The 142,038-nt window shown below is 44.5% G+C and overlaps 1 protein-coding gene and 1 non-coding gene across 5 annotated transcripts; one reads left to right on the top strand and one right to left on the bottom strand.

The window, feature by feature from the left end:
• Positions 1–12,934: 12,934 nt before the first annotated feature.
• LOC116642664 lies at positions 12,935–13,069 on the bottom strand. Its single transcript, XR_004301361.1, has one exon. It is a non-coding gene; the product is annotated as a U4 spliceosomal RNA (small nuclear RNA).
• Positions 13,070–23,220: 10,151 nt separating this feature from the next.
• Positions 23,221–95,988, top strand: SLC4A8 (solute carrier family 4 member 8). 4 transcript variants are annotated; one of them, XM_032420316.1, is made up of 25 exons: positions 23,221–23,450; positions 35,758–35,839; positions 43,846–43,992; positions 44,513–44,648; positions 45,937–46,097; positions 48,563–48,751; positions 49,654–49,745; positions 50,704–50,861; positions 51,774–51,861; positions 52,835–52,981; positions 53,784–53,884; positions 59,566–59,740; positions 60,338–60,471; positions 61,220–61,465; positions 65,150–65,255; positions 65,855–66,016; positions 69,122–69,235; positions 72,601–72,762; positions 73,683–73,934; positions 77,165–77,233; positions 79,195–79,368; positions 82,250–82,387; positions 87,457–87,548; positions 89,088–89,183; positions 90,841–95,987. In XM_032420316.1, the coding sequence occupies exons 1-25, from the start codon at positions 23,406–23,408 to the stop codon at positions 90,986–90,988; spliced, it is 3,414 nt and encodes a 1,137-aa protein (XP_032276207.1). In that variant the 5' UTR covers positions 23,221–23,405; the 3' UTR covers positions 90,989–95,987. The 4 variants fall into 4 exon arrangements, with proteins under 4 accessions (XP_032276207.1, XP_032276208.1, XP_032276209.1 ...); XM_032420317.1 differs by having other exon boundaries at positions 90,554–90,933; XM_032420319.1 differs by lacking the exon at positions 23,221–23,450 and adding an exon at positions 23,638–23,732.
• The last annotated feature ends 46,050 nt before the right edge of the window (positions 95,989–142,038 follow it).

Genomic DNA, 142,038 nt, shown 5'->3' with positions numbered 1-142,038 from the left:
AGTCCCTTTGGTTGGCATTTGGAGGATAATTCCCCTTTGAGCCCTTGAAGTAGCTCCTTCCCTCCAAGAGTAGGGGTGTGTGTGTGTGTGTGTGTGTGTGTGTGTGTGTGTGAGATAACCACCCTGGGAGGCACTGAAGGTACCACAGAAGGTAGTCATCTAGCCTGTAGGAAAGTGAGATGTTATCAGTCCGTCTGTGTTAGGGGGATCTAAAAGGAGAAATGCTATGTCCCTGGACACCCCCAGGGAAGGAGGTGATGGTCTAAGTGGTGGGTCCAGGAGACCCCAGGGAGGGGGCTGTGATGACTAATTTCTGTCAACTTGACCAAGCTATGGTGCCCGATTGTTTAGTCAAACACGAGTCTAGATGTTGCTGTGAAGGTATTTGTGGATGTCATTAACATCTAGAGTCAGTTGACTTTAAGTAAAACAGATTGTCCTCTCTGATATGAGTGGGTTTCATCCAATCAGCTGAAGGCTGTAAGGGCAAAGCCTAGGTTTCCCTGGGAAGAATCAGCTTTGCCTCAAGACTGCAGCATGGAACCCTTGCCTGAGTTTCCAGTCTGCTGGCCTGCCCTGCAAGTTTCAGACTTGCCTGCCCCCACAGTTGCATGAGCCAATTCCTTAAAATAAATCTTTCTCTCTCTCTGTATATCTTGTTCTGTTTCTCTAGAGAACCTGACTAATATGACAGCCATGCATGAGGTGAGACTGTGGACATTGGGCAAGTACAGAGAAACCACTAGAAAATGCAGCTTGTTGCAGGTTTAGGCCCAACTTGTCTAGGCCTCTGCCCCATTTATTGCAGAAAATGCTGGCATCTTTAGCTTCTGTGAAAGCCAGCATATGACGGACTACATCACGGGTAACAGTGCCCCCTCTCTGTAGGCATCTCTCTGTTGTTCTCTGCAGTAGAGGATCCTAGGAACCCCCTCACTTTTACAGGTGAGCAAGTGCCTGTGATGCCAGGGTCTGAGGTCTTTGCCATTACTTTCTGCAAGTCTCTCCATTTATTCAAGTCCCTATTTTATGCTCAGAAATTTTTTTCTGGTGTTTTCCCCCCGCAATCTGCACAGTTCTTAAAATGATCTCTTGGTATTTTATATTTTGGTTGCTGATGTAAATATTATCTAGTCCAGGGGATGCTTGATCAGTTTTTCTTCTATATAACAGAAGCCTCCATCTATGTTACAATGAATAGTTTTTCCTCTCTTGGAAAATCACATGGGATTGGCAAACTGTGACTATGGACTCTTCTCCTTAAAAGCACTCACGATGCCCAGGATCTATGTGTACCTTTTACAAAAGAGAACTTTAATAATTGGAAAGAATAAAGCATCTAAATGCTCATAAGGTTTTGCTGTGAGAACTCTTTCTGCCCCAAATTAATGATATCTTATTGTTTAATAGCTTTTCTTAAAAAAAAAAAAAAAAAGAGATATGCACTTTGAACCTTCTGAGACAGAAGTAATTGGATCTTAACCTGACAGTCATTTTACCCAGAGGGAAGTAATAACAGGAGTAATAAACTATCCCCCAGAGCAAACTATCCCCCAGGTAACAGCAAAACCTTTGTTAATCTATCCCTAAAAAATAGGAGAGGAGGTTCCTATCTTCTTAGACATTTGAAAAAACAGTAAATTTCATTAGAGAGGGTTGAAATGCTACCCGATAGCATTTGAGTATTGTTTAATAATATTTTAGGTTGAAAATGATTGAGAGGTGATAGAATAACTCAACAGTCGTTCTAATGTCTTGATGCTTAATGTCCTGTTAATATCCTGAGCTTTTTTTAAAAGTTTATTTATATTTATTTTTTTAGTAATCTCTGCACCTAATGTGGGGCTCGAACTTAGGATCCTGAGATTAAGAGTCACATGCTCCTCCGACTGAGCCAGCCAGGTGCCCCAATATCCTGAACTTCTTGCCTCACTGCTTATTAATCCCACGGAATTTTGATTTTCAGTAGGTAACATGTACATATGGCACAACAATCAGATGTTGACTAGTGAGGTGTAAGTCTCCCTCCTACTCCCATTCCTGGTCACTTAGTTTTCCTCCCTAGAGGAAGCGACTGTTACTGGTTTCTTGTGATTCTTTCTAGAAACATAGCCCAGAGAAGGAGTCACCCTGATTTTAGCAGGTACCTTAAATATTAAATTGTTTCATTATGCTGTCTGGAATTGTTAAAGTTAGTTTAAAAGCAGTCAGCTTACTGAGCTCTCTTTGTGGCTCTAGTAGATTTTTAATTGATTCTCTTGGGTTTTCTAAGTAGACAGACATATCAACAACATATAATTTTGGCCAAGTGAAAACAGTTTTGGAGTGAGACCTGGGTTGAATCCTGGCTCTTCTAGCTACCAGATGTCTGATTTTTAAATCCAGCCTTTACAAAATGTAGCGCTCTCCAAAGGCAGTGTGTAGGTACAAAGTGGTCCTTCCTTTCCAGATGTGGTGGGTAGAGTGGGCAGAGGCCACATGGAGCCGAGCACCACCCCTCTGCTCTCTTCTGGGTTTGTTCTACCTGGACCTGCGGATAAATCCAGAGGGCTTTAATGTCAGCGATTTCTAAGCACACAGAGATCAGGAGGAGAGACTGAAAAGGAAGCCCTAAACTAGAGTAACCCTTTCTTTCTCCATGAAAGGAGTGTGGCTCATGTTTGCTGAGAGCAGGTTAAAATAGCTTAAAAAAAAATGAGAGATTTACAGAAACTCTTTGAAGAACTACTGATTATCAATGTGGCCCTATAAACTCCCCACTCCCCAGGTAGTGGGTAGAACACTTGGACACAATGGGGGTGTGCATAGGTTTTCTCAGAGGTGGGACCTACTCCCATACAGGGAGTTGGTATTGGATGAGGAGTGGTACTAAGAAAAATCTATGCTTAATGAGGGAAAGAAAAAACATATTCTTACTGGTGCATGGTGTTTTATCAACTTGAAGGGATGCCCCAGAACATCTTCCCTGATCCCTTTAACCACTCCATGGTAAAGGCAATGTGGGATGTGGATTATCTAGTTCATTTACATGACATAATGATTTTACCAGAACCTTAGAGGAATATGAATGAACTCCTTCATATCTTATACTACCAGGAGAAGCAGACCTGAAGTTTTGCCTTGTTATACGCACATTCTGCCAGATTACAGTACGAAGTGACAGGTATTTTTGCCACAATAAGGGGTGGACTCAAACTTTGAAAAGATACTGGCTCCACTCATGAATTATCAAGACTTAAAACATCCTGGAGTTCGGCTGTTCTCAGAGGTGTATGGAAAACTATTCCAGGCTTACCAGGAACAAAACAAGGATGCCTCAAGAATAGAAGCATCTCCTCTGCAGGGAGCTAGAGATGAGATGGAGTTTTAGGACCCCGATGGGCTCTGTCATGTACTATCCTGTCCTGGCATTCAACACTCTGAGGAACCCACAGGTTCTAAATTTCAAGGTAAATTGAGTTCCTGGACCCAGCTCTGATGTGCTTGCGTGTGTGTGTGTGTGTGTGCGCGCGTGTGTGTGTGTGTGTGCATGCATGCGTGAGTGCGTGTGTAGTCTTCCCCACACCAACAAGTTCTCAGACACCAGCTGGGTGTCTTATAATTCAACTTGGTTCTGACACTATCTGCCCAGACCTAGTATCAGATTCACAGGTTAAGGGTTCAATCATACAAGACTGCCCTTTGCCTCCAATTCAAATGCCAGTTGCAAGCCCATGTTGTTACCTAGGCTTCTGATGGACTGGTTATAAATCAGAGGTTCCCAAGACCCCCTTTTTGGTTTCGATTAATTTCTTAGAACAGCTCACAGAAAAACATTTCACTTACCAGATTACTGGTTTGTGATAAAAGGATATAACTTAGGAATAGCCAGAAGGAAGAGATGCATAGGGCAAGGTATGTGAGAAGAGGTGTGGAGCTTCCAAGTCCTTTCCAGGCATGCCCCTCTTCCCAAATCATGTGTTCGCCAACCTGGAAGCTCTCTGAACCTTGTCCTTTTGAGTTTTTATGTAGGCTTCATTACATAGGCATGATTCATTGAAAATCACCAACCGTTGACGAAATGATTCAATCTCCAGTCCCTCCCCCGCTCCCTGGAGGTCATAAGCTAGGACTGAAGGTTCTAACCCTCCTGATCACACGGTTGGGTCCCCTGGCAACCAGCCCCCATTTTTAGGTGCATTCCAAAAGTCACCTTATTAACATAACACAAGAGACACCTTTAAGCTCTCAATACTTCCAGAAATGGCAAGGGTTTTGGGAGCTCAGAGCCAGGAACCATGGGTGAAGACCAAATATATATTTCTTATAAATCATAACATCTCATAAGCCTGGAGTGGTCAGGGTAGTTACCCCTTGGCATTTATTGGTCCCTTGGCAATTAATCTAAGCTCAACATGGTGATCCCATTCTCCTTGCCAGGGATCGGCAAAGAAGAGTGTCTGCTGGGGACCTCTGAGGAAGATCTCATTCCTTAAAACAAAAACAAACAAACAAACAAAAACCCCCCAAGAAACAGATTCAAGAATAAGACAACTCCTCAGAAGCCTCCCTTAGAATAAAACCCACACAGTGACAGGATGGAGCAGAGGGACAACAGAACCTGGGGACACTGTTGAGCTGGAGCTTATACTGCTCACAAGGTCCACCCCACGCTGGCATCTCTGAGTGTGACAGAACTCAGTGGGCTGACTGGATCAAAGGGGAAAACGGGGGGCACCAGCCTAAAGGGGCTCGGACCTTCTCTAAGAGCTTTAAGATTTTGCTTTGAGTCTACAAAAACTAGAATTTTCTACAGAACCCGGAATACAAAAGTGAAAATAATCCTAACTGGGGAGTCAAAGAACCTTAGAGCTCCAGTGACCCAGAAAGCCACGTCTGAATGGGAACTGTGGCCTTCTGCCCACGTGAGCAGCTTCTCTGAGACCTTGCAGAGGAATAGGTCCTGGAGCTGGAGCTCATGCCCTTCCTGCCCTTGGAAGCAGGGAGTTGGAGTCCAGGGAATGGTCTAGAGGAGCCAAGTCACTTCACCTGGGTCACTCCATGACTCGATGTTATGGAAGAGGCATATCTCAGTATGTGGGGCTGGGAGACTCCGAGAATGATTACATGAAGTCCTTCAGTGGCCGGCAATTCTGTAACGTGGGCAAGCTGCTTAACCTCAGAGATGACGTGGGTCTGCTGCGAAATTTAGATGAGATTATATATACAAATCACTAACTTGCTCAGAGATGATAGACACATCGTGTTCAACAACAACAACAACAATAACAACAACAGAGGCCCCCAAGGCCACGCCTCTCCTCCCCCAAAGGAGAGGCACTGAACTCTACTAAGTGTGCTGGGGCCGCTCGAGCCTGAGTAGAAAGGTCCGTGGAGTCAACGTGTAGCTTTCTTGGTATGTGCCTGAGATTCCACCTGCAAGTTTTATTTACTCATTTTCAGAGTTTGGGCAGGAGCCTCGCTGCCCCATGAACTTGACTGACCCGTGAAGTTTGGTCTGGGTTTGAGGATGGGCAAGAATGACCACTTGGATACTGTTCCAAGTTCTTTCATTTCGGTTTACTCTGAAAACCGCTGAAGGCAGCGTCCAGGATGGAACCTACAGGGTGGTGACTGGCACTCCGCACAACCTTGGGCATCAGTTCACAGAGAAACGCCCCACTGCAGGGTTTGGAGGCGTTGGCAGGCCATGGGGAGCCATGGGGAGCAAGGTGTCTGCTGGACCAGAGCAGCACAGGACTGCGGGTTCACTACCTTGATACCCCAGCCGCATCACACCCGGGAACAACAAAGATACCTCATAAAGCAATCATGCTGATACCCAAGCCGTGTCACTCGGGTCTAAGTCCAAGCCTTGAAATTCTTCCTGTGTCAGCCTTGGGGCAAGAGCCCCTTATCTGTCCCGGTGTGGCACGTAAGCTGCTGTTAGCCTGTCAGAAGCCTGACAAATTCTCGAAAGCTTTCGGAGTTGTTCAAAGGGCCCCCTTCCTCTGGGCAGATGCAGACCCGTGTCAGGACTCAAGCTGCGTGACAATGCATGCCAACCACGGCTGCAGGGCCTTGGAGTCCCCTTTTCTGCCCAGGGCCCCCCATAGTGGTCTCTGTCTTCTGTAGATAAGGGAGGCGGGCTTCACTCAGGGTGAAGCCTGACTTAAGGACGAACGCTAGGACTCTTGCTGCTTAAGCACTGTTGCCGTTTCTCTAAGAGCAGACCCAAATCTAGCGTCAGGAGCTGCCTGGAACCTGATGACAGCTTTGGAACCTGGGGCTGCCCGCTGAGTCTAACATTGTCAGTCTCCGGAAGTTGACTCCCAACCAAATGTAGGAGAAATTGGTGAGCTTAACTATGCGCAAGGACACACAGGGATGGGGACGCTCAAGTGTAAAGGCGTGAAGCCAACACCGAGAAAACAGAGAATAAAGGTAAAGAGCAAGAGAATTCCAATGATGTATTTTGGACTCCTGGGTCCTGCTGTGCCTGAAGTCATTAATTCCTAGACATCTCCCTTTTTCAACTTTCTTTTCTTTCCTCTCCCTTCCTTCCTCCCTTCCTTTCCTTCTTTTCTTCTTATTTTGGTTGAAATTTTTTGAGTGTATTTTTGTTCCTTGCAACCCAAAGAATCTGACCAATAAATAGTATGTGCACTGAATTAACTTATTGTGAGGGGGAGCTGCTAAAAGGGCTGTCTGGGGTCACCAGACCTGGCAGGGAGGAAGCAGAGAGAAACTCCCAAGAAAAACTTAGAAAATGGTGCCTTTGGATCTCTAGGGAGCAGAGAAGGGGAGCCGAGTGGTGACTCATAGTGGGGGAGGTGAGGACATACTGGATTGGGAGGGATGGGTCACCTGTCCTTCTAGACTTTATCTTATGAGTTGCCCTTGAACCAGGCCATCTCCCTGGTAGGGCTTGAAGATACACAGGAAACCAGGGGAACTGGTGGACTTCCCCTTGGGAGACGAGGTGATCCGAAGACTAGAGAGGCAAGAGCCTGGTCAAGGGTCTGGCCTATCTCCAAGCCTCTCAGGGTGTGCTGCACCTCAGTCCCTGTTAGGCTCAGCTGGGGACATCACCATTTCTTTACCTCGTGACAACCTTGGGCCCAGGCCCGTTGATGTTCTGTGGCCGAACATGTCCCTCATGTTTGCTTTGGAAAGGTTATACCCAAATTCCCCTCTGGGGTCTCCACTGTCACATGTCTGTAGTCCTGCTGTAAACCCCCTTCGTGCACAGCTCTGGCCATTTCCTAGGGCAAACTTCTAGAAGTGGAACTTGCTGGGTCAAAGGCTATGAAAGGTTTTTGAAGGTTTTTGATTCTTATTCCAGGAGGAAATATTAGCCATTACCAGAAAAGTGACGTAAAATGCTTCCACCCTTGTCAACTAGGAGACGGCTGATGGCTATAATAAGTAACGTAAGAGGTGACCTGTTTTTCAGAAAAACAGACTCATGTCACAATGTCTATAATAAATTAAGTTAAGACCATAAAATGTGCTGTGGATGCAGCCAATCACATGGTATTCAACAAATTGGACGGCCTGGTTCCCGGGAGACACGGAACAGAAAGCACCAGAGAGAAGTAATGGGGTTATCAGGGTGCTTCCTTGAAAGTGGGAACTGTGGTGGCAGCAGTTGCTGTGGTTGCATTTCTGTGGGCAACTTCAGTGTTAAAGGGGGTTAGGGCCCGAGGGAGGCAAAGAGCAAGCATTTCTCTCAGGGAACCCTTCGTTTAATGAGGGAGATCACCAGCTACAAATAAAAGGATCTCAGGAGAGAGATTTTGTCCTGGAATCAGCAAGAACGTTCGAACCTCCTACCGCAGTTGGAGAGGTTAACACATTTGAAAGCACCGTGGAAGGCGTAGAGTGTTGTCAAAGGCAGTACAGTGCTATGTGCTAGGGAGGCCGAGGTGGCAGACAGGGTCCGTCTCCGTGAAGTCCCTATCTACTGAACCATTTCTTTCTGTTCTGTTGTGATTTCTTTCTAGTGTCCAAGAAAGAGAGTGAGGCAAGCCACAGAGACCACAAGGCCGTGCTGTGGCCTCTGCAGCGATCCCACTGGCCTTTCTCTCCTTAAAAACCTTTTCTTCCTTGGGGTGCCTGGATGGCTCAGTCGGTTAAGCGTCTGCCTTCGGCTCAGGTCATGACCCCAGGGTCCTGGGATCGAGCCCCGCATCGGGCTCCCTGCTCGGCGGGAAGCCCGCTTCTCCCTCTCCCTCTGCTGCTCCCCCTGCTTCTGCTCTCTTTCTCTGTCAAATAAATAAATAAAATCTTAAAGAAAAAACAAGAAAACCTTTTCTTCCTTGTCCTTAGTGTCTTGATCCCGGGGCTTTTCCTCCCCATTTGTCCAAGTGGTCCTTCCCCACCAGGTTCTTTAGTGGGCCCCTTTGTTTGTGCACACCATTCCGCAGAACAGAGCCTCATCAGACTTGGTTCTTAGTTTTATTCCTCTTTCCTTTTACCCTGGAGTATTTACAACATTACAGAATTACAACAGTCGCAGAGGAACGTATGTTGGAGGTTGGGGGAGCGTGGCGGGGGGCACAAAGGAGGGAGCCGTTAACTTCACCTGCTGGAGGAAAAGGTGACGTGGCCTGGTTGTTGAGGAATGAGGAGAAGTTTGCCAGGTGGGTGACTGGGAGAAACGCAGGGAGAGTGAGGGGCGTAAGGGTGACCTAGGTGGCCCTCACAATTTGGAGTACAAATAACATGCCCCAGCTAGTCCACAGGATGCAGTACTCCAGGCCCTGTGTGCAGGGATATCCAGTCCAGAAGCCCAGTCTGGGGTCCTCTGAGGCTCCACCCTGTCGCCAGGACCCCTGGGGTTACGAGTGTTGAGTAACTGCAGAGCCAGTGTGGGGCTAGGAGCCCAGACCAGTCAGTCCTTAGGCGGAAGCTGGGTGAACTGGAGGCATTTGAAAGGACAAAGGTATGCGGGCGGTGTCAGGCGCTGAGGGTGTGTCTCAAGCCTGGGCTCCTTGCTTGGGAAAGCACGCTCCTAGCTGTACTGGTCAGAATTCTCTGTTGAAAACCCCCTTGTTTTTCTCCCAGGCGCTCGGTTTCCTGCCCCAGCGGCGTGCAGTGCACAGATTCTGATCATACACAGCTGTGTTAGTTTCCGAGGGCTGCGATGACAAAATACCACAAACAAGGTGCCCTCAAACAGAAATGCATTGTCATACAGTCCTGGAGAAATCTTCAGGGCCAAGCTCCCTCGAAAACCTGTATAGGGGAACCCTTCCTTTGGTTCTTCCTGGCTTCTGGTGGCTTGCCGGCAAACTCTGTGGTTCCCAGGACTGTAGACAGGACAGTCCAATCCTCCGTGTTCACATGGCTGTCTCCCTGTGTCTCTCCGTGTCGTCATATGGCTGTCTTTTTACAAGGACACCAGTCATATTGGCTCAGGGACCCACTCTACTGCAATATGACCTCATCTTAAGTAATTACACCTGCAATGACTCTATTCAAATAAAGTCACATTCTGAGCCCCTGGGGGTTAGGACTTCAACATATTTGGGGGTGGGCGTGGAGGGCACAATTAAACCCTTAACAGCATCTCTCAGACATGTGGCAGAGCTTCTCAGATGGTAAGGACCGGAGCTCCCAGTGTTCTGAAGTGCCCCTTCGGGGTGGCAGCTCAGGAACATGGTGTTTACATCTCTGCTTAAAGACCCAAGGCTGCCCAGGATTGTAGCGGCAGGAAGGCGTGGGCTAGGCGGGGAGCTGGGTCTGCCAGAGCCAGACTGCTGTGCTGTGCGTCTGGAGGAAGGGGGTAGACTTGAGTTCCTGTCAAGGGAGTCCTTTCTCAGCTGTTTTTCAAGGAAAGAGGCTCCCAGTATAATGCTCCTTCTGGGGCATATTCCCTCCAGAACAGGTAAGGAGTGAGGAAGGGATCTAACTAGCCACCAGGTTTTTTTTTTTTTTTTTTTTTTTTTTTCTGAGTTTCTCTGGATATTTTTGCTTGCCCTTTAAATAAATGAACCCAGTTGGTAATTTTATTGTCCTAAAATTTATAGATGAGTAAAAGGAGGATTAACATCTTTAATAAAATAGAGGTTCTTTTTCCTACCAAACACAGGGTGTGTCTTTCAATTTACTCAAGACTTTTGTGCCACTGAGCAGGAGCTGATTTTTTTCCATATAGTTCTTGCATGTTCCTTGTTTGCTAAGACCTTTTATCTCTTTGCTTATTACTGTAACAGGAATCTTCTCTTATTCTACTATCTGATCAGTTGAGCTTTGTGTTACAGGAAAGCTATTGACTTTTTAAAAATAATCTTATGCCCAGCCACTTTTCTGAATTGTCTTATGTACAACAGTTTTCAGTTGATTCTCGTAGGTTTTCCAGGTTTACGTTTAGTTATAAGTCTCTTCCTTTCTGATGTTTTGTATATTTTATTTTTTTCGATTATCAACAACCATTGGCTAATCCCCTCTTACCCGTTAAGTAATAGAGGTGATTGTGATCATTCTTACCTAGCTTCTGACTACTTGGAATACTTGTAGTGTTTTTCTGCTGAGAATAATGTGGCTTTGATTGTTCTGGTTAGAGTCACCCGTGATTGCATCTGGGCTTGAATTCATTCATCTTTTTAGTGAAGGGTATTTGAAACTTTCTTGTTGTCCCTCCCTCTCCCCGCTGTCCTCCGTGGTTTGGATTTTCTGTCGCTTCTAATAATCTTTCTTTTTATAGAGCATTTGCCATTTATTGAGTGTTTCAGTTACTAACACAGAGGTGAGCAAATTTCCTTTGCATCAAAGAAATATTCTCATTTACTATTTTTTGCATTTATGCCTTTTCTCTTTGCCTGCCCTTCCCCCATGCTATGATTTGGTTAGCTGATGGTTTATCTTTTCTTTTCTCTAAAGAATTAGTTTCGAATATATTTTTCCCAGCTTTATTGAGATATAATTGACATATAATTTTGTTCAAGTTTAAGGTGTAGAATGTGATGATTTCATACATGTATATTTCAAAGTGCTTACCATGATAAGGTTAGTTAACAGATCCATCATTTCACATAACTTTTTTTTTCTTTTTCAAAATTTAAATTCAATTAATTAACATATAATGTATTACTGGTTTCAGAGGTAGAATAATTTTCAAGTATATAATACAGTATTGTTGGCTACAGTCACCATGCTGTACCTTAGATCCCCAGAACTTATTTATTTTATGACTGGAAGTTAGTACACTTTGACCAACATCTCCCTGTTTTCCTCACCCCCCAGCCGCTGGCAACCACCATTCTACTCAGTTTCTATGAGTTTGGCTTTTTTAGATTCCACATATAAGTGATACTATACAGTATTTTTCTTTTCCTGTCTGACTTATTTCACTCAGTGTAATGCCCTCAAGGTCCATCCATGTTGTCACAAATGGCAGGATTTCTTTCTTTTTTTATGGCTAAATAATATTCCTCTGTGTTTTTTTTTTTTTTAAGATTTTATTTATTTGACAGAGAGAGAGACAGCGAGAGCAGGAACACAAGCAGGGGGAGTGGGAGAAGCAGGCTTCCTGCCGAGCAGGGAGCCCGATATGGGACTTGATCCCAGGACCCTGGGATCACGACCTGAGCCGAAAGCAGACGCCCAACGACTGAGCCACCCAGGCGCCCCTCTCTGTGTGTGTTTTTGTGTGTGTGTGTACATTACATTTTCTTTATCCATTCATCTGTCTATGGATACTTAGGTTGTTTCCATGTCTTGGCTATTGTGAATAATGCTACAATAAACACGGGATGCAGATATTTCTTGGAGATAGTGATTTCATTTCTATTGGGTATATATATCCAGAAATGGGATTGCTGGATTATATGGTACTTCTATTTTTAAGTTTTTGAGGAACTGCCATACTCTTTTCCATAGTGGCTACACCAATTTATATTCCCACAAATGGTACACAAGGGTCTCCTTTTCTCCACATCCTCACCAGCACTTGTTACTTCTTGTCTTTTTGATAATAGCCATTCTAACATGTGTGAAGTAATATCTCATTGTGGCTTTGCTTTGCATTTCCCTGATGATTAGTATTGTTGAGCATGTTTTCATATACCTGTTGGCCATATGTATGTCTTCTTTGGAAAAAAATCTGTTCATGTCCTTTGCCCATTTTTAAATTGGATTATTTGTTTTTGTTTTTGTTTTTTTGCTATTGAATTGTATGAGTTCCTTATAATACATTTTGGGTATTAACCCCTTATCAGATATATGGTTTGCAAATGTTTTCTCCCATTCCCGTAGGTTCTATTTTTAATTTTTATTTTATTTTATTTATTTGTTTGACAGAGAGAGACACAGCGAGAGAGGGAACACAAGCAGGGGGAGTGGGAGAGAGAGAAGCAGGCTTCCCGCGGAGCAGGGAGCCCGATGTGGGGCTCGATCCCAGGACCCTGGGATCATGACCTGAGCCGAAGGCAGATGCTTAACGACTGAACCACCCAGGCGTCCCTATTTTTAATTTTTTGAGGAAATTTTTCTTCCACTGGTTGCCTTTTCATTTTGTTAATAATTTCTTTCGCTGTGCAGAAGGTTTTTTTGTTTGATGTAATCCCATCTGTTTATTCTTGCTTTTGTTGCTTGTGCTTTTGGTGTCATATCCAAAATATTCATTGCTAAGACCGATGTCAAGGAACTATCCCCTGTTTTCTTTTTTTTTTTTTAAAGATTTTATTTATTTATTTGACAGAGAGAGACACAGCGAGAGAAGGAACACAAGCAGGGGGAGTGGGAGAGGGAGAAGCAGGCTTCTGCCGAGCAGGGAGCCCGATGCGGGGCTCGATCCCAGGACCCTGGGATCATGACCTGAGCGGAAGGCAGATGCTTAACGACTGAGCCACCCAGGTGCCTCCCCTGTGTTTTCTTCTAAGAGCTTTACAGGTTTAGGTCTTACATTTAAATCTTTAATCCATTTGGAGTTAATTTTTGTCAGTGGTGTAGAAGGTTCTCTTTCATTCTTTTGCATGTGAATATCCAGTTTTCACAATTGCATTTATTGGGAAAAGTTTTCAATTAGCAATAATCGCGCCTCGGATGAACCTCATTGGCTACGATACTGCCACTGCGCAAAGCTCACAATTGCATTTATTGAAGAGACTGTTTTCCCCACTGAGTATTCTTGGCTTTTTTTTTTTTTTTAAAGATTGATTTATTTATTAGAGAGAGCACATGCATGGGGGGGCGGGGGTAGGGGTAGAAGGAGAGGGAGAGAGAGAAGCAGACTACCCGCTGAGGGTGGAGCCCAGTGTGGGGCTTGATCCCATAACCCCGAGATCATGACCTGAGCTGAAATTAAGAGTTGGTTGCTCAACCAACTGAGCCACTCAGGTGCCCCTATTCTTGGCTTTCTTATCAAACATTAGTAAACTGAGTATGAATGAGTTTATTTTTGGGTTCTTGATTCTGTTGCCTTGGTCTATGTATCTGTTTTTATGCCAGCACCATACTGTTTTGATTGCTATAGCTTTGTGATATAGTTTCAAAAGTTCTTGGATATATTTATAAGCTCTATTGTTTTTCTGTTTTCTCATCTAATAGTTTCTACTTTTATCTTTTAGGAAGTATTTAGTTTTTCTGTGGCTCTTTTTTAAACATTTTTAAAAAAGATTTTTGTTTATTTATTGGAGAGAGAGAGAGAGAAAGAGAACACAAGTGGGGGGTGGGGGTGGGGGAGGAGCAGAGGGAGAAGCAGACCCCCCTGCTGAGCAGAGAGCCTGATGTGGGGCTCCATCCCGGGACTCCAGGATCATGACCTGAGCTGAAGGCAGACACTTAACTGACTGAGCCACCCAGGTGCCCCCCCCCCACTTTTTTTAACTTCTTGAGTGTGATGTGTAATTTGTTTATGTTCATTTTCACCTCTATATGTGTTATTATTTAAATCAATAAAATATTTTTGATTCTACACTTTTGCAGTTTCAGGGTTTTATTGTATTATTTTTTTTTTTAGAGAGGGAGAGAGGGGGGCAGAGGGAGAGGGAGAGAGAGAATCTTTTTTTAAAAAAGATTTTATTTATCCATTTTTAGAGAGAGAGAGAGAGATTTACTTTACTCTGGGGATCTAACAAATACCTGTGCAACCAAATAACATAACAACAAAGTTTGCTGGAAATACAAGAGAGAATCGACACATGTATTATTATAAGAAGAGTTTCTTTTACCCCTCTCAGCTTGTGACGGAACAAAAAAAATAAGGATATACACTTGAGTAATACAATTGATATGACTGATCTAATTGATATATATTGAACTCTGTATTTTGTTGTTGTTGTTGTTTTTAAAGATTTATTTATTTATTTATTTGACAGAGAGACACAGCGAGAGAGGGACCTCAAGCAGGGGGAGTGGGAGAGGGAGAAGCAGGTTCTCTGCCGAGCAGGTAGCCTGATGTGGGGCTCGATCCCAGGACCCCGGGATCATGACCTGAGCCGAAGGCAGACGCTCAACAATTGAGCCACCCAGGCACCCCTTGAACTCTATATTTTGAAAACAAAAAATATATCTTTTCAAGGGCTTGAATCTTTATTGTTATAAAGTGCCTATAATTTTTGCCTTGAAATCTGTATTACCAGAAGGTAAGATCATGCTTTCCTGCTTTCCTTCCTTCCTTTATTCCTTCCTCTTCCTCCCACCCCTTTCTTTCTTTCACGTATGTGGCATGCTTTTGCCCTTCCTTTATCTTTAAAACTCACTGAGTCATCTTCCTTTAGGTGTGATTCTTATATTTTGGGGCCAATTTGTACTTTTGGCATTTGGCCAGCTTGGGGCAGAAATGTCCTAAGGTTGTGCTTACTGGCCTGGGAATTTGGCTGTTTGATGGAGGTCTTTTTTTCTTTTTAAGATTTTATTTATATATATATATTTATTTATTTATTTATTTAAGAGAGAGCGAGAGTGAGAGAGCACAAGCGGGGTGGGGGGGGCAGCAGAGGGAGGGAGAGAAGCAGGCTCCCCACTGAGCAGGGAGCCCGATGAGGGGCTCGATCCCAGGACCCCGGGATCATGACCTGAAGTGAAGGCAGATGCTTAACCGACAGAGCCACCCAGGCACCCTGATGGAAGTCTTTTTTTGTTTAATTATTTGTGTTTTCGAAAATGTCTTTATTTCACTTTCATCCCCCACCTTTTTTGGCCCTCTATTTCTCAACTTTTTTTTTTTTCAGGAGAAAATTTGTTTTGTTTTGTTTTGTTTTAAGAGATAACAGTGTGTTGGGGGCACCTGGCTGTCTCAGTCAGTGGAGCGTGCAACTCTTCTCTTGATCTAGGGATTGTGAGTTTGAACCCCAGGTTGGGTGTAGAGATGACTTAAAAATAAAATCTTAAAAAAAAAAGAGAGAGAGAACAGTGTGATTTTAATTATTTAAAAAATTGAAATATAGTGGATATATTATATTAGTTTCAGGTGTACAACATAGTGATTCAACAATTATATAATTACTTCCCAACTTTTAATTATGAAAATGTTCAAATATAGAGAAAATATGAAAAACAAGGACAATGAACATCTGTAAAGCCTCCACTAGATTCCACAATTGTTAACATCTTGCCATATATACTTTATTCCTCTCTATCTAGGCATATCTAGCTGCTTCTATACCTATATTGTTTATCATTTAAAAGTAATCTGTAGACACCATGATATTCTACCCCAAACACTGAAGCATGCATCTTCTAAGACTAAGAATCATCTCCTACATAACCACAAACCATTGTCGTATATAAACATTAACCATGGTGGAAGTCTCTTTAAATTCTGTGTTTCATTGCTGGAAGTTCTCTTAGTAGTCTAGAATCAGAGGGATGCAAATAGCTTGCTGGAGACAGTAATCCCATCCTGCTCATGCCCTTTAAGGAAGACAAGAACAAGGGAGGATATCATAAACTGGCTGCAAGTGTTTGAAGGGCTGTCATGTGGGAAAGTAAGCAGATTTCCCTTTGGAGCTACAGAAGCGAATGCCTGGAATAAAAAAATGGATGTTTCAAGGAGGCCAACTGAATCTGGAATGGGACTAGTGGCCTCATTCGGTGGTGAATTCCCTGTCACTGGAAATATCCAGGGAAATTGGATGGCCCCTTCTCTGGGATGCTGTGAAGAAGGATTGTACTGGATAGAAAACTGGTCTATGGTCTTTTAAGTCACTTCTGACAATTCTTAGGGGACAGGGACCAGAAGTTCTGGAGAGACCCAAACTGATATACAGGTTAAAATCAAGTTGTGGTGACCTTAGTTCATTTTTTAAGATTTTATTTACTTGAGAGAAAGAGAGAGAAAAAGCATGAGTAGGGGGAGCAGCAGAGGGAGAGGGAGAAGCAGTCTCCCTGCTGAGCAGGGAGCCTGACATGGGGCTCAATCCCAGGACCCTGGGATCATGACCTGAGCCGAAGGCAGATGCTTAACTGACTGAGCCACCCAGGGGCCCCAAATTTAGTTCATTTTGCCTATCCCAAACAAAGGTGATTGTTTCTATATCTGTTTTAAGGTTGGACTTCTTTCTCTGCTATTCATCGGCTGCCCATCTCATAGCTCTGGTTGTTCTTGGTAAATCTAGCAAATACTCTCTCTATATTTTATAAGAAAAGACGAGACAAACTCTGCCTTCTTTAAAGAGGAGGCAGTCCTTTTCAATTTGGTAAAAGATTAGAGGTAGAAAAAGATAAACCAGGGAAATGCATTCAAATTCTATGTCTATTCCCTTTTGCCCCAGCCCAAATGTCTGAATGGGTTTCTTTTTTATTAACTGCAAAATGAAAGACCTCAAGGGATGTTTCCCTGCAAGTAAGAGTAGCTTGGACTGAATTTATATCTATGTCACATAACATGCTTCTAGAGATAAGAAGCAGTAAGAGTTATTTTCAGAAGTTCATGAGCGTTTGTTCAGTAAACTAATGAAGGGTATCACTGACAAGCTTTCCAAAGTGGAAATTATATGAAACTGTCATCTGAGGGGAAAGGGTAACAGAGGAGGAACTTGGCTTTTGCTATGGGGAGTTCATGTCAATTCTAAAGGAGATTCACACTTTCGCTGTTCAATTGAAATCAAATCAATTTTATGTAGGAAGTGGCTGAGTGGAATTATGTTTCTAGGAAGCCACACAATGAAGTGGAAAGTATTAGTAGTTCTTGACCCGGCTCTGCTATTAACTGGCCTGGGCAAGTCCCTGCTCCAGCCACAGTTCAGCTTTCTAGTCTAACAAATGTTTCTGTGTACATTTACAGATCTGTTGAAGGGAAATGAGACAAAGTGATGAAAAAAAAGTCGAGTATATGGAATTATACAAATGTGAGGTATTGAATGTGCTGCCCCCTTAAGGATATCCTAGGCATAATGGCTAAAAGTGAAGCAAGAATTTCCATATATAGTATAATAAGCTCAAGAAGTCTTATCCCGAAGCCGATAAGATGTGGAATGAAACCACCTAATCTTGAAGCAGGACTAGGTTTGGCTAGAAACGGATAAGATAGATGTATTTAATTAATACAAATGTGTTTGGACCTGATATCAAGGAGTTGGCAAATGGTTCTTGGTTAACACCCACTTCTCCCAAATTCTTGAATGATTGCCCATCTGGATTTGGAAGTCTCAAAGGCTTCTTTCCTCAAAGGGCTGCTTTCTCTTGTGGTCTGCTTCTTCCTGTAGGTCCTTTCCCCTACCTCTGCCTCTGTCCAAATATCTTCCTCGTGATTCTAGAGAAGGCAGATTGTAGGTTTTTGCCCTCTTATGTGGGTTCCATCTACTACAACCTTACTTAGTCCAGAGCAAGGTGTGGATGAGTACAGTCTAGGGAATTTCTGTGGATGATGTTGATGACAATGAATGGAGGGGGAGTGATTTTCCCAGTCAGGAGTCAGTTTTTGTGATGCTTCATTGTTCTTCCCTGTGATGTGTAGTGTTTCAGCATGCTGTGCACAAAGAAATTGCACGCAATAGTCTCTTTGGATATGCTGTCACTTGGCAAAGGGCTGAAGGCAAATCATGCACCTGCACAACCTTGTTAGCTTGACAAAGAATCCTGGCTCTCCCCCTCCCTTCACAGGAAATGCTCCCAGACGGCAGCACCAACAAGCCCTAATTAAGTCTTCCCTTACCTCGGATCCTGACACTTTTTCCTCCAACCTTTCCTTGGGTTTAGATGTGTAATTAAGAGGAAGGGTGGGGGAGAACAAAATCAGGTATACGATGCAGCTGGGAATTGGAGCTACTTAATAGCAAGGAAAGACTAGAATCTCCATTCTGGCGGCTCTTTTGACAGTTTAAACGGAGCAAGGGATATGGTAAAATGATGGAGAAATTAAGATGCTTTTGATGAAAAGATTGGTTTTAATTATGTGAGAACATTTGTTCAGGCATTTTGAGTTTCTTGTGTTTTCGCCTTTTTGTCGCTGCAGAAAAGAATTTCAATATTTTTCAGCCAATATTTAAAGACAATAAATGTAAGGTGCGTGGTGCTTCCCTGGGAAGGCTGTGAACACTCCCTTACAATTAAATGCAAAATCTGAGGCTTTGTGTACTTATCTGAAAAGAGAGTCCCATTGATTTTATCATGTCCCCAGTGGGTTCAAGATATACTGTCTTCCCCCAGAGTTTAAGAACCACTGGTATTAGAGAAGGATCTGGAGACGAAATCTGGAAGGATAGCCACATTTGGAAGCCATGAAGACAGGATGGAGCCTATAAAAGTTAGGGAAGGATGGAAGCCCCAGACAGACCCATGGGGGGCAGTGAGTGGTTAAGCATGTGTGCTCTGGAATCAGATACACCTGAGCCGAGAGCCCAGCATCTTCCTTTATTAACTGAGCTGACTGTATGACAAGGGCAAGTTACATCTCTAATTTGGGATGGGATGATGGCACCTACCTCATGAAGTTGTTGCAAGGACTGAGGTCATCCATGCAGCATGCCTCCTTGCCTCCCTGTTGATGTGTGCAGTCTCTGTTTCTATGCATACTTTGCTTTTTTCCTGTGCATTTTATGCCTCCTTCTGGACCAAGTATCCTGTACAGATGTCAAGAGGCTCTGCATTCTATTCCACTATCTGTTTTTTTCTGCTTTCTTTCTTTTTTTTTTTTAAGATTTTATTTATTTATTTGACACACACAGAGAGAGAGGCAGGCAGAGGGAGAGTGAGAAGCAGGCTCCCCACTGAGCAGGGAGCCCGATGTGGGGCTTGATCCCAGGACCCTGGGATCATGACCTGAGCCGGAGGCAGACGCTTAACCAACTGAGCCACCCAGGCGCCCCTTTTTTCTGCTTTCTTTAGAAAAATAATCATTGTGAGGCAGTGTCCTCAGCTGAGTATCCTCCTTCCAGCTTTTCTGGAGCCTGCTTGCTGGCTAGGTTGAGAGCTACATGCTTGCAAGTTTCCAAGCAGTATAGGGAGCATTAGAGGCTAGAAGCCTAGAGCCTGGAGCATGGAGGCAAGTGAGCCAGCCTCCTTTGGGAAGGAGAGACCCAGACAGTGCTGTGAGGGGAGAGCCTGTCTTCGGCAGCACCTCAGATAGTGGCTGCCTCAGGCAGCCTCAGAGGCCGGCTCTGTGGCCTAATTCCTTTTGTAATTTGTACAATAGGCCAGAAGATGGGGCTCTTGACCTTGGAGTCAAGGGCCAGAGGCTCTTTCTCTACAGTTGAAGTGGTGGAAAATAGACCCACGAGAGCTCCCAGGAATTTTCTACCTCCTTAGCCCTCTCCCTCCTATGCCCATTCATGCCCACTCCCATGGCTAAGAGCTATCTTTCTGGGGAGAGGGGAATTCGGGGCACATCTTCCCTTTGAATACCATCCTTGGCCTCTCCTTGATTTACCACGTTGCCAGAGCCATTCTATCTGACCCCCTGCCCCAGCTTTCCCCCTTAAACCCACCTTGCCCCAATGGCAGATCTGGCAGTATTACATAGTGGCCAAGAACTCTAGAGTCAGATAGACTCATCCTTGGCTCACCTCCTCGGAGGAGCTCTCCCAGATCACTCCATCCCCCATGCCAGTTACCTTCTATCACATGACCTTGCTATTGACTTCTTAGCAGCCATCACAATCTGTAATTGTCTGTTTGGTTACTTGTTTACTGTCTCCCCACTAGACTGTAAGGCTCAAGAGGGCAAGACCGTGTTTTATTGTTCTTTCCCCAACATGCAACCTGAATACAAAAGTTCTCAGTAAATGTATTTTGTATTAATAAATGACCAAAGCTCAGCTTCATGACTGCCTGATACTAAGAAAGCTGCTAAACTTCCCTAAGCCCCTGTTTTCTTACCAGTGAAATGGGAGAAATAATGGAGTTATTATAAATTTTACGTAACACAATGCATTTATGCGACAAAGCCTGGGTCCTGGTACGTGGAAGTGTTCTCCAAAACTTTCAGCAGTGCCTTACTTTCTATTATATGAGAAAAGTAAAATCTGAATTAATTAGCTGGCTTTCCATAATTTGGCCATAGTTATTTTTTTGTTTTTTTGTTTCTTTTAGAGAGAGAGAGAGAGTGCAACAGTGTGCACCTGAGGGTGAAGGGAGGGGGAGAGGAAGAGGGGCAAAGAGAATCCTAAGCAGGCTCTACGCCCAGCTTGGAGCCAATGGGAAGGGTTGCAGGGTGGGGGGTGGGGGGGGGCTCTGTCTCATAACCCTGAGATCATGACCGGAGCCAAAATCAAGAGTCAGATGCTTAACCTTAAGGGACTGAGCCACCCAGGCGCCCCTGTTTGTTTTTTTAAACCACAATTTGTACTTCACTACTGCTCTTCTCTATAACTTTTTGCTTTGGCTCAAATCATGACTACTCTGAATGGGCCATGTACATTCCTATTATTATTATTTAAAGATTTTATTTATTTATTTAAAAAGATGATCTATTTATTTGAGAGAGAGAGAGAGACAGAGATAGTGACAGAGAGCATGAGCAAGCACGAGGTGGGAGGAGAGGGAGAAGAGGGAGAAGCAGACTCACCACTGAGCAGGGAGCCCATGGTGGGACTTGATCCCAGGACCCAGGGATCACAACCTGAGCTGAAGGCAGACAGTTAACCAACTGAGCCACCCAGGTGCCCATTTTTAAAAAGATTTATTTACTTATTTTAGAGAGAGAGAGATGGTACTTGCACGCGCGTGCGCGTGCGTGCGCGCGCACACACACGAGTCAGGGGAAGGGCAGAGGGAGAGAATCTTCAAGCAGACTCCCTGCTGAGCATGGACCTGGACACCAGGCTCAATCCCAGGCGATGAGATCATGACCTGAGCTGAAGGCAAGAGTTGGACGTTCAACCAACTGCGCCACCCAGGTGCCCCCATTCCTATTATTAAGTTTTTGCCCAGTAGTTGAGATGCTTGCTCTCCTTACCTTGGCTCAATTATTTTCAGATTTAGCTTTAACCCATGTCCTCTGTGTCATGGTCCTTTAGTGTCCCAAGTCATAAAAATCATTTTCTCTTCTGAATTTTTTTAATCTTTGTTGTCTACATTTCTCATATGGCTCTTATTCTTTTTTTTTTTTTTAAAGGTTTTATTTATTTGACAGAGAAAAAGACAGCCAGAGAGGGAACACAAGCAGGGGGAGTAGGAGAGGGAGAAGCAGGCTCCCCGCCGAGCAGGGAGTCCGATGTGGGACTCAATCCCAGGACCCTGGGATCATGACCTGAGCCAAAGGCAGATGCTTAACGACTGAGCCACCCAGGCGCCCCTCATATGGCTCTTATTCTATGTTTTATTATCTGTCATCATATTCACATGTCTTCTGTTTCCCTGATTAGACTATAAGCCCTTCAGAGATATGTATTATATTTTAAATTTGTTTTCATCTTCAGTGCCATTTGGGCCTGTACATAGTAGGTGTTGAATATGCTTTTGATCGAATTAAAAACATATATATTTGTTAACTACTTTCTATATAACCAGCATTCTTTGAGGCTCTGTGGAGTACAGAAGGACATAAAAAAATAATTATCTTCAAAAAACTTACAATATTATAGTAAGTTAAAGTCAATATATAGTTAAAGTACTTAAATAACCACAGCGTGATAACTGATATAAGAAAGGTATGGAGTGCTGTGAGGCTTCAGAGAAGGGAGAGATGATATCTTTAAGAGGTGTTGGAGAGAGTGGGATAAAGGAAGGTTTCTTGGAAGAGATAGCCTTTGAGATTGACTTTGAAGGATGGCTAAGATTTTGATGGGCAAAAATGGGGGGCAGTGAATTCCAAATTCAAGGATTCAAGGATTAGTGAAGTGATAAACAGAGACTGTGGCAAAGAATGCTAACGCTCAGAAACAGGACCAGGGGCCTTAGACAGGAGATCAGAAATATGGTTCTGCCCCAGGGACACTGAAGCATAACCTTGTGTCAAATTTCAGGGCCAACGCAAGTTGTGGTATACAGGGGTTGAAATTTAACATGTACCCGACCATGTTCTCCAAATGTAGTTTCTTTTGAGGCAAAGAATCATTTGGACTGTCCACCCCCCTCCCCATAATATGGACTCACCTACAGTCTGATGTGATAGTGCATGAAAGGCAAAAGGCCCCTTGCCTCCTCTTGGGGACAGAGGATTGGTTGGATTATGGCCAGCCTCTCTTTTGCTTTCAAACCCAAATCAAATTGAATGCATTACTCATGATTTTCTAACCTTGCCTTAGATCAGTAGTTCTGTTGTTAAATAATAATTTGCCTTAGATCATTTCTTGGAAAAGTTGGAAGCGTTTTTGTGGAATTATTTCAGCAATCAGCCTAGGTTCAACTCTGTGCTTTTCTCTGCCCACCTAAGACCAGGGGAGAAGACCTAAGTCGGAGCGAGTCTGTGGAGGGGGTCTGATCACTGCCTGCCCCGCTTCTCTTTAATGCACGTTAGTCTGGCCATTAGTTCAGACGTTAACAAGTAATTTTAGAAGGCCCTTCCCCCTCATCCTCTGGTACTTCCTTCTTCAGTCCCAAGGGCCGTTTCCTCAGAATTTGAAAACCATTACCTAAGTAATAACATCAGAATTAGACAAAACCGACACTTTCTCAGTTTTCAAGGGTCAGGTGCAGCCGCAAATAGAAGCACGGGATTTTCAATTTCTAGCAAGCAATTGGAAGGACCTTTAAGCCCAGAGGCCCCTGAAGGGAGGGAGGCAGTTTCCAAGGCAACCGGGCCCGGAGCGGTAGCCTCCCCAGGCTCCCTCCTCCCGCTCCTCCTCCCGGTAGCCCAGGGTACCGCCGGACAGCGTCCTCCCGTGCTCCGCGCGCTGATTGGCCGCACAGGCCGCACGCTGATTGGCTGCGGCGAGGCCTCGCGGGCCGGTGGCAATGGAGGAGGCGGCGGTTGATGGTTGACCGTTGGCTCCGGGGTAGGGGTCGCCGCTCGGGCGATCGGCTCAGAGCCGACCGGAGCGCGCGGGCTGCTGACGCTCGGCCTGGAGCCCTCGGGCCAGACCTAGCTGGGTTCCGCCATGCCGGCCGGCAGTAACGAGCCGGACGGCGTCCTCAGCTATCAGGTAGGGCCCCGCCTCCCGCCCCTCCCCGGGGCTCAGCCTCCTCATCCTCTGCCCACCCTCCTGCCTCTGCCCCCGAGCCGGGCTTCGCAGGCCACTCCCTGAGGGCGAGGGGAGGCCCGCCAGCGACACCAGGGGGCGCTCCGGGCGGCTGGGGATCGGGCCGGGGCCGCGAGCGGGTGACCTTGGGCCGAACCTGGGAGCCGGCGGATCACTGCCGCATCCCTTGCGCGGCCGGCCCGGGGAGCCCTGACGGCGGCGGGCGGTGACCTCTGTTCTCCTCGGGTACTCCTTCTTGGGAGGGAGGCTGGCTTCTGGCCTCGCGGCGTCTTGTTGGAACGCGGGAGGAAGGGTGGCCAAGGAGCTTGCTCTGGTGGGGCAGGTCTCCTCTTTGTGTTTTTATTTCTGGAGACTTCTGGTTCCTCGGTGGTTCAGAGAAAGAGCTGGAAAGACTGGAGGCTGGGACCAGACCCCGTTAGTGTGGCCAGCTTTATGACTTTCTCCATCCCCTTGGGCAGGCATCTGGAAACTTCTGGGAAGGGAAGGGGAAATGGGCTGGGGATGTGTTGAGAGGTCAGGAACAGGTGTTTAATTAAGGGAATGAGGAAACCAGATTTAAGTATGTGGTAACTGTTGGGGTGGCAAATGTCAGGGAAAGCATTGGATTAGGTGTCAGAGACTGTAGGCTCAAATCCTACATCCGCCTTGCACTGGCTTTGTGACCTTGAATACGTCACTTGCCTCCTTGAACCTCAGTTTCTCCATCTAGTAAAATGGGGATGGTAATACCTGCTTTGCTTACCTCACGGGGTTGTTTTGAGGACTAAATGAGGTGCTATTTGTGAAATGCTTTATTGTGTGACAACCAGTAAGTGAGTGGTAGCTTATTGAGTTCTCACCCCCCGCCTTTCCTGTGCAGTCAGGTGGTCTAGTTACTGCTCTGGAAAGAGAGATGGGGGGGGGTCAAGTCTGAAGTGGAGGGGTGTGAAGAGGATGATGGGCCTTCTTAGGAAGGATGATGGGTCTTGGAAACAAGTGCATGTTGATGTCAGTGATGTTTTCTGTAAGGAGGCAGGGGAATCAGTCTGAGTGTGTAGCAAAATGGGCATCAGACACCGACTCTTCTTCCTCCTGTAATAGTTTGCCACTAGAAGATCCATGATTCCTTGTTTGCTTGCTCCATCAAAAAGGGAACCATATCTAAGATTTTGGAAAATCTTTTCATATCTTAAGTTTATCCAATGTATGTTGGGGAAACAGTGATGAGCAAAAATAGGCAATGTTCTTGCCCCCTGGAGCTTCCTGTCTTGGGGGGTGGGGAGAAATAACCATTTTTAATCAAATAATCCCATAAGTAAATGTATTATTATGAACTGTGATAAGTGTTTTGAAAGAAAGATAGGCAGTGCTCTGAGTGGTTCCAGCCTTGGTCTTAGATGAGAGAAGAGTTTGCTAAAGAAGAAAATTAAAGGTCTAAAGAAAGAGTGTCAACTGAGGGAAGAGGGAGATCAAAGGACCTTGGAGACAAAGAGAATAGCAGAAAGGGGGCACATCTAGTTAGAGGGCCTGAAAGAAGGCCAGTGTGGCTGGAGCCACAGGGAGCAACGGTGGCGGGGGGGAGGTGGTGTGAGATACACTCTGGGGTCGTAACACACAGGGTCATTATGGCCCATCCTGAGAAAGTTGGGATTTATTTGAGGATCAAGGGGAAGCCACGAAGGGGTTTAAGCAGGGAGGGGAAGGACAGAGAGAAAGATTGCAAGAAAGAGAGAGCACAAGTGCATGAGAGTAGCGGGGGGGGGGGGGATGAGAGAGCAAGCACCAATGAGATCATGATCAGATTTTCCTATTGAAAGATTTCTCTGGCTGCAGTGGGAGGAATAGAATAAGCAGGAATGAGTGTGAGGAGACAGTGTCCTTAACATGCAGAATGTGTACCAGTTGTCTGGTACAATCTGATCATTGTCAAGATCATAATAACCCATAAGCTTCTGTTAGTGCTCTGTGAAATTGATAATTCCTGAGTGCTTCTGGGGTAGAATAGAAAATAATTATCTCCTTTACATCTAGTTCATGTAACTTTCATGAGTGGTGGGGTGAGGAGAGGAAAAGGAATAGAGCAGAAACAGCACGACCTCATGAAGGCTGAGTCAGGTGATGGGCAAATGGGCACTTGAGATATGGGGGAGGAAGAAAAATGAGGGCAGAAGGAGGAAAGGAAATAGGGATGACCTGGAGGACACACAGTCAACCGATTGAAAATTACCCATGAAGCCTCCTATGTGCCAGTTAGGCTGTGTGTGTGTGTGTGTGTGTGTGTGTGTGTGTGTGTGTTACGGGGGGATGGACCTTGCAAAGCGAGGAGATTGTGTAACTTGGTGTAGAGAGAGATTCTAAGCATCACATCTAAATATCATAAGTCTAGGCTGTTTTCTCTGGTTTGGACTACTGCACTAGCCTCCTACACTTCCCTCTGCTCTATCTCTCTTGCCCTTCTACAGTCCACCTTCCACATGGCAGCCAGAGAGAGCTTTTAAAAACACAAATCATGCCCCATCCTATCTTGAGACCCTTCAGTGGTTTCCCGGTGCATTTTAGAATAAGATCCAAACTCATCATGGCTTACCAAGCTTCAGTGTGCTCAGCACTGACTGCCTTTCCTCCATTCTCTCACCACGCACCTCTGTACTGGCTTTCTTTCCATTTCTTTAATATGGCAAGCTCCTTCATGCTTTAGGATCTTTGTTCCTGTCGTTTTCTCTGCCTAGGACATGATTCTACCCAGGCTTTTTTGTGACTGAACTCAAATGTTACCACCTCAGAGTGGCTTTCCCTGACCTCCACCCACAGTGACTCTCTTTCATACGATCCTGCTTTATGTTCTTAATAGCACTTTTAACTCATCTGAAGTATTCTTGTTTGATTTCTATATTATCTTTTTGAATGGAAACTTCTTGGGGGCAAGGACCAGGAGGAAAATCTTGTCATACAGCACAGTTCCTGATATAAAATAGGTGCTTAGTTGCTTGAGTGAATGAATGACTTTCCTATATCCAAAGCCGATGCGCTTCTCCTCAAGGAGCTTGTGGTCTTGTCGGGATTAGCACAGAGCATCAGGGGGCCCATTGCTTTTCCCTCCTCTTCCCCTGGAATATTCCATTTAGCTTTCAAGGTCTGGCTCTATATCACTATCAGAATTCATCATTCTGTCTTCTCTGCTCACAGTGCCCACCAAATGCTATTACTGTCTCCAAAGTACGTGCCTTTAATCACTCTGCCTTACGGTAGCTTGTGTCTTTGAAACCTAGGCCAGTGCTTGACTGGGAGTGAGCACTTAGTAAATGTTTGGGAAGATATGTGGCAAGGTATACAGTGGATATATTGGGTTAGGAAGAGATTGGACTGAGGGAGGCCAGCTAGGAAGCTGTAATTTGGGATGACTTTTTTTTTTTTTGTAACGTAGGATGACTTAATGAAGGCCTGCATTACTGAATTTTGATGAGATTTCTGGAGGTGGTTATTGAAATTTTAGGAGTCAATGTGCTCTTAAAGGGGTTAGGTAGTAAGGGAGGAGGAAGAGCAGAAAACTTTAGGGAGAGCCTCTAGTTTGGACTAGAACTGAGGACATGTTGTATCTTCAAAGTTCTCCTGATCAGCACTTTCAGAATTGAGCAGAAAGAAGTGCTGGAGAAGGCTGGAGTGGTCAGAACCATCAGCAATTGAGCCAAGGGGTGCTGGGAACTGCAGGCAGGTTCAGGGATGGTGTAAGTGACAGAGAGGCGAGCAAGTAAGTTTGGGTTTCCAAGGCTTTTCTGTGAATCAGCCCTGCTCAGAATGGAAAATTCAGCCCTGGGAAATGGATGATAATTAGGAAGGATGGCTGATGAGAAGGACTGATGAGAAGAGAGTCACATTCCCTATCTTCTGTGGACCTGGAAAAACTCGTCCAAGCCAAGACTTCTTGAGGGAGACCTGAATGCTAGCGCCTAATGACTGGCATGTGTTGGAGCCCAGTTAACATTTGCTGAATGTTATTGAATAAAAGTATCAACCATGGCATTTCTCCTCTCACTACATTGTAGCGTACAATCCATATTCCTCCACCCTCTTCCAACATACACTAGGTGTTCTCTTTCTATGTGGGAGTGGGGGTAAACTGTGAGCATCCTCTGTCCCTGGCTTTCCCAGCTCCACTGGAGAGCTTCAGTAGGAGAGGAGTGAGCTGTCCTGCCAAGCAGAGAATTGTGGTAGTCTGGGGGACAATTCAGGTTGCAAATTTACTTCCTTCAAAATCTGTAGATAATTGCCTTAGCTCAGGTTTGCCTTGGCAGTGTAGACAGGGCTCTCAGTCAGGACATAGAAAGCAACCATGTTTATTCTAGATCTGCTGCTAGGTAACAGCAACAAATCTTAGATAATGGAGAGGGTGGTTGTTCCTGTAAGGCAGTAATAAGTTTACTCTGGTCTTGGTAGTTAGGGAGCCATAATGTGTGTATTAGTTTCTGTTGCTGCCATAGCAAATGACCACAAATTTGGTGGCTTAAAACAACACAAATTAGTCCTGCCTTGGGCTCCCTGCTCGGCGGGGAGTCTGCTTCTCCCTCTGACCCTCCCCCTTCTCATGTGCACTCTCTCTCATTCTCTCTCTCTCAAATAAATAAATAAAATCTTTTTAAAAACCCACAACTTGATTATCTTACAGTTCTGTACTTGACAAATCCAACGCAGCTCTCACTGGGCTATATCAAAGTGTCGGCAGGGCTGTGTTTCTTTCTGGAGGCTCTAAGGAAGAATCTGTTTCCTTGACTTCTGCAGCTTCTGAAGGCTAATTGCATTCCTTGGCGCCTAGTTCCCTCCCTCCACTCAAAGCCAGAAGCATAGCGTGTCTCCAACCCTGCTTTTGGCATTACATCTCTTTCTTGGACTCTAGTCTTCTGCCCCCCTTGTCCACTTTTTAGGGACCCTGTGATTACATTGAGCCCACCAGATAATCCAGGATAATCTCCTTATTTTAAGTTCAGCTTATGAGGAACCTTACTTCCAACTGCAATCTTACTTGGGTGGGTGGGGGCATTATTCTGCCTACCACCATGTACTAACTAACTAGTAATCTGAATACTGAACAGGAGTGACTTCAGGTGAGGTTCAAGAAAAGAATCACTGAGAAACCAGAGCTACTTTGAAATTTGAGGCCCCAGCGGCTGCTGAAGAGTCAGAATAGGAAGCTCCTGGGTATTGAGGAGCTCACGGCCACTGAGAGGAGGTCTGGAACAACTAGACAAGTCCTTATGGAACCTTTGTTCTCACTAAAGCAGGCTGAATTCTGTGAGGACGTCAGATTGAGGGCATTAGACAGATGGGCATCTGTGGGCCAGATTCACTGCCAAGGGTGTACAAGGGGCCAGAATTCAGAGACTTTGTTGGCTGAAGAGGAAGATGGAAGTGAATGAGATGGAGAACTATTGGAAGTCCGGTCAGTAAAAGGGCAAAGTACAAGTTTCAAGTACCAGGTTCTGGCACACTAAGGATTTAAGATGGTAATAATGTGGATCTTGAGCTGTGGATACTAATGCCTGATTAGGTGACCTGAGCTCTCTGAAATGACTGGGTTCTTTGCTTTTGGCAATATTAGCATACAGTGTTAATAAGAATACAGAGAGGCTTGAGTTTGAGTTCCTCCTATCCCACTTAGCTCTTGTGTGATCTTACTTAGCCTTGATTTAAGACTGCTGTAAGGATTAATTGGAGTAATATATGTAAGGCACAATACTAGGCGTATAGGAAGTGCTCAGTAAATATTTGTTCCAAAACTCACTGTATCAACTTACTTTGCTGATTAGAAACCCTGGAAGTCACTTCTATGTTTGTTGTTTTAAAAATGGTTACATGTATCAGAACTCAGTAAATGCTTGACTCTTTTTTGTTGGGGGTGCGGATAGGAGGGTGGATGGGTGTACACAACCTCTGAAAACACTGGATCCTTAGGAAAAAAGATGAAAGGGGTCTTTGGAGGTGAAAAGTCTGAGACTAACTGCAGGAAAGGAGGGGGAGTTGAGTTTGGCAGGTCCACCACCCCACAGGTCCAGAGTGGCGTAGCAGGGGGCATGAGTCAGGGAGAGGGCTCAAGGTGGGCTCCACTGTCTGCTGCCTTCCCCCTCCCCTGCAGCCTCTGGGGGCTGCTTCCAGGAGCTGGAGCCATTGTGCAAGGCTCAGCCCTGCCCCTGCCTTTTCATTTGTCCATTAACTGTAAGTTAGAATCTGGTCTGCTACTCAGGTATAATTCATTCATTTTTCAAGACTCATAACAAGATGTGCCTTGCAATTTCAGTGTTTTAATGTGTATTTAACCTCCTCAGTTCTTTTTATCTTCTCTAGTCCTTGAGGTAGGCACCCAAATCAATTCACATTTACATAGCGGGTCATTGTCTGTGAGCTAGGAGGAAGTACAGAAAAGAGGAGACTTAGAAACACCACCTTTTCTCTAGTTCACTCTTCTTTCCCTCCCTCCTTTCTTTCCTTTATCTCCTAAACTTAAATAACGTGGTTCTCATGATTCCAATCTTTTCTGCGTCACAAGCTTCCCTGAGAATCTGATGAAAGTTACGGACCTTCTCAAGAAAAATGTGTACTCACACATTAATCCTGAAGCCCATTCATGGGAACCCTAGAAATCTATGGATAAGAAATCCTCTCTGCCAGAAATAATGATGGTATCAGAGGAAATATAACAGCCAGCTGGTGAGGAATCTGCAACAAGCACAGACCGATGAGACTTGATATTCTATTCTTTTCATTTTTTATTATTTTAAACAAACTTTGTATATACTTGAAATTTATGGAACATTTCAAGCAGATAACAAAGTAGAAAGACTAGGGGCACCTGCATGGCTCAGTCGTTAAGCGTCTGCCTTCGGCTCAGGTCATGATCTCAGGGTCCTGGGATCGAGCCCCACATTGGGCTCCATGCTCAGCGGGAAGCCTGCTTCTCCCTCTCCCACTCCCTCTGCTTGTGTTCCTGCTCTCGCTAACTCTCTCTCTGTCAAATAAATAAATAAAATCTTAAAAAAAAAAAAAAGAACAAGGTAGAAAGACTTGTAAAAGTGACTCGTCATGTACCCATGACCTGGCTTCAACAATGAACACATATCTATTCTGCTTCATTATGTCCCCACCCATTCTCCAAATCCCAGACATCATATCATTTCATCAGTAAACACTTCAGTATGTATCACTAAAGATTAAGAAGTTTTTTAAATGACATAACTACCAAATCACAATATTACTATTTTTTAAAATTAACAATAACTCCTTAATAAATATCCATTTAGTTGTTTAAGTTGATGTGAGTGCCTTATAATTTTTTAAATAGTTGGTTTATTTGAACAGGGATCCACACGAGGTCCGCACATTCACATCCAAGCCTGACATTTCAAATGCTTTGGCTGATGGTGTTTGACAGTGGCTCTGTTTTCTTTGGCAAGACAAAGAAAGTGGATGAACAATTATTCAGTGAATTTAGGCTGTGGTTAACTAATCTAAATTAAGGAAACAGGTTGATTTTTCAACCTGAATATTTCAGATGTTTGACCTTGCTCTCCATGTTTTGTTTTCATGGTTCTTAGAATCATAAAATCAATTATCCCGCCATCTCCCCTGCCCCCTTCCTCCAGATTCCTGCTGTGTTCTGTGCTGTGCCAGGGATCTGTGGACAGTGCTAAACATTATAACTAATTGGTCCCTGTCCTTTGGATATTATAAACCTGTGGGGAAGCTGACATGAAAAATTATTCATATATATATGAAGTTTTATGGGAAAATATAATGATCATATGATAAAGAGTTCAGAACCCTAATAAATATTTATTCATCACAGTTTTTGGATACTTAGCACATACTGGACATTATACTAGCTGCTAGGTACATAGTGGTGAACATAGGCACAGCACCTCCCCTTCTGGGACTTACAAGAGTGCAAAGTACTTACAGTGGTAAGCTACTGTATTGGGCTCTACGAACATAAAGATGACAAATTGTGGCTGTTGCCATCCGGAAATCCATGATCGAAAAGATGAGCTAGATAAATGAATAACAAATCTAAAGTAAAAGCAAGTTTTTCTGCCTAAAAGTTAATCCTTTACTTTATATGAGTCTCTACATTGATGTTAAAGGTGTATTTGAAGATTTTGAATAATCTTAAATAATTATAAAATGTGAAAAAAGTAGTATTTCTAAGTTAATATATTATTTTCCAAATCTGTAATCTTTCAGTTTTATCTGTACATATTTCTGTGTGTATCACTAAAAGATAAGAATTCTTTTTTTAATTTAAAGTTTTATTTTATTTTAATTTCAGCATAGTTAACATACAGCGTTATATTAGTTTCAGGTGTGTAAGATAGTGATTCAACAATCCCATATAAAAAAGATAAGAATTCTTTAGAAAATGAGCATAGTATCACCTAAAGAAAAAAAATAGCAATTTCTTTAATACGATAAAAGATCTAGTCAAATATTCAAATTTCCAATTGTCTCAAGAAATTATTTTAAAAAATAACTAAAAATATTATTTTGGTTTGTTTGAATCAGGATTCAAATAAAGTCCACACATTGAGATTTGTTTGTCGTCTCTTTTAAACTACTGCTTTCACCTTCTTCTCTCCCTGTCTCTGTTTCTGTCTTTCTCTTCTTGCAATTATTTATTTTAAAAAAGGGGTAAGGGGAGGGAGAGGCTTTGTTCTGTAGTTTCCCACAGTCTGGATTTTGTTGATTGTATTCTCATGCTGGTGTTTTTCCATGGAATTGTGCTTCACTGTATTTCCAGTAGATTGGTATTTGGATTTAGAGGCTTGGTCAGATTCAGGGACAATTTATTTGTTAAGATTACCTAATGGGTGGTGATATGGCCTCCCATTAGGAGACATATAATGTCTGGTTTTCTCTCTTTGTGATGTTAGTGGCTGTTGAAAATCAATGTAATCCATAAGGGATTGCAAAATGGTGATATCCTAATTCTAACATTCCTTTTTCATTTATTCTTTTCTATAATAAGAAACTTCTTTCATGTCTTCTGTGATATCACTCTATGGTACAATTTATATAGGAAAGCCAAGATAAATTTTTAACAGTTTTCAAAATAATGAGTTGGTTTGTTAGCATTATCCTCCAATGGTGACCAATTAATTTTTTGAGTGACATTGTGAACTCATGGATTTTAACATATTTGATATAGTTAATCTGTTATAGTTATTACTCTTACTGATGCTCAAATTGTCCTAAAAAGCAAGGGATCTCTTTAAGTTGACTCCTGAGTCCTTTTGACACCATCCTAGTTGTCTGTGGGTAGCTTTTAGTAGAAAATGATACTTTAAGAGACCACAATCTAGGTGCTAAGGATACTCATTGCTTCTGGCTGTTCATTTTTTTCTAGGACTTTTGAGTGGACAGAGCTAGAAAATGTAAATTTATAAATTTAAAAACATTAAAAGATAAAAATATATGTTCTTGTTGATACATCCGATTCAAACTCAGGACTACATGGTTTTTACTTAACTTCTATCTTAAGACTGTATTTCCTCTTACCCCTGTTGAGAATGCCAGTTCTCAATGACATTGAGAATGACAGAACAAGTTTACAAAATCACTCATTTGTTTATCTCACAATGGACAACTGTCTCAGAGTGATAGCACCAACACTACCACCAATAGATAACTAAAAAGCAGTTTAAGATCTTCTTAAACTCTTTTTGTCTTTAGGGTATATGCCACTAAGGATGTTCAGTCAATTTATTATGTCTTAAAGTTACGTGGAATAATTTCTCTTGGAATAGTTATGCCATCAATTTGACCTTTGTTTTCATTTTGTTTTTCATTTCTGGGAATTGCTTTTAAAATTTTTAGTTTTGTTTTAAAATTATGTAAGGTATTTATAAAATCAGGTATATTCAAAGAATTCTGGTGTTCTGTCCTTGTCTCCTAACTCCTCTATAGGTAACTATTAAAAAAAAAATGTTCACAGTTTAGTCTTCCTTTGTCTGCTTTTAAGTATAAGCAGATGCTTATGTTCCAACACTTTTTCTTTTACATATATATGTACATATATATGGGATTCTGGGAACATGACCTGAGCTGAAGGCAGCTGCTTAACCGACTGAGCCACCCAGGTACCACAAAACCCTAGACTCTTAAATACAGAGAACAAATTGGTGGTTGCCAGGGGGATGGGTGAAAAAGATAAAGGGAATTAAGAATATACTTACCTTGATGAGCACTGAGTATGTATGGAAGTGTTGAATCATTATATTATACACTTGAAACTAATTTAACACATATGTTAATTATACTTGAGTAAAAAAAAGAAATAGCAGAAATATACTTGAATAGAAAAAAGAATAGCATAGATAGATAGATAGATAGATAGATAGATAGATAGACATTTGACTTTCATCTACTTCCCTAAAAATTGGTTTATTCAAGTTGTCCTCAAAAACTTTTCTGAGGGGTGCCTGGGTGGCTCAGTCGGTTGAGCGTCTGCCTTCAGCTCAGGTCATGATCCTGGGGTCCTGGGATAGAGCCCCATGACATTGGGGTCGTCGGGCTCCCTGCTCAGTGGGGAGCCTGCTTCTCCCTCTCCCTCTGCCTGCCGCTCCCCCTGTTTGTGCTCGCTCTCTTTCTTTTTCTCTCTCAAATAAATAAAATAAAATCTTTAAAAAAAATGTTCTTGAATCTTCTCATTAGGAAAATGCAGTTCAGGGTTACCTTATTTGGGGACATGGATGATAACTGGAAAGGAAAAGAGTAAAATTAGGACAGTAAGCTGGAAATTTGAGCAGGATCTAGAAGATAGTCTGGACTTGGCGGAGAGTTGGGGATGGGGCACATTAGACGACAGGACATGTGAGCAAAGGCATGAAAAGTGGGAACGTGCACAATGCCCATGGGATCAGTGAAGTTGGCTGGAGCTGCAGATTTGATAAGAGAAATAGATTGGCAGGAAAATCAGTTCAGATTTTTTTTGAAATAATTCAGGGTCTTGATAAGGTAGGTGCCATTATATTCATTATTTTACCAAAGAATTATTGAGTACCTACTATGTGAAAACTCTGTGTAGGATGCTGGGGAAACAGTGGTGAGGAAGACACACAGGGTCCCTCCCTTGAGCAGAGACATTTCATTAGGAAGGAGTGTGCTGTGAGGGCATATTAATGGGGGGACCTAGCTTAGTTCAGATGAGAGGTAGTCAGGGAAGCCTTTCAAGGAAGTGCATTGAGGCTGAGATCTGCGGGATGATGAATAAGTATTGGCTGTTGGTGGTGGAGGTGAGGATAGCAGGGAGAAACTTATAGTTCAGGGAGGGAGAAACACTCAAGGAAGAAAGTAAGTATGGTTCCAGAACTGAAAACATGTCCAGTATGACCTAAAGGGCTGGAGAGTGTGGCCTAGAGTAGATGAGACATGAGAGTGGATTCAAGAAAAATTGCAAAGGAGGACTTGATAAGAAAAGGGAGAAAACGATTTCCCTGAAGACATAAAATAGACACTCAGTATACATGGAATGGATAAGTCATTACATTTGAAATTTCAAATGTGGACTAAGAAACAATGGTGCCATGGGTGAGTGTAGGTAAATGAGCACAGGGTGCTAGTTTTGGAAAGATTAGTTTGGTTTTAGACCTGTGGATCTTGTGGTCAACATCCCAATGGTTTGTCAAATACTGAGTCAACAGTTTCAGGCTACTGTTGAGATTGTAAGACTCAAGGGAGGGAAACAAAAGGTAGAGTGCTCCTGCTTGGGAATTATGGTTAGAGGAAGAAGCTGAGCCTTAGGTTGAGAGGGAGGAGACTTGATCAGAGAAGCAGGATGGAGAATTTCAAGGACAAGAGACTCAAACACTGTAGAGAGGTCAAGGAGACCGATTTACAATAAATGAAATGATGTGGTTGACACCACTTACAAAATGCAGGGCTATTATCCACTTGTACAGGTGGAGTGGGGAGTTGGAAAAGGCATGAGATCTGTAGTCACAAGACCTGAGTTCAGTCCCACCTCTGCCTTTTACCACATTTGTGCCCTTGACCAATACTTACTTCATTTTCTCTGACTCTCAGGCTGCTCTTTTATAAAATGAGAAAGAGAATGGCTGTCACGTTTGTGTCTCAAAGTTATTGTGAGGTTCAAATGAAAAACATATGTAAACCATCGTGCTTTCTCCCCCAAGGGTTGCAAAAAGTGTCGGGCATATACGTGGGACTTAAATGAATGTTTGAATGAATGTATGCATATTACTATGGCTACTTCTTTTTGTTTCAACAGAGACCAGATGAAGAGGCTGTGGTGGATCAGGGTGGGACCAGTACAATTCTCAACATTCACTATGAGAAAGAGGAGTTGGAAGGTAAGAATTGTGGTTTTGTGTGTGTGTTGGGGGGCGGGGAGAATTAATGAGAGGCAGCCTGGTGTGGGAGGAGAGCTTTGCCATCAGGAGGCTTGGGTTTAAGTCCTCTAATTCTTTCTCACTAGCTGCAAGACCTAGTGGGGGTAAAATCACTTCATTTCCCTTAGGCTCTATGTCCTCATCTGTTAAATAAAAGTAGGGATATTAATACAGAGAACAAACTGGTGGTTGCCAGAGGGGAGAGAGGTGGGGGGGAAATGGGTGAAATGGATAAAGGGGATTAAGAGGTACAAACTTCCAGTTATAAAATAAATAAGTCATGGAGATGAAAAGTACAGCGTAGGGAATAGAGTCAATAATATCGTAATAATGTTGTTTGGTGACAGATGTGAGTACACTTACCATGATGAGCACTGAGTAATGCATAGAATTGTTAAATAATCATGTTGTACACCTGAACTGAACACAGCATTGATGTTAATTATAATTCAATTTAAAAACTAGGGATATTAATACCTTACTATTAGGATCCAGTAACATGTGAGACAGTGCTCTGAGCACTGTGAAGTCCAATATAAATATTAATAAATGATCTATTCCTTGAGAATGTAAAGTACTCAGATCAGTTTGTCAATTCTTGGCAACTGCCTACAAATATAAATGTAAATATATACACAATTTTAAAAGAAAATAAAATACAAATAGTTTTTAAAATTTAGTTTGGTTATATTATTCAGTTGTTTGGTTATATTATTCAGTTTGCCCCATCTCCAATATTTGCTCTTCCATTCTAATTATACCCATTTCTGCCTGGTGTTTTCATCTAAACAAGACAAGAGAAAACATACACCCCTGTAACATATTCTTTAAGAATTCATAGCACAGAGTTGTATTTAAAAAACACCCAGCTAGGGGCGCCTGGGTGGCTCAGTCGTTAAGCATCTGCCTTCGGCTCAGGTCATGATCCCAGGGTCCTGGGATCGAGCCCTGCATTGGGCTCCCGGCTCTGCGGGAAGCCTGCTTCTCCCTCTCCCACTCCCCCTGCTTCTGTTCCCTCTCTCGCTGTCTCTCTCTCTGACAAATAAATAAAATCTTCAAACAACAACAAAAAACCACCCCCCCCCCAAAAAAAAGCCACCCAGCTAAAGTGGAAGGGAGAGAAGAGTCATTTTTATTGATCTGCTTTGTCTAGGTTCCCTTAACTTTCTTTTTCCCCTGTCCCACCCCTGGGTCCCCACATGACCGTTGGTGGTGTCCTTCTGCTTTCCTTTCTTTGTAGGGTGGTTTCCTGACAAATGGTGATGCTCAGTTTTATGAGAGAAAGGCTCGTGTCCAGTATAGCTTTAATGAGAACCCACATTTGGCTCAGAAGCCTTTGTGAAATCTCTGCAACATCCCCTGCAATGTTGAAGGCTATGATACAGCAACTTTCTAATGACTGAGACAGCATGTAAAACATTCTCTCTGTACTACTTGTTCCCATGACGTTTTTTTCATCAAAGTTGTATAATCTTCAGAGAAAACTTGTCCTTTGGTTGGGGAGAGTGAAAGCTGTAGAGGTTGACTCAGCCTCTGGGTCTGTTACCATGAGAACTTATGTGGGTGGCTTCTGGAGGTCAGCAGAGTTTGGATATATCGAGGTCAAGTTTTCCAAGTTATTCTGACCAGATGCAAGAAGAGCCAGTGTGGGTTTTGGCAACTGGGAGAAAGTGGAGAAGGAAAGGGTGTGGAGGTGGGGAGGCTAACATTTGTTGACTGCCCTCTGTGCGTTAGGCATTGGATTAGGCATTTCGGACAAGTTGTCTTTTTTTTTTTTTTTTTTGTAATGGACAAGTTGTCTTTTTCATCTTCCCAGCAGCCTGGGCGGTAGGTATCATCCGTATTTTACATGTGGAGAAATAGGGTCATTTAGCCTAACAGCAGGTGAGACTGGGATGGAATTCTGCTCTTTCTATTCAACTACACTGCCTGCAAGGGAGGACAGTCCTCGGCATTAGCCACCCAACCTCAACTTCTGGCTCCATCACATAAACATTTGTATATGATATAAACATCATATGAATATCATGTTGCCCTACCCCTCCTTCTGCCCTGATAATCCTGTTGCCTCTCTATTCTCTCACTGCACCCTGAGGACACTGTTGCTCTCGGTTTAGTTGTCTGGGCCCACTAGACCTTTGCTCTCAGCAAGGAGGTAACCACCTATGAACACTCTTGTCTGCTTGGGAGTAGAATCATAAACATGGGTAAACTCGGATCCTGAGGACTGGGTTCCATTCACAGAGGTCAGCTGAGCACTTGGCAGTCGGAGCATCTTTTCAAGATGCCGCCATCTATTCTTCATGCCCTCACCATTTTGCTATAAAAGAAAGCTATACATGATGTCATCTGTAGGGGACAGTGTCTCGGGAAGTGGTCCTTTATACAGAGAGCTTTTTGAAAACCAGCATCTTATTTAGGTTAGCACTTTTTAAATAAAGCACATTTGGCACATGGAGGGCAAATGGTGCCCACTTCTCAGGCCTGATGTGGTTCTAGAGCAGCACTGGAGAAGAGAAGAGGGAGCTGGGATTTGCTTTGGCTTGGTCATGCTGGGGGCTCTACCCTGCCTCACTGTGAGGGAGCCCCTAGGACTCAGGCTGCACCTAGGGTGGTGTCCTTTCTGGAAGGCATGAAATAAAGTCAGTCCCACTTTGGTAGAAGACAGAAGTAAATTATATTCTGATTCAGAGTGTATGCCATGATACAGGGTTCTGTGGCTGTGGATAAATCTCTGGGTCTTCCTTCCCCTTTATTCCATACCCTCTGCTCCACATAACATAACCCATCCCCCCTTTCAGAACTACTTCAGAGATTTAGCCTCTGGACATTGTTACAGACTTTTGTAAACGTGGGTCTTTTTGCGTAAGTTAATTCCATCAGTAGGAGAAGGTGCATTAAACCATGACATTGCTTCTTTTTATGTAGGAGAGGAGTCCAAAGCAAGTATTAGAACAGATTTCCAAAGATAAACTCACAAAGAGCAATAGTTCGTGATGTGCTTCAGTGGACTCTCCCGCTCCCAGAAGGACATGGAACAGTTGCTTTAGTTACAGAACTGTTTTTTTCCATTTTTTTCTGGCAGATCATTATTCCTGATTAACTATTAGACTTAAAAATCCTGGACTAGGTTTAGTGCCTTCTAATAAGTTTTTAACAGAGGTAAGAGCCTTTTGATCCTATTTTTAAGTTATAAAAAAAAAGGCTTGCATCTGCTCCGCATGTTAGATTCCCCCCTCCAGTTATTGACTTTGAGTTGGACCTGTAGCCCAGGGGAGTGGAATAATTTTCAGTATGTGCTAATGAGTTCTGCGTGTGTACTGGGTAAACAGTGTTTATGACATGCACTCTATGTCGGTAGGCCCAGTCTCCGTCTGCAAGGTAGGTCACAGCTGTGATTTCTGTCCTGCTCCACAGGATTCAGCCCCAGTTCACTAATGGTTGCTCCCCGTATGTGTATACTTACTTATTTTTTTAAAAATATATACTAACGTTACATCTCTCCCATTAAGTTTTACTGAATGAATACTTGTATTTGCACACAGATAGCTCCCAAAGCATAGGTTTGACAATGACTGGAAAGAAAGAATGGGGAATTAGATGGGGAGAAGGCGGAGTCCGGCTGAGTTGGTAAGTAGATGAGGGGGAGGAAGACGCCGGGTGGGAGAGCAGCTAAGTGACCACAGGATGAGTTTAGTGAAGTCACAGACTGCCACAATCCAGTTAAATGGACTAGATTTTATTGATGCCATATTCATTTTCTGGTGTCCATTTGTTTGTCATCTTTTCTGCTGATTTCACTCAGAAAATCCAAGTCCCTGCTTCAGAGTCCTCAGCTTAGAAACTGAGGTCTAATTTTCTGATAGCCACTTTGATCCTTCTTAGCTCTGACCCCTGCTGGGGCTTGTTTTGATTTCTGCCTGTCTTCAACATTTTCAAAAGGCAGGCACTGTGGTTGGTTAGTGTTTGGGAGAACTGATTGGACCAAAAAAATTCTTAAAGTAAAAGAGTCTTCCTTCCCTAAAATTTAAGCTTTACCTTACTTCCTACAGAGGCTCCTGAAGGGTGTCTTCCCCATTATCCTCAAACTTGCCTAGTGGGAATTTTAGATATCAGGCAAAATCATACATCATTTGCTCAACAAATATTTATTGAGCCCCTGCTATAGTCCCTTTTTGCAGCAATAAGTAAGAATAGTGGGAACAATCCAACCGTCTTGTCTTCTCCAAAGAATGACCTTTCCTGAGCCTTTCCTAAGTTTGTACATAGAACCTGGACTAGATGTGAGAAGTCATTTGGTTCAAACTCCTTGTTTTACTTTAATAGTGACAGCGAGCAAATTAAGAAAATGAGATCTAACAACACAGGTTCTAATACTTAATCACTACCCCTCAATTTCTATTTAGGATATACTTAAAATTACATAATATTAGCAATATACCAACAAAAGCCCAGTGGAAGTATTTGAAATGTACTTAAGAAGAAGTAGAGGTCCTAGCCTGGCCAATAACCCTCTGGAGGATTTGTTGGGAAGAGGAAGCTCATGGCTCTATTGAAGGACGGAAAGTCACCCCTCGGTGAGGCTTTTCTTCACCTAAGTCTAAGCTCTACCTAGAACCACCGATTTTATAACACCTAGGTCTCTATTTTAGGGGCTGGTTGAAGTGGTTCTGTGGGATCTAATTATGCTTTTCACTGTCCATGGGTTCTTCGTGATCTGCCCCTGCCTGTCTTTTTGACCTTTCCCCCCTCCTCTTCTTTCCTCTTTTACTTTGCTCTGGCCCCACTGGCCGCCCTTTTGCTTTGGAACACGCACATTCCCACTGTAAAGCCTATGCATTGATCTTGCCTTGTCCTGGAATGCTCTTCTCATGGTCTCTTCTCATCACTCAGATGTTGCCTCTAATCATTTTAGCTACAGTTTCCCTTAGGTCAGATTGTAGACTCCTGAGGAGGTTCGAAGGGGTTATGTTCCTGAAGGAGGCTCTTAGGGGATGTTCCATTTTCTGAACATTTGTGGAACAACGACTATATGTAAAACACTGCTTTGTTATGTGAGGGATTCCAAGAGAAATGGCCTGGGACCTTGAGAAGCTTGCAGATGAATAGTGGGAGGTATTAATTCTAGTGCAAGGCATAAAATAAGTACGTAAGAGAAAGCTAGCCAAGGGCTCTGAGGATTTAGAGTAGGAAGGCAGCACATTTGATTGGGGAGATCAGAGATCATACCAAGAAGGAATGTGCATTGCCATGAATCTTGTGGGAGTTAGCCAAGTCCATGTCTGGAAGGCACTGGCACTTTGTGGAATGGCGGGTTGGTTCATGTAGAGGCAAGAACGTGAGATGACGGTGGGTGCAGCAGCTGAGGCTGTGGGGAGGAGACAGAGTTGCTGGGGTGGACGCAGAAGGTGTACATCTCCAGATTTCCCTCTGCCCCCGGAATGTTTAATTGGTGTGAGCACGTGTGAGATTTCCACTTCAGTCTTGCTCGAGCTGAGTGCTCAGTCCTTTTAGAGGCCCTCCCCTTAATTTTCCTATTGAATGTGCAATTTGTCCTAGCAAAGAAAAGACTAGAAAGGAGGCTGAGGCCTGAGCATGCTGGAGCATGAAGGGTCCTGACTGCACAGACTTGAGCTGTGAGCAGAGCAGTGTTTCAGGAGGATTCGTTTGTAGGACTGAGCTGGTGTGGGAGGCAGGAAAGAAGCTCCTGCTATTGTCAAAGTGAGGGGAGAGAAATCCTTGACATCCCTAATCTGTAGGATGTAGCACTGAGGGGCATTGGGAGAGGTGGAAATCTAAGGTAACTCTGAGTTTTCAGGCCTGGAAAGTTGAGAGAATGGTGATGCCATGAACAGAAACATGGAAGAAATGGGTATGAACTGGATCTGAGATGGAGGATGATGACTTTGCTTTGGGAGATGTTGAATCACTGTAGATAAAGATTTGGGGGTCATTTGTAGAAGTAAACTTTCAAATCATGAGAGTAGATACCAATAAAAAAAGAGAAGGGCCCAGGACCAAAACCCTGGGAGCTTTCCTTTGGTGGATTGTGCAAGGGATGGAGAAGCCAAGTCAGAGGAGTGTAGATGACCAAGGGAGGGCAGGGGTATAGGAGCTAAGGGACCCTGGACCACCAATGGGAGGAAGTAGTTCAGGGATTTGGACACTGCCTGGCACTTGGTGGGCTCTCAGGAAAGGCTTTGGAGTTGAACCGAGAGACATAAGATGATAGAGATTTGGTGACTAAGTGGTTCCTAATGAGGACACTTTCAGTGGGAAGTAGCCACATGCAGAGGCTATGGAACAAGGAGATGGTGAGGAACAGAAGCTAGGTGGGTAGATTGTTCTTGAAAGTGGTTTGATGGAGAAGGAGAACGGACAGGTAGAAGCTTAGAGCACTATATTGGAAAGTTTCTTTTTAAGAGAGATGTGGGGCACCTGGCTGGCTCAGTTGGTAGAGCATGTGAATCTTTGATCTCAGGGTCATGAGTTTGAGCCCCATGTTGGGCCTAGAGCTTACTTAAAAAAAAAAAAGGTAAGAGAGATTTGTAATCAGGAGAAAGCGTGGAAGGGATGGATGGAAAAGAGACTGAGGCTAGCTGATGGAAGAGGACTCCAGAGGCGTGGGAAGCCATACTCATTAGCCTGGCAAAGAGGGGCAGCTGGGGGAGGAAAGCAAGCCAGGCTGAGATGCAGGGAGGCCACATGAGACTGCCTAAGTCTTCTTAGTAAAATATAAAGTGAGGTCACCTCTCAGAGGGAGGAAGTGTGGCTCAGGTTGTGGATTTGAGGACAGTGACCGAAGACTGGAACACATCTATAGTGGAAGAAGTGGGGAGTCAGCCTGAGACCTAGAGCGCTAGCAGCAGGAACTGGGCAGCAGTGGGAGAAGACTAAGGCTCTGTGCATCAGGGTGGTAGCAGCCCCGAAGGTACTGATTCTGGGCTTCAGGCTGGCAGCAAGGCAAGGGAAGCCAGGTGGAGGTGAGAGAGAAGCCTGGCAGTCATGCGCAGCACGAAATAAGGCTTCTAGAAGGAACAAATGAGTAGAAAAAGCAGAATTGGACAGAACACTCTTGGATCACTTATTTTCCCACATTCTTCCTCTTTTTGTACATTTACTATCTCTCCCTGTAACCCCAGACTCATGTTTCTTATGATTTGTAACTAGTCTCTCACTACTATTCTAGATTGCATATTCTACAGTGCAGAAGGAAAAGTAGCGGAAACTGGTCCTAGAATGCAGTGGCTGCTAAAAGTTATTCCGGGCATTGTGTTAAGGATTTTACATACATTACCTTATGTACTGCTCATGAAAACCCTCTGAGTTTAAATAATAAGCTTTTGGTATTATGTTTTAAAGACAGAGAGAGATTAGCTAACTTGTTCAAGGTCACATGGTTAGTGAATGATGAGGTCAAGTTTCGGACCGGGACAGGTTGACCTGAGCATTTAGCCACTTTTCTAAACTGCCTCCCTGCCAGGACTTGTTACAGTTGACACAGTGACCATATTGCTTTTTTTCAATTGCTCAAATTGTCGCAATAACAACTAGAATCCTTGTTGGTCTTCATGGTTTGCAAATCAAGTTCACGCACATTATTTCTTTTGATCTTAACACTCCTGTGAAGTTTGCAGCCACGTACAGGGGGAGGGAGTGCGTCAGCTCCAAGATCTCTACGTCTTTAGTCTTTGAAGTTTTGCCATTACAGAGTTGTGACCCGGCCAGAGAGCTATGATTTTTTTCTCTCTTAAATATGCTCGATTCCTTTTATTAAAGGCATTCTCTGGGGTACCTGGCTGGCTCAGTCGGAAGAGTATGACATGAGACTCTTGATCTCGGGATCCTGAGTTTGAGCCCCAAATTGAATGTAGAGATTACTAAAAATCAATAAAAACTTTTAAAATAAAATAAAATAAAATGAGAAATAAAGGCATTCTCTGCACAGACCTTCTGCTTCGTTCTAGGTCATAGAACTCTGTATGTGGGGGTTCGGATGCCCCTGGGCCGGCAGAGCCACCGCCATCACCGAACGCATGGCCAGAAGCACCGCAGGCGAGGGCGGGGCAAAGGAGCCAGCCAGGGGGATGAAGGCCCAGAGGCCCTGGCCCACGGTAACATTCTTGGGAGGCAGGGCGGAGATCCATGGCTGGGACCTTGGTGAGGCTGAGGGAATGTGTGTGATGGACATCAAGTAGGTGGTCTTGATTCTCTAGCCCTTTTGTAGAGTTCTCAGGGCTTGCTTCCAAGAAGAAGAAATGCCTCTAAGAATCAAAAGTATCTTTCTGGAAAAACTCATAGTTCGGGCTTCCCAAATCAATTACCATGTAGGCTGAAATCATTTGCCAGAAAATTAACCATTCTTTTTGATCAGATTAATCTGATTTCCAGTTTGTTGTGGGCTTTCTTCAAGTGGTCTTAGTTCATAATTTTTTCCTCCCACTAATTGCTTCCATAGAAGAGGAATTTTTTTTGGGGGGGGGAGGAAAATAAATCTTTTTGCTCGACATTCAGGATGGTTTTCTCTATGTTCCTAAAGTTATAAGGCCCCCAGATGTGCTAAGTATAGCAGAATGCTATTTCTGTTCTAAGTTGAGGCTGGGAGCAGACCTTTCTCTGTGGTTGATTTTCTAGACACACCATCTCAGCGTGTTCAGTTCATTCTTGGCACTGAGGAAGATGAAGAGCATGTGCCTCATGAGCTGTTCACAGAGCTGGATGAGATCTGTATGAAAGAGGGAGAAGATGCTGAGTGGAAGGAGACAGCTAGGTAAGGCCCTAAAATATCCTGGGTCACGATTTGCTTGGGTAGGCAAATGTGTTCCTTTCGGCAAGTGACAGGTCTGCTTGCCTTTTATTTCTTCATGGGAGAAGTGATGACTGACATGGGGACTGATGTTCCAGAGTCTTCTATGGGAAGTGTTGATTTCGGCCTCTTTGTGATGTCTCTGGTGACACCTATACCAATTGACCTTGATCCTGGGATTGGTGACAGAAACACAGAACATTTAGGGAGTCCTCTCATTTATTTAGGGCCCAGAGTTGCTCATGGGCTATCTTGATATTATAGGTCTGGCTTAGAAGGTGCCTGATGGGGCCACCTTCGTTTGGACCCAAGCAACCAAGCGTAGGTGAACACAGGATAGGGGAAGACTTTTCTGAAGGTGAACTATAGTGTCTTAATTCATTTGGGTTTTGATTCGCTAGATGTTTCATAATTTTTGAGATGTCCTATGGGACAGCCCAACCTCATGGAGACCAGTGGGATTATAGCTAGCCTGATGGTAGGCTTCCTGAGGGTAGCTGTAGAGTGACAGTGCTTGCCTGAGGCTCAAACGCCAGAAGAGCCCTCAGATTAACCAAAACCACGTCTGGGCTCCTCTAGTAATTGACCAGTGAGCCTTATGGGTGATAGAAAGCCAGCATGCCTGAGCTTCAGGGAAGAAGGCAAGGTGGGTAACCAGCAAAGTGTGACTCTAGCTTTCACTGGAATAGCTCTTCCTGGATCCTTGCCATATCCTTGAATATTTGCCATGGGTGGAGAGGATTAGGCAAGCCAATCACCCTGATACCAAGTGAAAAGGCAATTAGTCTTTGCCAACTTGTAAATGTCACATAGAGACTTTTTAAAAAAGAAAAATATTACCATTTTGTTAATCTATCCAAATGATATCGATTAGATCTATCTTTTTAATTGTACAAGTAATATGTGCTCCTTATATGAAATCAGAAAAGAAAGATAAGCAAAAAGGAGATGAAAATTATGTATAAATCTACTACCTCAAGGATAATGAGGAAGACACCATTTGGTGTCTTATACATGTGTGTTTGCAGTTTTAAAATTTTCTTTAAATAGAAACGGGATCAAACTGTACTCAACTTTGTGCTGTTTTATAACCTGCTTTTTTCACTTATCAGTGTACCCTGAAAGTATAGATGAAATTATAATGTTCAATATGATTATTCAGGTATCTTTCATTGTGGCTTACATTAAAGACTCTCTCATGAAAATTCCTCATTTTCTACCTTTGGCATCCAGTTGTTTGTAATGCTTTCAGGTGGCTGAAGTTTGAAGAGGATGTTGAGGATGGGGGTGAACGCTGGAGCAAGCCTTATGTGGCAACCCTTTCACTGCACAGTCTCTTTGAGCTAAGGAGCTGCCTTATTAATGGAACAGTCCTTCTGGATATGCGTGCAAATAGCATAGAAGAAATTTCGGGTAAGTTTAGGTGCGGGAAAACAGAGGAATGTTTGTGTAAGTTAAGAAGTGTGGTGTGGAGGAAAGAATAAAGTAGCTGTGTGTCCTCAGGTCAGTCATTGAACCTTCCCAACCTCAATGTCTTCATCTGGGGGGGATGGGTTTTAAACTAAGAAACTACCTATTTCACAGCCTTCTTATAGGATTCAAACAATAGGGTATTCAGTCTTCCATTTGCCTGTTCATTTAGCACACATTTATTTTGTATCTATTTATGCTTGATAATGTGCTAAACACAGGGGAATAAAGATAAGATACAATTCCTACCCTCAAGAAACTCACCTTCAAGTTGGGGAAATAGCCATGGGACAATTCGAATAAGTGCAACCACAGAGATATGTCTTGGTAATAATCAGAGAAAGGGGCAACTGGGAATTGTGAAGAGAAAAAGGTGTGAAGAAAGATTTTTAAACATGGCTGCTAGGGAAGACATGTAAGAAATTGAGCCAAAGTCCCCCCATGGCTTCAGCAGGGTGTGAAGGGCGATGTCTGATGGGATTTCCTGACGCGGTTGAGTGTTGCTACATGTTTTGGGAACGGCGTTTGAGAAACACCTGGGTGCATGTGAGGGTTATTCCCTCACCTTGGGTCCATTTGGCTGGTTAAATAGAGATTTCTTCAAACTTTTCTTCAAGTATCCAAGTTATTCTGCCTTTCTGGGATCACTTGGGGAAGCAGGGGAGGGGTCAGCTCTGATGAGATCCTGTGTCCCCTCTGAAGGCTCTAGGGGAGAGCTATTCCCTGTTTCTTCAGCTTCTAGTGGCTCTGGGTGTTCCTTCTCATGAATGCCTAACTCCAATCTGCCTCTGTCTTCATGCGGACCTCTCATTTGTGTACTACTCTTGTAAGAATATTTGTCAGTATCATCCAAGATGATTTTATCTTGAGATCCTTAGCTTACTTACATATGCAAAGACACCTTTTACAAATAAGATCACAGTCACAAGTTCTGGGGGATTAGTACATAGATGTATCTTTTAGGGGGGTACCATTCAACCCATTATTACAAAAGCTAAGAGGAGAGAGAGTTTCAACTCATCAGTGTTAAATGCTGCAGAGAGGTAAGGTAAACATCCATCAGATTTAGCAACTAGGAAGTTATTGATGATTTTATCAAAAGCAATTTCATTGAGGTAGCCAAACTGCAGGGGACTGAGAAATTTTTCTTTGAGAACTTTAAATGATAGGAGTGAGAGAGAGAGGTTTATAAATAAAGAGGGACCTGGGGTGAACATTCTTTTTCTTACTTTAAATTTCTTTTCAAGATGTAGGGTCTTGAAGCATGTTTACAATATGGGGGCAACGAACCAATCAATATAAAGGTTAAAGATAGAGAAACCATGGATCTTCAGCTTGAATATTCAAAATGGATTTTCTTTATTTATTGCTTCTAGTACTTTGATAGTCATGGATGGAGTTGGGGTTGAGAATAAGTTGAAGTTTTGGGTAGGCTTGGGGATAGGTATGTAGGATTGAAGTATAACTGTTATAGTTCTTTACGTTAGGTACCTGATGTATTCGTGTTAGTGATAAGGTTAGGTAAACTGGATCGAGTATCACCTGTGAATCAGCACTTTGTATTTATTATCTCATTAATTTTCCTTAACCAGCTTTGAGGATGGTTGATGATATTAGCTCCATATTACAGATGAGGAAACTGAGGTATGGAAAGGTTATGTAACTTGCCCAAGATCACACAGAAAGTGGTAGAAGTGGGAAAGAATGTGGGCCTTTAGCTCTAGAACTCATACTCAATAGCCGGTATTGGAATTCTTTCCCCCCTCAACTGTGCTGGGCTTGGCAGGTTAAAGGTTGATGCTTGGTGGCAATTGTCTGGGGTGCTTAGTTAGCTTAATCATACATGTAGGTCCCTCCTTCAAATTGTCATTTGGAGTGTTCTACAGTTATAGTTCGTCTTGACAATCATAGCGATGTTGAAATCTTGGAGGAAGGGAATATAGAGGAATTTTGGCAGATGACAGAACAAAGTGGGTATTAATGTGGGCTTTGGAGTCAGACGGTGTTGGGTTTGAATCCCATCCCTGCAACTTACTAGATGTGAGATCTTGGGGAATTTTGTAATGTTTGGGCCTCAGTTTCCTGATCTGTACAGATTGCTACAGTGCCACCTACTTCTCAGAATTTTTATTGGGATTCAATTGGATAATCTATGTAAACTTCTCAGTACAGTTCTGGCACGTATTAAGTGCTCGATAGTTTCTAATAATGGTTTGTCACACGAATCAAGTGTAACTTGCCACAGTTGCTATCATCAGATAACTCTTTTGGGCACGGAAGCATAAGTTGTACCTGATGGAACTGCTTACCCCTACTCCGTGCCCCTCACCCCTCACCCCACCTGACGCTGCCCTCTTTGAGTTCATTGACTGTCAGTTGGAGTATTCATGTTAGCGCCTGCTTTCCAGACCTGATCCTGGACCAGCAAGAACTGTTCAGTGACCTGAATGACAGCATGAGGGTTAAAGTACGAGAAGCCCTGCTCAAAAAGCATCACCATCAGAATGAAAAAAAGAGAAATAACCTCATTCCCATTGTTCGCTCTTTTGCTGAGGTTGGCAAGAAGCAGTCTGATCCACATTCGATGGATAAAAATGGTAAGATTATTAGGAGTGACTGTTTTCTCTTCTTATTAATTAGACATTTAGGAACTAGTTGGAGATGCTAAGTTACTAGAGGGTACAGGTTGTATTTGTCTAATATGCTTTGCGCTCACTTACACACAGTACTCTGGTCACAGGCAAGATGGGGGGACTGGGACTGATGACCATCCATCTCTTGTGGTGCTAGGGATGCATGCCTCAGATAGATCTCGGATAGATCTTAGATTAAGGAGGCAAAATAGAGTAGTGTAGGTTCTTGAGTCAGACTTCAAGGTTTGAGATTCAGGCTTCACTCCTTGCAAAGTGTGTGACCTTGGGCAACCTCCTAAATCTCTTGAAGTCTCACTTTCCCCCTCTGTGAAATAAGGGTAATGATAGCATCTACCCCATAAATTTATTGTGAGACTTCAATATGGTAATCCATGTAAATCCCTTAACCAGGTGCATGATGGGTTATAAATACTCAATGAATTTCAGCTGCTGTTTGGTATCCTTTTCTGTGGCCAGGCAGGGCCTAATCTATATGTCTCCCTGTCCCCACATTCACTGAATCACAATGTGCAGGGGATGTGCCTGGGAATCTACATATTTGAAAAGTTTTCCAAAGGAGTCTCTGATGTGCACTCCTGGTTAAGAATTACTACCTTAATCGAGGAAGAAAAGAGGATCACAAATATGTTCAGGAAGAAGGTGCAGAAGTAGTAAGACTTCTGTCCTCCCTTTACCACTAACTAGTGGGTAAGGAGATATGTATGTGTGGGTCTTAGCTTCATGTCATCTGAACCTCTTCTCTATATGAGCTTTGCAGGAGACATGGCCATAGCCAACCAATGATGGATAGGGTGTGTCGAAAGGGGGTTAGGGCAGAGACTCAGGGAATTGTTTTCTCTGAATAGGTCAAACTGTGTCTCCTCAGTCTGTTCCCACTACAAGTCTTGAAGTAAAAAATGGAGTGAATTGTGAACACAGTCCCGTGGATTTAAGCAAGGTGAGCACAGACATGGGAACTTGGCTTAGAGGCCTAAGCGCATCCCTAGTGGAACCGAGAGTCCAGTTGCTGGAAGCTGGGTAAGCTTTGGTATTTCTGCAGCCTTTGTCTAAGACCAGAACCCCCTCTGCAGGAAAGGAGGCCCCTCTGCTCAGGTCTTCTCCCTTCCACTACAGCCTAGATGGGGCCCACCAGGTTCAACGTGCTAGAACTGAGAGTAGCCCCTGCTAATCCTCACTGACACAGACCTCCTGATTTTTCCACCATTTTTTTTTTTTTTTTTTTTTTTGGCCCTTGCTCTTCAGCCTCTCCTTCTTACCTCCAAGGATTTTGCTGAAACAATATTTTTGCTCCTGTCTGCTAAAACTACATGGCGGTTGAGACTCTTCTTTGGGACTGTGACTTGGGTGTCAGAGGCCTGCTGCAGCAACAGTGCTTCCCTGCAGCTGCTGGCGTAAGCCTCGATCTCCCCGCCTCCAGCCTCTGGCTGCCCTGGTCTATCCTTGACTCTAGCTAGAACACACACATGGTGTCATGGCACTTCTCTGCCTGGAAGGCTCCCTGTTCTATTTAGAAAAGCTGAAACCTCTGACAAAGCATTCAGGTATTTTAAAATGGAAAAACTGTGACCTAGAGCTTCAAAAACAGTCTCTGAGAAAGGGTGGTGTAATGGAATTCAAATCAGAACACCGGGATTTAAATTCTCTCTCTTCAAAGCTCCATTGAGCAAGTCAACTTCACCTCCCTGGGTCTCAGCTGCTTCATTTTTTAAAATAAAAAAGTGGGGCTGATGAGATCTGTTTTATCCACTTCACAGAGCTATTGTAAGGATTACATGAAATAGTGCGAGAAAACATTTGTTAAATCATAAAATGACAGACGAATGCAAGGTACGAGAGGGTGATTGATGTTTGAGGTGATGCTCCTAGGTTGTCAGAGGATTCTTTTGGACTTTCAGGTGGATCTTCATTTCATGAAAAAAATTCCCACTGGGGCAGAGGCCTCAAATGTCCTGGTTGGAGAGGTGGATACTCTGGACCGCCCCATTGTTGCCTTTGTGAGGCTGTCTCCAGCTGTTCTTCTCTCGGGCCTGACCGAAGTGCCCATCCCAACCAGGTAAATACAAGGACCGCAAAACTCAGTGCATTCTGTCTCAAGTACAGATTTGTGTGAGCTCTGGTGGAAGAAACCAGCTAATGCCAAAATTTAGGATTAATTGGAGAATGCTATTTAAAATTCAGCCGTACTCTCACTGGGGTTATATTTGATTAACCTCCATGCAGAAGGATTCTAAGACTTGCAAGGCTATGACTATACCGTACCGACAGGCTTGGGAATGGAGAATTGCAGAGCATCCAAAGAGCATATCACGGGCTAATCACTTGTTAGGATGGGAAGCCTGAATCTTAGTCTCCCAGTTTTACAGAGCTGTGTCCCAGGGAAATGTCTCTGAGCAAAGGTATTGATGTCTTTTTCCACGGTTCTGGCAGGATTTGTATGGTTTGCAAATATGTCCACATTTGTTCAAAAGGCTATTCATGCACTCTGAAGATGGTGACTCAGGTGATTCAGAGCCCCATTAATTACAGAGTATTCAGATGTCCAGAACACAATTTAAACTCCTCTACTGGGCTTGATCATTTCAACTTTCTTATCCCTCGCCTTTTCCCATCATTTTCTTATTAGAGCAATGAATGAGATTCAGAAAACCTTGAATTTGCACTACAATGGCATGTTTTGAAAAAAGCATTTTTTCTACAGCAAGGAATTGTGTCTTTGGAAACCCTAAGAATGATAACCACGTTATTGAATGGAGTCCTACAAATAGCTTCCAATGCATAGTGGAGCTCTTAGGTCAAGGCAACTTCTACTGCTCCATCATTAGCCTGTCTCCTTTTATTGAAGTTACAACAGTGATTTCTGTTTAATAGGAAAGAGAAATGTTTTATTGTTTGGAGAGGAATAAGGTGCCACTTCTTTATGTTTACTGACATAATTTATAATTTCTTCCTCTGTATGTGTTGCCAGATTTTTGTTTATCCTATTGGGTCCAGTAGGGAAAGGTCAGCAGTACCATGAGATTGGCAGATCCATGGCTACCATCATGACTGATGAGGTATGCATCACTTCTGCTTTCCATTCATGCTACAGATATTTGTTGAGTATTTACTCTGTGCCAGGTCCTGTGCTATTTGTTGGAGATAAAGTAATTACCATTCTGGGTAATTTATCTTTTGGGAAGCAGTTCAGGTCACTTCTCTGAATGCCTTTTGTGGGAGGACCAAACCTTCTGGGGATATTTCTTCCTATGTCATCTCTCCCTTTTTGAGTAAACAAGGGTGTAGAGAAATCCTTTTCTGGGAAAATTATTATTGCCAATTAGGATACCTAGAGAGAAAGATACTAAGGCTGACAACTTTCTAGAGAGAATGGTTAATTACCTGCATAAAAGCTATTTACATAAAGAAACCTCACTCTTATTCCATGTAAACGAGACCAGTTTGCGTAAGGGTCAGGGGTATGAGCTTAGGCACTGTAATGTGAATGTCCCAAGGCAACCGGATATTTTGGCCGCCATGGTGCTGAATCCTCACCACATACCTTAGCGAGGCGTGCACTGCTCATGTAAGCTGCAATGTAAGGTTTTTAAGGCATGTGTCATACCAGGTAGAGGCAGATGGGGGTTGTGTTTTATCATTTCTCTTTGATTGGGAAACTTATTTCATGGAGGGACCTTCATTAGTAGTAATTCCACCCAGTTTTTCCGACTATTATGATCTGGAAATTTTCCCATGCATTTTGCCTTTTGTTCCATTCTTGGGAGCGATGGCCATGATACAGTGTTAGAGTCTTATCTTTTCTTGTACTAACACACATATAGCTAGTTCTTTTTGACCCATCTCATCTTCAGGTTTATGTTTTTTATCCTTTTATCTTTGCATTTTTTTAAATGCTAAAGTTTTCCACATTTCAGATCCACATGACAGAGATAAAAATCATGAGGCTATATCTGTCCTTCACCATATTCATTGGTGATTGTTTTAAGTAAAGTTATTTTCAACTTTCCTGAGGACTTTTCTCCCTTGTAGATTTTTCATGATGTGGCATATAAGGCGAAAGAGCGAGATGATCTCCTGGCGGGGATTGATGAGTTCCTGGATCAGGTCACGGTTTTGCCTCCAGGGGAGTGGGACCCCACCATTAGAATTGAACCACCCAAAAACGTCCCTTCCCAGGTAATGTATGCACATTAGCCAATGGTGGCTTAGTGCCACTTACTGAGTACCCACCATGGACAAAGCAAAGACTATGTGGATATATACTAAATAAATCAAGACATGGCCCTTTTTGGGACACGTAGAATGAACAGAAGAGTTATAAAAAATAAGTATACAGTAACATAGGTTGGCTCAGGTGATGTGATCAGTCAGGATTACTCTAGAGAAATTTCAAGTGGCTTTTGATGGTTTGATGTGGAATGGCAGAGAGTGGAGGGAAGGACATTTCTTGGGAGTAGATTGTGGATGAAGCCATGCAATGAAAAGAGCAAGTTGCAGAGAGAGAGCAAGTAGAGTCGCCCATGCTTCGGCCAGGTTAAAGGTGGGAAAGGAGCTCTTGTACACCAGCCAACAAGCCTGGCTCAGCCTTGCCAGCAACATCCCCAAGTAGGTATTTTTATCCTTAATTTTTTAAATAAATAAAACTATCTTCAAAGTTTTAAGGGAAAGTAAGATTACACAGAGGGAGATTTGAAACTGGAACTTAGGTCATAGCTGATGCCAAAGCCTCCATATTTTTGTTTCTGGACAAGGCAGAGTTAGGAGTCAGGTACTAGTAGAGAGGGGGAGAAATTATAGGGTGGTGTTGTTTTTCAGGAAAATCAGTAAACTGCCCCAAATCAGTAAATGCATTTGAAAACTACAGACACTTGGTTATTTGAGGGCTGCTTTTGGATTATCTCATTACCACTCCCCCCTGTTAGCAGGAAGGACAGAATAGATGGCTGACTTTACTAATTTTGGGGTCCTTTGCTAAAAGGAGAAAAGGAAAATGCCCGGAGTTCCAAATGGAAATGTTTGCCACATAGAACCAGAACCACATGGGGGCCACAGCGGGCCAGAACTTCAGCGCACCGGGCGGTAAGTTCGGGGATGCTTCACAGCTCATACTGCTTACTGGGCTGAAGGTGTGTAAAGGAATGAGTCATACTCTTTGCTTTCAGCCTTCTTCTCTGTAGTATATTGGCTGGGAATGACTTTCCAAATGGAACCACTGACTATAATAAGTATTGCAAATATATCAGATATCGTATTCATTCATTCAAGTTCCTCAAACCACCTACCAGAGTCTGTCTCCCCTCCAGTCCTTTCCACACATTGTTCCCTGATTTGAACACTTGTCCCCTTCCTTATCTCCTGGCTAACTGCCACTTATCCTTTGTCTCAGCTTAGGTGTCACTTCCTTTGGAAAGCCTTCTAAGACTCTATAGATGAGGTTAGGTATTCCTGCTATTTGGTGTCACAGCTTTGAGCTCTGTCCTCACAAGTCTGCCACCCTCCTCCTACCCCCCAGGTTATAGCCCTTCTCATACTTTATTATTATTGCTTGATTTGTTGTCTTCCTGCTAGAAAGTTTGCTCCATAAGGGTGCGGTGCCCATTATATTCCTAGCACCTATCACCATGCCCTGCACAGAGTAGGCACTCAATATCTGATGAACTTATGAATGAATACTTTTAGAATGATCCCTGTTCTGTAGCGTGAGTGGAGTAAATATAGATAAATATCGAGTGATTATTTAAAGTCAAGAAACACCCTTAGGGTAGGCATATAAGTAGTATTTTAGGTGTGTGTATCTCAGGATAGTCAATCTACTCTTCTGGGCCAAGATTCTATGGACAGATGCCCAAGGAGAAGGTTCTCTATGGAAGGTTAGGGAAGCAGGTCTCTAGACTCAATTTTATTTGCCAGGTAGGAAGGTGGTAAAAGAGGATGATATTTTGGGTTGGAGTGACATCTAGGGTTTCCCCCAGATTGTGGGAGAAGGTTGGGACCATAGTTCTGGCTCTGTAAATTGTGCTTGTGTCGAAGAAGAGTGGAGATTCTCAGGACAGGGCACTGATCATGGAGAGAAGCTCTGTTACATCTTCTACTTCCTTGCTTTCACCTTATTTTTTTCCTCTTTGCTTGAAGTTGCTTTCCTTTTCTATCCTCAGTACTCTACGCAGTGGAAACTCAGGGTTTTTTTTAGAATTTTAGACAGTCATCTATTTTTCTACTCTTGAAAATTCAGGGAGGAGCCAGGAAAGGAGACTGAGAAGCAGGAGAAAAGGCACTTAACTAGCAGAGTCCAGAGGGGGGAATGTGTTTCCTGGCTGGAGGAAGGTATTTGAGGGTGGGGAAAGATAATTGGGTTCTGGGGAGCGATCATGGAGGAAAGGAACAGTCCTTGGATGGAAGGGGGTCACTGAAATGAGGGAGCAACCTCCAAATGTGAGTTTAACATTTTCTTTAAAGTTGGGAGAGGTCTGAATTGGGTGGGAGGCCTGGTATTTAGAAGCAGTTCAAGGGAACCATCTGTCCTTAGAATAGGTTCTAGGATTGAGACTGTCCTGGAAGAGGTGGTGTTTTTTTTAGGGTAAGAGTCTTGGGTATGGCTTTGATAGTATTTCAGACTTGTGATTTATCTTTTGAATATAAATGGTGTCCACACCCCAGGACTTAGAGTTTGAAGGTAATGGAAATAAGAGCAACAGGATTTCCTCCAAGTGACATCTATGCAGAAGAGAGATTTCAGGTTTCTTTTGGTGTCAGATGAGAATAAACTGGAATCTCAAGCCTTTTGAGGGGGTCATTTATAATCAATTCCACAGGGGGTTTGGGAGACCATTAGATCGTATCTCAACAATTATAGGTTCTCAGCAATGGTGCCTGACATCCCAAAAGAGAATCTCATACAGCCAGAATCATCACATGCTTACTCATAGTATCAAAGTACCCTTACTCACAAATTCACATAGGGTGTGAGGAAGCTCTCCCTTCATGTCTTGTCAGGAAGTTATGGAGTTGATAAGGCTGAAAGGAAGGGTTATCTAGGCTCAGAGCCTAAGTCGGCTTGGTGAGGAGATACTTCCTCTTCCTGAGCTCCTAAAGTTTTCCTCAGAGCCCTTAGTAGAAGACCTCAAGACACATGGCCTTTCTCCCATTGTAGCCTTGTAGTGACTACTACAAGCTGACTTAATGCCTGCATGAGACATTATGATTCTGTGCCCACTCTTGCCCCTTTCCTAATCTCAAAGTATTGAGATCACTCTCAAAGAGTGAACGTTTTCCTGCCCATGCAGATGGACATCCTAGAAATTTCTGGACCTGCCTGGACTGCACAGACCAAAAATATATTAGCAGCCTGGGCTTTGTAGTTCTTCATACCATTAGTTGTATTTCTTTGAGGTGAAAGACCTGCTTTATGCATACGGTGTTGTATAGCCTGGGGCAAAACTTGGAGACTTAGGGGCTGTTCTACTTGTTGGACGGTGAGGGATATGAAGATGGGAAGTGTAGATTCTAAGAAGGTGGGAAAGAGACAGGTGGAAAGCAGTACTCTGAGTTCTGTATTACGTGACCCTCCATGCCAGGGCTAAGACATCGTCTTGGACCTCCCTGATGTTGATGCGAGCAGTGATGCTGACGCATTCCCATACATAACAAAGAGGAAAATCTGACTAGAGTGTTCCTAGGCCAGAAGCTTCACCACAGGGAGGATACTCTGGAAAGGGTTTTTCCAAGGTATATTTATGTACCTTATTGGGGATGCCGCTTTTGGGAAGGGTTAATGAAAAAAAGAATCAGGAGCTGCTATCTCGATGATCCCCCCCCCAACACTTCAAACAGGTTTCTTTCAAAGCACACCAGACAAAGGATGGCTGTCCTGTCCCTAAAGCCCTCCAGAGAAGGGCTCCCTAAGTCAGTACTCCAGAGCCTAGTGACCCTCTACACGGGTAAGTCCTGTCTTGCATCAAGCTTAAATTCATATCCCTGTGTGCCTCCTACCCCCAAAAAACTTGAACATCAAGGATAGTGTTGAAAGGGAAAGGAAGTCTCAAATGTGAAGAGAAGCCTCCATGCCTGGTCTTGTGGTAGATGTGCAATTATGGTCTGATTTTTATGCATGAGTGAGATATAAGGCTGACTCTGTAAACAGTATTCAGAAATTATTTTATTAATTTATAGTTACATTATCGATAAGAGTCCCAGGATCCCGGGATCATGACCTGAGCCAAAGGCAGACACTTAACCAACTGAGCCAGCCAGGCGCCCCTTCCTTCCCCCTTTAATCACTGCTAGACAAACAGATGTCCTCCCTTTCTATTGGCGTCCCATGAATCCATTTCACATAAACCTTTTGTGTTACTCACAGACACTCCTCCCCAAAGGTGCCTCCTGCATCCAGGGGGCTGAGCAGTCATGGCAGTGTCTCTGGTGGCCTAGTGGGGTGAGGCTCATTATTGTAGTAGGGGATTATTTTCCCAGAATAATACCCTTCAGAGGAAGGTCATCAATGATGAAGAGGTGATATTCACCTGGTACCAAGATTCTGTGTTGGTAAAGACCCAGAAACACTCATATTGTGCCCTAGACTAGTCACAGCTGCCTATAAGGTCCTATTTACCTAGAGGACAAAGTGAAACATAGTGACACTTTATTACAAATTGGAGCCTTGTTTACAAACCCTGAGGTGGAATTCTCACACTCTAGGTTAGACCTATAGATAGCTCCTTACCTAAGCTAGGTTTGCCAGACAGACTAAAAACAAAGCTAGCTTTGCCCCTCTTCCCTAAGCTAAGACCCAGATTATGATGTTATTGCTGTAAATTAAAGAACGGTGAATCCCAACTATACCCACCCAAACCAGAGGAAAGGAGCAAATGGGTAAGATAGAACAGTATCTGCCCTGTGTCCACCTGCACCCTCATTGCACCTGGCTAGGGGAGAGAGGGCATTCAAATGGAGAGAGAGAGAGAGCACGCGAGCTGGCTCGGCCTTCTCCCCTGGCACCCAGGTTCCAGGCCTCCTGGTTCTCCTCCAGGCTCCCAGGCAGAGAGGAAGAGCTGGCCAAGCCTCCTTTCATGAAGCTCGCTTTTTGTTTTTAGCTTTTTATTATAGAACATTTCAAACCCATAAGACAGAAGAGAGAATGGTATAATGAACCCCCATGTGCCCATCAACAGTGATTAACACTTTGCCAATTATGTTTCATCTATTTCTCCCCACTTAATTGTTTTATTTTTATGTTTTCTAGATTATTTAAAACCAAATCACCGGTATCATGTCATTTTACCTGTAACTACTTCAGTATGTATCTCTGTTTGATGAGGACATTTTAAAAAACAACTATCATGCCATTAAGAAATCTAACACAATTAACACTGATTCTTTAAATTGTCTAATGTTCAGTTCATATTCAACTTTTTGTGATTGTCTTAGCAACATCCTTTTAGAGTTCATTTGTTTGACATAGGATCCAATCAGGGATTGCATTTTGTTATTATGATCCCATTCTATAACAGCTCTCCTTCCTTTTTTTTCTGTGCCACTGATTTGTAGAAGAGACCAGGCCATTTGTCCTGTAGAATGCTGAGTGACTCTTTTTGTGACTCACCTACCAACTTCCACTCTGGTGCAGTGACTCCACTCTTAGAAAAAGTGACCCCTACTCCTCCTTTGTGTGGGATATCTTGCTCTTGATCTGTCTCATCCTTGGGAAGTGGAGAAGGGTCCCCAAAGTCTGCCACCAAGTCCTGTTGATTCTACTTCCTTATTAAGCCCTTGAGTCCATCCACTTCTCCTCATCCCAATCCACTGCCTCCAGTCTCGCCCCACATTCCATTCATTACACCCCTGCCAGAGTGATCCTTCCAGAATGCATGTTTATGTTGTCCTCCTGTTTACAATCCTTCAGTGATGTGACATGCCATTAGCATAAAGTTCTAATTCCGTAAAACAGTTTACAAGACTCTTCGGGACTTGGCTTCTCCAGCTTCTCCATCCTCCTCTATTGGCATTGGCTCCTCACACTGTCTTCCAGCCGTATCTCCGTCAGCCATGCGCTCTCGCCTCTAGGTGGCGCCCGTGCTAGCCCCTCTGCCTCATCTGGCTGACTCCTGGTCCTTTCTCTGAGTCCCTGCGGAAATGTCCCTCCCTGTCCTATGCCGCCCGGGGCACCCTCACAGCACTGCCTATCTCCTGCACTAGACTGCGGGTCCCGGAGAGAAGAGCTGTGTGGTCTTACTCACTGCTGCATCTCCAGTATCTGGCACGATGCCTGACAGGAAGTATCTGCTACTACTTGTCAACTGCATGAATGAATTATTATGCTAATTTCTCAACAGGAAGGTGGGTAGCTGTTCAGAGTAGGAAAGTGCATGTGATGGGGCTTTTTATCTAAACTACATATTATACTAAAACTAACAACTTTAATACCTTGAATTGGTTTTGCACATTTCCTCCTAACAGCTCAGGATTTGAAGTTTGAAGCTATTACTTAATTTCACATTAATTTTTTTGGAACTTCTTATTGAATGGGTAATATGCACACCCAAATTCATTCTTTTTGTGCTTGGGATAATCATTCAAATTCACGCCCTTAGCTGCAAATAGAATCTGTGCTGACCCCCGAGAGAGCTCTTGTACTTGGGATCAAATTACAGGCGAAGTATGTCTTCAGTACAGAACACATTTGAAATGCTTTTCAAATGGGTGCTGTTCAGATACTTTCACAGAAGAGGGACAATGTCAGAGGCCTGTCTGCCATGTTTCCACAGGCTCTTTGGGGGCTTGATATTGGACATCAAGCGGAAGGCCCCCTGGTACTGGAGCGACTACCGGGATGCACTCAGCTTACAGTGTTTGGCCTCCTTTCTGTTCCTGTACTGTGCCTGCATGTCACCTGTCATCACCTTTGGGGGATTGCTCGGAGAAGCCACTGAGGGGCGCATAGTAAGGACTTTTAACCACTTCTCTTGGTCCCAAACAAGACTTAAAATATTGTGCTGCCTGCCAAGTCCGCTGAGGGGAAAATCCCCTGGGCTAGGACTGAGGAGATTGGATTCTTTCTACTGAGTTACTGTGGTCTTCTGACTTCATACCAGACAGCAACAGTTTTCCCTTTAGAACAGACTCTCTTCTGCTTGATATCAATTTCAGTAGTTGATTGCCCAGTTGGATTACCTGGTGCTCAAAAGATGGAAAATGATATATCAATGTCTTTTGATATTTAAGGTGACTCTGACTGATGGCTCATAGTGTGAATTGTATCATTGTGCTTTCTATGTATATTTCAGTACTGAATTGAATCACTGAAGAACAGGACTTAGTTAAGGAATCATATGTGGTTGGATTTGGGCACCTGAATTATCAAAGTGGTATCCATTTACAGGAGTATTAGATAGTGTGTACTCTTCACTCTTGCTAAGATGAAATACAAGCAAATGGCTTGTCGGGGCACACAAGAGAGCTAAGTCAGGAATGTACAGAAGCCCACATTACTGGTTACAGATGGGCTATGGGCTCTGATGATTTCTTTTCCCCCCTCAGAGTGCAATTGAATCCTTGTTTGGAGCCTCCATGACTGGGATTGCCTATTCCTTGTTTGCGGGACAGGCTCTCACCATCCTGGGAAGTACGGGGCCAGTGCTTGTATTTGAAAAGATTTTGTTCAAATTCTGCAAGTAAGACATTTGGTTTTCTGAAAACTCTAACTGGATGTGTTATTGTGTTGTTAGGATTGAATGCCAGGATCTTAGGCGAGTATAAGGAGGCAAATATTACTCTGGATTGTAAAACCCGGAAGAAGAACATCATTTGGTCTGTTGTCCTGCCCCCCGGGTAGTACCGTACCTAAAATAAAGTCTTAAAGAGCTTTATTAATGTTCCTCAGCCATCACTGAAGTCTTCACTTTTTATCTTAAAAAAAAAAAAAAAGTTCCCTAGCTAATTCGGATTCCTCTATTTTTATTTCAAGTCCATTTTTAATTTGGCCTAATATGCCCCCTTCATATTCTGGTTGCTAGTGATGGTAGGGACTTGGCAGCGCCCTTGTTTCCCTACTTTTCCTATAAGATCTTTTCTTCATTTTGCATTAGGAGTAGGAACATGTGGAACAAGGGCGAGCTCCTTTTTCCTAGCTGCAAGAATAAGATCTGAATCACGTTGGCTGGTAACGGCAGAAATGGGTGAGGGGCAATACCTTCCTTCTCTGCTTCCCACGTCCTTGCTGTGGCAAATACCAGCTGCGGAGCAGATCTTTTGTCACAGCTGTCCCTGGGCAACCTTTAGGAGGGAAGGGCAGTCAGAATTAGGGATAAACTAGGTCACAATACTTGAATGGGTACTACGAGATGAACTAACCACATTTCTGACCCTTCGTCTTGTAATTCGTCCATCCATACTTTCTGATGAACCTTGGTCTTGTTTCAGAGACTACGCTCTTTCATACCTCTCCCTGCGAGCTTGTATTGGACTGTGGACCGCCTTCCTGTGTATTGTCCTTGTGGCAACCGATGCCAGTTCCCTTGTCTGTTACATTACCCGCTTCACGGAAGAAGCGTTTGCCTCCCTGATTTGCATTATTTTCATCTATGAAGCCATAGAAAAGCTGATTCACCTGGCAGAGACCTACCCCATCCACATGCACAGCCAGCTGGACCACCTTAGCCTGTATTAGTAAGTATGCTTTCTGCTTGTCTTTTTTTTTTTTTAAATTGAGCAGAAGGCCTGAGTTTATTGGCTGGATACAGTGTACCAGGCAGTACTTGTAGCTTGTGTTAAGGAATAAGGAAGGGTCTTGGCCCTCTCACTGGGAAATAGGGCTCAGGTGCGGATGTGGAGACTTGGGGGACATGCCCCAGAGGAGAACAGTTAGGAGTAATGATGGAGAGGATGGATTAAGAGTGAAACTCAGGGCACATGAGAACTGCTTTCCAGAGCATGGCCTTTGGTTCAGGCATGAGACAAAAATGGGCTGCAAAGGGAGTGGGGAGTGTTCAAGTGAGTTGTTGGGAGGGACTTCCTTTTGCAAGGATTTGTGAGTCCCTGGACCATGTTATCAAGATTCTCTGAAAGTATGTACAGGCTACTCTTAGGAATCATTAGGTAGAGATATAATAGTAATTCCTGAGAGTTCCACGGGCCTCTTACTTTGTTTCCTAAAGATCTAATAATCTATTTAGTTACCTAGATTTCAACCCAAGAGACCATTTTCTTCACATATTTAATACAGTTTGGATCAGCTGGAAATGAAACCCCGTATTTGGCTGTGTTTTCAACCATCTAGGAGAGTCTGGTCCTATAAAACATTTCTTCTCTGGAATAGTATTCTCCAAATTATGACAAAACACCCTCAACCTTTAGCTCTATCCATCAAGTTCCCTCCCTGCTGGCCGTACATTTCTGATGAGGAGGGTCTGGTTGTGAAACGAACAATTTCAACCTGAAACTGAGCAGAGAGAGCAGACTGCATGGAGGTGTCTGTCACCTAGCCACAGATACACTTCTGTAGATTTTGCTTATCCATTTATTAACCTTTTGAAGGTCCAAATTCATAAAAAATTTGTTAGAATTTTGAAATTATTTTATTACAAAATAACAACCATTGAGGGTATGATTTTTAAAGCCTTGTGGATTGCCGATGGGCATTGGGGTAAGGTTCATTCTTTGACCTTTTTAAAAATCATATATTCAGGGGTGCCTGGGTGGCTCAGTCGTTGGGCGTCTGCTTTCGGCTCGGGTCATGATCTCTGCTCAGCAGGGAGCCTGCTTCTCCCTCTCCCACTCCCCCTGCTTGTGTTCCCTCTTTCACTGTGTCTCTGTCAAATAAACAAATAAAATCTTTAAAAAAAATCATATATTCATTTAACAAATATTTGTTGAGAACCTACTATGTGCCAGGCACTGTTTTAGGCCCTCAAAACATAAGGCATGACAGACAAAGGATCTACCTTCCTGAGGCTTATATCCCAGTGGGAGAAGACAGACAAAAGTAACCAGCCCTGGATTGAGTAGACTTTGGGTCAGGATACTGTAATTCTGTGTTAGTAAAGCTCAAGATGGTATTTTTCTTAGTTGCATTCCACTGTTGGAGCTGTGAAGCTAGAACTCTCCAACTCTTTAAATGATTTTATGTTAGTATGTGTTGAACTGATTTTTAAATTTTTTAATTAATTACTTAATTTTTTAAAAGATTTTATTTATTTGAGAGAGAGAGGGTGGGAGGGAGAGAGAAAATGCAAGTTGGGGGAAGGGCAGAGGGAGAGGGAGAAGCAGACGCCTCCCTGACCTGGGGCTCCATCTGAAGACCTGGGGATCATGACCTGAGCTGAAGGCAGACGCTTAACTGACTGAGCCACCCAGGCGCCACTGGAACTGAATTTTTAAGAGCAGTTTAGGTTCACAGCAAAATTGAGCAGAAGATGCAGAGAGTTCCCATCTACCCTCTGCTCCCACACATGTGCAGGTCCTCTGCTGTCACCATCCCATATACCAGAGTGGTAAGTTTGTTGCAACCAATGAATTTACATTGATACATCATTATCGCCCAAAGTCCATAGTTTACGTTAGGGTTCACTCTTGGTATTATACATTCTGTGGGTTTTGATGAATCTATAATGATATATCCACTATTATAATATCATACAGAATAGTTTCACTGCCTTAAAAATCCTCTGTGCTCTGCCTACTCATCCCTTGCTAACACTCCAACCCCTGGCAACCGCTGATCTTTTCTAGCATCTTCATAGTTGTGCCTTTTCCGCAATGTCATATAGTTGTAATCATGCAGTATATAGGCTTTTCAGACTGGCTTTGTTCACATAGTATTATCTCCTTAAAGGTCTTTTATGTCTTTTAATGCCTTGATAGTTTGTTTCTTTTTAGTGCTGAATAATAGTCCATTGTCTAGGTATTCTATAGCTCATCCATTCACCTACTAAAGGACATCTTCGTTGCTTCCAAGTTTGGAATTGATTTTTTTTAAGGTTTATTTATTTATTTTAGAGAGAGAGAGAGAGAAAGAGAGCATGGGTTGGGGTGGGGGAGCAAAGGGAGAGGGAGAGAGTCCCAAGCAGACTCTGTGCTGAGTGCGGATCCATGACCCGGAGATCACAACCTGAGCGGAAACCAAGAGTCTGACGTTCAACCAACTGCGCCATCCAGCCACACCTGGAATTGATTTTTTATACCTAAATATAGGACTTTATAGCTTTCCCAATTACTTTTCATTTTGTTGGTTTCCTCCTATTACAATCTGTTGAGATCTTTTTGTATTTTAATTTTGTCATACTAGATGGTTAGAAGGCATGCCCATTAAATTTACAGATGATACAAAGTTGGTGGGAATGGCTATGTAGTTGTGTATACTGGGAGCCAGTTCAAGCATGAAGCATGTTGGGACTGGGAAGTAACATGGTGGCCAGTGGGACAAGTCTGATCTGGTCTGGTTAGATGAAAGAGGAGGCTACTGTGGTGGGATATTACCAGGAATAATGCAGTGAAGAGCTTGCATCACAATTCCAGGAGACTCTGATTTTTATTTTTATTTTAATTTTTTTAAAGAGTTTATTTATTTATTTGACAGAGAAAGAGCACAAGCAGGGGGAGCGGCAGACAGGGGGAGAGAAGCAGGCTCCCCATTGAGCAAGGAGCCCCATACCCTGGGATCATGATCTGAGCCGAAGGCAAACACTCAACCAACTGAGCCACCCAAGCATCTCGAGACTCTGATTTTTAGAGCAAGAATGTGATGGGATATAGGGAGCAAGAAGGAGATAGCCAGGCTTGGAGGAGACTGTTGAGAGCTGACTAGGGTATCAGGTCCTCCTTGCTCTGTAGATTGAATTTCAAGGGAAGGGCCTGAGAGAAAGAAACTAAGCAGGAAACCACCAGGGCTCATTCTGGGCACATGAGGCACCGAGCGTGATTGTCGGCACAATTTAATTCAAGACCCACATGCTGATTTGTGTCTGTCTTTAGTAATGGCTGACTGAAAAATAAGGGTGTGGTTGGGCTTACGCCTGGGCCTCAAGCAACAGGACCAATCTCAGGGATCTGAGGCAGGCAAAGGAGCAACAAGGCAGGCTCTGACAGAGCCTTTAGCCCAGTCATGGCTAAAAGTATTTAAAGATTTTATTTATTTATTTGCCAGAGAGAGAGCGTGCACACAAGCAGGGGGAGTGGCAGGCAGAGGGAGAAGCAGGCTCCCTGATGTGGGACTCGATCCCAGGACCCTGGGACCATGACCTGGGCCGAAGGCAGACACTTAACCGACTGAGCCACCCAGGCATCCCATGGCTAAAAGTATTTAATGGAGTACTTGGCTGCTTTCTTCAGGAATCTTTTTCCTTTTCCCCTTAGCTGCAGGTGTACTCCCCCAGAAAACCCCAACAATCATACCCTACAGTACTGGAAGGACCACAATATCGTGACGACAGAAGTCCACTGGGCCAACCTGACTGTTAGTGTAAGTCTGGGAGCTGCATTATGGCACTGTGACTGCCAGGGGGAAGCTCGGTAGCCCTTCCGCAAGGTCTGGCGTTTTCAAAAACAAAGTTCTTTTTTATTTAAACTATTCTTACTGACCCTTTCTCCCCCTTCAGAAGTCCTCTTGTATATAAAGGGAAAAGAAGATTGCTTTCCTCTTCTCTCCCAGACACCCCCTACCAGGCGACCCTGCGCTAGGGATATGTGGTCATGACACCAGGCAGGGCGGGGGGCACACCCAGATGCGGTGAGGCTTGGAGAACATTCAGACTGGGAAGTGCTCTGTCATATAAACACTACACATTGCCAGGGCCCTCCCAGAACTGCATACTTGCTTGGGACCATCCTGGCTTCATTTCCAAAAGTGCCTAGGGATGAGAAGTCATTGCCATGCTCGGAAGGGGCCAATGTAAGTGGCAGCACCACGCTGTGTGGAGGTCGGGCGGACGCGGCTGGCAGCCTGCGCTCCCCGCGCACCCCCGGCCACTGCCGGGTGACAGTGAGCGGTGGGCCTCGAAGGCCAGAGCTGTCGATTTCCTTGTGCCTGCCTCTTGTCACCCAGAATGCTTGCTCCTCCAGGAATGCCAGGAGATGCATGGAGAGTTCACGGGATCTGCGTGTGGCCATCATGGGCCCTATACTCCTGACGTGCTCTTTTGGTCCTGCATTCTCTTCTTCACCACCTTCATCCTCTCGAGCACCTTAAAGACATTTAAGACAAGCCGCTACTTCCCAACCAGAGTAGGTAGCATGCTCACAAGTTACTTTTGCGTTAGAATTCTAATGTAACGGAGTTGATTCTCAGCCTCCACACTGCCTGCTGGGTGGAGTGGCAGGTGGCAAGCTCCACATGTCCTGGTAAGCCACACTATGGCATTCTTTTCTTCCAGTGTCTGGCAACCTTTCATCAATGTGTGGTGTGGGATGAGGCATTAATACTTAAAAATTTTGTTTAAAAGTGCCAGGTGATGGGTGCCTTGCTGGCTCATTCAGTAGCGCATGTGACTCTTTTTTTTTGTTTTTTAACTAGGTTCCATGCCCAGCATGGAGCCCAACTGAGGGCTTGAACTCACAGCCCTGAGATCAAGACCTGAGCTAAGATCAAGAGTCAGATAGCTAACCAACTCTAGCCACATTAGGGGTAGAGATTACTTAAAAAAAAAAAAGGTCAGGTGGTTTAAGGTGGTTCTCTAAAAGCTATTAACTCTCATGTCCAGAATGCTGTTAAGTTTCATTTCCAGAATGCTGGGACATGTAGCATACAATAGCTAGAGCTTGCTCCTAGATATAGTAAATTAGGATGATCACTTTGGATGCATAGGGGACCTTGCCAGGGATGGCTCTTGTGGCAGCTTGTGAAATCACCGGTCACCTCGACAGCAGCAGCCACAATGCTCCTGAGTTGGTTTGCATGACTGTTTGAAGCCTCAACGATCCTTCCTGATGCAGATGGCACTGTCCGATCGTGACCAGTTTCAGCAGGGCAGAGTTAGAGGCTGGGTGTGGAGTGGCTAAAAGGGGCCACTTTTGCTTTGAAAGGGAGTTCAAATGAGGAGAAATGGTGGTTTTTCTGTAAACGAGGGTTCAATCGGGTGCATTTGCAGAGCAGGAAGTCTGAATGGGGGGGGAGCTCAGTTGCTTAGATATTTACGGTACACACATGCATGACTAAAACACATTCTTAGATTTCAGTGAGACTACACGGTAGTCAAGGGAAGCATATATCAAATAAGTTCTGGGTCATTGTTTCTGGTCTGGACAAATAGTTAATAAGTGGCGGTTCTCTACTAGCTATTTGCCCAGGCCTGGGTTAAGTGCTAGGAGGGATATAAAAGAAGTTTTTTTTTTTAATTTTTATTTTATTTTATTTTTTTTAAAGATTTTATTTATTTATTTGACAGAGAGAGACACAGTGAGAGAGGGAACGCAAGCAGAGGGAGTGGGAGAGGGAGAAGCAGGCTCCCCGCAGAGCAGGGAGCCCGATGTGGGACTCGATCCCAGGACCCTGGGATCATGACCTGAGCTGAAGGCAGACACTTAACAACTGAGCCACCCAGGCGCCCCTAAAAGAAGTTTTTTTTTTTTTTTTAAAGATTTTATTTATTCATTTGAGAGAAAAAGCGAGCACAGGAGTGGGGGAAGGGGCAGAGGGAGAAGCAGACTCCCCGCTGAGCAGGCAGCCTGACGTGGGGCTTGATCCCAGGACCCTGGGATCATGACCTGAGCCAAAAGCAGACACTTAACCGACTGAGCCATCCAGGCGCCCCAAAGGAAGTTTAGAATATGGTTTCTGCCATCATCTAGGAAGGGGAAACATATGAAACATACAGGTCCATATGAGACAGCAGTAGAGAGTTGGGTGTCAGGGCCATAGGAGTTCAGAGGGGAGAGGGCCACTGGACCCCAGGCTGGTCAGATGAACCCAAAATGGCTCATGATGGTGGGGGCAGGTACAGGTGCAGAGAATTTGTGTAACATTCAGAAGAAAACTAATAAAACCAGGTTCAGGGAGCCGGAAACCTCAGGTTTCAAAGGAAAGCAAAGTCAGGTTAAGATATATTTTGGCTTAGATATATTTTGCTCGATCTCTGTTGGAAGTTCAGATTAAGGCAGGCACTGGGCATTTTAGAGGCATTGTATTTTATTAAAGCTACACTAAACTATAAAGCCCTCTGGGGCACAAAACGGTGAGAAGTGCTATAGAGAAAATGAAGCAGGAAAGGAGTAGAGGAGGTGCTGGAGTGGAGGGTGGTGTCATCGGAGATGACCTCAAGGAGAAGGTGATATATGCGTGAACATAAAGGGGGTGAGGGAGCTACCTGAGAGGTTACCTGGAGAAAAAGCATTCCAGGTCTCTGAGCAAGCACAGAGACCCTGAGGTGGGAGTGAGTCTGGCACATGTAAGAAACAAGACAGTGGTCTGTGTGACTGGAGCAGAGTGAGCAAGCGGAGAAGCCCTAGAAGCTGGGCTCAGGGAGGTGATGACTGCAGTGTGCGGGCCTCATAGGCCAAGGCCTTTTGGGTGTTCACCTCAGTGAAATGAGGCACCATTTCAGGGTTTTCATGGAGGAGTGACCTTATCCAACTTCTGTTTTCAATGATCAGTCTGGCAGCTTTCAAGAAGGGCAGAGCAAGGTTTTAATTTTTTTATTTTTTAAAAATTTATTTGAGAGAGAGAGAGAGCATGAGAAGCAGACACCCCATTGAGTGGGGAGCCTGATGCGGGGCTCAATCCCGGGACTCCGGGATTGTGACCTGAGCCGAAGGCAGCCGCTTAACTGACTGAGCCACCCAGGCTCCCCAAGGGCAGAGTAAGGTTAAGGGTCTGCTGTACTTACCGGGACAAGAGCTGATGGTGAACTTGATCTGGATAGGAACAGTGGAGGCGGTGATAGGTGCTCAGATCCGGGATAGATTCTGAAGGTGGAGCCAACAGGACTCGCGTGCAGGTAGATGAGGTGTTGGACATGAGGGAGAAGAGGAGTCAATGCTGCCGCCAAGGTTCTTGGCTGGCACAAATGGACCTTGACTGGTCCCAGAAAATCTTATTCCAAGTTCTCAGAACTATTGCCTACACCTGGGCATGAGTGCTCTGAACAGAACTCTTCACAGTCAGGGTGGTGACATGAGAGTTTGTTGGATAGATCCTTCTCCCCCATCATATCCACCCTTTTGGGGTATTAACTTGGACATATTAACATATTCCTGTTGTTGAAATATGCTTATATTAATTCAATTATAAAACGAAAACATGCTTCTGAGGACTTTTAAAACTTTTATAATACTAAATTATTTTCTACTGAATTTAACCTACTAAAACACTTTTCCAATCCTTTCTCATGCCAGGTACGCTCCATGGTGAGTGACTTTGCTGTCTTCCTCACTATCTTCACAATGGTGATCATTGACTTTTTGATTGGAGTCCCATCACCAAAACTTCAAGTTCCCAGTGTGTTCAAGGTAAACAACTTTCAGGACACATGGTGCCCTCACATGGTTTCCTAGAATCTGCCCCCAAGTTAATCTCAAAGGCCTTACCATACCCGAATCCTGTGTTCTGCAGTGCCCTCCATCTGAACTTTGCTCCTCATTCCTTACCTTTTAGAAGAGCAAACTCTTCAGGCTTGGCTGAATTCAAGCCTGAAAAGTCTGAGAACAGAACCCTAAAGTGGTTTAATGAATGAAAAGTTATGATTTAAAACAATGGAATGCACATGTTTACTTACATACCACATTTGGTGGAAATGTGGGGTCCCTGGAACAAATATGGTTAACAGCTCTTTCATGGAGCATCAACTCTCTAAGGGCACTGGAAGGGATAAAGAAGCTGGATTAGGACTTGGCCCCTGTCCTCAAGGATCTTGCCGTGTGAAGAGGTGAGTGGGCCAGGGGGCCTCACCAACAGTGTAGCGTTCCTGCCAGAGTAACCAGGACAGCTCTTCAGCCCTATTTCATTGTTTCTTTGTGTAACTCTCTATAATCTGTAATACATTGCCCAAAATATATTTTCCCCAAAGATACAAATGTAGTGATCTGAAGGGGCACATGCACCCCAATGTTTATAGCAGCAATGTCCACAATAGCCAAACTATGGAAAGAGCCTAGATGTCCATCAACAGATGAATGGATAAAGAAGATGTGGTATATATATACAATGGAATATTATGCAGCCATCAAAAGGATGAAATCTTGCCATTTGCAACGACGTGGTAGAACTAGAGGGTATTACGCTAAGTGAAATAAGTCAATCAGAGAAAGACAAGTATCATATGATCTCACTGATATGAGGAATTTGAGAAACAAGACAGAGGATCATAGGGGAAAGCAGGGAAAAATGAAACAAGACAAAACCGGAGAGGGAGACAAACCATAAGAGACTCTTAATCTCAGGAAACAAACTGAAGGTTGTTGGAGTGGAGGGGAGAAGAAGGGATGGGGTGGCTGGGTGATGGACATTAGGGAGGGTAGGTACTATGGTGAGCACTTTGAATTGTGTAAGACTGATGAATCACAGACCTGTACCCCTGAAACAAATAATACATTATATGTTAATTAAAAAAATTAAAAAAAATTTTTGCACAAAATGTATACAAAAAAATCAAACAAATGATCATATGGGGGACTCTAGATCTATTTCATTTGAGGGGCACTGAGTAACACAGAGGATGGGAAGCTGAGCTCAGTTCCACAGGCCCCACAAGAGCAGAGGGGAGGGAAAGCCTGGGTGTCCTCAGTGCCCTGAGAAGAATCCTACAATGAGAAGGCAGGAGAGTCTGGGGAGGAGAAGGAAGATGGGAATAAAGGCAGTCCTTGGCTTATAAACATCCCTGTACCGTGCGCCTTTGTCTTCCCTTTCTTTTTCTCTCCCTCCCTGAAATAGGCCTGGTTAAAAATATCTTTTTCCATATTGCCTGAAAAATTTTAATTTTATTTTGTTAAATGCACTGCAATGCCATCAGTTAGAAATTTGTGGATTAAAAAACACCCTCTTTAAAAATATAATTCCTCCGAGAATATGTCATTCTCACCTTTGAATGAGTGCAGTCAGCTTTCTCTCTAATACCTAGCTGAGGTCACCCCACCAGGAGGAATGGATTTGGTGTAAAAATAAGTAATTTGATAACATTAAGTAGTCCTTGGAAAGGTTCCCTGATGGGTAGGCTTAAGATAGTCAGAAGGTACTGAATTTCTGGGACATCTGGGAAGAAGGCCTCTGGGAGGTGGGAGAGAGATAAGAAGGGAAAATGGGAGAATGTCAAGGAAAATGTTGCTCATTGGCAGGCCTCGCTTTCAGGAAGCAGAGAAGAAATTTTCTTCCTTCTTTCCTTCCCTATTATGTCACATGGCCCCTGGTGATTAAGATCCAATCCAAAGGCCAGTACTATTACTGGTGTGTTAATGTCAGTCAGAGGTTTGTTTTTTTTTTAAGATTTTTAAAAATTTATTCATTTGAGAGAGAGAGTGCGAGGGAGTGAGAGCACGAGCGGGGGTGGTGGTCAGAGGGGAGAGGGAGAAACAGACTCCCTGCTAAGCAGGGAGCTTGATTCCAGGACCCCGGGACCGTGACCTGAGCTGAAGGCAGACGCTTGATCAACTGAGCCACCCAGGCGCCCCATGTAGGTCAGAGTTTAGTAAATTCTTGTGTTGACCTGAGAATTTAACTATCACTTAAAACATTGTTACTAAGGAGACATGGATTCTATAAACTTTCAGAACTTAACCCATTCATAATTTGGGATTTGTTGGCATTATTGATCAGTCTTTGAATCCTAGAGTTGTGACCAATATGGACCCAACTACTTTGGATATAACAGTCTTTGCTTTGTTCATTGAGTTTGGGTTAATTCTGGGCCATTTTGTATCCCTGGCCTTTTATCTTCCATTACTACTTGCCAAACAAGGGGAGCGTTTCTTCCCCAGAGTACCCTGGAAGGGGTTTGAGGATCTAGGAGAGTTTAGGTATGTCATTAACACTCAAACAAGATTTATGAACAGTAGTGGTCTTACAGGGGTATTGGAGAGGGTCCTAGACCTAACAAGCTCCCAAGTTCAGTAGTCTTGGGCTCTTCTCTCAAGTCTCTAGTACCTGGGCTCCTGTTTCACATGCCTTCATCCCTGGACCAATACAATCTAAGCCCATGAGATTCCAAGCAACTGGCTCTACTCTGCCTTTATTTGTGCTGTAGACATACATTATATGGCTTCTGGAGGGAAGCAGTCCAAAATCTGGAGGAGGATAGTCAAAATTATTTATATTTGCCTCAATTATAATTGTATTAAAATTCTTTTTTGACAACGGATTTTGTTATTTTACTTGGACTAACGTTCAGATAAATTTCTTTCTCTGTATGTGGGTTTGGAGAGTAGGGGAAGAAGTAAAGGATTAATGAATATTTCACAGGGAGTTGATAATCGAGGATTGACTCAAAGGGAATTTGGAACAAGGTCATAGATTTCTTAAGGAGTTGCTCTATTTCATGACTTTTTTTTTTTTAAGATTTTATTTACTTGAGAGAGAGAAAGCAAGTGAGACAGAGAACACGAGCAGGGGGAGCGTCAGGCAGAGGGAGAGGGAGAAGCAGACTCCCTGCTGAGTAGGGACCCCAAAGTGGGGCTCGATCTGAGGACCCCGGGACCATGACCTGAACTGAAGGCAGATGCTTAACCGACTGAGCCACCCAGGCACCTCACGTGACTTTTTCTTTTTTAAAGGATTCTCATTTAAGAATAAAAATAATGTGGATATTGTGGTTCAGTTTGATCTATTTTGCCCTAATGACTATAGTTAAAATATAAAAATAAAACTTTGTTTTTTTCCCCTGTAGCCAACAAGGGATGATCGAGGGTGGATTATTAGTCCCATTGGCCCCAATCCCTGGTGGACTGTGATAGCTGCAATTATCCCGGCTCTTCTCTGCACTATCTTAATATTCATGGACCAGCAGATCACAGCTGTCATCATTAACAGGAAGGAACACAAGCTCAAGGTAACAAAAGTTCTGACCTAGAAGGACAAATGGCAGCCTGTTACTGTGTTTTGTTTTGTTTTGTTTTTTTATTTTAGGGTAAGCCCTTTTAGACCAGGAACGATAGAACCTGGATAAAAACAGTCATGGAAGGAGCTCATAAAGGGTTTTCAGGGGTTTCCAATCCCTCCATTAATGACAAAGATTGGTTTGGAGATGAAACCAGAGTAGAGCATGATGGAATGATGTGAAGGGAGCTTGGACTCCGTTACTGTCCTTGCAAACCTGTGGGGAAGGTGGGTGGGCAAAATTCCTTGTGGTCCCTACACAGGCTTATCTTTCCGAGGTTCAGTTCAGGGCTTGGGCCACTGTTTCCGAGAGTCAGATATTCTCCCATTGGTGTCCATTACTGGGGTTTCCAGACTGAACCTTGAGCGCAGGGATTCTAAGGAGATAGGGTTGATTCCAGCACATTTATTAGTGAGAGGCTTCATGCCTTCATCTCTGTTCTTTCCTTATGTAGAGTAGGCAAATCCATTTTGTCAAGGATCTGGGAGTGTTTGTAAGAAGCCATTTATCTCCAACTCCTGTATTGTCTACCATCTAGACACTAGGATGATCAAGATGTGGCTTGGCCTCTGGTTACTCTGCCAAGAAAAGATGAATCTTTGAATGTATGAGACTCCGGGTGAGATCTGGGGGCACTTGAATAAAAAATGGGTATGGCATGTATAGGATAGGCTAAGGTTTCTTTCTTTTTTTTTTTCCTTCTCTGTTCCCTCCAAACCAGGAGGGGCTGGAAGACTCATCTGGGATCCCTGGACCCCTTCTTCCTTACCCATATACCCCTTCCTGCTTTGGGCCTGAGACTCTTAGCTCACTGTTCTGTGCCCCACTACAGCCAGCCCACGGGTGGTGACGGAGACTCTGTTTCCCCACAGAAAGGTTGTGGTTACCACCTGGACCTGCTGATGGTGGCCATCATGCTGGGTGTCTGCTCCATCATGGGCCTGCCCTGGTTTGTGGCTGCAACTGTCCTGTCCATCACACACGTGAACAGCCTCAAACTAGAATCTGAGTGCTCTGCTCCTGGAGAACAACCCAAGTTCTTGGGCATCCGAGAACAGAGAGTGACAGGCCTTATGATCTTTGTGCTGATGGGCTGCTCAGTCTTCATGACGGCCATATTAAAGGTAACCATTCATTCACACGTTAGATAAATATTTAGTACCTGATTTGTGTCAGGAATTCCATTAGGTACTGGGAATACAGTGTACACCAAAGAGATCCACATACAAATACCTGCCCTGAAAGAGCTTACTCAAGCAGAGTAAGACAGACAAGATGTAGTTAAGGAAGTTAGTTAAGAAAACAAACATGAGGGGCGCCTGGCTGGCTCAGTCAGTAGAGCATATGACTCTTGATCTCGGGGTTGTGGTTTCGAACCCCATGTTGGGTGTAGAGATTACTCAAAAATAAAATCTTAAAAAAAAAAAGAGGGGCGCCTGGGTGGCTTAGTTGGTTAAGCTTCTGACTCTTGATTTCAGCTTGGGATCTTGGATTCAGGCCCCGCGTTGGGCTCCACTCTGGGCATGGAGCCTACTTAAAAAAAAAAAAAAAATGAAAAAAGAGGAGAGGGGAGGGAAGGGTAAAAAAAAAAAGAAAGGAAACAAACATGATAATTATAGAATATGAAAATGATAAAAGGAAATATATAGTGTTCTGTGGTGCCTTAGAGAATTAGGGAGTGCTGTTCTAGTTAGTGTGGTCAGAGAAGGCTTCTACAGAGATGGTATTTAAGATGAGATGGAGCAGCCATGCCACAGATGGAGGGAGCCAGCATAGGGAAAGGGAGAATAGCAATCTAGTCAGGCCCTGAGATGGGAAAGAGTGATATGTGTTCTAAGAAGTATGAGGGCCATGTGGCTCAAGGGTATTGAGTCAAGGCAAGAGCATAGTGAAATGAGAGTGAAGAGCATGTAGGGGCAGATCATGCAGGGCCTTGTTGACTCTGGTAAAGTTAACCTTTGAAGGGTTAACTTTCAGGCAAGGGATATGATCCATTTAATATTTTTATTTTTACTTATTTTTTTAAAGATTATTTGAGAGAGAGAGAGAGAATAAGCAATGGGGAGGGGCAGAGGGAGAGAGAAAGAGAGAGAAAGCAGACTCCCTGCTAAGCAGAAAGCCTGACGCGGGGCTTGATCCCAGGACCTAGAGACCATGACCTGAGCCAAAGGCAGATGCTCAACCGACCTAGCCACCCAGGTGCCCCTCCATTTAGTATTTTTTAAAAGATCACTCTGGCCAATGTCTAGAGAATAAGTTTTTAGGGTTGGGAAAAATAGAAGCAGAGTTGCTAGTGAGGCTATTATAAGTGGGAGATGCTGGTGACTTGAGTAGGGAAGGGATGGAGAAAAGGCATGACTTCTGTATATCTTGGAGGCAGACCCAAAGTCTTGCTGATTGACTGGATGTGGAATGGAGAGTGGAAAATGGAAAAATCAAAATGCCTGCTAGGTTTCTGATTTGACCATCTGGGTGGAGAGTACTGACATTTAAGATGGAAAAGACTGCTTGAAGGAGGAAGTGATTTTGTGAGAGGTGGTGGGGCTATGGTCAGATTTTGGGTGAGATATCCAGGAGGCAACTGTGTGAAGAAGCTAGAGGAAGGTTCTGGATTAAAAATATAAATGTGGGAGTCAACAGCACTTAGTGGTACAGCCATGGGAGTAGATAAGATCACTCAGGGAGAAGGGTAGATATAAAAGAGAAGTAGGCCCAGAGGCAAGAGCAGAGTCTAAGGAGCTCCAATATTTAGAAGTCGGGTAGAGGAGGAGATAGCAACAGAGACCCAGAAGGAGCTGCCAGAGAGGTAGGAGGGAAACCAGGAGGGTGTGGTCTCAGGGAAGCCAAGTGAGGGGAATGTTTCCAGAAAGAGGGATTGGTTAGAATCTGTCTAGAAAGATAAAGACTAAACCAAGCCATTGGATTTGGCAACATGGGGGCCTAACGTGACTCGACAAGAACAGATTCAGTGGAATGATAGGGCTGAAGTTGAATTACAGGGAAGTGAAGAGCAAATAAGAGGTGAGAAGTAAAGAGATCGTGGGCAGAGAGCTCTTTCAAGAGATTTTTCTGTGAAATGGAACGGAAAATGGGCAGTGGCTGGTGTGAGATATGGGGTTAAAAGAGGATTTTGGGAAAGATGGAAGATACCTTGAATGTGAGAAAAAAATATTTAGTTTTGTAGGTGTAAGTTTTGCATCTGGGAAAAACGGGGTGAAAAGGAAAGCTCTATGGCTGTATCGCCAAGCCCCATTACTTGGCTCCCTTGCCTCCTTTCTCCTTCTTTTGGTGAATCTTCAACCACCCCAGCTTGCACTGTGAGTGCTATTTAAGGGTGACAGTTGAGAGAAATGGTAAAGGATTTGGAACCATCTTCCTGGCCCCTTACTTTCCACCCAATCCACCTCTCCTCATGCCCCCTCCCCCCCTTCTACTCTCTGTCCCCAGCCTGGTCCCCACTCCTACCTCTGGTCTAGCTGCCATTTGGAGGAGCCCAAAGGTTGCTGCTCGTCCAGGAAGGTAACCACAAAGGCATGGCCAGTGGGCATCACTGGGCCTTCCTAGAACTGGCTCAGAAGGCTTCTTTCAGGAAGTCATTCAGTAGTTCCACAAGCAAGGTTAGCACCAAACTGAGAGGTCTACTCACTCTACAGTTGAAACAGCATAAAATCCAATGGGGATTTTCTAGTTCTGAGAGGAATTATGTTTGGGAATGTTCTTTAGCTTCAGAATAAAAGCAAGTCAAGTTTAGTCTTTAGCTATAAGACTTCCCTTGCCTTCATTCCGCAGGCCTCATTTCCCTACTGCATCGAGTTGCCCTGAAGATTACCAATGAGGTGTGATAGGTGTGTATGTATATTCAAGGGCAGTTAATGATGTTGATCTTTCTCCCCAAATCATTCCCTCTCTGATACCTCCCCATTCCTGTCCCTAAGGCTCTTGTTAGCAGAAAGGAAACTTTTTAGTCCATGTTAAAACACGCCAAATCCCTGAGATGATTGATTATGTAATTAGTTTTAAAAGGTATCAGTTCTGTAAAAGGGGGATGTGTGTGTGTGTGTGTGTCCACCCATGCCCACGGAGGAGGAAGAGCCAGGCAGGGGTAAAATGTGAGGCCTACAATTTAACCAGGGCCGGATTACTCTTATGTGTAATCATTTCATCTCAGAACAAAATGATGTTTTTTTTCATCATTGTCAGCTTCTGATTTTGCTTCTCCTTCTAAATCATGCAAAGGTAGCAGAAACTAATGCAATGTTTATGCAGTGGTTTGGGGACTTTGTTTCCTTCTTGGAGATTTAGAAGTTTATGATACCTAATTTAATTTCTGGTCTTTTTGCCCTTTTGTCTTCAGTTTATCCCAATGCCAGTACTCTATGGAGTTTTCCTCTACATGGGAGTTTCCTCACTACAAGGAATTCAGGTATTGCACGGTTCAGCTAGGGCAACGGCTTTGCACCGCGAGCTCATCCATCCTGACCGGGGAGGGAGGGCTCTCCCAGGGACACACAAACCCATTCCTGAGAACCCCTTTCCTAGGCTTGCGGGTTAAAGCTGTTTGAGACGTTTCTTTGGGCATTGGGCAAGTCATTTGGACAGTCAAGCTGGCATGAGGGTACAGAGACTTTCAGGATGGCCTGGCTTGATGTCATTCATGGTGCCAGTCATTCATTAGCTATTTAACAGACAGATATTAGGCTTCCACGCATGGATCGCGCTAGTTGTCGGGCCAGGGCTGCAGTGGGAGCTAGGGAGACGGGACCCGTAGTAGTGGGGGCTGCTCCAGGTAAGCGGGTACTACTTCCTGTCACGCTCTGCCTTCGCCCATCTGTCAACTCATTCCTCTGAGTCATTTGAACATAGAAAGTCAGGAGCTGGCCACAGATAACGTGGGCACCCCAGATGATTCGATAACTTAGTTTCTTCTATTGGTGGCTGTTTCCTCTTTGTTTTTATGGAATGTCCAACGGTCATTCTTACCCGCTGAGTTTTAGTGTGACCTTGGGCAGGTTATTGAATCCCTCTGGGTCTCTGTTTTCCTTTTTATTCATTTTTAATTTTATTTATTTATTTATAGAGATTCTATTTCTTTATCTGAGAGAGAGGGAGTGAGAGAGAGAGAGAGAGGGAGCCTGATGCGGGCCTTGATCCCAGGACTCCAGGATCATGACCTGAGCTGAAGGCAGACGCTTAACGACTGAACCACCCAGGCGCCCTTTCATGTGCTTATTATCGCCAAATGTAGGGGAGCGGCAGAGGGAGAGGGAGAAGCAGACTTCCTGCTGAGCAGGAATCCTGACATGGGGCTCCATTCTAGGACCCTGGGTTCATGACCTGAGCAGAAGGCAGACGCTTAACTGACTGAGCCACGCAGGCGCCCCTGTTTTCCTTTTTATGATATAAGGATGATCATATGTTCTATATCCAGAATGTTATGAAGGTTTTTTTTTATCTTTTTATTATAAATAATCAATGAAAACCTTCAAACCCCTCAAAGAACAAGTAAGAGATTTGGTTTTGATAAGCAGAAAGATGGAACTGGCTTATTTTATTTTCAACACTCCCTGAGAAAGATCTCTCAGGAGCCAGTGTGGGATAGAAGAAAGAAATTTGAACCTAGAATTAGAAAAGATGGATTTAGGGACACCTGGCTGGCTCAGTATATAGAGCATGTGCCTCTTGGTCTCAGAGTCGTGAATTCAACCCCCGTGCTGGGTATAGAGATTACTTAAAAAAAACCTTAAAAAAAAAAAAAGAAAACAGGAGCACCTCAGTGGCTCAGTTGGTCAAGCGTCTGCCTTCGGCTCAGGTCATGATCCTGGGGTCCTGGGATCGAGCCCCATGTCAGACTCCCTGCTCAGCGGGGAGCCTGCTTCTCCCTCTCCCTCTGCCTGTTGCTCCCCTCTGCTCGTGCTCGCTCTCTCCGTCTCTGTTTTTCTCTCTCTCAAACAAATAAAATCTTAAAAAAAGAGATGGATTTAAATTTTGACTGTCACATACCAACCCCAGCCAAATTACCTATACTCTCTGAGACTCAGTTTCCATGTTTTTAAGAGTTTTTTTTTAACTTTTTTTAAAAATTATTTATTTGAGAGACAAAGAGATAGCAAGAGAGAGCATGAGCAGGGGGAGGGGCAGAGGGAGAATCAGACTCCCCACTGAGCAAGGAGCCCGATGTGGGCTCGACCCCAGGACCCTGGGATCATGACCTGGGCTGAAGGCAGACGCTTAACCGACTGAGCCACCCAGGCGCCCTCAGTTTCCATTTTTGTCCAGTGGTAGGTAACCTTTCAAAGCAGGTGATGTAAGAGACATGAATGGGCCTCACAAGGCTTCTGACTCAAAGAAACCTCCTGAAAATAAATGCCAGTTCTCTCCTTTCAGTTCTTTGACCGTCTGAAGCTCTTTGGGATGCCTGCAAAGCACCAGCCGGATTTTATCTACCTTCGGCACGTGCCCCTGCGCAAAGTGCACCTCTTCACCCTCATCCAGCTCACCTGCCTTGTCCTGCTCTGGGTCATTAAGGCATCTCCAGCTGCCATTGTCTTTCCAATGATGGTGAGTTTAACAACATTATTATTTATTTTTAAAAATCATGATGAAATATACATAACATAAAATGTATCATCTTAACCATTTGTAAGGGTACAGTTCAGTGGCATTAAGTACATTTACGTTGTGGTACAACTATTGCCACCATACATTTCCAGAACTATTTTATCTTGCAAAACTGAAACTCTGTACCCATTAAACAATGACTCCCCAGCCGCCCCCCCACCCACCAGCAACCACTATTCTACTTTCGGTCTCCATGAACTTGACTACTCTAGGTGCCTCATGTGACTGGAACCATAAAGTATTTGTGTTTTTGTATCTGGCTTATTTTACTTGTTAGCATAATGTCTCCAAGGGGTTCTTCCATGTTGTAACATGTGTCAGAATTTCCTTATGAAAGGCTGAATAATATTCCTCTGTGTGTGTGTGTGTGTATGTGTGTATATTTGTATATATATATGTATATATACATACCACCTTTTGGTTATCTGTACATTCATTGACAGACACTTGGATTGCTCCCACTTTTTGGCTATTGTGAATAATGCTGCTATAAACGTGAAGTGTACAAATATCTGTTTGTGTTCCCACTTTCAGTTCTTTGTGGTATATACCTAAAAGTGGATTCCTGGATCATATGGTGATTCCATTTTTAATTTTTTGAGGAACGGCAGCACGATTTTATAAGTACATGGGGTTCCAGTTGGTCCACATCTTTGCCAACACTTACTTTCTGCTTTGGGGGTTTTAGTTTTGTTTGTTGTTTCTGGATATCAGCCATTCTAATGTGTGTGAAGTACTATCTCATTGTGGTTTCGATTTGCATTTCCCTAATGACTAGTGAGGTTGAGCCCCTTTTCATGTGCTTATTTTTTTTTTAAGATTTTATTTATTTATTTGACAGAGACACAGCGAGAGAGGGAACACAAGCAGGGGGAGTGGGAGAGGGAGAAGCAGGCTTCCCGCGGAGCAGGGAGCCTGATGCGGGGCTTGATCCCAGGACTCCAGGATCATGACCTGAGCCGAAGGCAGACGCTTAACGACTGAACCACCCAGGCGCCCTTTCATGTGCTTATTGACTACTTGTATATCTTCTTTGGAGACAAGTCTATTCAAGTCCTTTGCCCATTTTTTAATCAGATTGTTTGTTTTTGTTGTTGTTGTTGAGTTCTAGGAGTTCTCTCTCTATTCTGGATATGAATCCCTTATTGGTGGCGAGTTTTCTGGTTGGCTTTTGCAGGAGCAGCATTATTTGGGGACCTTGAGGTGTGGATGCACGTGTGGGGCAGCTTGCCATCTTTACTTTCAAGTCCATCAGTCTGTCTTCCTCCGTTCCTCCCTTTCTCTTCTCTTCTCTCTCTCTCATGACTCTGACATGGAGAGGATTCTTCATGTTTGCAATAATTTGATAATTTGCATATTACTTCAGAGCAACATAGTTCCAGTTTAGAATTCATTGCAATCAGATGTGCCCAAAGTGGTGGAAATGCACTGTTTTAAGCCACTGGAATTTAGGAAGAAGTTGGCCCAGCACTGAGAAGTGATTGGGACATCCTTACCTCCTCTCGCACTGAAGCAGAGGCTTTGGAAAAGGCACTAGGGAAGCTGAACTGTGTGTGGTACGACAGGTGACAAGCTGTTTCCTGCCACTAGGGTGAGGATGAAATTCTTGCCACCCGACATCCTCACGGTCTCATCTTCTCCTCTTGTTACCTTCCCGTCTCTGGCTTACCCGGGGTCATGAGGCTGCAGAGCATTCTGTGGGCTGTTTGAAAATGACCCAAAGCGTGGGCCTCTAGAGAGAAAAGGCAATAGGGGTAATGTTTGGTGCTTGTTTCGGGGCTTTTGAACTCTGTCTTACTGGGAGAATATTCAAGGGTGAGGAAAATGGGGGTGAGGGGGACTCTTCTCCCCTCATCTCCTACACATGTACCTCCTGATGGATCTCTCAATTTTTGTCAGTTCATGTAGGTTTCTGCATTTGGGTGTTATATTCAGGGGTTGACTGTTTGGTTAAAGAAACAGCAAATGCCTGACAACCCCTTGGAAGGGATACTATTGATTTTGGCTTTATTGAGAGAGTAGTTGTGGACACGAAGGAGAAACGTGGTTGAACATAAGAAGCCTGATTTGCCTCATTCCTGTCCAGCCACCAGATGTAGCTGGTGAACACCAGTCACTCCAGGCTGGTCATTCTGGGTTATTATTAATCCCCCTTTGGCAAAAATGGCCTTTTATGGGAAAAAAGTGGGGCAGCAGTTGAGGCATCGTGTCCTATGGACAGTTGAGGAAATTAGCTGTCGGATTTTAGGCAAGTCACTTTCTCTCCCTGGGCCTCGGTTTCCTCATGTACAAAAGGAGTGTCAGGCCAGTCTGGAGGGCAGAGACACAAAACACTAGCAATTCATGATGCAGGCATGAAGCAAGGATTTTGTGGGGAAATGTCAAGGTGAAGGATCAGAGGGAATTCTGATGGTCCTTCAGAGTCCCTTCCTGCCATGGTGAGGCATGCTTGGGCTGAGCGTGGCTGGGGTCACCATAGCTATGCTCTGGCAAAGGCTCTCTCCCCCAGGACTGCCCTGCAGCCCTTCCTGCTGGTCCCACCACAGGGAAAGGCAACTTTTCGGGCCCTCTGAGGATGAGGGGTGTCTCTTTTCAATGAGGACATTAAATTGGGTGCTCTCTAAGTTGTAGGGTTGTTATGATGATAGTTAAATAAAATACTACATAGAAAACACTCACCTTCGTATCTGGTACAAAGAGGGCACTCCATAATAGGCAACTATTATGATTACTGTGAGTTTGCTTTTCCTTGAAATGCCATAGTGTTTAACTCCAGGAAGGCAATGAACTCCTTTAATTCCCTTTCTTTATTTTTCTTCAGGTTTTGGCGTTGGTCTTTGTCAGGAAGGTCATGGATCTCTGTTTCTCTAAACGAGAGCTGAGCTGGTTAGATGATCTCATGCCTGAAAGTAAAAAGAAGAAGTTGGATGATGCCAAAAAGAAGGCCAAGGAGGAAGAGGTCATGGTTCTTGCACCAACTGTACACTTCGGGGCAGCCTCAAATTACAGAGCATAGGAAGGGCCACGTGAGAAGGCAGCATGTCTGGAATCCCAAGGGTTATATTCAGGAGCTGGAAAGATTACTCCAAAGATGTTCTTTTTTTTTTAAAGATTTTATTTATTTATTTGACAGAGAGAGAAACACAGTGAGAGAGGGAACACAAGCAGGGGGAGTGGGAGAGGGAGAAGCAGGCTTCCCGCGGAGCAGGGAGCCCGATGCGGGGCTCGATCCCAGGACCCTGGGATCATGACCTGAGCTGAAGGCAGATGCTTAACAACTGAGCCACCCAGGCACTCCTACTGCAAAGATGTTCTTAGCCGAGAATGGATGAAGGATTCTTGTCCTTATCTGTCCTTTATTTTTAGTCCCAATAATCAGTTTTTTTCCCCTTTGTTTGTCTACAGTCTACTCACCAGGTTCATACTTAGAATATGAACATAGATTCTGCTTTTATTATCAGATCTCGTGGTTCGTGTTCTCCCAAAAGGCCTAATTTGGCGACTATACAAAACCTATTATTTGTTACGTACCTAACTGCAGATGGTGTCGTGGTTGGCACCATGCACAGATAACTTGCATAGGACTTTCTGTCCTTCCTCATTTCCCTCAGCGCTTGGCATCTGCTGTCCACACAATGGATCCTCAATCAATGGTCTATACATGCCAAGAATGGATGTGTAACAAATGAAAATATCAGACCAAGAAATGAATGAGCCAGAAAGTGTTTCCAAATACAGTTAGTGCCTGAAATAGTGTCCTTTGAAATGCATTTTAAATGACATTTTTCCCTAATATCTTGAATTTTTAAAATCTTGTATTATTTCTTTCCCAGCTCTATTGAGATATAATTGACATATAACACTGTGTACAACTTAATGATTCGCTATATGTATATATTGTGAAATGATCACCACAATAGGGTTTGTTAACACATTCATCACCTCACATAGTCACTTTTTTTTGTGGTGAGAACTTTTAAAATCACTCTCCCAGCAACTTTCAAATATACGATACAGCATTGTTAACTATAGTCACCATGCTGTACATGACATCCCCAGAATTTATTCATCTTATAACTGAAAGTTTGTACCCTTTGACCACCTTCACCCATTTCCCCCACCCCCAGCAACAGCATCTGTTCTGTTTCTGTGACTTCAGTTTTTTTTCAGGTTCCACAAATAAGTGAGATGATCATATAGCATTCGTCTTTCTCTGTCTGACTTATTTCACTTAGCATAATGCCCTCAAGTTTCATTCATGTTGCTGCAAATGGCAGGATTTCCTTCTTTTTTTTTTTTTTTAATATTTTATTTATTTATTTGACAGAGAGAGACACAGCGAGAGAGGGAACACAAGCAGGGGGAGTGGGAGAGGGAGAAGCAGGCTTCCCACTGAGCAGGGAGCCCGATGCGGGGCTCGATCCCAGGACCCTGAGATCATGACCTGAGCCGAAGGCAGATGCTTAACCGACTGAGCCACCCAGGCGCCTCGGATTTCCTTCTTTTTTATGGCCAAGTGATATTCAATTGTGTATATATATACACAATATATATTACCTTTTCTTTGTCCATTCATCCACTGATAGACACTTAGGTTATTTCCATGTTTGGCTATTGTAATTAATGCTGCAATGAACATGGGGATATAGAGATCTCTTTGAGGTAGTAATTTCATTTCCTTTGGATATATACCCAGTAGTGCAAATGCTGGATCTTACAGTAGTTCTATTTTTAACTTTTTGAGGAGTCTCCATGCTGTTTTCCAGAGTGGCTGCACCAGTTTGCATTCCTACCAACAGTGCAAGGGGGTTCCCCTTTCTCCGCATCCTCGCCAGTACTTACCTCTTCTCTTTTTGGTAATAGCCACTCTGACAGGTGTGGGGTGTTATATCTTTGTGGTTTCGATTTAAATTTCACTTATTATTAGTGATGTTGAGCACCCTTTCATGTACCTTCCAGCCATTTGTATATCTTCTTTGGAAAAATGGCTATTTTTTAATTGGATTATTATTATTATTACTATTATTATTATTGCCATTGAGTTGTATGGATCCCTTGTATATTTTGGATATTAACTCCTTACCAGAGATGTAGTTTGCAGATGTTTCCTCCCATTCCATGGTTTCCCTTTTCATTTTGTTGCTCATTTCTTTTGTTGCACAGAAGCTTTTTAGTTTGATATTGGTCCACTTGTTTATTTTTGCTTTTGTTGCTTGTGCTTTTGGTGTCATATCCACAAAATCATTGCCGAGAACAATGTCAAAGGACTTTTTCCCTCTATTTTCTTCTAGGAGTTTTAGTGTTTCAGGTTTTACATTTAAGTCTTTAATAACATTTTGGGGTGATTTTTGTGAATGGTGTAAGATGGAGATCCACTTTCATTCTTTTGCTTGTGAATATCCAGTTTTCCCAGCGACATTTATTGAAGAGGATATCCTTTCTCCACTGAATATTTTTGGCTCCCTTTTCGAATATCAGTTGACCATATATGCTTGGGCATATTTCTGGGCTCCCAAGTCTATTACATGTGTCTGTTTTCTATTATTAAGTGAATTTTAACAATTATAATCACAGAAGCAATGGAGGAAAACTTTAAATAGAAGATTGATAGAAATCCCTACATAAAATGTGAAGCTTTCAAGTGTCCCAAAACTCTATAAACAAAATTCAAAAATTATATATACACATGCGTGCGCATGCGTGGACACACAGAGGCATACCTCATTTTATTGTGCTTCACTTTATTGCACTTCATAAATATTATGTTCTTTACAAAGTGAAGGTTTGTGGCACCCTTGTGTCAAGTGACTCTGTCAGCACCCTTTTCCCAGCAGCATCTGCTTGCTTTGTGTCTTTGTGTCATCCTTTGGCAATTCTTGCAATATTTCAAGCTTTCTCATTATTATTATATTTGTTATGGTGATTTGTGTTTAGAGTTTATGATTCATTGAAAGCTCAGGTGATGGTTAGCATTTTCTAGCAATAAAGTATGTTTTAATTAAGGCATGTACATTGTTTTTAGACACCAAATAGACTACAGTATAGTGCAAACATAACTTCTATATGCACTGGGAAGCCAAAAAATTCATTTGACTGGCTTTATTGTGGTAGTCTGGAACCAAACCCATAATATCTCTGAGGTATGCCTTTACGTACATACATACATACATACATACATTTATTTACTGATTTATATAAAATTTTAGGTAGTGATATGTTTGAAGAAGAACATAAGGAGTGAGGGAGTTACTTTATTTAGGGTGATCAGGGATGACTGTAAGGAGACATCTCATCTGAAATCTGAATAAAGTGAGGGCAAGTCGTGAGAACATCTGGGAGTAGGAACATTCCAGGCCAGGGGGACAGCAGATGCAAAGGTTTTGAAGCAGGAATGAGCTTGGTGTGGTTAAAGAACATGAGAAAGCCAAAGAGCCTGGAGGGAAGAGAGGTAGCGGGAGACTAGCTAGAAGTCTGTGGCCATGGCTCAGGCAAGAGGTAAAGGTGGCCGAGGCTAAGGGAGAGGTGGTGAAGCAGCTGGACTGGGGACTTCCTTTGAAGAGAGAGCTGACAGGGTTTGCTAATGTATAATGAGCATGGGTGAAAGAGAAGAATCAAGGACAAGTCTTAGATTTTTGGAGTGAACAATTGGATGAGTGGTTGTGCTATTTATTAAGCAGTTTTGGGAGGAGAATCAAAGTATCTCTTTGGATGTTAATTTTGGGGTGGGCAGTAAACATTATACCCCTTATTTTCCAAAATTTCTAAAGTAAACACGTATTTGTTAATACATGTTTTACTTCATAAAGTCATTTTGAAAACTAAATGAAAGAAAAATAATGAAGACTTCACCCCAAAATTTCATATCAGCATCCAATATTTATGTTCATTACTTTATGTTCTCTTTAAGTTCTTAACATAGTTTTCTTTTCTTTTCTTTTTATTATTTTTCTTTTTTCTTTTTTTAAAGATTTTATTTATTTGACAGAGAGAGAGAGACAGCCAGAGAGGGAACACAAGCAGGGGGAGCAGGAGAGGGAGAAGCAGGCTTCCCGTGGAGCAGGGAGCCCGATGCGGGGCTCAACCCCAGGACCCCGGGATCATGACCTGAGCTGAAGGCAGACGCTTAGCAACTGAGCCACCCAGGCGCCCCTAAGTCCTTAACATAGTTTTCATGTAACTGTAATAATTGTTTATTTGGGGGCGAGGTAATTTTTTTCTGATTTTCCCTCCTCTACTTGATTTCATAAGACACTTTCATGTTTCTATATGTCTGTATAATAAACAATCATATTTATTGTTTTAATGACTGCATAATATTCTATAATTTTTTCTCATAATTACTTTAAACTTTCTTCCTTTGTTAAAATTTATAGTTGTTTTAGGACTTATTACTAATCATACTACTTTAAACATCTTTGTACATATTTTTTCCTCTGTAATGGTTTTCTTTAAATTGATGGGATTATTTTTTTAAAAAACATTTTGTTATGGAATATTCAAACATACCCAAAGGTAGAAAGAACAGTCAGTATTCATATTTCCCCAATTGCCATATTAGTTTTTTAACAATCTATTTGAATCAGGACCCAAATAAGACCTATATATTACAATGGTTGATATGTTTCTTAAATCTCTTTAGGGGGCCCTTTGTATCTTTTTTTTCTTTTTGTTGAAGAAACTAGGTTTGTGACCTGTAGGATTTTCCACCATTTAGATTTTACTGTGTCCCTTGGTGTCATTTAACAGCATGTTCTTCTGTCCCCTATATTTCTAGTAAATTGGTAGTTGGCTCTAGAGGTTTATTCAGATTCATTTTCTTTCTTCTTTTAAAAAAATACCATTCCATAGGTACAAAGATCTGGTTGTGTCTTTTTTGGTAATGAGCCAAATCTATGAAAGAACAGAAGTATACTCTTTCAAAATAAATGTGAGAGAAATTAGGTAGAAATTGTGGTGAGAGAAATATGGGTGGTGTAGATTCATGGTTTTACTTGGTCTAAGATAAAATAATGTCTTCTTCTCTTGCAGGAGGCTGAGAAAATGTTAGAAATGGGGGGAGACAAGTTCCCCTTAGAGAGCAGGAAGTTACTAAGTAGTCCTGGAAAGAACAACAGTTTCAGGTAAAAAACTCCCCAAACACCAGGGAGATCACTGTTTTGGTTATTCTGTAAACATGTGGCGTCGTGGTGGGGGGTGGTCACACATGCAGCTGCCGGTATAAAGAGCTAAATTTCAGTCTCCCAGCTCCAACCTGGGAAAGTACCTTTTCCTTTCCTGCTATGTGCCAGGCTTCACACCAGGTGCTGGGAATCACCAGCACAGAGGTAAGGGAGCCCACGTACTGAGCGCCTTCTCCGTGCTAGGAATGTGCTAGAAGCTTGACTTACGTATTCTCCTTTAATCTTCACAACAATTCTCTGATGTAAGCCTCGTTATCCATGTTTGTACAATGAGGAAACTGAGGCTTGGAGGGTTTGGGCTAATTTGCCCAAGGTCACAACGCTGCTAAGCAGAAAGTTTAAGAGTCAAACCCTAGTCTTTGTATTCTTCAGGTCAGTGCTCCTCTCCTTCCTCTAGCCATTTTCCAGAGATGAATAGGATATGGCCTTTGTTTCCAGAGAGTTCTCAGCTTGGGGGGGCATGAAATTCACATGTTTGGCCAGCCTTTGGTGAGGGGCAGAGGCAGCCCCTCCAGTTTGACTCATGGCATCTGGGGTCCTAGGAGCCAAGGGGAAACTAAGCTGGGGTCCCCCAAATTCCTTACTTCTGCCAGTGATCATCTTATAACTACAAGTTTGTACCCTTTGATCCACATCTTCCCTTTTCCCCTACTCCCCAGCCTCTGGTAACCACCATTCTACTGTCTGTTCTTATGAGTTTGACTTTTTGTGTGTGACTGACCCCAAAGAAATGGAATCTTTGGACCTTAATAAGCTTTCTACAAGTCGTGAAGGAAGTAGCCATAGACTCTGAATTCTCTGACAGCAAAGTAGGAGCAATGTTCTCTCTCTACTGGGATGCTGCCTCCTCTTCTGGCCTTTCAAAATGAGACTGTCCGCTTTGTAGAAAATTTCCCAGTCCTCCGGGGTGCTGGGAGACCAAGGACTGGATTCAAGGCCTTGATTCTCCACTTACTGACGTCTGACCTTGGATGATCACTTAGCTCTGGGAGCTTTGGTTCCTGTGCTTTCAAAATGAGGATGTGAATAATTTCTGATCTGATAGTTAAGATCATAGATTGTAAGAATCGTTTGTAAACTACAAATGGAAAACTTTTGGCCATGTAAGTGAGAAAGCGTATGAGGAATGCTTATTAGCACAATGCCGGGCACATGGCGAGCCTGGCACCAGCGAACACTCAGTAGGTGGTAGCTCCTGAAGTTGTCCTCAGCACCCCCAGAGGGGCCCTTTGAAGGAGGGCACGATTGTGGGGGAAGAGCTGCCCTCCACTTGGTACCCTCGCCCAGTCCTCAGCAGCACCGAGTGGGCCACCTTGCCCCTCTACATTCCAACCACCTGGCTCCTGGTGCTGCTGAGAGCTGTCAGCTGAGCTCCGTCAGACCTACTCTCTCCCATCCGGTGGCGTGGTAATCGTGACAGACTGAGGTATGTCTTATATTTGTGTGTCCTACATTTACTGTCCTAAACATTGATTTCAGATGTGACCCCTCTGAGATTAATATATCTGATGAAATGCCTAAAACTACAGTCTGGAAAGCTCTCAGTATGAACTCTGGAAATACAAAGGAAAAGAGGTAAAGAGAACTATAATTGTTGGTTTTTATTTATTTCTGGCTTTTAAAAATAACAATCATGTTGAAAGTGAAATATATCTTAGTTGCAAAAGTGAATTATCTAAAAAATATCACTTCTGGGACTGCTGCTAACCCCACGAGAATTGCTAGAAGCCTAAGAAAAGGAAACATGTTTTCTCACTATTTGAACAGATGTGCTGTTTGGAGCTGCCCATTTACACAGCCCCAAAGTCAGGATGGGATTATTTGGGGATGTAAATTTACTTTATTTATTTAGTCACCTTAATCCTCTTTCTAAAAGTTCCCATTTCAGGGGCGCCTGGGTGGCTCAGTCGGTGAAAGCGTCCGACTCTTGGTTTCAGCTCAGGTCATGATCTCAGGGTCACGAGGTCGGGCTCTGCACTGGGCGTGGAGCCTGTTTAAGATTCTCTCTCTTCCTCTCCCTCTGCCCCTCCCCCAACTCGTGCATGTGCTCTCTCTCTCAAAAAAAAAAAAAAAGAAAAGAAAAGAAAGAAAAAAATAACCATTAAAAGTTCCCATTTCAAAATCTCCCTGGTTACTGTAACCGCACAAACTGGAAAGTGGCTAAAATGTGCAGAGTGTCGATAGTATTGATACAGACATTTGACTCATTCCAGAATGAGGATTATTGCCAAGAAAAGATTTTGAAATATTATCACAGTTTTCTTATTTGGGAAACAAAATTCTGTATATCAATTTTCATCAGCTTACTGAAGAAAATGGAAGGACTTGAGGCATCTTTGCCTTCACTGAGGTAGGCTATGCACCCAAATCACTTGAATAATTTAGTCCCAACACCATTTTAATTTAAGAAGTCAGTTTAACTAAAGGCAAAATCTTAGGTCTATATTAAAGGCAACTTTTCTAGTTAAGGAAAAAAAAAAGCAGTAGGCTAGGATTTAGGGGACCTGGTCTAGCCATCATTCCGTGTATAACCTGGCAGGCCGTTGTTTCTGGGACTCAGTTTATTCAGCAGTAAAATGGGGATAATAATGACTAACTGCCTCACTTACAAGAATGTTCTGAGGAGAAGCTGAAGTACTAAGTACTTTGAAAAGTCACAGCCACCAGTGGGTGGTATTGGTAGGCTGTTTCTTCATCGAATGGGTTAAAATAAATCTGTGCTGAATGTGAGTGAAATAAAGAATCTTGTTTCCTTCAGAGGAAAATCCAGGCAGCTGTCGAAATGTATAACGCACATGGTTATTTTTAGTCGAGAACTAGTCTACTTGTAAATGAACTTAAAATATAGCCAGATCCAAATTGTGGTGACATCTTCAAAGTATTGTGTTAAAAGCAGGAATGAATCATGTGTTCCCTTTTTGTCTAATTGTAACACTTTTATTCAGTCTCTTCAACTAAAAGTCTTTGCTGGGAAGGAAGATTTGGGCCGTGAGGTGCCTCAGGGAAGTTCTGGTTACAGAGAGGATGTTGAGTCTGTCAGAGAAAAAGCAAGACCAAGTCTGGCCCTGTCCACGGTCATGTCAAAGCCATGCCGAAGCATTCAGTTACCCGTGCTGTGCGTTGGAGGGCAGCCAGCCATCCCCATACCGGCAGCCAGTCACCAGATGTGAACGTGGAAGCAGAAGACCACCTCTTGTTGGTACTTCTCTTCTTCCTTTCTCTTTCTCTTCAGAACTGCCACCCGTGAAGACCCAGCTTCCCATCTTCCAGACATTTTCTCTGAAACTCTCTGCTGGCGTGCAGAGCCATATGGATCCATTCTGCCACCGAGGATTCCTTCAGTGAGCTCCCTCTTCCTAAAGGATGGGGTGGGGGAGTAGGAGGAGAGCAGAGAGAAGAGGGAAGGCTCTCCAGTCCCATAGAATCTGCAGGCTGTGAGGCAGGACTCGGTTTGATGCCTCCTCTGGGGGAGGCTGGTCAGACCCAGAGGCTGTCGGGAGGGCCTGCCACTAGGAGGATCAGCGACCTGGGCATTGGCAGGGCCCACCCCCGCGGCCAGAAGATGCCTCTGCCCCCGGCGCGTCCGTATCGCTCGCTAGCCTAGCAGCCCGCGTGACCTGGCGAGAGCCTTGGATGATGGCAGGGCCACGAGGGACACTGGAGTTGTGTAGCTCACACAGGAAAAAGCTCAGGGGAAAATCAGTAATGATCAGTGAGGACGAGCAGCTTCTCTTGGTTTCACTGAGGATAGGCTAAGAGAATGAGCTTCAGTAGCTACGGAAGGAGTTGGTTTAGACACCAGGAAGGGCTTCCTAGCCCGAAGATTTGTCATAGTGTCTACTTTCTAGACATCTGGGAAAGATTTGATAATAGTTGTTTGTGAGTAGAAAGGGAGATGAGGTGTTTTTATTGGCCATGTTGTGGAAACATCCATGTTTTGCTGCTGTCTCTTGAGGGTACGTTCTGATTCCACTCCAGGAGAGATCCAAGTGCTTACGTAACGTCTCCTTAGCTGCCTTAGTAGTGAACCATCATCAACTCAATGGACCAAAACCACCTTCAGCCATGTGGTTTCTCCATCATCATGAGTTTCTTTTGGTTGACAAATGTTTTGGCTCTCAGATGTAAAAAGCCACACTGGGAAATGAACTGTAAGTAGTGAAATTAATTTTGGTATTTGGTTGAAAACTGTATTTATAGATTTTCTCTTCTCTTCTCCTTTGTGATGAGTATCAAGGGTTTGGGCTCCAGTGTGTCTAGGTCTTCCCTTCTTTTGTGAACAGAACGTGACAAGTAAGTGTGTCAGTACCCAGGGGATTGGATCGCATCAGTTTTCCGTCCCGGAAAACCTTTGTACAGTGGGATGTTCCCACGGATGCTCTCCTTTTATAGGTGAAGAGTTGGTGACAAAACTTTGTTGAATTTCGCATTCCTTCGACTCTTAAAATATATCTGTGCAGTCTAGTCTTACTCTGAGGACCTTTGAAATTGAAGGAACCCTGCATTTCTTGAACATTTCCCCACCCCCAGAACCACACCTATTTTAATACACAGATGATGTTCAGACTATTGAACAACTGGTACAGGATGGACGCCAACCACTCAGAACGGATGCCGGCTGTAAACGGGCAGCTACGCGCGGCCATACTACTCCCTGTGGGCCGGGCGCCACGCTGCTTTCAAACGTCAAAATCATATCCCTTTGAATTGTGGGTATTGTTCCTGGTTTGTCAGATTTCTGCTCACACGGCCGTTTTAGGGACAGCCTTGCCTTCCCTTTATATGGTGCAGACGGGAACAGGCATGCATCTTTGAACTATATGGGCATTAAAATCTCTGCGAGCCAAAGCTTCACCTTTTATCACTTTGGGAGAAATGTAATGATTGTACCCATTTACCTACCTAATGTAGAAAAATCAAAAGGCAACCTGTCAATAGGAAGAGCTCTCCTGCTGACTTGCCCTTTCTCTCTCTGGCTGCTTCCTTGAGCTTGCCTCTTTCTTCGTCTTCCTTGTTCCCTGAGAGCACTCCCACTTTCCTCCTCCCTCCTGCCCCTCCTATCTTTTCCTGCCACCCCTGTGGGGGCAGGTTGGTGACTGCTTCTCCTGTTCCCCCGAGCCTCAGCACAGCTGTAAGGAATGTGGCGGGGGAAAGCCTTTCATACAACAAGTTAGGTGACACCATCACTCAGAAAAACCTCTCTCCTAATGGTCGATGTCTCACGATGCCTTGTGCACGCTAGGCCTCTCGAGAGCAGAAAACCTGTCTTCGTTGACTGTGTGCAGGGCAGTCACAGGACCATGTGTGTACCTCCAGTCCTTCCGGAGCCAGACCCTCCCAGGTTCCTGTGCCTTAGGAACGTTAGTTACTTTGGAAGCCTGTGCCAATCCTTTTAGGCCATTACATCTTTCTCAAGCAATAGCCAGCCTCATTTCTGCTGCATCTCAGTGGTGGAAACCATTCCCTACTCTTATTGTCTCTCTTTTCCTAACTCCCACCAAACGCCCAACCCCAGTCCTACCCGAATGCGTCCTCGCTTACGTCTGTGGCTGGTGGCCATGGTGGCTATGGTGGCAGAGGCAGGCTGGGCAGTGTTTGGGGTAGGGAACTGGGAGTGGAGGTGAGTCTGTGTGTGTGTTCGTGTATGTTCATCGACAAATGCAAGTGTGCCCATAAGATGTCCTTGCTGCTATTAAATAGTTTTGTGTACCTAAGCTGGAGGGACATAAAAAAATATGATCATTCTCCTATCTAGGGTTTCTCAGAGTTCTCTGATAAGAATAGCTTGACGACAAATATAGGCAGATTAGTCTATAGGAAAAGGTGTTTAAACTCAATGTTAAGGAGAAACTGACTTAGGGGTAGAAAGCAAGGCAGGTAGTTTGCTTGGGCCAGAGAGGCAGTCCACCTCTTTTATGACAACGGAGATTTCGGGAATGGTTTGAGTATTGGCAGGCCAGTGCCCTGATGGGCTGGTCGTGTTGAGGTAGGAAGGGAGGGAGGCCAGGGGGTTAAGAAAGTGATGGTAGGTGAAGTCTTGGTTCTAGTGGTAAGAACGGGTGTTGCGGGGTGGTTGGGGTACTTCCTAGCTCATGACTTTGAGGGGAAGGGTTGGTCTAGAGAGAACGGGAAGACCAGCAATATGCCGTGAACTTGCCAAATCTGTTCGGTTGCATAAAACGCAGGCTAGCTCTTTGTGACTATATATGATTTCCAACTTCTGATGATGGGATCATCAGGAGATCTGGTCTTTCGCATACAGCTCCTGTCCCCACCTCCTCAGTCGTATAAATTTGCCTTTGGGATAGAGAGGTAGTGAACCATTTATTTCAAAAGGTGGCGTGAATAGCTGCTCTTTCTCTTTGTCTGGGTTGTAACTGGCTTTTAAACTAGTCATAAATGTTTGATAAAAGTCTGGTAAATGCTAAGTCTCAGGCGGGGTTGACATCTCAGGCTATGACTATGGTGACCTTCAAGAGGTCTCTGATTTTAGGAATCTGTGCTTTCTGGTCATCCAGAAAAGACAATTCTCAGTTTTACTTAATTTTCTACTTACTCAGCTCTCTAGACTTCCCTCTTAGTGGAGTAATCAGCTGTTCTCCCTGCATCTTCTCTATCAACTTCACTGTCCATGTTCTGAGTCTCTATGTTTTCCTGAAGCATAGGAGAAGGTGTGACCCCAGGGCCCCTGACTTTCCTTTGAACTAGCATCAGAAGTCCCATCCACTCTGTTCTCTCTGCTACTGTATCAGCTTCTCTACATTTCTTCTTCTGCAAGAGTGTTAGCACCTCCTCCTAGGACTTGTAAGCAGTCTTTCTAGTTTGTCACTGCATTTTCCTCGGACTTCTCAGGTTCCCAAGCCACATCCTGGCAGGACATTCAGGAGCCCTGCACTGCATGTCCTCAGCCTTCCTGACTTCCTTTCGGTTGCAGCTGTCAGGCCTCCATGACGTAAAAATCCTTTCTGTGGGCCCCGAACGGCCAAATGAGGCATCCTCCAAGTTCTGCCCCTTTGACTGACTCAACTTTCTCTGGCAGCCTTTCTTCTCCTTTCTGCCTGGTTTTTCAAGTTCTCCTCGGAGGGCTGACGTTCTCAGTCAGGGGTCCTCAAAACCACCACCAATCAGGGGTGGTGCGAGAGGTGAGGAGGTTGGACGGTTCTGGGGCTCCTCGGAAAGGGGATTTTATGATTATTTTCCTTACTTGGTGTGAGGGACTAAGGATTCTCAAACCCTCAAGCTCATCCATATTTCAGGGTAAACAGGAAAAGACACCCCAAAAGCAAACCAGAGTGGTTTTTCTACCAAACCTATTCTTTTTGATTCTTGGTGCCCTTGTTCTCGTACCTTAATTGTAGAGAATGGGCAGTTGACTCAGTTAACACTTCTTTACTGGAAAGGAGGCTAATTTTCATAACCAAAAGAGGTGTGAAGGAACCATATCACTGCGTGAAGCATGAAAAGAGGAAAGGAGTGTTATGTGGATCTCTTCAACAGGAAAAGTCAGAAAGTGGAATGATTCATCCATAGGCATAATTCCTTTAGGAGGTTGTGTGCTCAAAGGGAATGGAATGGTTTCTGATCCTTCTGAAAGGAAAAGGGATAGCATTTGTCTTAAACCTAACCCACTTTCAGCATTGGAGAACACAGAACTTCTTCTTCTAGCTGATGGCATTAATATTTCCTGAGAGAGAGAAACCCCCCACCCCACCCCAGCACTCTCCCAGGCCCCTCAGACATCAGCAGAGCTTAGGCTTCTCTTAGCGGGATCGCGAATGGCTCCAGCAGGCAGGTTCTCACACAGGCAACAATGTTGGAAACAGAAGTACCAAACTGATGTGCAATTACTCCTTTTGCAGAAGAGGCCAAAATCCTCCCCACTCCTGTCTCCCATATTCACTCCTCCAAGATGATAAGCCTCCCTCATGTGTGTCCGTGTCTGTCTGTGTGATTGGTTAGATATGGCTGCCCGGAGCTAATGGCGTCAGGTGGAGAGCAGAACACCCTGCCTGCGGAAGGGGACAGCTTGAGGTGCTGGTACATTTCCCCCGGTTTTCTATGTTCTTCTTTCTAGTAGGTCTCATGTAGACATAGAGATATTTTTGTTTTAGAGATTCCAGAATCTATATTTTTAGTGTAAGAAATGGACCCTCTCCACCCTCCACGGTGTAAATAGACCCGAGAACAAACGTGTTGTGCTAATCCCATAGCAATCTGTGGTAGGAATAGGACCCTGTCCCTTGCCCCCGAGTCCTGCGGTCTGCGTCCGTGAACCAGGGCAGGCGACTGTGGCACCTGTGCCCAGGCCTTCCTGTGCTCAATGGGGGAGAAATAAAGTCTGTGTAAACTCTTCACACCTGTGGTCTTTTTTTGAGCCTGAACCAAGGGGCCGGGCCGATGCGGACCAGCTTCAGAACGTGGAAGAAGAGAGTCCTGCAGACAGTTGGGAGAAAGGGCGGGCTGCCTGCTGGGCGGGCCTTGACAGGGGCCTGTGTACCCCCCGGTGCAGACCCTGCACAGTCCTTGGCGAAGAAAGGGACTGCCTAGACGTCTGTTTGGGTGGGCGGCCGGGTCAGCAGGAAAAGACAGCCCATTTTGGAGATAACAACCAGACTGTTGAGAGCAACTGCTAATATTGAGGGACCCTCTGCTGCCTAGAAATCCGGATTTCAGGGGCACCTGGCTGCCGTGGTTGGTAGAGCGTGTGACTCTGAATCTCGGGGTCATGAGTTCAAGCCCCACGCTGGGTGGAGAGATTACTTAAAAATAAATAAAATTTGTTTAAAAGTTATTCCTCCCTTTAAAAAAAAAATCCAGATTTTAAAAATTGCTGTCACTCAGGAGTGTTTTGGGTTTTGGGGGGAGAGGGGTGCCCTATTTATCTTCTTCCCAAATCCATCTGTTGGAAGCTTGGAGAAAAGGGGAAGAGGGAGGCAATGGAGTAAGAGTAGGGAGGCCGGTGAGGTGGGGAGAGGCAGGGGCACGGGGAGAGGCAGTCAGCAAGCCTCATGGAGTTCCTAGAAAGGCATCACCCGAAAGCACCCTGAACATGGAGCACAGTGTGGATATTTTATCAAGGGACCCAAGCCGAGTTGGGCTGTAGACCTAGAACTCACTAGCTCTGAGGCCTTTTGCTATCTTTGGGCTATTTCTGAAATATCCTGACAGTATACACGATATGCCACTTCGTCTCAGAAAAACATGCTTAAGTTGCGTTGAGTCGGGGTAGTGGATGGGAAGGCCGCTGGTGCAGGGCACGGGCCGGTTCTCATGTCGGGGAGCACTGAGCACTCTCACGTCCAGAGGACTGGCCTCGGGGCTGTGAAGGATCCCATTAAGTAATAGATGGAAAGTACTTAGAATGGCACCTGGCGTGCAGTGAGCACACAGGTAAGGAACGAGAAATCTGGAGGGAGGGGTTCCTGGGTGGGGGGGTAAATTCAGCAGCCATCACATCAGGACTCTGGTTACAGTCTCTGCAGCTCCCTGGGTTTTCCCCTCCTCGTCGTCACGAGATGGCTCCAGAAGCTCCAGGCATCACATCAGCCAAATGCAGGAAGAGAGAAGGGCATTTCTCCAGCTTCTCTCTTTTAAAGGGGAAAATTATTCCCAGAGACACCCTCCCACCCCGTCACGTCAGTGGTCAGAACTGAGCCACCTCCCTGACTCTAGGATGGGAAAACAGGGATGGGATGACCTCGTTCAGCTTGGGCCAATGAGGCTTTATTCTCGGGGCTGGGGCCCAGCTCCAATACTTGTACAGAATTAGGATTCTGCTAGCAGCGGGAACCTCGCCAAAGGTCATTGGTTCTCCACCCACCTTGACCGGAGACTCATCTGAGATTTTGAACCTACTGGTGCCTGGTCCCTACTCTACACCAATTAAATCGAGGCTCTGGCGACAAGTGTGGGCACTAATATTTGTTAATTTCCCTCCAGACGATTCTCACACTCAGGCAGGGTTGAGCATCCCCTGGTACTGTGCATCCCCATGGTCTGACCCTGCTCTCCAGCGCCTGAGTCACTCCCGGCCAGCTCCTCCTCAGCCTTGACCGTGTAAATGTCCTTCCACGCGGTAGCCCTTCTGCAACGTTAAAGCCTGACCTGTCACAGCCTTAGCCACCTCCACATTCGTTCACCCTCACTGCCTCGCCATTTCCAAAACCAGAATCCCAAGATCAAGAACGTAATTGGTGTCTTGGTGGGCCACACTGTAGGTCCCTGACCGGCCTCTGGATCAGGGGCCTCTCGGTCTGGAGCCGCGCCTGGGCCAACAGGGAGAGCGTGAAATGCAAGCAGTTAAAAAGTATGGCAGTCAAGGGGTGCTCCTTCAGCAGAAGCTGTGACTTGTCAGTCCCTTGGAGAAGGAGACAAGGGCCCCAGAGACACAGTAATTGACGTGTCTGGACATCTTAGTGATGTCCAAAGGTTGATCCCCAGATTACAGACCTGGCCACAAATTCACCCCTTTTACCTCATGGTTGTGTTTCATTACAGGGACACACAGGCACACACTTGCAAGAAAAAAGTGCAAGCTAGCGCACTGCTCCCTTCTTCAGCCATTGCCCCAAATGTCCCTAGCCAAGCACACTCCCCAGTGTCACTGGCCCGGGGCTCACTGATGGAGGGAGGCACAGAGCTGCTGACAGGAGGCTAAGGGGGTGAGACCGAGGCTCTTCGCAAGCAGCCGTGTTCATAACAGCTGAACCAGGAACAAGCCTGTCTGGGTTCAAGTCCCAGCTCTGCCTCGACAGCTGTGTGACCTTGGGCAACCTGTCTCGTCTGTGCCTCAGTTTCTTCACTGCAGAATGGCAGCGATAGCAGCACCCACTTTATAGGGCCAGTGGGGAGGGCTAAATGAATTCCCAAGCATGGGGAGGCAGGCCCCGTGTGCCCTCCGTGCCCTCTCGCAGCAGCTGCCCTCCCATCGCTTGCTCCTCCAACCCTTGGCTCTGCAGTAGGTGGTAGAATGGGGCCCTGGGGCCAAGCGTAAAGGAGTCCCAGCACTGTAACCTTTGTCTGGGGTCTTTATAGGCATTAACTTCTAGGAAGAACGAGGCTTCACTTGGGCTTCCTGGCCTAAGCCATGTTCTCCAACCCAGCTTCCACCTGAGCCTTTCATTTGGGGTTTTGGAGTGCTTGCCCAGTGTAAGGTATTTATCAGTCCTTGTTCGGGTGTATGCTCCCTAGGTCCAGAGAGGAGAGGCAGAGTGACCAGGGTGTTCCTAAGCCCGTAAGGGCAATGGCCATGTCTTTATTATTACCATAGTCCCCAATGCCTCTCCCCACTCTCAGAAATTACAGAATGAGTTATAATCACCTGATTTCCTTAATAGACACAGTGGATAAAGACAAAATGCCCAGGCCTTGACTCTCCATGCAAAATCGTAAGTTTTCTAGTAACTTCGGGATATATGGTTCTAGCACTGATTTTGAGCCCTGTGCCCTCAGTTTGCACTCTGTCAGGTGCATAAGGCTCCTGTCCATGGGCTCTGCATCTAAAACACACACGTTCACGAGTAAAGAAAAGTAAGAAGGCTTACTGAAAAATAAAAGCATTCGAGAAATAGGAAATTAGAGAACATAACAGTTACATTGCTTATAAATGGCAGAAGTTGAGAAAATGAACTCAGTGTTCCAGCAAGAGTGCCTAAATTGTGGCCAGGGACACAAGCTTTTTTTTTAAATGAATGACCAAGGGCAGTTGTAACTGCTCCTGGGCAATCCCGGGAAAGTTTCCTCACGAGAAGCACTTCAGGGTGCATTGTGAAGATGCGAAGAACCTAAACTGATCTCTCTGCTGGGAACCAGAGTAAATAACTGTTGGCCGTCAAATTGTTTCGTTGGAATTCACTGCATCCCTCTCCCCACATTTGGTGCAGGGGGGCTGTGGTTTCCGTGTACCCGGTCCCAAGGAGAGGACCGTGCCCTCTTCAGACACTGCTGGAAAACAGAGATGCCCAAAGCATGCCCTTAAGAGAGACAGTCGAAGAAAACGAGGAAGAGGCCCGGGGAGCCCTGGCAGCTGGGTTTATCTCGTCATTGTCCTAGGAAGGCTGTGTGGGAATAAGAGTCCTCAGAGGACCTAGGATTGGACTCATCTAGAAAATCAGACAGCATATGTAAAACACAGTGGTGAGGACCGTGGATTCTGTGGGACGTAGGAGGGCACCCTCGCAGAGCCTCAGAAGTCAGGGAGGCCTCCAAAGACAAGACAGTATTGGAGGAGGGAAAGAAGAGGGTGTAGACCGGGTCCCAGAGGCAGGAGTACTGATGGAATGTTCTGCAGACGGTGAATCTGGCTGGTTTGCTTGCTGTTAAAGGTTTTGTGTAAGGAAGCAATTGCACATATAATTGAACACACAGGAAAGAAGACCTTAAATGCCCGGGATAAGGAGCGAGGAGTTCCTATAGGCTCCAAGCCACTACCAGGAGGGAGATGTATGTTTGCTGTGGTGTGGAGAACTGCGTCCTGTGGCAGCGAGGAAGGGCTCTGGGCCCGAGGCGGGGAGGCTCCGGACCAGGGCCAGGGCACTGGTGACAGACGAAGGGCAGACCAGGGAGATGACCTGAAGGAACAAAAGTCACTGACTCGGGGGGGGGCGGGGTGCGCAGGTGGAGGGAACATCTCTCTAATGTCACACGTCTGAGAGAAAAGCTGTCGTCAGAGACTTGTCTGACCGAGCTTCAGAGGACACAAGCAGGACAACCTCTCTTCCAAGGAGGCCGATTTGAGCTCAGTGATAGGACTTAGAGCGAAAGGTGTCCCAGACTGGAACTCGCTGCCCCAGGAGCCGGGGGAGGGGGTGCCCAGCGCTGGAGCCGCCCCCTGGGTGCAGGGGGGCCATGTGTCAGGAGAGCTGCAGGTGTGGGAGGATGGACGCCAGGGCCCACGACTCTGCCACAGGGACAGGGCGCGAGCTGCAGACAGACGACGTTACCTGGGAGGAGGATGAGAGATGGGAGGGTGGTGATGAAGGAGTGGGTGGAGAACAGATGTCTGAGTCGAGGAGACGGAGAAAACGGTGCGGGGAAGAGAGTGAGTGGGATGCGGTTGTCTGCTCCCGAGGCCGAGCATGAGGATGGGGCCTCAGCACTGGGAGTGCCCGCTGCTCGGGGCTGCGTCTTTGGGTTACATGGGTCCCAGGTTACATGGGTCTGGGTTAAAAAAATAGGGTTCCAGAATGACATAAGAGGGTACTTTCCTGACAGTCCCTTGCCCCCCACCTGCTATTATAGGACCTCCAGACTCTCTTAAAAGACCCCAGAGCCGACTCCTGTCTGCTCGTGAGCGTGGTGACCTCAGTGACAACCTCTACAACCCAGACCCCAGTTCCAGCACTGTGTGCTGCGGCCACTGCCGAGCGAGACCCTGCCCTTGCTGCTGCCTCCATCAGCCACTGCCGACCTGCTGTGCCCACCCATGCTGCGCTGGGCCCACACCCCACGGGCTGGTGGCCGCCCATCCTGATCGGGGCTAAGGAGCCTTTTCTCCCGGCGTCAAGGCGCCCTCCCCTGTGCCGATGGATTCCCAAAGCTGACTAGTTGCCTTGGCCCCTCCAGTGTGCCAGAGGAAGAGGGTTCATTACAAGGCGGCAATTGCCTGGAGGCCCATGTCCCCCCAGGATGGAACAGGTTGACCTCTACTACCAATTCCCTACCTTGGTCCAGCCAGTGGTGTCCAATGTCAAGGTCACGCAGACAGCAGAGGCCGTGAGTGGGGGTTGCTCCGAGCAGGAGGTATGGGCAGAGCGGGCATCTCTGCTCATGAAGCATCCCTAACATAAAAACCTACCGTACCTTGAGTGCTTAGCATATGTCAGTCTCTGGGCCAAGTGCTTTAAATGTACAATTCAATGAATTCTCATAACAGCTCTTTGAGGTAAGTATTGTTATTTCTTTTTAACAGGTCTGGAAACTGAGGTGAAGAAAATTCAGTGATTTGCCTGATGACGTGCAGCCGGCAGATGGCAGAGCTAAGATTCAGACCTAGGTCCTTCTGAGTCCAAAGCACATTATGCTCAAAACCACATCATTGTGCATTGTTCTGACCACACTGGCTCAGCCTGTCCAGTCTTCTAGGCTCAAATGACCACTTTTTTGAGGGTCGACTAATTTGGTTTGGCCATATCTACACTAACTTGCTTACTGGTTCAACAAATAACGTTGGTGCCGAGCACCGTCCCCCGTGCTTAGGACACAGTGGTGGACAAACTCATGGAGCTACCAGTCCAGAAGAGGGTGACATAGGTGAGCACATGCCAGTGAGGAGGGGGCTGATCTCCCCAGCAGGATGAGCAACTGGAAAAACTACTGGAAGGGACCTCAGTCTCATGGTTGTCACATGGCCTGGGAAAGGGGAAGTCAGGAGATGCGGTTCGAGTCCTGACTCTGCTCTTGACTAGCTTCAGTTTCCTTCTCGGTCTCTGGGTTCTTCATCAGTATAATCACTGGTTCATGTTTAGTTTCTTAGCTCTCTTCTGAGTTCGATGTCCCCTGAGTCCATAATGAGGGCAGGAATTGCTCAGGACCAGAGACATCTAGGAGGCTCTAAGCAGGTTGCAGTCTGGAATCCAATGGGTGAAAGCTTTAGATAGTGGCACCAGGGGAAAGGAGTCCCTCACAGGACCTAGACATTCAGGGACCCTCCCGGGGCAGACTGGTTCCCATGTTTATTGGTGGTCTCCTGGATCTGCTATATTGACATTCTGATGAAAGTGCAAAGCCAGGGGTTTGTGGCCTCGGATCCCTCTGCCTGGAGAAGAGAACACAGATCCATTCATATCATCACTAGGTCACAGACTCGCTTTGTGCAGCCTGTAATGAGTTATTGAAAAAATCCAACCAGAAGGAACCTGCGTTATGTTGCTGGCGTGATGGCCACGGCCCCAGACAACACTAGGACCTTGCAGATCAATCCCTGCAACTGGAGTCTTCGTCACACCGGCACACCGTCAGAGGAAGGAGGGACCCGTCTAGCCCTCCCATCAAGCTGCCGCCATCGACAGGACAAATCTCTCACTGCTGCCTCTCTGCACAGGTGCTGGAAGCTGATCGTTCCCCTGCCTCCAGTCTCGTCCTGCCCACCCCCTGCCCCTCTGGCACAGCGCCTCCCCACCTCTCCAGCCTCATTCTCCCCTCACCCGGGGCAAACATGCCAACAAGGGCTGTCGTGTCTCAGAGACAGCATGGGACCTCGTCCTCTTCAACCCCCGACTCCAGGGCTCGCCTGGTTCCTGCTCGCATGGGCCCTCGTGGTGCATGCCCAGCAGAGCCCTCCCCTGTCTCCAGCTTCTCTCCCTTCTACCTCCTGCTCTCAGCCTCACCACAGAATCAGAATCGCATGAGGTAGATGGATGCTGTTGGGCTGTATGCAGTTTCAAATGAGACATCCGTGGGGCACTGCAGAGTAGGTAGAATTATTTCTATTTTATAGATAGAGAAACTGAAGCTCTGAGATGCTTAGTAATTTCCCCAAGATCACCCAGCTATTAGGTGGTAGATATGACTGCGAAGCACTTTCCTCTTTCTACTTCATTACTCTTATCTCCCAGAACCTCCAGAGGAGGCTTTCTTAAGCCTTTTAAACTGATGCTTGTTATCCAGATATGAAATTATTTCATAACACTAAACATGCTTTTTCCTACTCTGCATTCTGCTCCCTGCCTGTCCCCCCCAGGGAGGCTGTGTATATTCACAGAAGGAAGACATTCAGAGGAAGACATTCTTACCACCCTCACCCCAGCTCCCGAGGGCCATGAGCTACCTTGGAGTGGTCTGATTCCATTTGGGGAAAGGCCCCGATTCCCCTAACCTCAGCCAGAAGAGTGAATCCAGAAAGTTTTCTGCCAGTGCCTTAGGATGGGAAGCCCGGGTGTCTCTGAGCAGGAATGAGTGGACCCACGCAAGGACAGGCCCTGGGGACCCCACAGCAGGAGCAGAGCCTGTCCTTCCTTTCTCCTTTGCTTAGACATCTGGGTCAGAAAGAGCCCGAGGTCCCCAGAGAGCAGCTCTTCTTCCACTGGCTTGTCCTGCGCTGGAGGGAACCGATCGGCCCAGCTTCCTTCTTCCCAGCAGCCTTTTTGCAGACGGCATCTTATTTGATCCTCGAAGCTGCCTGCGAGCAATTATTCTTATTTCCTTTTTAGAGGTGGGAACACTCTGGGCCCTGGAGCCCATTAGTGCTGTCCTTGCTGCCTCCTGCCCAGCTTTGTGCATTTTACACCCTCTCTTTTCAGAGTGGACATTTACCTGCAGTTTGTTTCACGGGTCAGATCTTAAAAATTTACCATAAAAGGAAATCACAGAACTGTATTGTCAAAGATGCTGTCCACTAGTCACGTGCAGCTATTTAAACATAATTAAAATTAAAAATTTTAAAATTGAGTCCCTCGGTCACACCGCCCACTTTTCAGGAGCTCCGTGGCCATACGCAGCTAGCAGCGAGTGCATTGGACAACACAGAGGAGAGCATTTCCATCATTGCAGACAGTTCCATTGGACAGTGCTCGTACCAAATATTTAGAAGGTACAGAAAATTATAAAGTCACATAGGAGTATAAATGTACTCATGTTTCATTGCTGTGTAATGAGTTACTACAACCTTTTAAATGACACACTTCTTAACTCCCAGTTTCCGTGGTTCAGGAGTCTGGGCATGGCCGTCTGGTCCTCGGCTCAGGGCCTCCACAGGCTGTAACCAGGGTGTCCGCCAAGGTTTCTGTCTCATCTGAGGCTCAGCTCCTCTTCCAAGATCCTCCTCTGCCAAGATCATTCAAATGGTTGGGAGAATTGAGTCCCTTGCCGTAGACTGTGGCCCTCAGCTCCCAGAGGCTACTCATCTCCACAGGCACTTTACAACATGATGGACTGCGCCTTCAAGTCCAGCAGGAGAGCAGCTCGAACCTCTAGACCTGCTCTTAAGGGCTCACCTGATTAGGTCAGGCCCACCCAGGATAACCTCCCTTCTGATTACCTTAGCGCCAACTAGACTAGTCAACTTTAATGACATCTGAGCAATTCCTAACCTTTGCCGTATAATGTCACATAATCACAGAGTGACATCCGCTCACCTTTGCTGTAGTCTGTTGGTCAGAATCACTTGCCCCTAGTCTCATGGCTTCCACCCACACTCAAGGAGAGGGGATTATACAAAGGTGTGGACACTGGGGGCAGGAATCATAGGGGCCGTCTGATGATTCTGCTCACTACAACCCAGTATAATAGTATGAAAAGACAACACGAAAGAGTACAAAAAGACAAAACGCAATAAATCTATAATTCTGCCACTGAAGGGGACCATTGCTAACATTGTTTTATCTCCTTCCAGTCTTTTCTGATCATATTTCTTTTAATACTACTAAAATCATGCTGTATGTACAATTTGAATCTGTTGTTGTTGGTTTTTTTTTTTTTTTTTTTTTACCACTATCACGTCATGAGAAAGTCACCGCAAACATCATTAATGACTGGATAATACCCTACCACGGATATATTATGATTTATGTAACCAATTCCCTACTGCTGGACAAATGTGTTGTTAATTTTTTACCTACTATTATCAATACTGTGACAAGCATCTTTGTGCATAATTTCTTCTGTATGTCACATTATTTGTTTAGAATAGATTTGACAAAGGAAATTATTAGCTAAAAGAACATAGCAATTTGCAAGACTCTTGATGCAACTAAGTGCTTTCCCCAAGTGTACCAACAGATAAGCCCCCAGCCGGGGAGGCGCATGCCCATTTGCTGCATGGGTCATGGTTTGGGACCTCTTGGTTTTGATCGAGTTGAGATGGTTGAGCCTCTCTGGGCAGGACCACGGGATCTCCGGCTCAGTGTCCCCACTGGACAGAGCACCTCCTCCAAAACAGGTAGGGGTAGCCCAGAATCTTCATCAGCCCCCAGGGCTTGAACAGAACCTGTCCCAAAAAGCACAACTTTTCTCCAGTCTGGAGAAACTGAGCTGTCAGCATTTTACCTGCCGTTTGAGCACAGTGCAGGTGCATGTCAATAGCAAGTTCAAGAAACATTTTGAAATTTGGAAAATCTGTGCCCAGATTCTGGGGGATTTCTTTATGTTTCAGGGAAAGCCCCCCCTACCTACCAGTTTATTGGAGAGCAACATTCCCCTTCTCTGTTGAGGTTCACATGACGGAGAAGAGAGGCTATTTTCTGTGCCAGGACGAAGCATGTCGGTGAGTAGGGAAAACTCTTCTATTTTTCTATTCAAAGTCACAATGCTCCTGACGCTAGACGTGTGGGTTTTCCACACACCTGGAGTTAGGACAGACACCATGGTTAAGGGCTCAGTCCCACAGGACTACCCCCCCTGGTCCCCAACACACACCTCAGGTGCCACTTGCCAAGTAGTGGGTCCCCAGGTTACCCACAACGTCTGTCCAACTTGGCTACAAACCAGAGGTTCCCTTGACCCCCTCTTTCAGGTTTGATAATTTGCTGGAGTGGCTCCTAGAACCCAGGAAAGCAGTTTACTTACTATTGCCAATTTATTTTGAAGGATATTTTGAAGGATACAAATGAACAGCCAGATGAAGAGATATATAGGGCGAGGTCTGGAAGGGCCTTGAGCACAGGAGTTTCTGTCCCCATGGATTTGAGGTGTGCCCCACTCCCAGTAGGTGAATGTGTTCACAACCTGGAAGCTCTATGAACCTGTACTTTGGGGATTTTTATGGAGGCTTCATCACTTAGCCGTGATCAATTATTAACTCCATTTCCAGGCCCTCTCCCTGTTCTAGAGGATGGGGGGCGGTTTGGGGCTGAAAGATCCAAGCTTCTAATCATGGCTTGGTCTCTCTGGTGACCACCCCCCATCCAGGAGCCCTCCAGGACCCACCAGAGTCACCTCATTAGAAACAAAACATGCTCCAATCACCTGGGAAATTCCAAGGGATTTAGGAGATGTGTGTCAGATGCTTCTATCACTCAGGAAATGATAAACATTTTAAGAGCTCTGTGTCAGGAACCGGGAGCAGAAACCAATATATATTTCCTATTATTTCATATTCACGGTCGCCCTTTGTGCTTCTGTGCTTCAGTACCCCGAGAGAGGGGCAAGGGCAAGGCCTGGAGCATTAGTGAGCCTTCTCCTTGCATGCCAGGCCCAGACTCCACTCCCCGTCCGGCTGTCACCCCAGCTCTCGGTTCAAGCTCTACCTCTCACCAGCTGCGTGACCCTGGCTAAGACATTTCCCTACTTCGGTATCAGTTTCCTTCTCTGGAAAGAGAAGATGTTGCATTTCAACGAGTTTAAGGTCACCTCCGTCCCTATCGCTTTATAATGTATTTGAAATTACTCTGCTACAACACAAAGGACATGATATGTATTTATAGTTTATTTTGTGGTACATAAATACCACGCAATGCCATTCACAGAGAGAACGGGTCTGTGCATTTAATCCACAGGCACTTACTGCGTGCAAGCGGAGCTGATGCTGAGCTGAGAGAGAGAAATGATGGAGAGTAAGAGAATCTGAGGGGCTGGCATTGTGGGACTTGGGTCCCAAGGAGGGTGGGCTGAATTGGGGGGGGGACCGGGAGTAATGGCGTGGAGATCTGCCTGGTTCCCTTATTCTTGGCTTCCAGCAGCCATGGGACCCCAACGTTAGGCTGGAGCCCTATACCTTCCTCATTCTTGCTCGTCCTGGGACGTGGTCCCAAGGTCTTTCTTTCCTGGGAAAGAAAATCCTCCCAGGGCACCAGACTCTGAAAACAACTGCAGCCAAAATCCCACCGCTGTGTCTGCCCTGCCCCTTGGAATGGGATGCTGGGGGCGGACAAGTTTGCCAGCCCCCCGTTCGCAGGGTCTGCTGGTCTCTCCTGGGGAGGAGAACAGAGATGGGGCTGCCCCTCCTTCCCCGGGGCTTCCCAGGGCCACTCTGTTGCTCTGGCAGGGGCTCAGCTGAAAGGGGGAATTCGAGCTGGAACTCCACTAGCCAAGATCACACACACAACTGTGTCCTAACACGGCTGTGTTTGGGCGGAAGAAAGAACACCTTTTTCAGATTTGCACAAAGATAGCCTACGGGCTGATGGTGGCTCTGGGTTTCCCAAGTGCCTGCAATTCCACCTGTCACCCCTTGGTCCATCATCCCTTGGCACGTGGCTTAGAGGTCCTCACCTCTTCTCACCTGCAGAAATGTGACTCTGGGACCTTGTGACCCGCCCCTGAATCCCTGTTTTCCCCCTCGTTACTGCCCTAGCTTCACACTTCAGACCGATTCTGTCTGAGTTACTACTGCCTCAGACTTCAGACTGATTCTGTCACTGGCTCACTGATTACCTGAACTGGGAATCAGGGTATCTGGGGAAAGCCTGGCTTCCGTGGGGGCAAAGTGCCAGAAGCATTAGTAGAAAAGTTCAATAATATAGGGAAGTATATTCCCAAAAGAGAGGGGTTCCCTAAGGACAGAAGCAAAGGGACTGGTTAGGGAGAGGCCAAGGACAACGTGAGCCTGGCACAGAGGGCCAAGCTGGTGGGCATGTGAGAATAAGAAATCTAGATCCAGAAGGGGCTTCGGGGGGACAGCAAGTGCAGTCTGCTGCTTTCCCCAGGACGCACAGTGCGCAGGGCAGCACGGGCATGCTGGGAGCTGCGAGCGGGGTCGAGGGGTAGCGGTAAGCTGATATCTAGAAAGTGCCCGAAACTATGGCTGGCTCACAGTAGCTGCCACATACGTGTTTGATGCATAAATGTGGACTCAGCATTGACATTCCCTGGCTGCCCTTTCTCTCAGAAGGCAGCCTTGCTCCAAGCAAATCTCCAGTGCCTCAAACAAGCCACAGGAGGTCCCTCGGGGTCTGCAGCAGCGGGTTCAAAGGGTAGAGCTGACCCTATATATAGGAGCTTCTCACCCACACCTCTGTTATCTTTACTCCATGGTCCTCTCTTTTCCCTGCCTCCCTGTGGAATGGGTCGTTGTCCCAGAAGAATCCTATACACGCCAAAGTCCCCAAACTGCTCTGTAATGAGTTTGGACCATAAACGCCTTGAAGACAGAACCCAGGTCTATCGTGTCCATTTTCGTATTCCCAGGAAAGCACACAGAAGATGCTCATTAGCTTTGTTAAGTGAACGCATGGCCCGACTCGGAGGCAGCATTAACCCGCAACTCTATGCTAATTGGGTACAACGACATTTAAGGAGAAGTCAGATCCACACTAAATAGACAAATTACAGAACAGGCTCAGCTGGGTCCATGTCAAGGGTCTGCTTCCTGGTGTCTGTGTGGAAAAGGGTCAGCTCAGTAGGCCTGATGCTCCAGCCCCACACACTCCCGAGAAAGGCCCATCTGCAGGACTGTCCTTGACCCGGCTCCTGGCTGTAACATTTGAGCCCTTGGAATACCCTGCTTGATGGGAGGGTATTTTTCCCCTGCTTGAGGCCTTGGGCCATATTGTGTCAGCATGACCAGATAGTTTATGCTAACCAAGTGACCTATGGGGAATGCCCGTTGTTGTGCGCGTGAGGCCCTGGAGGCCCAGTTTGCCCTCTAGCAGGGCCGGGAGCCAGAAACCGAGGAGCTAAAATCAGTCACATGCGCAGTGCATGCCTGCTGACGGGTCCCCAATAAAGCCACTGGACAGCAAGGCTTGGATGTGCCTCTCTGGTTGACAACACTTTGAGGAGTTTCCAGCGGCATGAAGCGCACCCCTGTGCAGCTCCACTGGGAGGGGACCCCTGGGAAGTTGAGCCTCGTTTCTCCAGGACTTTACCCCATGTACTTTTTCACTTTGCTGCCTTTAATCTGTATTGTGTGGCTTTCCTAAGCCGTAGCTGGGAGTAGGTGAGCTTTTCTGAGTCCTGGGAGTCCTTCCAGCGAACCATTGAACCCCGTGGTAGTCTTGGGGATCCCAACACAATGTGAAGAAAGAAGCCTGGAAGGAGAATCATCTTTGTCTTCAGCTGCAGGGACACCTCGGCATAGATACTTCATTCATTCACGCAACAAACATGTCCTGAAGCCCTGCAGTGTGCCCACGTTGCATTCCGGGCCTGGAGGACCCCAGGCAGTGAGACAGAGCCCTTCGCCCTCACAGAGCTCTGGTTCTCGTGGGGGCAGGGCGAGAGCCTGTGAGCATCGAAGAATAAATAAGGTAACAGATGCTATGGTAGAGAGAAAAAGTCAAGCCGAGACAGGGGTGCTGGGGTGAAGGGGGGGCCCCTTGGGAAGGTGCTGCGTGACTTGACAGAGATGAGGGAGCTGGCTGTGGGGATGACTGCCATGCCAGTTCTCCGGAGGACCGGCCCTGTCCCTTGAGCTGTTGTCATTATTTAATGAGCGCTGGCGGTCTGGGAACTGCAGGAGGAGACGGGGCTGGTGGGCGGCCCGAAGGTGAGTTAGACAAGCCCTTGCCCTTCAAGAGCTTACTCTTCGGTGACATGAGGGTGGGTATCTGGATGAGCGTAATGCCTTTTGGAGCATTTCTCTGCCTTTCATATATCCATTTCTGAAGTCAGAGTTGCTGAGCATGGAGAACTCGGAAGGGGCACATCTGGGGAGCCAGGGTGGCAGGGATTAGGGGACGGCGCTGAGAACTGTCATGAAAATCTGGGCTCCCAAGAGCAATAAAGGAGGTGCCGAGATACCAGGAAGGCGAGAGGGCTCTGAATCTTCCTAGGTTTTCTCAGAGTTGGCCCTGCCTGAAGGGACAAGACCTCTGGCCGGGGGAGACTGGATAAAGAGAAGGAAGGGCCTTGGAGAAAGTGGCGAACACTGCTGGCACTGCCCCGGGGGCCCTCAGGTCGCCTCCGCTGCTCTGTGCCCATCCCCCAGCTTCAGGGTTCAGTCCCGAAGGCTGCGGTCAACTGCTGTCTTCAGAGGCTAAAACATGGGTGAGCTCTGGAGCTGCTTCACCCAAAGGCACCAAGACCCGCACGTGCCTTCGAGTTCACATCCCCCGGGCCGCGATGCTGGGGCAGGATACGCCACGGTCCCTTTGCCCCGAGCTGGGACAAACTCTGCTCCAGCTTCTACTCCGGAGCTCCCCACAGGATCAGGCTGAGGCGAGGGCCTCACCTGGAATCAAACACTGGCTTCTCCCTCCCTAGTCTGCTCTCCCCATCCCCGGATTGGAGTGAGAATATGTGCTTAGTAAACCACCCGCATGTGAAGCTTTGTCCCATCTGACTGAAGACAGAGACAATTCAAGCACCAAAGCAACCTGTACCCTGGCTCACTGCTTCGGAAGAAGGGACAAAGTGAGCAATGGGGGGGCAAAGCTGCACCTGTTCCCATGGCAGCCCGGAGAAGCATTCCTCTCCCCGCCCCCAGCCTGGACCGCCCAAGCCTGCCTGGTCTGGGTTCTCTAGAAAGGACATTGCCAGTGCCTAAGGAGAAGGGGCCCCAGGCTTCAAATTGCCCCAAACTCCGGGAAACTGATAGAAAATGCAAACTCAGTATCAATTCCAGGCAAAACCAAAACGCTAAATCTGGAGCCCAGACCTGGGGCAAATAACTTCAAAACTCACACAGAGAGGACTCCCTCTTTTTAGCAAGCCTAGAAAGCTGTCCAGACAGTTGGGAGGCGCTGAGACCAACAGGAGGACTTGTCCAGACTATCTGTCCCATCTTTGCTCAGCCTGCCCTCTGCTGGAGTGACTCATGAACAGCGGCTAGTCAGGAGGGGTGGAGCCCAAGGAGGTTCCAGAATTCTACTCAAATCCTACTCATCTTTCAGGGTCCAACTTAAATGTCATCTCCTCCGGGAAGCCTCCCCTGGTTCTTGCAGCTGGAAGCAAGTTCTTTCCTGTGAGCTCTTGCCAGCCCTTCATTTACACCTCTCTACCTGTCTACCTTATACAGACAGTGTTACGTAAGGTGCTGCCTCATGTCATGGTTATGTAGTTTATATGTTATCTCCCTGATTAATTTGTGAGCTCCCAGGGGCAAAGGATTTTTTTTTTTTTTTGAAGTTTACTCCCAAAGGATTTTGTACCTGCCCAGAAATGTCTCCTACAACTAAGCCCTAAATTTACACCATTAAAGACAGTGTCTTCAGGGGCACCTGGGTGGCTCAGTCGGTTAAGCATCTGCCTTCGGCTCAGATCATGATCCTGGGGTCCTGGGATCGAGTCCCGCATCGGGCTCCTTGCTCGGCAGGGAGCTTGCTTCTCCCTCTCCCTCTGCCTGCCGCTCCCCCTGCTTGTGCTCTCTCCTTCTCTCTCTGACAAATAAATAAAGTCTTTTTTAAAAAGACAGTCGTTTGAATTCAAATGCATCTCCAAAAAGACCCAATTAAAATATAACTGAAAAAATGTAAACATGTTGCCTCTCTGTGAGGCATTAACCACTTATGGCTTTAGCACATTAACAGAGCCTAGAGCTCAGAGCCATGGTGTTATGGGAGATGTTTGTCGATGGCAGAGAGGTGCGGAAAGGAAGAGGGTAATTAATAAAGGAGGAGAGGGTTGAGCATGGCGTACTTCTGAAGACAGTTGCCTGGATAAGGCTGGGGAGAGGTTGGGGCATTAGAGGGAAGCAGAAAGGAAGTACCAGACACTCACCCTGAAGTGAGAGTTTCCAGCAAGATAGGTGTGGGACACATATCAACGGGGCCATTATATCATTGTAACATGAAATTATTGCCTCAAACGCAAAACGCAAAACGCAAAAAGAAAACAGTAAAACAGAATTAATAAGTACTTAATTACATGTCAGTAAAACATAACATTATGTCAACCTCATTAATTGCTAAATTTAACCTTTTAAATATTCATTCTATTTGAAAAGGATTTGTGGGTTGGATTTTCTCACTTCCTGAGTAGGATTCCCGAGTAGAGACAGTGACTCCTGAGAAATTGTCACCAATTGCAAATTAAATATTACTCATAGCAAAATAATTTCCAAAACAAAATCATAAAATCTCCTCTCAAATTCCCAGGGCAAAATTGTATTTATTGTAGGACGTAAGCACATTTTAATATATTTGACATAATAAAAATAGGAGTCCCTGGGGCTTAACAAAGTTTTTAAACGGCCCTATCAAAGATCAATTTCATTCATCCCTTCAATTTCCCTCCCAATGACATCAGAGGCTTCACCTGCCAAGGACAAGCTGCTTCCTTCTCTGAAAGGCAAATTTACCTTCTTGTCCACCTGCATGGGCCCATCCCTTACAACTAACTGAGTGATTACATGCTTGGAATAGATAACTGAAACGTTTTCCTTTTCCCAAGTGTTATCAATTTCTTACATATATTTCCCAAGTCTCTCGTGCATTTACAAACAAAAACTGAATACATATTCTCCACCTTCCCCTTTTACATAGCTATTAATTTCTTACACCACCATGTTCCTTGTCCTTTCTACTTAACAGTTGAATCTCCTCTTTTTAAAAAAGATTTATTTATTTATTTTAGAGAGTGGGGAGGAGTAGAGAGAGAGAGAGGGAGGGAGGGAGAGAGAGATCTTAAGCAGACTCCCTGCTGAACAAGGATCCCAACAGGGGGGCTCTATCTCATGACCCTGAGACCACAGTCTGAGCTGAAATCAAGAGTCAGATGCCCAGCTGAGTGAGCCACTCAGGTGCCCCTGAATCCCCTTCTCAAAACCATAATTGTGAGGAAACTACTAGCAGCCATCCCCGAAAAATGGTCAGAAGGGGGAGAAACACATACAGCCCTTCAGGAGACAGAAGCAGTTTGTATCTAGTTAGAAAACACTGAGCTACAGAATGTAGTTAAAAAGAACCCAAGTCATTTTATGCAGAAACAACGTGGACCACAAGACACAGAGAATGCCAAAGTCAGGGGATACGGAGGGAGTGAGCCCCAGAGAAGCCTGATGGTCAAGAGTGACAGGTTTTTTTTTATTTGCAAGAATATTTTTTTTATCTCCTTCGCCTCCTTGTCTTCCTCCTCCTCCTTTCTTTCCTCTCTTATTCTTGCTAGAGATAAAAAAGATTACCAAGAAGTCTGGAGGTATAGCCACATGGAGCAACGAGAGGCCAGGGATTCAATAAAAGCTGAGCAAGCACTGAGGGGTTGGAGGGCCTGGTCATAGCGGGGCTGCAGGGAGCTCAACCCGGGTGCCCGAGATCAGAGGGGCGGGCCTTGAGTCCATAGTTAAGGGAGGAAAGGAAGAAAATCCAAGGCTCAGTCCTGTTTTCTCTGCTTGCATCTAAAAACCTAGGTGGGTGCCTGGGTGGTTCAGTCGGTAAAACGTCTGCCTTTGGCTCAGGTCCTAATCTCAGGGTCCTGGGATCGAGCCCCACATCAGGCTCTCTGCTTGTTGGGGATCTGCTTCTCACTCTCCCTCTGTGCTCTCTCTCTCTCAAATAAATAAAATCTTTTTAAAAATTAAAAATAAATAAATAAAAACCTAGAGAATGCAACAAAGTGATTTTTATTCAGCGGCTGCTGTGTATCAGGCAGGAGGACACAGCAGTGAGTAAAACAGATCGAGTCCCTATTTCATGGCGCTTTCTTTTTTTTCTTTTAAAACTTTTATTTATTTTTGCAAAAGAGAGAGAGAACAAGCAGGGGGAGCAGCAGAGGCAGAGGGAGAAGCAGGCTCCACACTAGCAGGGAGCCCGATACGGGACTCGATCCCAGGACCCTGGGATCATGACCTGAGCTGAAGGCAGATGCTTAATGACTGAGCCACCCAGGTGCCCTGGCGCTGACTTTCTAGTCAGGGAGAAAGAACACACATAAATGCATGGCGAATAGACGTGACATGATATTGGGTTGTGATCCCTGCTACAGGGATATAGAAAGCAGGGAAAAGGGACAGAGACTGACAGGATTATGGGGGGAGATGACTTTAGATAGGGTAGCCAGGGAAGGGACTGAACTGTTCCAGTATCTGCATAAGGAGCGTCTCAGGGAGGAGTGACAGTATGTGGCCATGTGCTGGGCTTGGAGGGAGACGAGGTTGGGGAGCTGGTCATGTCAGCAGAGTCCCGGGCTCAGTAGTGTGGTGAGAACAGGAAGGAAAACATCAGAGTGCACCATGCGAGCGCCAGTAAGTATTGTCACAGGAAATATTTGTTCCAAATACATCAAGTCCTAACATACACAGTATTTCTTACACTAGGTCTCCCAGTCAGAAAGTTTGAAAGCCACCGATGTGAAGTTAATTAATCTGGATCTGGATCATCTTTACACACACACACACACACACACACACCCATTTACATAATATACATATACGGTTGACCCTTCAACAACACAGGGTTTAGGGGCGCCAACCCCTATCCAGGTATAACTCTTGACTCCCCCAAAACTTAACTACTACTAGCCTACTATTGATCAGAAGCCTTACCGATAACACAGTCGATTTACACGTATGTGTATGTCGTATGTATTATATACTGTATTCTCACCATAAAGCCAGCTAGAGAAAACGAAATCTTACTAAGAAAATCATAAGGACGAGAAAATACATTTACAGAAGGTACTGTATTTATCGAAAAAAATTCGCTTATAAGTAGAGCCGCACAGTTCAAATCTCTGTTGTTCAAGGGTCAGCTCTACATGTACACAGTGACCAACTTTTTATTTGGGAATCATTTTAGGTTTATAGAAAAGTTGTAAAGATAAAGTACAGACGGTTCCCATATGCCTCTTGCCCAGTTTCCGGCAATGTTAGCGCCTTACGGTACCCACCGTAGATTTGTTAAAACTAAGAAACCAACGGTGGTACATTATTATTAACTATGCTCTAGTCTCTACTTGGATGTCAGTCATTTTTGGCAGTTTTTCAGGTCCAGGATCCCCCCCCCCCCCCCCAGGAAGCTGCATTACATGCAGGCATCACGTCTCCTTAGCATCTCTGGTCTGGGATAGTTTCGGGCTCTCCTCGTTTTTCATGACCTTGACAATTTTAAGGAGTATTGGTATACAGTGTTTTGTAGATTGTCCCTCAATCTACAAACCCTCCAGAGGCTTGGAGGGTTCCTCAGGTGTTTTTCTCATGATCCGAGTGTTGTTATGAGTTTGTAGGAAGAATCCGACAGAGGTCAAGTGCCTTCTTCATCACATCCTATTGGGGGTATGGGATGTTAATGAGATGGTAACCTTGATCATTTGGTTTAAGTTGTGTTTGCCAAGTTCCTCCACGGTAAAGTGACTGTTTTTCCCTTCACATATGGTATTCTTTGGATGTGAGTCACTAAGTTCAGCCCACACTCAAGGGGGGGTGGGTGGGAATTAAGCTCTCCCTCCTAAGGGTGGAGTGTCTACTGATATTATTCGGAATTCTTCTGTAAGGAAGATTTGTCCTTTGTCCTCCATCTGCTTATTGAATCATTAACTTCACCAGTGTAGACTTATGTGTATCCTATATTTTGGATTGTAATCCAATACCACAGTTTGTTTTGTTGCTCAGGTTGTTCCAGCCAGCTTTGGCCACTGGGGGATTTTTCAAGTTGGTTCCCAGGTCTCTTTGCCATCCTTCTGTTTTCTGAGCGCTTCCTTCCTTCCTTTCTGCCACTACCAGTGGCTGATCTCTGTATTTTTAAAGTCCTGCTCTGCAGTGTACCCCTTTGTTGTTGTTTCTCCCCAGCAAAAATTTGCACATTTATGCTATTATGTTAGACGTGAACAGGAAGGGGGGGAAGTAGGAGGGGGAGACTCTTGCTGTCCCCCAATATCCATCCTCCCTCCCTTCAAAATGGCAGAGGTCACCCAGGTAAACCAACCTCCTCTAGCATTTTGCTGCCGGAGGTATCTGATGACAGGGCTGTGGCCAGTGATTTGTAAGAGAAGCGATGGAAGCCACTCCCCAATTCTTGCCCTTAAAAAGATGGAACATGAAGGAGCTTCCCGGGCCCCCTCTTCCTTCCTGCTGGTGGGTGGCGGCAGATGGCGGGGCCCACGGCAGCCATTTCCTGTCAGCTGTAGCGCCAAGAGCGCAGACCCGGGTCGGGCATGGCTTCCAGCGGCCGTGCTGAGGGCGTCCCCCACCTGCTCTCTGTCCCCGGGAGTCCTTCTGACACTTCGGCAGCACAGCAAAGCCGGCCACGCCGGGCAGGCCTCCCCTGACACGGCGCACGGCCCGGTGGCCTGCTGACAACGAGTCCGGGGCGAGACAGCCGCCCTGAGGTGAGACCCCCCCGGGGGAGCAGCCGTGAGCCCCCCCACCTCCGCGCCCCCTCAGAAGGCGGCTGAGCGGAGCTGGTAGGCTCAGCGCTCGGCCCGGGCAGCCAGCTGAAGGCTGAGGCCCAGGTCCTCACTGTCAGGGGGGAGTAAGTCACCTTGGTGAGTAGCCGAAAGGGATAGGGTTCCAATGTCACCTTTTCTCCTTCTCTCTCTCTCCCCCCTACTCTGTTCAAATTATGACAAACGCTCAATGATCAGAAACCACGAAATGTTTGAGAGATAAAAAGAGCGAAGTGATGTTCTGAACCCCTGGGTAAGGAACAAGGAAAACTAACATTTGCTGAGTTCCTACTATGTCCGAAACGGTGTGTCACACAGACTTCTTGGTGGTCAGAAAAGTTAACTTCCCGAAGGTTGCACAGCAGGAACTCAGCAGAGCTAGGATTGGAGTCAAGGCTGCCTGTCCCCAGCTCTTTCTCTCACCTTGTCATCTCTTTCTCCGGGGGAGCTCAAGGCCTGCCGTACATTTGCGTTTTGCTACTTGACCCTGTTCTTTTGGGGGGGGGGGGGTTATCTGCTGGAACTCAGCCGAGGGGCCCTATCATCCATCCAGATGTCTTAGCTCCCTTTCCTTCTGGGCAGGTGTGAGGGACTCTCTCCCACTCTGACACTGGACCTTCACTGGTGTTGTGTTATGTGTCCCACCCTGCAGTCTTGGAGTCCATCTGGGTTCTTCCCGTATCAGCACCTGTGAGATGTGTCCGGAACTGAGGGGAGAGCTGTTGGCAGAGCCCCCAAACAGAAGCCACAGAGTCACGGCCTGGTACGGTAGGCCCAATTCAGGAAGACATGCAGGATGCTGATGGCTGGTTTGGGTTTTGGTTTTGTGTTGTTGGCCTGATGACGGCTGCTGACATCATCTCAGTAGCCGGATACTTAAGTGGATGTGCTTCGCAACCAGACAGCATGGGGTCATCTCCAAGCCTTGCTACTATTCCAGTTATCTATTTCTCTGTAACAAACCCTCCTGAAGCACAGTGGCAACCATTTTATTATATTGCACGATTTCCTGGGATGAGAATTCGATAGAGCTGGATGATTCTTGTGTCCACATGGCATCACCGGACGTGACTTGGTGGTATTCAGCTGGCAACTGAGCGGGTCTGAGGGGTCCAAGATGGTTTCATGCACACATCTGGTGCATTGAGGAGTCAGCGGGAAGGCTGGGCCCAGCTAGGCCCTTCTCTCTTTCCATGTGCTCTCAGGGCCTCCCCATGGGGTCTTTCCAGCAGTGTGTCAGATTTCTCATATGGCAGCCAGTGCTCGAAGAGACCAAGATGTCAGTCTTCTCAAAGTCTGGGTCTGGGGGCGCTAGGTGGCTCGGTCAGTTGAGCAACCGACTCTTGATGTCGGCTCAGGTCATGAGCTCGGGTCGCGAGATGGAGCCCCGCGTCAGGCTCTTTGCTCAGCTCCGAGTCTGCTCTTTCCCTCTCCTGCCCCTCTCCTCGCACACACACTCTCTCTCTCTAAATAAATAAAGTCTTAAAAAAAAGTCTGGGTCTGGAACTCACATACAACCCTTTCTGCTTGTCCTTCATTGTAGATCAAGGCAGCCAGAGGCCAGTATTAAGAGGAGGGAAAAGATTACATTAAATGTGTAGATCTCTTTGGGTAGTATAGACATTTTAACAATATTTGTTCTTCTAATCCACAGGCATGGAATGTCTTTCCATTTCTTTGTGTCTTCCTCAGTTTCTTTCATCAGTGTTTTATAATTTTCACCTCTTTGGTTAGGTTTACTCCTAGGTATCTTATTGTTTCTGGTGCAATTATAAATAGGATGGATACCTTAACTTCCCTTTCTGCTGCCAAAGGAAAAAGAGAGAGAGAGAGAGGCAAACCAAGAAACAGACTCTAATTATAGAGTGGAGGTGGGTGGGCGGATGGGTAAAATAGGTGATGGGGATGAAGGAGTGCACTTGTTTTTGTTTTTTTAAGATTTTATTTATTTATTTGAGAGACAGAGTGAGTGAGAGAGAGCATAAGTGGGCAGACGGAGAAGCAGGCTTCCCGCTGAGCAGGGACCCGATGCAGGGCTCAATCCCAGGACCCTTGGATCATGACCTGAGCCGAAGTTAGACGCTTAACCGACTGAGTGAGCCACCCAGGTGCCCCCTGAAGGAGTGCACTTGCGATGAGCACCGGGTGTTTTATGGTAGTGCTGAATCACCAAATTGTGCACCTCAAACTAATATTACACCATATGATAATGAACTGGAATTTAAAAACAAAACAAAAAAACAAGGGGAGGGAAAAGAGACCTCATTGGCAATGGGCAGAGTGTCACAGTCTGGCCATGTTTTACCCATCACTGCTACTCATGAGTCTATGTCCTTTTTTTTTTTTTTTTTTAAGATTTTATTTATTTATTCATGAGAGACAGAGAGAGAGAGAGAGAGAGAGACAGAGGGAGAAGCAGGCTCCCCGCGGAGCAGGGAGCCCGATGTGGGACTCGATCCCAGCACCCTGGGATCACGACCTGAGCCGAAGGCAGACGCTCAACCGACTGAGCCACCCAGGCGTCCCATGAGTCTATGTCCTTGGGCAAGTTTCTTAACCTCTTTGTGTCTCAGTTTCGTCACCTGGAGCAGTGGAGACAATAACACGAATCTCATCCAGTTGTGAGCACTCAAGACACTGTCATGCTGTCTTATGCACTCCATAAACGATGCACTCCATAGCTATTCTAGTGTCATGGTTAAGGTCACCGCCTGTCTGGGGTTCCTTTCTACCACTTGGCAACTGTGACCGTGAGCTGGGTTACCTAACTTCTCTTTGCCTGCATTTTCTCCTCTGTGCCTACTACATAGGACTGTGTTATTAAAATTAAGTGAGATAATACACAGACGCTTTGGCCCAGAGAAAACTCCTACATGTTGTTTGGGCGGTAGGAGTGGGTCCCCGAATCAGAGGACACATACTTTCCTCGACCTGGGCTTCAGTGATAGTACGAGTCTCTAGGCTAACAACTTAGGCGTTCTTAAGGAAAGCGAGGGCAAAGTGGAGGGGCCGTGTGATGCTCTTTGTTGTCGGGGGTCCTCCTGGTGGTAACTGTGAGCCAGGTACCAGGTGAAGCAGGGTGGATGCTGCTTTGCTGAGGCGATGCTGATCCCACAGTGGAACGGAACAAAAGACTCAATGTCTGTGGTCTCTGGGCCTCAAGAAACATATCCGTCCCGGACAGGGGAAGGCAAATATTTTCTATCTCCTGAAAAAGATCAGAAAGAAATCTCAGAACACAACCAGAGTGAAGGAACGAAAGCCTCAGGGTCTTTCAGGAAGGACAGGTCCCGGGTACTGCCACCTGGTTAGCGTTTGGGGGTTTTGCAGAGCCCAGGGAGTGGCTGGTGGCGTGGAAATGGCCTGATGGACTGACAGTTGGTAATCCCCATATCATAGAAGCCCAAGGTAGCAACAGAAGGAGAAAATATCATCAAATCTCAGAGTTGGGAGGAATCCCAGAGGTGCTACCAGATACCTGAATAACTTCCACATTCTAGAACAGTGGTCATCAATGTCTGCCTGCACATCCCAGAGAAAAGTGGCTTCTTATCTCTCGCAGTGGTTTGTTTCATTTATGTCCATCTCTTAATTTAAGGAAAATCTGCTTTCCTGGAATGCCTACCCACTGGTTCTAGTTCTGTTCTCTGGTAGCACACAAACCAGTCTAATAACACATACTAGTCTTCTAGACATTTTATTTTTTATTTTATTTTTTTAAAGATTTTATTTATTTATTTGACAGAGAGAGACAGCGAGAGAGGGAACACAAACAGGGAGAGTGGGAGAGGGAGAAGCAGGCTTCCCGCTGAGAAGGGAGCCAGATGTGGGGCTCGATCCCAGGACCCTGGGATCATGACCTGAGCCAAAGGCAGATGCTTAATGACTGAGCCACCCAGGCACCCCCTTCTAGACATTTTAAATCAATTCCCCAGCCCCCCTTCTCTTCACCAGGACCAACAGCCCTAGCTCCTTCTTTGTGTTTCGGTGATATGATCTGAACCTTCTCCACCATCCTCCTATTTCTTCTCTTGACCTTCTCTTTCAAGAAATAAAATAAAGGGGTGCCTGTGTGGCTCAGTCAGTTAAGCATCTGCCTTTGGCTCAGGTCATAATTGCGGGGTCCTGGGATTGAGTCCCACATTGGGCTCCTTGCTCAGCGGGGAGCCTGCTTCTCCCTCTCCCTCTGCCTCTCCCCCTGCTTGTGCTCTCTCTCTCTCTCTGTCAAATAAATAAATGAAATCTTAAAAAAATAAAATAAAATAAAATAACCCAGGTGCCCCATAGCCAGAAAAACTAAACCAACTTTTTTTTTATTATTATGTTATGTTAATCACCATACATTACGTCATTAGTTTTTGATGTAGTGTTCCATGATTCATTGTTTGCGTATAACACCCAGTGCTCCATGCAGTATGTGCCCTCTTTAATAACCATCCCCAGGCTAACCCACCCCCCCACCCCCCTCCCCTCTAGAACCCTCAGTTTGTTTCTCAGAGTCCATCGTCTCTCATGGTTCATCTCCCCTCCGATTCCCCCCCCTTCATTTTTCCCCTCCTGCTATCTTCTTCTTCTTCTTCTTCTTTTTTAACATATAATGTATTGTTTGTTTCAGAGGTACAGGTCTGTGATTCATCAGTCTTACACAATTCACAGCGCTCACCATTGCACATACCCTCCCCAATGTCTATCACCCAGCCACCCCATCCTTCCCACCCCCCACCACTCCAGCAACCCTCAGTTTGTTTCCTGAGGTTAAGAATTCCTCATATCAGTGAGATCATATGATACATGTCTTTCTCTGATTGACTTATTTTGCTCAGCATAATACCCTCCAGTTCCATTCACGTCATTGCAAATGGCAAGATCTCATTCCTTTTGATGGCTGCATAATATTCCATTGTAGATATAGACCACATCTTCTTTATCCATTCATCTGTCGATGGACATCTTGGCTCTTTCCATAGTTTGGCTATTGTGGACATTGCTGCTATAAACATCAGGGTGCACGTACCCCTTTGGATCACTACATTTGTATCTTTGGGGTAAATACCCAGTAGTGCAATTGCTGGGTCATATGGTAGCTCTATTTTCAACATTTTGAGGATCCTCCATACTGTTTTTCAGAGTGGCTGCACCAGCTTGCATTCCCACCAACAGTGTAGGAGGGTTCCCCTTTCTCCATATCCCCGCCAACATCTGTCTAAACCAACTTTTAATTCATATGTGTTCCCTATCCACTCTTTATCTCTCTACTCACACTTTTTTTTTTTTTTTTTAAGATTTTGTTTATTTATTTGAGAGAGAGAGAGAGAGAACGCAGGGGGAGGGGTAAAGGGAGAAGGAAAGAGAGTCCTAAGCAGACTCCACGCTGAGTGCGGCCCCATGACCCTGAGACCATGACCTGAGCCAAAACCAAGAGTGAGACACCCAGGTGCCCCTATGCTGATACTTTCTTATATAGTGTTTGAGGGTGTTACTTTGTCCCCATCTTGTGGTGGACTAAAAATGGCCACAGACTCTTTGCTGCTCCTCCCATCAAGAAATGGAGTCTTTTTCTCCATCCCTTGAATCTAGGCTGCTTTTTTATTTGCTTTGGCCAATAGAACACGGCAGAGGTAAAGTTGTATGACATCTAAGCCAGGCTCAAGAGACTTAGCAGCTCCCACTTTGGTCCTCTTGGGATTCTGCCCTGAGGCCATCATGCTGAGAGGAAGTCCAGGACAGGAGAGCTGGGGGCGAGGCAGGGCCAGGTATCTGACACTCCAGCCATCCCCGCCGAGGCCCCAGCCACCCTGTGCCCTCCAGCCAGAATGCAGTGGCATGAGTGGGGCCAGGAAAGACCAACATAAGAACTGCCTTTGCAACCCACAGAATGATAAGAAATAATAAACTATGTAGCTACTAAGTTTTGGGTGGTTTATTGTATGGTCAATAACTGATACACTGATCGTAGAAGTCACGTTATTGAGTGCTTTTGCTCTATACTTACTGAGAAGTTTTCTTCCCTTGCAATAGTAAAATATTTATCTAGTGACCTTTGCTCGAGGTGTCCCCAGCTTAGGGCCCCCAGCCACGGGGGGAGAGAGTCCAGCGGTCTCGTTAGGCCACCAGCTACACCGCTGCTCAGAATGCATGTCCAGCATGGGAATGAGCTCCCCAAGCTAGGAAACTAAACCCCTGTTCTAAGGGACAATTGTCACAGGAAAACAGGATGTCTGACACTGACATCAAAGAATAGCATCTTCTTCAGTGACTAATATCTCACTGCCTGACTTTGGGAGGAATGTAGCAAGCCAAAGGGAAACACAATGGCAGATGGAAGAGGCCAAGTGGTGGGCTTTCTGGGGAGTTAAGAGAGGAACAAAATAATTTCCGTTTCCAAGAAGTTGTTTTGTTTTTTAAATATCTTTTTTGGGTCTTTGGATCCCCAGACAGCGAGACATTAACAGAGGTATGGAAATCAACTCACTTCGACAAACAATTTTGAGCCCCTATCAAGTGTCAAACCATGTGCCTGGGGGTGAAGCAATAAACACCACAAGCCCTCAAGGGGGTCAGTTCTGAGTTGTGCAGATCCAGAAGCCTTGGCTGCAAGTGGCAATGAATGTAAATATTTCAAGATATTTGCAGCAGCTGTGATATGACCTGACAAGGCTGTGGTTTCTATCAGATACCGCTAATTCTACTGCAGTTTTTTGCGTACATTTATAGTTGAAGATACTGCTGATTTTCAGGTAGTAATCAGAAGAAGATTTTTTTTTTCCCATTCAAGTCCCCAGGCCCTGGATTGAGACCCTTCCCCCGCCCATGGCTTTAGGAACCAGACCAGCAGGTGCTCACTGCTCTCTCTCAGAGCCGCCTGCATCCGCGTCCCCTCAAGGAGCCCACACCGATCTCTGGGCTCACAGGCCCCTCGCTGTCCCCTAAGTTCTGCTCCTGTGTCATTAGGGTTTGCAGTGGCCTTGGCTTGCCATGGTATCTTATTTTTTGAGGTCTGAAAAAACATTTTATTTGAAATAATTTCAAACTTACATTAAAGTTGCAAGAATGGTGCGGGGAACTCAGATTACTTTATTCACGTTCACCAACTTTTAACAGTTTGTGTATTTGTTTTTCTCATTCTACCTATATATGTATATATTATAGGCATATATGTATGCATATGTACATATATATGCACATAATATTTTTCTAAACAATTTGAGAGGAGGTTGCATACATCATGTTCCTTTACTCCTAAATACTTTACTGTGTATTTCCTAAATATGGACATGCTCTTCTATTTCCACATTACGGTGATCAAACTGAAGAAAATTTTTTAAAGATTTATTTATTTATCTGAGAGAGGGCGTGAGCTCGAGCATGGGGGGAGGGGCAGGAGGAGAGGGAGAGCAGACTCCGCACTCACCGCACTCAGCTCGGGCTCTGGGCTCGATCTCAAGACCCCGGGATCATGACCTGAGCCGAAACCAAGAGTTGAATACTTAAACGAATGCACCACGCAGGTGCCCCCAAATTGAAGAAATTTAATGTTGACATATTACTTTTATCTAATCCATAACACACATTCCAATTTCTGCAATTGACTCAGTAATGTTCTTCTTAGCAATTTTTTTCCCTATGCAGGATGGATCCGGGAATCAGTATTACACTTGGTTGTCATGTTTTTTGGTTACCTTGATTCTGGAACAGTCCCTCAGTCTGTCTTTGTCCTTCTAGTCGTTAATACTTTTGAAGAATATAGACCAGATATTTTATAGAATGTCCTTCACTTTGGGTTTCTACAATATTTCCTCGTGACTAGATTTAGGTGGTGTGTATTTGGCTAAAATAATACATAAGTTAGCTATGCTTGTTAGGGAAATCATATCTGAAAGTTTGTGAAATTCATCTGCCCCTTATTGGTGATGTGAATCATGATCACTTACTTAATATGTTGTCAGGTTTTTCCAGTGTGTTTGACTATTTTTTCTCTTGTAATTAACAACTAAGATGTAGGTAGAAATTTTGAGACTATGTAAATATTCTGTCGTTCATCAAACCCATCCCCACTTGAATTTACATGCATTGATGAATCTTGCCTGAATTGATTCTTACTATTATGGTTGCAAGACAGTTACTTTTAAAACTTCGTTCCTTCCATATTTATAAGTCAGTATTTTTTTTAACTTTTTATTTTAATTCCAGTTAGTTAACATACAGTGTTATATTAGTTTCAGGTGTACAAAACAGTGATTCAACACTTCCATACATCACCTGGTGCTCATCACAAGTGCACTCCTTCATCCCCATCACCCATTTCACCCATTCCCCCCACCCCCACCTCCCCTCTGATGACCAGCAGTTTGTTCTCTGTAGTTCAGAGTCTCCATGGGACACCTGGGGGGCTCAATGGGTTGAGCGTCTGACTTTTGGTTTTGGATCAGGTCTTGGATTCAGATCAGATCATGATCTCATGATCTCAGGATCGTGGAATAGAGCCCTGGGTCGGGCCCTGTGCTGAGACTGGAGCCTGCTTAACATCCTCTCTCTCCCTCTCCCTCTGTACCCCACCCCCTACCTGCACACGTGCTCTCTCTTTTAAAAAAAAGTCTCCATATTTATTAGTCAGTATTTATTTATCTGCTTATCTGTTTTTTGTAATCACTATGGACTCATGGATTTTTATTTTATTCAATGGACTATAATATACAACTCTCTTTGAGTACTTTGATGTTTAAAATTTTGATGTCCCAGATTTTGCCAATGGAAGCTCCATAAAGCTGATTCCTGTGTCTTTTTCACATCACTTCCGTGATATTTTATTTTTATTATTATTATTTTTAAAGATTTTATTTATTTGACAGAGAGAGAGACAGCGAGAGAGGGAACACAAGCAGGGGGAGTGGAAGAGGGAGAAGCAGGCTTCCTGCTGAGCAGAGAGCCCAAAGTGGGGCTCGATCCCAGGACTCTGGGATCATGACCTGAGCCAAAGGCAGACGCTTAACGACTGAGCCACCCAGGTGCCCCACCCCCCAAAAATATGTTGTTAAGCTTTTGAATTTTTGCTAATGTGATGGATGAGGAATGGTATCTCAGTGTATTTTCAATTTACATTTCTATTATAAAGAGCAAAGTTGAACTTCTTTTCATGTAAAATGGTGTGGTGCACACTCTTGCCTCCATCCTATAAAACCTTTCATTTGTAGGACCCTTTCTTGTCTGACCAAGCCTTAGGGTCTTATTTCAAGTCCCTGAGAGAGAATCTGATTGGCCCACCCCATCTGTGAATTGGTTGCCACCCAGGAGCCCCCACTTCCATAATATTTTAAAAGCAGTTCCTTACTCTCTGGTACAGCCAGATATTCCAGGCTCATCTTGTACTTTTCCTGCTCTCACTGTGGACTTAGCAATTTCTCTAAGAAGCTCTGATTCACCAAAGAAGATATGCTATTGAGCAAGAAGCACATAAAAAGATGTTCAACAACATTAATCATCAGGAAATTCATATTAAAACTGCAATGAGAAACCACCACACACTCACTAGAATGGCTAAATATAAAAGAATGACAATAAAAAGCATTCACAAAGATCTGGATGACTAAAACACCCATTCATTGCTGCTGGACCCACTTTGGGGAAAAAAATTGACAATTTTCAAATAAAGCTACACTTATAAAGTTTTATATTTAACATGTGACCTAGAAATTTTATTTCCTCGTATTAACCTAAAAGGAATGAAAAGGTACGTCCACATAAAGACTTGACATGAATGCTCCTTGCCACTTTATACATAATAATAAAAAATTAGAAACAATGCAAAGTCCATTAAGAGGCGACTGGATCAATAAATTGTGGTGTATCCATACAGTGGACTACTATTCTGCAATAAATAGACATAAACTACCGATACACACAAACAGATTAATCTCAAAAACATTATGCTGAGCCAAAGAAGACACAGAGTCTATACTGTATGATTTCATTTGTATGAAACTCTAAAGAAGATAAATCTGAATGATGGAAATAAAAAGCAGGTAAGTGGTTGCTTGAAGCTGGTGGTGGATTGTGGGGCTTAACTGGGAAGGAGAATCATAAGGAAATGGGGAGAATGGAAAAGTCCTATATTTTGATTTGGGGGGTGGGGTGGTTACAAGGGTGCATGCATTTATCAAAACTAATCAAACTGTATGCTTAAAATGGATTCATTTATTGGATAGCATTGCATTTTATTGTATATAAATTGTATTTTATTGTATATAAGTTGCATTTCAGTAAAGTTGGTGAAAAAGCTATATAAAAAGGTATATTCAGAGAAGTGCCACTTCTTTCCCTAACCCTTTCACTTAGTGTTGGGCTGGAGTCAACTTGTTCTTGCTTGTAAGAGATGATTCTGTGAATTTCTGTAGGAAGTTTGATATTGACCACATGGGAGGATTTACACCAAGGAAACTGGCTTGCTTGCTTGCTTGCTTGCTTATTTGTTTGCTTGTTTATTTGCAGAGAACTGGTTTACCAGCTCACCACTGCCTCTATCTTTCCTATTCTCCAACCCTCACAGATAACTCTTTTCACCGGTTTCTCATTTACTCTGCCTATGTCTTTTTGGTTTTGTTTTATAAAAAGATTTTATTTATTTATTTGAGAGAGAAAGAGAGTATGAGCTGGGAGTGGGGTGGGGACGGGCAGAGGGACAAGTAGGCTCCCCACTGAGTGAGGAGCCCTATGCAGGACTCAATGCCAGGACCCCGAGATCATGACCTGAGCCAAAGTCAGATGCTTAACTGACTGAGCCATCCAGGTGTCCCTGCCTGTGTCTTTTTATAAGCATCAGCAGATACGTGTTTGTTTTCTTATTTCCTCTTCTTTCTTACATAAAATGTAGCATACTGTATATGCTTTTTTTGCACTTTGCTTTTTTTCACTTAACAATATGTCCAGGAAATCACTCCAATTCAGTTCATAGAGATTGTTTTCATTCTCTTTCAGCTGCATAGAACTTCACTGTGTGACTGTACTGTAGTTTATCTAGCCAATCCCCTACTTTGGGGCATGTAAGTTGTTTCATTTTGCAGTTACATGTAATGCTATAATAAATAACCCATGCCTGAATAGTTTTGTGTTGTTGGAGATGCCTTTGTTTTTTTTCCCTAGAGAGAGTGAGAGTGAGAGAGTGGGAGTGGGGGGGTAGCGGAGGGGCAGAGAGAATTTTAAGCAGGCTCCACTCCCAGCACGGAGCCTGATGCAGGGATTGATCTCACACTCCCAAGATCACAACCTGAGCAGTGATCAAGAGTTGGACGCCCAACCGACTGAGCCACCCAGGTGCCCCAGAGGTGTCTTTTGATTTAAATCTCTAGAAGTGGGATTGCTGGGTCAAAAGCTATATGTTAAATATTGCCAACCTCCTCTCCATAGCGTTGTACTTTGCATTTTTACCAGCGATGTATGAGAGTGCCTGTATCCCCACCACCTTGTCAACCATGTATGTTGTTAAGCTTTTTTTTTTTTAAGGTTTTGTTTATTTATTTGAGAGAGAGAATGCATGAGCAGGGAGAGCAGCAGAGGGAGAGGGAGAAGCAGACTCTCCACTGAGCAGGGAGCCTGATGTGGGACTTGATCCCAGGACCCTGGGATCATGACCTGAGCCAAAGGCAGATGCTTAAATGACTGAGCCATCCAGGTGCCCCATCCCCAAAAAATATGTTGTTAAGCTTTTGAATTTTTGCTAATGTGATGGATGAGGAATGGTATCTCAGTGTATTTTCAATTTACATTTCTATTATAATGAGCAAAGTTGAACTTCTTTTCATGTAAAATGATGTGGTGCACACTCTTGCCTCCATCCTATAAAACCTTTCATTTGTAGGACCCTTTCTTGTCTGACCAAGCCTTAGGGTCTTATTTCAAGTCCCTGAGAGAGAATCTGATTGGCCCACCCCATCTGTGAATTGGTTGCTACCCTAGGTGCATCCAGTTCTCACCAGCTATCTCTTCCTATCCTTCGACAAGGGCTTGATGGTTGAGAGAATTCTCAGAAGGGAGTGTGGATTGAGCAGTCACTATAAGCATGAAAGACGTTGAGTGACTATCAGTCCTGAAAATGTGTTGGAGCCCAGATGGCCCTTTTTGATAAGGCTGGTACTGTCTGACAATTCTTACATTCAACTGATATTTTTTTAATACTACTAGTGTAAAGTACTGATCCAGGCACTATGGAGAAGGCAATTTTTTTGTTTAAAAAATATTATCGGGGCGCCTGGGTGGCTCAGTCGGTTAAGCGTCTGCCTTCGGCTCCCGTCATGATCCCAGGGACCTGGGATCGAGCCCCGCGTCAGGCTTCCTGCTCTGCGGGAAGCCTGCTTCTCCCTCTCCCACTCCCCCTGCTTGTGTTCCCTCTCTTGCTGTCTCTCTCTCTCTGTCAAATAAATAAATAAAATCTTAAAAAAATATATTATGGAACATTGCAAACATATACAAAAGTAGAGAAAATTTAAAAAAAAGTAGAGAAGATATATAATGAAACTCCATGGACCTATCACCCAACTACAACTATCAACTCATTTCCAGTTTTGTTTTCATTTATACACCACATGCTCCCCTCCTGATGGCTTTATATCTTTTCCTTTGTTAATATTTCAGCACAAATTTCCAAAAGATAAGGACTCCTCACTATAGAAACATAATGACATTACCCTTATCACACCTTAAAAATGAACAATAATGGCTTAATAGCAAATATTCACTCAGTTCAGGCTTGCATGTCTGTTTGTTTTTACAGTTTGTTCAAATCAAGACCCAAATAATGTCCATATATTGTAATTGATTGATAGGTCTCTCAAGGTTCTTTTAATCCAAAGCTTCTCCCCTTTGTCTCCTCACCCCTCCACTCTTCTCTCTTTCCCTTTCAACTTATATGTTGAAGAGGCCAGGTCATTCATCCTGTAGAGTTTCCCACTTTCAAGATTTTACTGATTGCATGCCTGTGGTGTTATTTGAAATATACCCCCATCACTTATATTTCTTTTAAAATTCAGATTTTACTTACTTATTTTTGCAGGGCTCTTTCAGACAGACACGCAACGTTTGGTTGTCTCTCCTTTTGGGATGTCAGCAGTCACATTCAACCCATTGTTAGTTCTTTGGGGAATGCAGGATGGTGATATTTTAATATTACCATTCCTTCTTTATTAGCTGGAATATTTCTATGAAGAGAGACTTCCTATCTGCTATTTTGGTTATCTGTACTTACAGTTTCTGTAGGAAAGGCAGGATAAATGCTTAACGAGTTTTCAACCCAGGAATTGGTTCCTAGTATGAAAAATGCAAACTGAATCTGACATGCATCCTGCCCTCATGGAACTTCCCTTCCAGTAGGGGGATAAGACATGTGGACAGAGTGATAAGCGAAGCCAAGAGATGCAAAGGGCCCAGAGGGCCATGCTCCCTAAGAGGCCGAGCAGGCTGGGCTTCAGTCCTTCTGGCTGTAAAAGTGGTAGAATTTCAGCTGAGCCTCGAAAGATGGGAGGATGCAGGAAGCACCAGTTGCTCCCCAACATCTGTTCTTGCCTTCTTCTTTGCCAGGGCTCATGGTCTTCCAGACATAAGATAACTTCTTACTCTCTCTTGCAGTTTCATGCGGTCATATGACAAGGCTCTGGTCTATGGACTATTATGAGAAGTAGTGATCTGAGCAATTCCCAGGTTGTGCCCTTAAAGAGAGGGGGCAGACCTTTTCTGTCCCCTTCCTCCATCCTGCTGCTCACAAAGTAGATGATGTGGTGCACCATCTTGGAACGTGAGGTCCAGGAGGCACCATACAGTTGGCCAAGCCACCAGATAGAAGGAACCAGGCTGGATCCTGGATGTCCTCATAAGAGCCACTATTCCAGCCCCGGACTGCAATCCAACTGTGACAAGAACAAGGAATAACCCTCTGATGGAGCAGCCGTGGAGATGGAAGTGCCAACCAGGGTCTCCCTGGGAACATCTAATGTCTGCTGGTGCTGGGAAATAGTGGGGAGGGGAAACCAATTCAAAGAATGTTAAGGACTGGAAAAATGGTCAGACCAGGGAAATGTTTCAGTAGTTTACACATGGAGGAAGAAGAGGAGAGGGCAACCAAAATAATCCCCCAAAGTCTGTGAAAAGTAGGGTTACCTGGTATTTTTGAAAAGCATCGACTCTCCCTGTCTTTCCCTGCAGTTTACTCAATGTGAGAATCAAGCGAAATGTGTTTGTTGCATTAATGATCAGAAGGCCTTTAAAAAGTGAAGCATTTTCTCTACTATTTTCTGCATATTTTCCTAAATTACCTTGTAGAAGCTTTAGCATTCTTTTGTTCACATTCAGATTTGAAATTCACCTGGAATTGGGTTTTGTGTATGGTACAAAGAAGGACAAAGTTTCAATTATGTTAAAAACCATCCTTTTCCTTTTGCTCTACAACTTTGTCACAAATCAAAGGCATCTGGCAGTTCCTACTGAAATTGAACCACAAATACCCTCTGATCCACTAAGTCCATTCTAGATATGCACTGAACAGAAATGCGTTCCTGTGTACATGAAAGGAAACATTGGAGCATGTTTATAACAGCACTAGTAGACAACACCATTGTATTAAACAGCCCAGTAGACAACACCATTGTATTAAAATCATCAAACTTGCTGAGACACTAGAACTTAATGATTCCAACCTCTAAAAAGAAGGGATCATTATATAAGTGATAGAGATGCTAATTATCCCTACAATGGCAATCATGTTACAATATAGGAATGTATCAAATTGACACATTGTACACCTTAAATTTGCCCAATGGTACATGTATTTCCATTTCTTTCAGAGTTCGAAAAAACACAAAACCATAACAGCCCTAAAATGAAAACAGCCCAAATGTCTATCAGCAGTAGGATGAAGGAATCATAGTATATTCATGCAATAAAGTAGCACTCAGCAGCTAAGACAAGTGAGCGAAACTATACACAATGACTGATAAATTTCACAAAGATGTTGTTGAGTCAAAGAAGCCAAAAGTAAAATAATATAAACTATCTCAATTCTATTTATATAAACTTTAAAAATGGGGAAAACTCATCTATGCTGTCAGGTTATCTCTGGGGAAGGGGAGTGGATAGTAACTGGGGGAGGGGGCACTGAGCAGGGTTTCTGAGGTGCTATTAAGGTTCTATTTCTTAATCTGGGTGGTGTTCACTGATAACGCATTGACCTGTATATTTATAATGTTTGCCATTTTTAAATGTGTATCATATATCAATCTAAAGCTATTTTAGAAAAGAAGCTGGTCATTATGTTCTATGGAAGTAGGGAAGTAGGGACCAGAAGTAAGACTGAAGAGAGGCATGTGGAGGTGGACTGCTTTGGTTTCAGAGTAGCTGTTGCATTTCTGTAGCAAAGCACCAAAACATACAAGATGCTTGATATACGTGCAAAGCAATGTATGATATTTGATATAAAATGATAGATAGAAGAAGGGCACCTGGCTGGCTCAGTCAGCAGAGCATGCAACTCTTGATCTCAGGGTTGTGAGTTCGAGCCCCACGTTGGGTGTAGAGATTACTTAAAAATAAAATCTTAAAAAAAAAATGATGGCCAGAAGAGGACAATGAAGCTAGTAGTCAGATTTCAGCAAATCTCAAATACCACTGACTCTAAAATGTACCATTATTTTAATAAACCACTTATAGGGGAAAAGTGCTGCTAATTAAATATGAAACCATGCCTTTAACAATGGTCCTTGGTGACACGTGAAATGGTCATAACAGTTTCTCATTGCTTTGAAATTTCTTTCATTTACTCCAAGGGATTTGACAGTTTTCTTTCCTTCGGTTACCTTATTTGCAGGGCTTATAGTAATATGATAGATATTGCATATGTTTTAGCTACAAAATGGACCACAACTTCATCTAGTCTCTTCCTTTCTTAGGTCCCATAAGACTCTTAGTTGGGCTTTACAAGAGAATTGAGAATTTTGGCCAATCTTCCAGAATGAAATTTTTGCTTTATTACTACCAATCTGACCCCCCTGCTTTGTTTCTCTGCCCTCCTGGGACTATAATAACCTTTTGTTTCAATGAGCAATCTTTGAAAAGACATTTTAAACATCAATTAAACTTACCCGCCATGATGCCAGTGGACTAGCCATGGCCAAGTTCACACACGTGAAGGTGGTGCCACAGCTGCTTGCTGCCTGGCCAACGGCGACTAGGAGAGGCTTCTCAATTTCAGAGAGGTTAAATGTGACAAAATGTGCATCTTAGAATTGATGAATCAGTGTGTTGAAGGGAAAGGCAAAGTCAGAAAATTACTATTTACAGAGTTAGAGGAAGTCTTACATACTTGCATAATTTGGGCTGAAAATAAGCAGTGATGTATTTCAAGGATCTAGAAGAAAATCAGGGAAGAGGTCAAAAGAAAATAACATAGTTTGCCTAAAATAAATATACTATGCTTGATGGAGGCTGGTCTTCATTAACTTGATATGGAGAAGTATGGCTGGTCTCCCTCTCCCCTTGGGAGGCAAGGTAGTATGATGAATTAGAGCAATGGGGTGCTAGTAAATGTTTAGCAACTGACTCTTCTTGAAAAAATGTGCATATATAGGTTTATCATAAATTTTGCTGATATAAAGGATGTGTAGCCCATGGTTTACAAATAATATTAAATATATAGCACTCTGGGGCTCCTGGGTGGCTCTGTCTGTTAAGCAGCTGCCTTCAACTCAGGTCGTGGTCCCAGGGTCCTGGGATCGAGCCCCACATTGGGCTCCCTGCTCCGCGGGAAGTCTGCTGCTCCCTCTCCCACTCCCCCTGCTTGTGTTGCCTCTCTTGCTGTGTCTCTCTCTGTCAAATAAATAAATAAATCTAAAATATATATAGCACTCCGTTATAAATTACTGTATAGCCAATTAGCCAGTTGATTCCCACAGAATGCTTTTGTGGATTTTTCCCTAACTCTGTATCCATAGCCAACCTGCGGTTGTAATTGACAAAGACATGAATGTTGGTTGGTGTTTTTGTTTACATTAATGAATAACAGCGAAGTGAAACAGCAAAGACGTATGTTGGAACTTCACTCACCTGTCAATGACATAAGTGACTTCTTGCTGAATCAAGTAAGTATAATAATGAAAGAATCTTTCCTTGATGTGTTTGTGTTGTGAAAAATGTAACAGCTATAGACACAGCACGCTTTTTAAAAAAGATTTTATTTATTTATTTATTTATTTATTTATTTATTTATTTGGAGGGGTGGCGGAGGGGCAGAGGGAGAGAGAGAGAGAATCCCAAGCAGACTCCACGCTGAGCATGGAGCCCAATGGGGGCTCTATCCCACAACCCTGAGATCATGACCTGAGCCGAAATCAAGAGCCAGACGCCCAATCGACTGATCCACCCAGGTACCCTTAGACACAGCACACTTTTAGGTTTCATCTACATGATTAACATTTCCCACCACCTTCTTCAGTCTAGACAATCAACAAAATGATAAACTGAGCCCTGATGTGTAGTGTGGGCCAGTTGCTGTGTTGCAAACGCTCCCCTCACGGCCAGTTTCAAGCTGTCAGTGTGACCTCACTGAATGAGGGGAGGGGAAGAGCTGCCCAGCAGCACAACACTATGTGGGATTTCCAGGCTGCAGATGGGAGAGTTGTAAATAACCTTCAAAAGTACAAACACTGGGCGCCTGGGTGACTCAGTTGGTTAAGCGACTGCCTTCGGCTCAGGTCATGATCCTGGAGTCCCAGGATCAAGTCCCGCATCGGGCTCCCCACTCAGCCGAGAGTCTGCTTCTCCCTCTGACCCTCCCCCCTCTCATGTGCTCTCTCTCTCTCTCTCATTCTCTCTCAAATAAATAAATAAAATCTTTAAAAAAAAAGCATAAACACTAGTAAAAGGTAGTGATAATAGTTAGGAAGTGATGAATTTTGAGTATTTATTACCTTGTTTTAAATATAATTTATTTAATTATAAGTTTGCATCATTTAATTTTTAATAATGGCCCTGTTGAACAAATGCTCACACATTTCCTGAAATTTTAACTTAGCAAGCCTCTATGAGTCAGCTCCGGCACACCTCTGCTTTGGAGTCAGACAGCTTCAGGTTTATATTTAACTCTACCAGTTCCTTGTTCTCCAACCATGGACAGTATGCTTAGCCCCTTCAAGCCCAGTTATTTCTCTGCAGGGGCTAATAATACCGATGTCACAGCTCTGAGTTGTTGAGGATGGCACAAGATCAAGTTTGTGAAATCAACACCAAGTAGGAGCACAGCATTAACTCTTCTCTCTTCTTTTGGCCTTTCTCTTGTCTGATACATATGCTTGTTAAAATTATCTTCCCGAAACAGAGATATTTCTATGTCCTCCCTCAGACTCACACTGGTATTAAGCACAAACTTCAATTTGTTATCAAAGCCTACCTCTCACCAATCTCAGCTTTTCATTACTCCTCGAGATTATCTGTGCCCCAACTACAGATCTGTCGACATCTCCCACAGAGTCCTTGTGGGTCCCATCCCCACACCTCTGTTCCTGGTATTTCTTGCCATTGGGATCTTTGGACCATCTGCGCCACCCCCCCTCCATCCCCATCAAAGCACACCTCCATGAGACTTCCTTTGTTAACCCCATCTGAGAATAATGTCTAACTTGTACTGAGTGCAAGGGATATGCCAGGAGCTGTGCAGAGTGCTTTGTATTCATTATCCCATGTAGTTAGTCCAGTTTAAAGATGAAGAAACAGAGGCACAGCTAGAGTAAATAACTTCCCCGAAGTCATACAGCTAGTAAAATGGTAGAGCTGGGATTGCAACTCATGTGGTCTGACTCCAGAGATTGAGCTCTTAGACGTCATGTCCCACTTAACTGCCTGAATAATTACCTTTTAAAATAAATTACCTCTGTTTGTTTCATGTTAATATATCATGTATAATGTTATATATCATGTTCTTGGCCTTTTTCAGGTCTAGGTTCCTATGCTTTATCATAGTACCATCTTCTTGAAGGCAAAAGTATTCATTTACCAAATATTTACAAAGTGCCCTCCCTATGTATCAGGTGCTATTTTAGGCACTGGGGATAGAGGACCAGTCCTTGGTTAAAGAAATGACAAAATATCCATATAGCAGAATACTATGTAGCTATAACAAAGAACGAGAAGGCTCTTTTTATAAGGACATGGTAAGATTTCCAAGACATACTGTTAAGTGAATCAAAGCAAGGTACAGAACACTTTGTACACTATGCCACCTTTTGTGGAAAATATGAGGAAGGATTAATAACTTTTGTGCATGTTTTTACCGTTAAAATAAAAGACTCAGTTTTGGGGTGCCTGGGTGGTACAGTCGGTTAAGCGTCTGACTCTTGGTTTCAGCTCAGGTCGTGATCTCGGGGTCGTGAGATTGAGCCCAGTGTGGGGCTCAGCGCTCCATGCAGTCTGCTTGAAACTCTCTCCCCCTCTCTCTTTAAAATAAATAAATCTTTTAAAAAATTAAGTAAAAGACTCAGCCTTCATCATTATGAAGTTCATAGTGTAGACAATGTATTATCATAATGCTATAATTGATGTACAATGGAATCTTGATCTTCCAAAAAATATATATTCTGAAATCTTCACAAATCCCTAAAATCACAAATGCCCCCATGGCAGGGAGGTCTAGCTGCTAAATAAAGTCTCACTATCCCCTTCCAGAACGTGGAGTTGTTGCTGAGAAGTGGCTTCTGACAAAGGACTCTACTTCCTAACCTTCCTTGCATGGAGACCATATGATTAAATCCTGGCCAGCGGAATGTGGGCCGAAGTGATGTGACCATTTCTAGGCCCCGCCATGAAAACTTCCTGTGGGGTAAGCAGGCTGCACGCTGACATCCAGGAAGTTCTTGAATGACTGCGTGGAGTGAACCTACTTTAATCCTCTTCCTGGCTGTCGCCCATTGGGCTGCACTTGAGAAATGAAAGTCTATTGTGTTTAGCCAGTGAGATGACAGTGTTATCTGTAACTGAAGTTTCTAGCACCTTCATTAATACACCGTGCTAGTATATGGTTTTCCTCTCACAATATAACTGAAAGTTTTGAATGACTCTTTCAGATGCTTACTCATTTATCTTATGCGATAAGCATATTTTTGGCTGCAATACTTGGTGAGACAGTTTCACAAATCAATTTTTCTTCTTTTTACCTAATACCTATGGTGGGAGCATCCATATCACAGAGCTAAGCCAAGGGCACATGTGACATGTCACTTTTTAAGTAATCCAATATTTCCATTTTATTGCCAGAACTACATTTTCCTAGACCTTTCAGCTTCTACCTCTAGTGTTACCAGCTGCCGTCTTTCCTCTTCTTTTTTTACTTTTTCATAATTTTATTTTATTGTGAGATGCATCATACATACAGCAGAGGGCATAAAACAGAGAGTTTTTAAGAAAGATTAGGAAATGAAGACCTGTAAAGTGCCACTCAACTCAAGAAACAGAACACTGCCTTCCAGTTGTCCCTTTCCAGTGACAATTTCCTTCCTTCCCCCACGGACAAAGCCACTATCCTGACCTTGGTGATAATCTATTTCTCGTGTTTCTTTATAGTTTTACCACCTATGTCTGATTCCTAAGTGACGTAATGCAGTTGATCTGTTTTTGAACTTTGTACAGAGGGCATAATCAGCTCCGGCCACTTTGTGTCTTGCTTCTGTGTCCGACATGATGTCTGCGCAAGTCATCCACATTGTTTCCTGTTGCTCTAGTTAGTTCACGTTCACTGCTGTAGAGCAATCCTTTCTGTCATTTCTAGAGGAATGACATTTGACTATTGCAAACATTACTTTTGTGAACATTCTTATTGATGTCTCCTGTGACCAATGAGCATGAGTTTCTCCAAGGTATGCAGCTGGAAGTAAGCTTGCTAGGACACGGGATATGCCCATCTTCCATCTGGCTGGATAATGCCATACTGCTTTGCAAAGTGTCTGTCTGTCTGTAGCACTTTCTGTGCCCACCAGGGATGTATAAAAGTCCCCCTTGTCCCTCAGCTATACCAGTCCTTGGTGTTGTCAGATTTAAATTGTCTTTCCTTTTCTTTTCTCTTCTCTTCTTTTCTTTTCGTCAATCTGGTAGGCATTTCATTGTGGTTTTAATTTGGACGTTCAATTATTATAAGGTCAAACACCTTTTTATGTGTTTATTGACCATTTAGATTTCCTTTTTATGTGACGTACTTGTCTTTTGCCCAGTTTCTAATGGTGGTTTTAGTCTTGATTGCAGGAGTTCTTAATCTTAGACCCGTGTCTGTTGTATATATTCCAAATATTTTTCATACCCAACACTTCATCTTTTCACTTTCTTTATGATATCTTCTGGAAAATAGACACTCTTAATTTGACCAGGTCTGGATTTATCTTTTCCTTTGTATGTTGTGCTTTTTTGTGTCTTGTTTAAGAAATCTTTCTTTTCCCTGAGGTCATGAAGTTATTTTCCAGTATTATATTCAAAGCTTTTATAGTTCTGGCTTACACATTTAGATCTTTAGTTTCGCCTGGAAGTAGAGGTTTAAATTTATTATTTTCCATGTGGTTACACAATTGTTCCAGTGCCGTTTACTGGAAACTCTGTCATTTCCCCATCAATCAGCAATGTCTCCTGCGGTCATACATCAAGTGTTCATATACATGGGGGTCTGTTTCTGGGATTTCCATTCTGTTCCACTGATCTATTTATTTAACTCTGTGCCAATACTATTTATTTCCCATTTCAGTTTTCTTTTTGTCATTCATTTAACACATTTATTTTGAGTGCTGACAGACAGTGTCCTAGGTACTGAGGATGAAGCAACGAACAGAGTAGACAAAAATCCCTGCCCCCCACCCCGACTTTATGTTCTAGTGGGAGAGTCAGACAATAAACAAGGTAAATAAATAAAATACACAGGATGTTAGATAACAGCACATGTTAAGGAAAAAAATAAAAGAGGGAAAGGAATAGGAAGTGTTGGGACTGAAATTTTGGATAGGATGGCCAGGGAAGGTGTCCTTGAGGACGAGATATTGAGGTCATATCTAAATGGAATAAGGGAGCACCCTGTGGCTCTCTGGAGGATGAGAGTCCCAGGCAGAAGGATCAAGTGCAATTTATGTGTTTGGTGGGCCTGGTGTGTTCGAGTGATGGGTGAGGCCAGTGCATGCAGTATGAGTGAAGATTGAGGGTGATGAAGTGAACAGTTAACAGGGGCCAATCATGGGGGGCCTTGTAATTCACAAATTTTGGCTTCGACTGCTATTTGAGGGTTTTGAGTGGAATAAGTTGATCTAACTTCTATTTTAAAAGATCCTTTTGGGGCGCCTGGGTGGCTTAATCGGTTAGGTGACTGGCTCTTGATTTCTGCTCAGGTCATGATCTCAGGGTCGTGAGACAGCCTGTGTGGGGCTCCACGCTGGGCATGGAGCCTGCTTAAGATTCTGTTTCTCCCTCCCCCTCTGCCCATCCCCACCCCTACGTGCATGCTCTCTCTCTCAAAAATAATAAAATAAAATAAAATAAATAAAATAAAATAAAATAATCCTCCTGGATGCTGGGCTGAGGAAAGATTGATGGGGGCCAGGGTAGAAACAGGGAGGTCAGCTAAGAGTCTGTTGAAACAAGTCAGGAAAGAGAGACTTGGACCCAAGGTAGCTGTGGTGAGAGAGGGTAGACTCTGGATTTGCTGATGGGTCAGATGTGAGGGTTGAGAGAAAGACAGTAGTCAGGGGTGACTCTGGAGTTTCTTCTTGGGGACATTTTCCACAAAAGAACAAAGTTTTTATTATTTAGTGAGCATTACTATCCACAGAATGCTGACAAATAGAGAAGAGGAACTTCAAAATGATGTAGGTGTTGGGCCAGACTCATCTGCCACCATTTCTATCAATGACAATCAAAGAAGACTTCTTGGAGGAGGCTGGATCCAAGCTAGTTTTCTGAAGGACAAATGAAAATTTGCCAGATGAACCCTGGGCATTTCAAATATGAAAGTGGTATGAGTAAAGGTCTGGAAGAGCAAAATGGCACAGGGCAGACTTTTCTAAACTTTCTCAGTTTATTGCCCCATCAATATCCTTGTGACTTTTTCATGGCATAGACCAGAAGTACTGCCTAACAGTTCCATTATTGACTAATTAGGTCCAAGCAACTTAATAAGTATTTATGTCCTAACAACTAAGTAGCTGCTTGAAAAAATAATACATATAAATTGAAAAAAAATAATATTTTTATTTTACTCTCAAATAATCACAATGACATACTAATGATGTTATTGTGGGACATTGGGATGTGTGCATCTGTTGGGCACACGGTTTCTCAGATGTTGGGATCTGATTGGACACCAGCACCATCATTTCCTGTTCCACGCTGATTTTCACATGGTGTTTGCTTTTTGTTATTGCGACTCTTGAAAATCTAGCTTTGCAAAGAGATAATGTCACTGAAAGGAAAGCTCTGTCATCTAATATTGAAATTGTCAACTATTGCAAGTTACTAGTTTGTGCAGTGTCTGATGGATGTTAATTATTGGTACATTTTCCTCAAAAAGTTCAAATATCTTCCAAAGTCCCTGTGAGTTAAATGTCCTGGGGTGCCTTGGTACACAGTTTAGAAGCTGCAGCTAACAGACATTTGGCAGAACTAAAAGCATTTCAGCATGGCCAGGAGAAGACATATTTGTGCAGGGAAGAGTGAGAGGACATGAAGCTAAGCTATTGGCAGCAGGCAACTTATGCAAGGGATTGTCCATGGGGCGCCTGGGTGGCTCAGTCCTTAAGCGTCTGCCTTCGGCTCAGGTCATGATCCCAGGGTCCTGGGATCGAGCCCTATATCAGGCTCCCTGCTCCGCGAGAAGCCTTCTTCTCCCTCTCCCACTCCCCCTGCTTGTGGTCCCTCTCTCGCTGTGTCTCTGTCAAATAAATAAAGAAATCTTTAAAAAAAAGGGGGGGGGGATTGTCCATCACACTCAGCTTTATCCAGGCCCAGTGGAGTGCCAGGAATGCATCATCTTGGTCTTTGGAAATGCACATTAAAGCTGGAAGGATAGACTGCTTATATAAAGTATATCTGCAATACACTATGATTATTCCTCTAACAAAAATAATACAAAATGATTGATTTTGACTTGGGAGGAAGTTAGAGAAAGCGTCATAAAGTGTAGAACATGTATGGTTGCTGTAGTCAGCTACTGCTGTGTGAATGCTGCGTAACAAACCACTTCGAAAGTAAGACTCACGGGCCTGTAGGTTAGCCGCATCTCAGCCAGGGTGGGCTGGATTCCAGGCTCCAGGATGCAGGGGGTACAGTTCTATTCCATGTGTTTCTACATTACCCCTGGACTGGAGACCGCTTGGGGACATGCTCTTCTCATGGTAGATCTCGGGGCGAGAGACCAAACCAAATGGTGTCAAGGCACATGTAAAGCCTCTGCTTGGATTGTGTCTGCTAACTTTCTGTTGAACTAAGCTACTCACAGAGCCCCATCCAGAGTCACTGAGGCAGGGAAATAAGCTCTGTTTACTCCAGAATGTGGCAAGCTCACATGGTTGGGAGAGGGAAGCAAAAAAAATTTTTTAATCAAGTTTTTTATTTTAATTCCAGTATAGTTAACATAAGGTGTTATATTAGTTACAGGTGTACAATATAGTGATTCAATAATTCCACACATCATTCAGTGCTCATCATGATAAATGTACTCTTTTTTTTTTTTTTAAAGATTTTATTTATTTATCTGACAGAGAGAGACACAGCGAGAGAGGGAACACAAGCAGGGGGAGTGGGAGAGGGAGAAGCAGGCTTCCTGCTGAGCAGGGAGCCCAATGCAGGGATTGATCCCAGGACCGTGGGACCATGACCTGAGCTGAAGGCAGATGCCCAATGACTGAGCCACCCAGGCGCCCCATGATAAATGTACTCTTAATCCCCTTCACTTATCTACCCATCCCTCACCTGCCTCCCCTCTGGTAACCATCAGTTTGTTTTCTATGGTTAAGGGTTTATTTCTTGGTTTGTTTCTCTCTCTCTTTTTTCCTTTGCTCATTTGTTTTGTTTCTTAAATTCCACACAAGTGACATCATATGGTATTTGTCTTTCTCTGACTTATTTCACCTAGCATTATACTCTCTAGCTCCATCCATGTTGTTGCAAATGGCAAGAGGTCATTCTTTTCATGGCTGAATAATATTCCATTGTATATATATGAATATATACACACACACACACACACACACACACACACACACACCACATCTTTTTTATCCATTCATCTATCAATGGACACGGGCTGCTT

Source organism: Phoca vitulina, unplaced genomic scaffold (genome assembly GCF_004348235.1).
Source record: "Phoca vitulina isolate PV1807 unplaced genomic scaffold, GSC_HSeal_1.0 scaffold23, whole genome shotgun sequence".
NCBI classification, from domain to species: domain Eukaryota; kingdom Metazoa; phylum Chordata; class Mammalia; order Carnivora; family Phocidae; genus Phoca; species Phoca vitulina.
The sequence above is the reverse complement of the archived record's forward strand: the minus strand, read 5'-3'. Positions and strand labels throughout refer to the sequence as shown.

Coding starts and splice junctions, on each gene's coding strand:
- SLC4A8 (XM_032420316.1), top strand. CDS start 23,406: ATGCCGGCCGGCAGTAACGAGCCGGACGGCGTCCTCAGCTATCAG. Junction 60,472..61,219: donor ATTTTGTTCAAATTCTGCAA/GTAAGACATTTG, acceptor GTCTTGTTTCAG/AGACTACGCTCTTTCATACC. Junction 87,549..89,087: donor GGAAAGAACAACAGTTTCAG/GTAAAAAACTCC, acceptor CATTGATTTCAG/ATGTGACCCCTCTGAGATTA.